Consider the following 143,693-nt stretch of genomic DNA (forward strand, 5'->3'; position numbering starts at 1 on the left):
GAACCCCCTGCACAAGTGCACAAGGGTCACTATTCACGAGTGAAGTATTCATCAAAGCTTAGAGGAAAACGCCTTCAAGTGTAATCCAGCGTTCCCTAAAATTTATAATTTTATTATAATTAAATGATTGATGCCCAAGTCAGCTAATGATTATACTTTTTTCATTTACATGATACCAAACCACACGTTCTATTGAATGCTACTGCAACCTCCTCAAAGCTATTCAAATTCTACACTGACGAACCAGTGAGACAGACTCGCCTGCCCTATCCGGATGAGAGCTGACTGTCAGACCAGTCAGACCATATCCTTGCAGATTAATTTTACCCAAGTCTAATATTCCCAGCGCATCTTAGAAAGTTCTAGGCGTTTGAGAAGAGACCTGTGGAGATCAGGGAAGCGGGGATCCCGGGCTCCGAGGCGAGGCGGGGCGGTCTCGAGTTACAGCTCCACCACCCGCTGGGCCACCCGCGCCTCCTCCGAGAGCTCACCCTGGGACAGTGAAGAGGAGTTCACTGCAGTGGCGGCTCCGCCCAGCGCAGCCCCGGGCAGCGCTGGTGGCCGGTGAGTACGCGGGCGGCCAGGGTCCCGGGTGTTCTGGAGGGGACCTCAGGCCCACCAGACCCTGGGCTCTGTCACCGCCTCTCCTATGGGTCTATCCCTCTGCCTCACCCTTGCTCTCTTCTCCCACTAATGTCCTGACTGTATCCAGCATCCCGTTCCCAAACTCTGCAGGGTAAGATTATCGAGAAGCGCTTTCATCCAACACATTTTCCCAGACCTCTTTCCTCTCTCAGCTCCTTGGGGATGCTTTGATTGGAGGAACCATTTGAGGTCTCTTTGATGTTTGTCTCGATTTCATCATTTCCAGTGCACCCTGAGCTGGCCTTGTCCAGGAACCCTCTTGGTATCCTCTTGGAGACGAGCTACCTCCTATTTAGTCGGGTAGACTCTGCTAGGACCCCCTGCCTGGTTCCTAGGTTTCGGGAATGGACCCCCTGCTAAGCACAGTCAATAAAGCTTAAACCTCTGTTTTCCACTTCCCAATTAGTGAAGTGGATTGCTGTCAACTTTCCCGCCCTGAAATAAGGGTGTTGGTTCTCTGCCCCAAAGTCCTACGCTCAACAAATCCCTTAGATGGCAGGTGCTCTAGTGTAGTGCCCCAGTGGTGTTTGTAGTTGGAAGAAGCCCTTAGTATTCAGTCAACTTTACTGGTGTTAACTCTGCCTCCTTTAGCTTGCCCCCATAGGCCAATCTCTGCCTAAGACACCAGCTTGACTAGGTGAACTTAGTTCTTGGTGAACTTAGCATGCTAAGATGGGGGAGATACATTCCTACCTGTGAGGAGGTTCGTGATACCGCTGAAACTAGAACTAGTAGTAGTAGTAGTAGTAGTAGTAGTAGTAGTAGTAGTAGTAGTAGTAATGTAAAGTCAACAGCAACCAAAAATGGCAATTTGGGGGAAGACCTAGCTGTTTCCTATCTGAAAGGGGGAATTGTATGCATTGGATATCAATGTATTATCTACCAGGAGTATCGAACATTTGACCTTAGGATTTGACATTAACATCTACAAATGCGTTGGGTTTTGTTCCTTGCTATCCTGGGATGCATGAGTCCCATGGCCCTAGGTATTACAGCTGAATGCACAGCACAGAAAGGCATGAAAATGGAGGCAAATCTGAAATATGCAATAGAAAATCTAAACATTTTAAAAAATAAAATTTGAATGTCTGGGGGATGGGGAGGGCTGGGGAACCAAAGCTCAGGATCTAGCACAAGCAAGCCCCCATACTGAACTCCACCCTGGCTAAAATACACTTCCACCAGCCCATTCTTCTAAGAATGAAAGCGCCCCATTGGCTCGTATCAGAATACCTTAGCAAGGAGAGGAAATGAAAGTCAAACCAACTTGCTATAGAAAGAAACGTAAGGGTAAAGAATTCCTAGGTAACGCTGATACCTTAAGTGCACTGCTGGACAGCTTTCTGGTCTGTTAGGTAACACCAGGAGCCCCATTCTGTCGCACAGAACTGCCCTTTTCTCTCCCTAACTACAGTGAAACTAGACAGAATTACAGGGTCCTCATTAATTTATGAGTGATACCGAAAGAATCGGCTCAATCCAAGTACTTCAGTGTCTTCTGTGCATAGGCACTTTGCTAAGAGCCCAAGGATAAAAGACTGGGACCTCCCCTCTTAGCTGAATGAGAAAGTGTAGATGCACACCTACCCAGCTGATTTGATTGACAATCCAAGGCAATTTTCTGCTCATTTGCAATGCCTTCTGGATATTCTAATACATCTTATAATAACTTTTTTTGCCCTGGTACATGTCAATGGTTCAAAAGAAAACGGTTTTCTAGGACATACCATGGTGTTCACATTGCTATGAAGACAGTTAAAATCCATAGGAGACGTGAGGAAATTATGCTTTTCCTTTGCCTGGCTTTGCTTGGCTTTCTTTCTAACTAGTGAACTCTTGAAAACAAAGTCAAAATGGATACAGTTTTGTCGAAGTCCCAATTTCATGAAATGTTTTCTTTCCTTTTATTTGAGACAGAGTTTCATGTCGCCCAGACTGGTTTTCAGCTACATAGCCAAGTAATGCCTGCTCATGTCTCCCAAATTCTAGGATGACAGGGATAGGTCACCATATCTATGCAGCTTTGAGGATCAAACCCAGAGATTCCTATATGCTGAGTAAGCACTCTGCTGAGCTATGTTCTCAGCCTTCTGGATGTAAAACCTTCCACAGTAGACACCAGGGTCCCCTTGAAAGCCAGTGGTGGCAAACCTTTCTCAAAGTCTATGAATGCACGGGATTTTATCTCGAAGAAACTGTGCATGCATTCGGAGTGTGGCATACCTTCCAGAAAACTCCTGGTGTCCAACTTATGAAGCATCAGACAGAGAGCGAATAAACAGCGGGAAACAGACATGAAACCTGGATTTGGACAAGCAAACCGAATGAATATGAGTTGATGTCCTATCAAAGAGAACAATCTGGCCTTCTTGAGAATGTCCTTTATGAGTGAGGTGCACCACCTGTGTCATTTGAGAGACTTAAAAGACTCATCCATCTTGTAATTAAGCAAGGTCACTTTTGAGGTTAAGAGCATCCCACCTTCACCAAATCTGGTGTGTGCGAGGCTAGCCTTGAATTCACAAGGTAACTGAGGTGGCGGGCCTGAATTCATTGTCCTCCCACCTCCGGTCCCCATGCACTGCGAGCGTGCACCCCAACCAACTCTCTGGGGTCCTCGTGCACTGCAAGTGTGCACCACCACAGCTGACACTCTCTTTTGTCTATTTCTTTTGCTCTCCTCGAGGATAAGAAAAAATGTTCACCCCCCAAAAAAATGCTCCCTAAAAGACTTGTGCCTAGTCCTGATGCTCCGTTTGAGGGAACCATTTCTCATACACAGGTCTGTCCTGAGGAGCATCAGAATGGCTGGGTAACCTGCTAGTTCACGCCTATAGTTCAAGCCACGAGGCCGAGACACAACTGTCACACATTTGAGGTCAACCTGGACAACTTAGGAGACCCTGACTTAACTAAAGGGAACTAGAGACTCACTTCTCTAACCAGTACAAAGCTCTGGGTTTGATACACAGTAACACACACACACACACACACACACACACACTGAACCTTGTCTTTCACACACCCTCACATTTTCTCTTTATATTCATTTTGGGTTTTTTTTAATATAGCATGTAAATATCATGCCATACAAACCACTGTGATAACAGTAACTATGTCTTGGAAGGGGGTGGGTTAACTATGAGTTTCAAGGGCTGAGGAGATGGTGCAGTGGGTAAAGGTGTGCTTGCCCTGAGGTCTGCTAGCCAAATTTGATCCCTGGGATTCATGGTAGGAAGAGAGAATCAACTTCCTGGAGTTGTCCTCTGCATGCTGGGCGTATATGATAACGTACATGCTACCACATACAAACAAATGTTTTAAGAAAATCATGGGGGGAAAGGAGTATCAAATATTCTGGGTATAATTTCCTTCATAGAACAAACCAGAAAAATACTGGTTTAATTTTCCTTTCTTCTTTGTGTAGGGAAGGGCATACTGTCCCTTTTCCAGCCCTCAGCAGTGTACGGCCCTGCGCTCGGAGCTCCTGGCTAGGTAGTCATCCCTGCCCCTTGTGCTATACGTTGGATCTAGGTGAGTAAAAGCCCTCATGGGAATACCTATGGGCAGGTCAGATAAGTAGAAATGGATTGTGTCTAAACCAAAGAAATCCTTACATTTTATGTCAACCAGGACTGTACCTTAATCTGGATCAAGCTAATTAGTTTAGAGGCCCATCAGCTTTGACTTAAGCCTATCTTAGTGGCAGGTAAGTGGCTCTTGGTCAATGCTGGCATCTCATGAGTAGAAGTCACTGGATGAGTAAATTCACAGCTGCCATGGCTTTAATCCACTAAGTAGACATGTGCTCCGGATGAGTCACAGTTCTGTGCGTAACAAGAAGACAGACAGGACAGGGCCAGTGGCTTTCAACCACGCATGGAGAATTCCATGCTTGTATTACCTGGGAGTTTACTTTAAAATAAAAACATCACTTTTAAAGCAAATATTCCTATCTCATTGGCTTGGCAACCCAGGTATCTCTAGTTTTGAAAAGTTCCTTGAAGAAAGACTAATGTTCAGTCAAAACAGAAGTTCACCAAGAACTGGCCCGAGAACCTGTCCTTGTGGACAGAAGCAAAGTCATCAAAACCTCCATCCTACACAGCCCGCGGCAGCACCAAATGCTGACGTGCGTGTACGTGCATATCTCAGCCCCGGCTTCAGTGTCTCCCGACTCAGGGCTGTGCCTTGCCTCCTCTCTACTCCCACAATGCTTTGCTGCGTTCTCAGCTTCCCATCTCTTCTGATGGGTGAAACTCCTGCCTATCGGTGTTAATCAGCTGTTCTGAAAGGCCCCAGGAGACGATAGCATCTCTTCTTTGGGTATCCATGCCAGTGTTTAATAGCCTCTTGAAACTGCCGAGAAGTGATCAGCAATTGTGTCACGGTGGGGAAGGAAGGTGTCAGCAAGGAATAAAGATGATCGCCTCGGCGGTGGCTGAAATGTGAGTTTCTGTGTCCGGGCTGAGATAAAAAGTGATCCTCACACCTTTCTCAAGTAGCCAGAGACTATTGAATTTCCGGACCAGGGCAGGAAAACAAGAGCCTGTTGCTAACCTTACTTAGTGCATGGGACCTGATCTTCTTGCCATTACATTGTAATTTCTGCCATTTTCATTCTTGAAAAAGTATCGGTTGATTAGAGATAACTTGTGGCAATGCGACTGTTATCCTCATTCTCTTTCCTCCTCTCTTCATATCCTACATTACCTAGAATACAAAAGAACGTGGAGACAGTAGACTCAGGTTAGTGCGAGAACAAAAGACGAGCTGAGGAGCTATCGGAGAAAAGAGGCAGTGATCGAGAGGCAAAGAGCCATGTTTCATTTCTGTCCCCCACCCCAGTCCCCTTTGGCTCATTCTACAGTTTCCCATTCCAACTGTGCTGGTAAAAGTGAGCCTGTGACTCAGGATCCTTTGTGTTCCTTGTGGGCTTCCCTGCTCAGTATGTGGAGCAGTAGCTCCATGGGTGACCTAGTGACCTAGATACACCTGATCTGACCCAGATGGGCAACCCCAGGGTCCTAGTTAGGTCTTGAGAATGTCTTGGGCTGGAGGATTTTTTTTTCCTGGAGTGGGAATTGACTTGCAGTCAGATTTCTTACCTGAGAACAGAAGCCTAAGACCTACAGAACCTGCTTTCCTCCACCCTGCCAGCCACCATTAAAGACATCTCCAGGGCCGGATTCATTTGATAAGCTTATTGCTAATCGTGAGATGTCGTGCTTTTGAGCGTAAGTTGTGTCGCTATTTCATAATTGATTCTTTACCAACTGCTTACAATGAATCAAGGGACGAACAAAAATACTTAGAAACGATGGATTGTCACCATAAAGTTATTGGAAACCCTATGGTTATTACTTCAAGGGCATATTCATATGGTTCTGTGCAGGCATTTGTCTTCCCATATGCAGAATGTGTTTAAGGTTGTACAAGTTTTGTCTCGGTCCTTAAGATTATCTTTAGGTTTTATTTTTTTTATTCAAGATAATGAAATGCTGTGAAACAATTAGAAATGGTAACTTTTCCCCCACTAGTCCCCATTTAATTGTCCCTGGTGACAAGATCTCCTCCCTTCTGAAGAGTAATATTCCACTGTGTGTATTTCCTTTGTCCATTCATCTGTACCTGGACGTCAGGTTGTTTCCATGTCTTGCCCTTTATGAATAGTACTACAGTGACATGATCCATGTGGCTTTGGGAAACGGTGTCAGTAGAATTATTAGGGCATATACTAGTTCTTATCTATAGTTTTTGGGAGGCTCTATCCTGCTCCCTAAAATGGCCCAACTTACGTTCCCACCAACAATACACAAGATTTCCCTAGTATTCACACCTTCGTCAATACCTGTCATCTAACAGGTGGAAGGTGACTTGACTCTGTCGGTGGCTCACCACTTTGGCATTCTCCATGGTCACTGAGTTACTCCTGAATTTAATGTCGAGTGTCAGAAGACTCCCGTGTTTGCAGCATTCTGTGAAAGGAAATCAGAAGGCATCTGTTGCTCCTGTCCTGACCCTTAGCTTGACCTGTTATTCTGTAACCAGACAACAGTTTCAACCACGGAAAAGCTAGACGCTGCAGATCAACAAAAAGAGGATAGTGCCTCGCCCCTGCCATCTACAATAAACACCAATCTTCCCTATACGTATAGATATTCCATGATAAAAAGTACATTTGATAAATTTTAAAAATGCCTACTAAGATTGCAAAATAGACGGTAATAAATCAAAGGTTACTGGTGAGAGTAAGCACAGGCATTTGCCCCCAGAACTCCATTTAAATGGCTGTAAAATTATGCACAAAGGGAAATCTTTAAAGAGAATGACATAGGGAAGTGTTTGGAAGCAGGTTAGTGGCAGAACAGAACCAAAAATTAGTGTCAGAGGTCTGGGAGGGCTGGGGCAAGGCAGTGTCCTCCAGACATGACTGGACCAATTCACCCATGAAGTCACAGCTGCTGTTCTTGGCTGGACAAGATGAGACAGTCAACGTTCGTTCCTGCATGAGTCAGGAGAGCGGCCATGAGACCCTACCACCAGCTAAAGGAAGGGGGGTTGTTTTTCTTTGAAAGCATGGGCTTCTAGAAGGTCAAGCATGTGCCACTGGGTGGTCCCGCACATAGTGGGTGGTCCTGCACATAGTGTGAATAATGAGCATAAATTGGGCACAGTGGGTTATAAAAGAGATAGATAAATGAAAGACAGACAGACAGGTCCTCAAGAGCACACAAGGGACAAAGAACACCTCAGAAGGAAGGTTGGGTGTAAGGTGGATCCAACAGAAATAGGAGGAAGAGCAGGGGGGTGAATAAGGTCAAGATATAATGTACTCAAAGACTAAAGATACCATATTTTTAAAAAGAATTAAAGGACAACCACAAAAAAATCCAGTGATTCTTAAGGACAACACACACACACACACACACACAGAGAGAGAGAGAGAGAGAGAGAGAGAGAGAGAGAGAGAGAGAGAGAATGTAAGCACAGACCCTTCAAAGGTGGAAAACATGCATGAATGGGGGTGTCTGAAAGCAAAATTCTTGTGGTTAGTTGTAGTGAACTCCAGTTTCTCATAAGGGTGTGAACCCTACAGGATACAGTTGGCTCAGTAGTCATGGAGACTGTATCTAGTGCCTTAGCTGCCAAAATCCACAGTTACCCAAGTTGCTTATGTAAATGTTTGTATATAATCCACATACATCCTCCTGCATACCTTAAGTATTCTATAAATTATAATACTCGATACAATGTTAATGGTATTTAGAAAGTTGTTTGGGGAGGATGATAAGGAAGACGTCAGCCTATTCAGGACACAGTTGCTGTCCACATCTGTTTTATCTGTGGTTGCTTGGATCGGTTGGGCATAGGACACACAAATACGGGGAGACGGTCACAAGTCACTTTTGTCTGACATTCAAAAGGAGGCTGAGCCCTGCCCTGGAGGCTGGCTCCTGCCTTCTTACTCTAATGTGAAACTAGCTGCCCACTAGGTTGACTCTGTGTACAAAGCCTTCTCTTCTCCATTTTGGGGAGTGAAAAGCCTAATTCCTGAGTATGTAGAGACCAGACAGTGGAGAAAGGAATCTCGAGTTAGGTTAAAAATAAATAAAAAGTTTATGCTGTCCTTAACCTGTAAAAAAAAAAAAAAATGTAGAAGCAAGAAGAATCTGATGCATAATGAAGCAAGAAAAAGAAACAGCAAAAGAAATCATGCTATTGAAAGAGGAAAGAAAATTCAAGGCAAATAAAATAATTTTTTTTTTTTAAAAAATCTGAGGGCTGGAGAGGTGGCTCAGTGGTTAAGAGCACTGGCTGCTCTTGCAGAGGTCCTGAGTTCAAATCCCAGCAACCACATGGTGGCTCACAACCATCTGTAATGAGGTCTGGTGCCCTCTTCTGGTATGTCTGAAGACAGCAACAGTCTACTTCCATACGTAAAATAAATTAATAAATCTTTTTTAAAATGTTAAAAATTAAAAAAAACTGGATACCATTAGAATAATTATAAATCTATTCCTTACAAACAACCAAACCAGAATACTATTAAGAAGAAACTAAAAAATAAGGCAAAAATATTAAACAAATTTGTGCATATTAATAAAGTAACATTGTATTACCCCCGCTCAACATAGCAAGACCCCCCATCTAGTAATACAGGAGTAGTAGTAATATCAATGATAATAATAATAAATACTTCTTAGCCTAAAAGTCATTTTTAAAAGTAATTACAATGCTATTAATTTTATATGTGTGTATGTGTGCACAGACATATGGGTCATGGTTCCTGAGCAGGTTTAATCTTCAGGAACTGACTCCCTCTTTTTACCATGTGGGCTCCAGCCCTGGTCCTTGTGCTTAGCACATACCTTTACAATCAGCACCATCTCTCCAGCCCAATAAAACAATCTAAGTCTCTCATGTTGCCTAACCAAGAGATAAAGAATATGCCAAGAATAGGCAAGAATGGGGTGAAAAGAAAACAATTCAGTGAATCTACTAGAATGTCGGGAGAAAACAAATCGAAGGGAAGCAGTTGACCAAGAAATTACAGGAGAAAAAAAATCCTATAATAAAATGGAGTCAGCAGGTTGTATATAGATAGACAGACAGATGTGTAGATACATACATAGACAGACACACAGACAGACTGATTGCCTTGCTTCCTTTATTGTAGTTATCAGTTTCAGAGGTAGTAGGAAGCAGCCATGGGAGCAGATGGAGGAGACGGAAGAGGAAGTAATATAATTCTATTTTTTAAGCATTTTAATGTAAACAGAGGTATCGAATGACTAGACATCCAGAGATAAAAAGTTTCAAAGTCAGTGCATTCTGTTTTAAAGATTCATTTATTTCATGTATGAGTATATTGTAGCTATTTTCAGACACACCAGAAGAGGGCATCAGATCCCATTAGAGATGGTTGTGAGCCACCATGTAGTTGCTGGGAATTGAACTTAGGACCTTGGGAAGGGTAGTCAGTGCTCTTAACCACTGAGCCATCTCTCTAGCCCAAGTTTCAAAGTCAGGGGGGCATAGACTGCCAGAGCTTTCTCACGGGAAAGCCATCGAACTGGCAGAAAGCTTCTCAGGAATGGATCGGATTCTGTGGGATTAATTCTTTCAGTTTGGTTGGGGAGCATGATTTTGTACATAGAAATCTACTGTCAGTAAAACCATCACTTCCGTGTAAGTGAAGTGAAGCTATCTTGAGGCATTCAAAGGCACCTCACCTACTTCCAGTGGCACTTGCTAAAAGAGTGGCCCGAGCACGTGCCCCACCAAAATGAGGGCAAAGGCACAGAGGAAGATACGGAGATAAAAATGGCAGAACTAACCCCCAAATACAATGTCTTTAGCAGCCCCGCCCTCTTCCTTTCGGCTGCGGCAGCCACCTTCCAGTTAACTCATAACCATATGATCTCTAGGCCTTTTAGGAAACATAGAGTTGTTCCTTTGTCCACATACATGTGAATCTACAAGAAGGGTGATGTTGTAGACATCCAGGGAATGGGCACTGTTCAGAGAGGAATGCCCAAGAAGTGTTACCACGGCAAAACCTGCAGTGTCTACAATGTCACCCAGCATGCCATGGGCATCATTACCAACAAGCAAGTTATGGGCAGGATTCTGGCCAAGAGGATCAATGTGCAGACTGAGCACATCAAGATCTCGAAGAGCAGAGACGGCTTCCTGAAGCGGGTGAAGGAGAACGATCAGAAGAAAAAGGAAGCCAAGGAGAAGGCACCTGGGTTCAGCTGAAGCGCCATCCTGAGCCATCCAGAGATGCGCACTTTGTGAGGACTAAGGGAAAAGAGCCTGAGCTGCAGGAGCCCATTCCCTGTGAATTCATGGCCTAATGTACAAAAAGAAATAAAGGTCCTGGATTGAAAAAAGAAATAAAGAAAGAAAGAAAGAAAGAAAGAAAGAAAGAAAGAAAGAAGGAAGGAAGGAAGGAAGGAAGGAAGGAAGGAAAGAAAGAAAGAAAGAAAGAAAGAAAGAAAGAAAGAAAGAAAGAAAGAAAAAGAAAAGAAAGCGTCCCATGATGACATTGTTTCCCCAGCTTGGGTGTTGGGCACCATGGTGCATACCAGGAATCCCACTACTCAAGAGCCTGGATTAAGAGGATTTAGTTCAAATTCAGTTTGGGCAGAATAACCAGACCCTACCTCAAAATCAAAACAATAAACACCTGGCTTAGAAAGTTTACAGCAGGCGGGTGATACGGCAAGGTGAATGACTAGGAATGAAACAAGTCCCATTTACTAATGAACTAGGAATGGACAGTAGTTACAGTAAGACAGGAACGTCAGGGGCTTAGCTCACTCCTTCTGCTCCCCCGTCCCATACAAACACACACACAGATGATAACATGTAGCGAAGCATTTACGTGAATAATCTTGGAATACATAGTGCTACATACTGGGATTCAAGCACTGGACCAGCCTGGAGCCCAGTGACCTCTCACATCTGTCACCACAAAACAAGGGAAGCTGAGTAACTACATAGAGAAGCAAGTTTTCCAGGCCGTGAATGGGAATTTCAACACAAAGTCAGTCTTGGACAAGCAAAGCCCAGGTCTGTGCTACACATAAATCTCAAAATGACACTCTTGCCATGGCTCAGAAACCTCAAGCAATTGTTAAACAGCAACAGAAGTGCAGACGCTCAGTACGAACTCTTAGTCTGTATCCATCCTGGCTAATACTCAAGAGGGGCCACTTTAAGGAAGATAGATTACTACTGGCTCGCTGTTTCTGAGATATCGGTTCATGGACACTTGGTTCTGTTGTTCCTAAGCATGGCTGTGGTGAGGCAGAACCTATACAAAGCTCCAACTCACCCATGGTAAACAGAAAGCAGGGAGAAAACAGAGTTCCAGGATAAGACATAGCCCCCAAAATCATGTCCCCAGTAATCTACTTCCTTCTACCACCCCTAAAGGGTCCTAACGTGTCCACCAACACAATTAAGTTATGAATCCGGCAATGCAGTTATTAATTCATTGATTAATCTAATACTGTAAATCCCAGTGTTTGGATCCACCATCTGAGAACCAACCCTTCAACACATGAGACTTTGCTAGATGAAATGCTTGATATCTAAATCACAACAACCAATAAGTCCTCCAGAACCCTGGTGGGGAAAACACGGAGTCCAGGGATGATACCAAAATGTAAGCACACAGGAACACCCAGAGAATCACCTCTCATTTCAGATGTGTTCACAATGTGAAAAACAGGTCAACTCCAAGGGAATGAATATCAGCTAAGAACGCAGTTATAAGAAAAATTAAAATGCAGTGGTACATGCCTTTAATCTCTCAGGAGGATCTCTGTGAGTTTAAAACCAGCCTGGTCTACATGCTGAGTTCTAGGATAGCCAGAACTATGTAAGGAGAGAGAGAGAACCTGTCTCAAAAGAAAGGGGACAGGGAGGGAGAGAAGGAAAGAAGAAAGAAGGAAAAAAGGAAAAACGGAAAGAAGGAAAATGGGAGAAAGAAAGAGAAGTTAAAACATTGCAAAGGCAACAAGCAAAGCAGGAGCCATCTTGGTCTCTGTTCTCTGCCATTGGATGGCCCTCTTGATACCTGGACTGCCTAGTTGGGCCTAGATGAGGATCTGCCTGCTAAGACTAAATGTGGTATGTAAGGAGGGGTCCCTTCTCTGAGGAGAATGAGAGGGAGCAGTGGAGAGAGGAACTTGTAAGGACAAGAGTTGAAATAAAGGGGGGCTGTGATCTGGATGTAAGATGAATTTTAAAAAGTTGTTGGGGAAAAAATTGGAAAGGCTGGTGGCATGCTAGTATATGGGTTTAGTCTCAGCCCTCTGGAGACTATGGGAGGAGGATTAAGAGTTCAAGGCCAGCTTCAGATACATAACAATACAAAGGGTTAGGGATCTAGTTCTTTTGGCATAGTGCTTGTCCAAGATGTATGAAGCCCTGGGTTTTAAACCCAGAATGACACAACTAATAAAGTGGAATACACCTGAGTTCTCAGCACTTGCCACGTTAAGCAAGACCATAGGTTTAGGCCCTCCTCAGATGCACAGTGACTTCAAGGCTGGGCTGGGCTACAGAGACCTTGTCTCAAAAGGAAAAAAAATACAAAAACAAGATGATAAATGTGTTAAAAATATTGAATAAATAAAAAAGCAGGAGAGGGTCAGACATGAAGCCATGCCTTTAATCCCAGCACTTTGGGAGCAAAAGTGGGACGATCTCTGTAAATTCAAGGCCAGCCTGGTCTAGAATGTGTTCTAGGATAACCAGGGCTACATAGAGAGACCTTGTCTTAAAAAATAAATAAATAAAATAACAAGGGAAACCAGATAATATGAAAATTAAATAAGCCCATTTCAAAAAGGTATAATAATGAAAATATGGACACTAGTTTAAAATATTTAAACTTTATTATTACATGGGGTGCTAGGAGCATGCGTGCCACGGCACATGTAGAGGTCAGAGAACGACTTAGTGAAATCAATTCATCCCTTCCGCTATGAATCTAGGATCAAACTCAGGCAAATACCCTTACCCACTAAGCTTGCTGGCCCTAAAGTGTCTGAATTAATCTACCGTTTTAATAACCTAGCCAAAAGTATATTAATGAAGCAAATGCTGAATCTGAGAAAATGAGCTAGAATCAAATCAGTGACATAAAAAGCTGGAGATCTAAATGGGAAGAGGACACATGACAACAGAACTGGGAAAGAACGCTCTCTTGGCGGGAATGAAGACCTGAGTTTGAGTCCCCAGGAGCCCCATCAGAAAGTTGAACATGCCTGCAACCTCAGCATGAGGTGTCAGAGACAGGTGGAAACAGCGAGCTCAGTGAAAATACAAGAACCTGTGGTTCAGTGAGAGGCTCTGCCTCAAGGCAATGGGAGGGTGAGCAATAGAAGAAACCCAGTGTCCTGTGTGGGCCTCTACATGTATGCACATGTGCTTGTTTACATACACACATATACAGAGAAATACAGCACACACACACACACACACACACACACACACAAGCACAGAGAGATACCACATATACACACAAAAGAACTAGACACACAAGATGCCTCAACAAATGTCTAATAAAAATTCCAGAACAGAGACCAGGAGGGAAAAAAATTGACCTAATTGGTTATATGGGTAAATAAATTAACATAAAGATGTAACTTAACAAAAACATGGGTGCATAAACTCATTTGAAAATTCATTTTTCATGGTGAACATTCTTAGATAAAGTCTAAATTTGATAAACTGTTTAAATAGATACACTTTTGCTGTTTAGAGCAATGGTTCTTGATTCCAGAGTTCACTTGTTTTCTGAAATGAAGTCTGCGTTGTCTGGGATAGCCTCCAGTTCCTAGGCTCAAGGGATCTCCTGATCACCCTCCCAACTAATTGGAACTACAGTTACACAGCACCATATCAGCTATAGAGATCTGGAAATCAGTCATGGTGGTTGGGTGAGTGCGAAGATGTAATATAAAAAACAGAGAGCTTGTGAAGTATTGTATCTCAGCTGGATGTTTGCTTGTCTATCAGACAAGACCTGAGTTTGGTTCCCCAGCGCCACATAAACCAGGCATCATCTCCTGGGGGTAGGGTGAGGCGGAAGTATAAGGATACAAAATCGAAGTCATTCTTGCTATAGAGTGAGGTTGAAGCTAACCTGGGCTACAATCTTTCATCCAGAAGAAGAAAACCTAAACACACAGCCCAACCTCACCCAATCCCACCCGGTATTACCAAGTACAAACCTGCCAGAGACTGGTCTGGAATGAGGGCTAGTGAAGCCAGTTCCTTGGGAAACTGAGGTAGGGAGATCACCAGTTCAAGGCCAACCCAGGCAATATAGCTAGATTTGGCCTCAAAATAAAAGGGAAAATAAAAAGCACGTACAAAGCCCAAGATTCAAGCCTCCATACCCACAAATAACAATAAAGATAAACTGATTAAATAATAATAATAATAATAACAACAACTACTTTAGGGACTAGAACAACAGCTGAGGAAGGGTGTAGTAGCTTGCCATTTTTCATCCTCTGCTCCTTTACAGGACATTAAGTTTTATTCAGTCCATGCGATTTTGATTAAATGTTATTATTTTCGGGGGGAACCGCCTAGACCAGCCAGCAGAATCTCCCTCCTTCTATTTTCATAGAAGGATGTTTGCCTCTTGAAGTATCTGACATTTAAATTCAGCCTCAGACTGAATCACTGGGCCCTTCCTGCAGAGATTCTAGAGGCTGTCTTGTTAAGATTAATGATAATGATATTCAAGCGTTCTTGGTTGGAGGATAAGTCTTGCAATGTATCAGCTTTATGTGGTCATAACTGATCTGTGCTTAAAGGGATTCAATTTCTTCAACAAAGCTGAGCCTTTCTCCATGGCAGAGGAGTTTTGATCAGGAGTCCCCACTGGGATTGAGGAGGACAAAGAAACATGGGGTGTGGGTAAGCAGCAAGAGCCGATGGCTTCAGAGAAGAACCTGCATTGTGCCTCTCAGGCCCTCTAAGATCTGAGCCTTCTCACCCAGTCTCTTTTTCTGTAACCACCGAAGCAGGATTTCTACCGATGTCTTCGGTGTTTCCTGACCATCCCCCAGTCTCACCATCAAGGTGACCTCCCACAGCTACCACTCTGGGTTGTGTGTTATTCAGAGGTCCTTCAAAATCTGAGCCTTTCTGGGATTTTCCCTAAGCCCAGCTTCTCTTCTGGCTTTAACCACTTTTCTTTATAAGCAATAAATCATGACAAGTGGGAACATATACCCATCATTAATTTGATGCAAACCAAGCTAGACAAACACTGCCATAATCAGTCTAAGGCACACGCGAGGAGGCAGTTAGGATAAGAGATAGTCTGTGAGCTGGGACAAACTAAACCCAATCCCAGTGTCATCAGAGCCTGCGACACTTTGAATGTGCACACAAGTCTGCTGCCAGGGACACTGTGACTCTTTGCCTAGTTTCATAACAGCTAACAGTTGTAACTGGTTTTGACTATTGTGTTTCATAAGACCCCCCCCCATTAACACAAACTGTTCATATTTTTAATTCTGTCTGTTTTAATGTGCTTATATAAAGTATGACTTATAATTAGTATCAACTAGCTGGAGAGATGGTTCAGCGATTAAGCACTGACTGCTTTTCCAGAGGTCCTGAGTTCAATTCCCAGCAACCACATGGTGGCTCACAACCACCTGTAATGGGATATAATGCCCTCTTCTGGTGTGTCTGAAGACAGCTACACTGTACTTATATAAATAAATAAATCCTTAAAAAATAATTAGTATTAACATCATTTAAATATTACATATACATATATTTATATATTTATATGTGTACATAAGTATATATATATATGTATATATATATCCATTTGTAATATGGAAGAAGCCCAAATAAGTATCAATAAAGAGTAATTAAATAAATCATTATAAATATATTAGAAGATATCATATACCCATTAGAATCTATGCTTATAAAAACTTTAATGACATAGCAAAATGACTTTAATACAATGACAAGATAGAAATCAAAGCTGCCAAAATGGTTTCTCAACCATATAAATAGACCACATATAAGTGTATTGTACAAATGTGTACATTTATAATATACACTTAATATAGGTAATTTATGGATGAAGTGTAAGTTTCCAACTTTTTACAGTGGGCATAATAAAAAAAAGGAGCATATTTTATGTATCCAAAAAAAAAAAATCAGTCTCATTTCCTGGACCTTCATTTTTCCTCTTGGTCCCATCCCAAAACTTCCATCTTCCCCATGTGCTTCACCACGTCTCATGGGCCTGCACATCCATAGGAAGTGTTCAGAGGCAGCTGGCAATGTGCCCTAAGGCAGTGAATGATAATTTACTGGTCTCTAAGTGTAGCCAAGCTCTACGTTACAATCTAACATGTAAAGAGAAACTCAGTATACATCATCTAAATGAATTCTTAAATCAGTATCTCAGCCCATGTGAAATACAGCAGGTTAAAAAAATAAAGGAACTAAATGTTAATATAAAGATATGGGCAGTACAAGCCTGTAGTAGCAGCCAGGTGGCAGACCAAGGCAGGAGGATTTCTTGAGTCCAAGAGTTCGAGACCGCCCAAGGCAAAATAGTAAGCCTCCACCTACAATACAGATTCTTACCTACTGAGATTACAATTGCTGAATTCTGAAGACTATATTCTAAGCCCTTTCTCTGAATTTCATATTTAGCCTCGATGAGGCATTGTAAGGATAAATTAAACACACCATGGAAGATATTGCACACTGAATGCTCTGCGGCCATTTACAGCAGGGTTCTCGAAGAAAGAGCACCAGGAGCTGTAGGTTAACAAGGCTCCACAGACTGGCCCAGCAGCCATTATGGTGGAAACAGCTCTTCGGTGGAGGCTCCCTTTCCCCAGGTGACTTCTTTGTGTCAAAAAAAAAAAAAAAAAAAAAAATCTAACCAGCACAGATACCCTGCGACCAAAGAAAATACTCAGCTTCAAAACTTCAAGGTGGTGTTCCCTGCTTGTGAGTGCTCCTAGCTCCACGCCCAGAATCTACTCACACCTGTCTAAGTGCAAAACAGATTGACATTTTGAGCAAAAGTCAAATTCTCTTCTTAGAATGTTCTCTCCGGAAACTCTGATTTAGGCTGAGGGAGCAAAATTAGAGGTCGTTGCCAGGGACCAGAATGAGGGAGTTAGTGAGGAGGCTTCAGTGCTGTCTATGCAGGAGAACTAAATCCGGAAGAGCTAGAGCACCCAGTACCCACAGCTAGGAATGAGCTATTACACATTCCCAATGTTAAGAAGGAGGTAGATCTAATTAAATGTTCTTGTCACAAAGTCGCAAAGACGGTGAGAGAAAGCCCCCAGAAGTCACAGATGTGTGCATGGTATTGACTGTGGGGAGAGCTTCATGGGTATATACTTACCTTAAATGCAAGCATTTTAAGTATGCATTTCCACAAGGTGATTTAAAAGTGAACATAAAGATGGAGAAGGAGACCCATCAAAGCGAGTAATCTCCATGGGGATGTGACAAGCATGTTTGAGCCTGCATACCAGTCGCCAAACATAAACCACCAGAGTGGATTCTGTTTTCTTCATTGTCTAGTGCTGTGGTAAACGTCAGACCCAAAAGCAACTCAAGGGGAGAAGGCAACCTTCAGCTTAAAGTTTATAGTCCATCATCGAAAGAGTCAGGCCAGAGCTGGAAGCAGGAACCAGATGGGACCGAAGCAGGAACTGAAGCAGACACCGTGGAGGTCGGCTGCTTATTGGCCAAACTCAGCAACCATGTTTATACCGCCCAGGCCCACCTACATCAAGTTGTAATCAAGAACATGTTCGACAGACCTGTCCCTGGGTCACTCTGTTGGAGGCAATTCTTTGGTTGAGGCTGCCTCTCCCCAGTTTTCAAGTAGACAAGCAAGATCATCGTGACATCATAGGTTGTCTTGCGATGAAGCCAACAGGTTGTGCATGGCTCTCACTCCATGAACTTGAAAAAAATCACAAATTCCAAGGCATGGGGAGGCATCTCTGTTGTCTGCCGTCATAAGCATGAGGGTCTGAGTTTAGTCCCCAGCACCTACCCAGAATGTCAGGCAAGGTAGCTTGCTTCTACAAGCCCAGTGCTGGAAAGTCAGCAACAGTGACTGCCCAGAGCTCACTGGCCAGCCACACTGGCCTAGCTGGTGAAGTTCAGGGCCCAGTAAGACACCAAGATGGACAACTCCTTAGAGACAACCCCTAGTTTTGACTTCTGCCCTCCTCCCTGCACTCTTGCATGTAACTGTGTGCACGCGCACACACGGCACACATATACTTCGAATGCATTCACACACATGAAGAGAAAATAAAACATTGCAAGATTGGAAAACTAAAGCCAGGCAGGTGACCTTGACATGACCCCAGCCTGGAAAGCTCAGGTCCAGAGAGTACACTGTGTTTAGAGCAGAAGCAGGACTGGGCCTCAATTCTAAGGCCCAATATGGAGCATAAGCCACAGAACCATGACAAATCTCCATTTTCCAAAGGCTACTTTCAGCTCTTAACTGAAGGCTAATAAATTGGAAACAACCTTTGTTTACAAAGGGACATGACTTTAAGGTTTGATTACTTTGACTAGGAAACGGAGTTTGTGATTGTAGATGTTTATGGACAAGTAAGTCACTTACCCAGAGTGTAAATGATTTCATTCTCACCTTGGAAAGCTATGGTGAACCATCTCCAAGGCTGTTTCAGATCTAAAAATCTGAAATAAAAGATATTATAAAGTATTCCAATTGTTTTTGCTTCATAGATGTTGGAAACATAACTTGAACCTAAGTTGAATATTTCTTCCATAATTCGTATTAAATTTTGGAAGACAAAAAAGAGACAAATACTTTGCACAACTTGCTTACATCTTATTTCCTTTTTATTTTTAGTAAGATGTATAGACAGGGGCTGGGTAGATAGGTAGATGGGTACATAGGCAAGAGGGTAGGTGGGTGGGTAACAGGCAGGCAGGCAGGTATGGGTATTTGTTTCGCCATCACCTGGTCAATAATTTTGTATTGGTTTTGTTGTTACTGCTTGTTTTCGGAGATAAGGTCTCACTGTGTAGCCCAGCTTGACCTTGACACTCTCAGCAGTCCTCCTGCCTCAGCCTCCCAAGTACTGAGATAATAGGTAGGAGTCATCACACCAGCTTAATCAATAGTTTTCTATCTCAGCTGACTACACAGTAGAACACCTGAGAGCTTTTAAAACACTTCGTCCCTGCCGGATTCCCAGAACACTTAGATCAAAATCCATGGCGAAGGAAACAGACATCAGGTGTAGTTAAAGCTGCGCAGGCGACTCCAGTAACAGACAGAGCTGAGCACCAGTGAGCCACACAAAAAATGGCAAACGGCAAGCTTGGAAGTGTGTTTGGTACTAACACGTCTTTACCGAATTAAAATTCCCCTGCAACACTGGTTTCAATTACATTTGGCAATTATGTTATTTTAACACAATATTATATTGGTTATATTTCTGATATAAAACTTCTATTTAAAAATAATCTCATTGGATTTTAAATTTTATTAATTTCCTAAAAGCTAAAGTTTGTTCTTTTGTCATTTCCTTGAGTCTTTTCCATATCTGGTTCTCTGCCTTAAATTGTAAACTGGTATTATGCAACTTGAACTGTTTGAATCATCTTAGGACACTTTCAAATAAATTGTTTTTATGTTACTGAAGAGATTCCAGGCTTAAGCAGAGTCCAAAGCCAGTGTTTTAAACACCGCGTGAAACCTGCGCCTCTGAATGCCTTGAGGAACTTTTACAATATGCATGTAATACCTGGTCATAAAATAAAAGGAACTTTAAGGTTCCAGGAAAATGGGGGGGGGGGGTAAGTGGCCTTCAGAAACTCATGTGAATGTAGAATTCCTGAGCTTTTAAGGACTTTGGCATAACCAGAAGAACACGGGTGGGTGTCGTAAAACATGGCTGTATCCCAGCGAAACTGAGGCAGGCTGGTCCAAGTTCAAGGTCACTGTGGGCTACACTGTGACACAATGTCAAAAGCAAGAGGTGGAGGGGGGGCAGTCTTGTGTTGTCCCCTCTGCTGCATCTCATTGTCACCATAGTGATTTCTTAAGTGGCCACAAAAACAGGCAGACAGATAACACAAGGATGAGAGGCCACTAGGGAGCCTTGCTAACTCCAAATAAGAGATGTGATCCTTTCTGAGCCTGTTGGAGGCGCTCCTGTCCTGGCTTATGTGTACTTCTATAGCACACCCCCACAAACCATGTCCTTAGCTGGCAGAGAACAGACAAACTCCTTCCATCAAAGGTCACCAAAGCTCAGGGATGAGGACAGAGTCCTGCACCTCAACCACTCACAACAGCCATGCATCCTTGTGCTCCTGAATGGACAATTAGATTCCAACACAAACTTTGGAAGCAACAAAAAACATGCCACCTGTGGTACTTCCCTGTCACCCTTGCTGTATTCAAAGTCGTTACTAACATTCCGTTCTGTTCCAGGCTGCTGAATTTTCAGTCTCCTTGAACGTATGTAATTGTCTTTGTCTAATGCTTTAAGCACATCCCCTCCTTGGTTGTGATTTTGGTTTCATAAAAGCTAAAAGCCTGACTTCTCACTGTAAGGGGGGCTGTGTTGACCAAAATGATCAAACCATAATTCCAGGGCTCCACATAAAACCATATATTTACTTAACCCCAACTTAACTTACCTTTGGGAACCCAGCATGGCTTTGAAGATTCCAAAGGACTCAGTTTCTCTCTCCCTCCACCTCTTCTCCTCCCCTCTATCCCCCTCCTCTCTTTCTTCCTCCCCTTCTCTCCCCTTTCTCCTCCCCTCTTTCTTTCTCCTCTTCTCTCCCTCTTCTCCTCCCCTTTCTCTCCCCTCCTTCTCTCCCTCTTTCCCTCCCTCTCTCTCCCCTTCTCTTCCTCTCTCCCTCTCTTCCCCTTTCCCTCCCCCTCCTCCCTCTGACACCCACCTTATTCTTTTTCTCCCTTCTTCTTGGCTACCATGAGGAGACCCGTTCTGTAGTACCATACCCCTCTGCTACCGTGGAATGAAAGTTAGTTCCTCCCTTAAGCTGTTTCGCTCAAGGGCTTGATGACAGTGACATAAAGCCTGGCTGACACAACCTTCCTACCACAGCTCACCAGTCAGACCCAGTCTGCCACAACCTAAAATGCTGCAGATGCCGTTTGTTTCGAAACCGCATGACAAGCGCTTTCCAGTCTTACTCTTCTTTTCTCCACTCTGGTCTCTGTGTTTATTATTTTATTATTGTTAGAAGTGATTTTTATGTTTTTTTTAAAGGCAGGATCGTTCTGTGCAGCTCAAGATAGCCTCATACTATGTAGCCCAGGCTAGAGACTTAAATACTTGATTTTTCCACATCAGCTACCCAGGTCCTGAAATCTTTTCATTTTTATTATGTATAAATGCCCCTTATGTCTCATTTTTATTTAAAAAGTGAGTCCTTGAGATTTATTAATAATTATGTGTATATAGCTACTTTATTTCTTTCAGCTAGTATGCATTTATGTATACAATGTGTATTTTAGGTATTTGTATTTTTCCAATTAGTATTTTAATTCTCCTATAAGCATTCTTATATATCCATGCATACAACCATGTGGGTTTTTGTTCTGCACATGTTTTACTTATACAAGTAATTTTTGGTGTGTATCAAAGGAAAAAGTAACAATTCACTACACTGTTCCAAATATAGCCAACTTTAAAACAGTATCTTGGTGTCTTGATGGTTTTAACTTGGGACTACTGTAAAAGTCACCAAGGACTTCCTCCATGGGGTGACAAGCCTCAGCTTTGTGCAGAATAGTAAATGAAACCTTCAGAAAGGGTAAAATACCTCCCAAGACGTGAGGTCAACTTAAGGACCAATCTTCCGTCTTTCCTTTTGTTTGACATATAACTGGTCAGAGTGTTCCTGACTTCTCCCTATGCAGAGCTAGAGGCAGTGGAATGCAGGACAAACTTAACATGAACTCTTGTTGAACATTTAAAGTTACCTATTTACTTCTCTGAAGGGGAATGAATAAGGCTTATGGGTGTTCTTTAAATTTATTTATTTATGCTCACTATATTTGTAAGTGCCTATCCTGCACAACAATATGTGTTCTGCGGTTCCCGAGAATCCTCAGAGCCTAGAAGATCCTGAGGAAGAGACCTTTTACCGTCTAAGGTGTTTTTTTATTTTCTCCCTCAGTGGCCATCCGGAAATGCTTGTCTCCTGCTGTTGGTGAATAACTACAGACCATGGATCATGCTGAAGAAAATGAAATCCCTGCAGAGACCCAGAAGTACTACGTGGAAAGGCCTATCTTCAGTCATCCTGTCCTCCAGGAGAGACTGCACGTAAAGGACAAAGTCTCGGAGTCCATCGGGGATAAACTAAAGCAGGCGTTCACGTGCGTTTAACCACTTCCTCCTCTGAGGCAGAGAGTTGCAAGGTCACACGTGTAAGGGAGGGTTTTTCTGGCGAGCTGCAGGAAGAACGAATGGCGAGCTCCCAGTTTGCAGAGCCACCCACAGCGGTTCGGCTGGTGTTGGGGTTTTGGCTGGTCACATGAGCACCACGTATTTCACCGTGGGTCCTAGTTTCCGTTCTGTTGCAGTAATGAACAGCCTGGCAAAAGAACTACGTAAGGGAGGAAAGGGTTTCTTTAGCTTAGAGTACCATTATCGCAGGCGGCCAAAGTAGCAACGGCAAGCATCAGACCCACAGCCAAGAGCAGAGGCCGGATATAAATACACGGGTGGACCCCTGATAGCTCTGTCCTCCTCTCCGGTTTGCCGAATGGTGCCACAATAGACTGGGTGTACTGCAGTTAGCGTCAAGGCACTTCCCCACAGACGTGCCCGTGGATCAATCTGACCCAGACAATTCCTCAGTAAGACTCTTCCCAGATGACTGTAAGCTATGTTTGTTTAATTAAACTAACCAGCTTACCATGTTTATTGGCTTTCCACTGTGCCTTACATAGGGTTTACATATCTGTTCTCAAATTCTCCACATAACTCTAAAACATCTACCCTCTGAATTGTCCCCCAGGGATAGCTCAGCCTCTCTGTCCGTGGCACCCACCCTGTTCAGTAGCATCCCCATCACCAATTATGGGTTGTTCCTTATCACTCGGGGGGCTGAAAACCCCTCCATGTGAGGTCCACAGAGACGTTCCTCACTGACACTTGGATCTGTGTCTTTGTCTCCCTAGGTGTACTCCTAAAAAAATAAGAAACATCATTTACATGTTCTTGCCCATCACTAAGTGGTTGCCAGCATATAAATTCAAGGAGTATGTGCTGGGTGACTTGGTCTCAGGCATAAGCACTGGGGTGCTCCAACTCCCCCAAGGTTAGTATAATTCACTGCCCTCTCTTGTTCTGGTGTGTGAGTGTGTGTGTGAGTGTGTGTGTGTGTGAGTGAGTGTGTGTGTGTGTGTGTATGTGTATGTGTCTGTATGTCTGTCTGTATCTATCTCTCATTCTCTGTCTCTTTCTGTCTGTGTCTGTCTCTCTCTCTCTGTGTCTGTCTATCTGTCTCTCTGTATCTATTTATCTCTCATTCTCTGTCTATCTCTATGTATCTGTCTGTCTCTTTCTTGCTCTCTGTCTCTCTGTATGTTTGTGTGTGTGTGTGTGTGTCACTCAAACTCTTGCTCTCTGTCTCTCTGTGTGTGTATGTGTGTGTATGTGAGTGAGTGTATGTGAGTGTGTGTGTGTATGTGTGTGTGAGTGTGTGTGTGTGAGAGTGTGTGTATGTGTGTGTGAGTGTGTGTATGTGTGTGTGACTGAGTGTGTGTGTGTGAGTGAGTGTGTGTGTGTGTGAGTGTGTGTGTGTGAGTGTGTTTGAGTGTGTATGTGTGTGTGCTTCATTTTTAACTTGTCTTGCTCCCACCCCCTCAGATAACCATTTAGCCGATGTTAATTGTAGTTTCAGATGCATGGTTTGTTCTGTTTGGTTTTGGTTTTTGTCATTTGGGGTCATCCCTGGTAGAAAGTGATGATACTGATTGGAGATCAGTCAGTTGCTCAGACAACAGTTTGCTATAGTTGCAATAGAGCACTTATGTCTAGGCCCATAACATAACTGAAAGGAATTATGGTATGCTGAATTTTCTTCCCAACTCTGTGGTTTTATCTGTAATATAAGAATGTTAGAAAAGATCAATTTGTGAGTCAAGCATGGTGGCACATGCCCTTAATCCTAACACAGATGGATCATTGTGATTTCAAACCCAACTTGGTCTAAATATCAAGTTCTGGGTCAGCCAATGCTACACAGTGAAACCCTGTCTCAAAAAGAAAAAGCACATGCACATTTTTAATCTATAAACATCATAAAGGAAAAGACAGGACACTGGAACACTACAGGGGAGCTAGTTTAAGTAAAGTGTTGAAAACTGTTTGGAAAGTGGGTTCGACGTACCTTAATACAAGCAACTGTAATTAAATGACTTAGTTGGTCACGCAAAGAAAAAGAAGGCATCAAAATGGGAAGGATTGAAGTAAAGAAGAATTGAAAAGGGGGGGGGATGAGAGTACAAGAGAGGGGGAAATGATCAAAATTTAGTATAAAGAAATTGTAAAAAAGAAAAACCAAAAATTTTCAAAGTCAACATGAGCTGAGCGCAGGTGGGTGAGAACAAGGGGACAAGAAGGGACATTGCGAGTCAGGGTGTGATCAGGAAAAGAGCGGGGTGTAGTCAAAGGACCAGGAGGAAGGCAGTTTACTAGGATCGCAGGAGCATATAGTGACAATCAGAAGTGCTCTAACAAGAATGCTGACTGGACACTGAGTTGCTCCAGAAGAAAACCCATCAACAAATGAAAGGATATTTTTCATGAAGCTTTAAGAAAGACAGAGGGGCCTGAAGAGATGGCTCAAAGAGTTAGAGTACTGGATGTTCTTCCAGAGGTCCTGAGTTCAATTTCCAGCAGTCACACGGTGGCTCACAGCCATCTGTAATGAGATCTGGTGCCCTCTTCTGACCTGCAGTCATTCATGCAGGCAGAGTGCTGTATACATAATGAATAAATCTTTTTGAAAGGAAGGAAGACAGTCAGACAGACAGTGGTTAGCCTGTCCTGGTGGTGTAAGTCTGTAACCCCTGCTGTTCAGAGGCTGAGGCAGGAAGATTATAAGTTAATGGCCTCCCTAGTCTACAGAGAAGAATTCTGCAGGGAATCAGACTTAAATGGAAAACAATTTAAAGTCAGGCACACGTGGTAAGGTATCTGAGCACCAGGAATGGAAGGAAGAAAACAAACCTTAGTGGCAAAGACAAAAGGCATGCTGTTGTGTAATGAGAAGCTGAAATACTAGAAAGTCAATGGTTTCTATTCAAAACTGTTAAATTAGGAAATGAATACCGGAACGGACACCTGGAATTTGTGAGCCCACCTTGCAGAGCACTGGGCACTAACACATCATCTATCGAGTCTCTCAGTCCTGTGCCGTTCCCATCATTTGCTGTGGGGACCGCTGCATGCTGTGGGATGCTAGCAGTTTGCTGGCCTCTGACCCCATGCCATCATGATAACAATGTCTCTAGGGTGTGCCAGAAAAGCCCTGGTCTAGGAAAATGGACAGAAAAGCAGAAAGACAGTAGCAGTTCTGGGGTGATTGGTCCTGGAGATGACACCAGAAGGGGACAGTAGGGAGCAGGGGCGGTCCCTCCCCAGCCAGAGCCTTGGCATGCCACAGGGATCTTTAAACTCTCTAAATGGTGCACATGCTTTTCTTTGCTAGAAATGATGTTTTAAAGGGCCAGGACTAGCGTGACGGCATCATATGAAGCAAGGATGCTCTCTCACCCTTTCATTTGCTGTTCATTTTCCCTCAGAGCATTCAAACACAATGGGTGCATTTTCCAGGTGTTCTAGAAATCTCTCTGAGATCTCAAGGCTGAGGACAAGGAGTGGAGGGTTGTCAAAAGCAACAGAGGGCTGTGAGTGATGGTCCCAGCACCCCTGCCACGCACCCCTCCAGCAGCATTAGGAGGGAGAGAATACAGACACAGATGCACAGTTTGGAACACAAAAAGGAAAGAAGTGGCAGCTTGTGCATTTCCTTTCAACTTCAAACAATTAAGCAGGTCCAAGAGAATAGTTCAGAGCACAGTCCATCTCCCCTGGGTTTTGTAGAAATTACCCCCTCCTTCTTGAATGAAAAATAGCCTAAGAGCTTTAAAAAAAAATAGACTCAAAAAAAGAAGAAAGGAAGAAAGAAAAGAGAAAAACTTCAACTAAGTTCACATATCCACACAGCCTTTTACATAATGGTCAAACTTTGGAAGCAAGATGTCTCTGAATAAGTTAATAGTTAAAAAACAAAACAAAAAAAAAAACCAAAACAAACAAACAAACAAAAAAAAACTGCAGAACATCCAGAATATGGAATATTACTCACCAGTAAAGATAAACGAACTCACCATGCCTGGAAAGACATAGGAGAAACATAAACACATATTTCTAAGTGAAAGTTGCGGATCCAAAAAAGGCATGGAGTATGTAATTCCAATCATGCCGTGCTGTGAAGACGGCATTGGAGACAGTAAAGGGATCCGCGTGACTAGGGATGTGTGAGGAGGACGGAACACGGAGGTAGGATATAGAGGGTTGGGGGCCAAGAGGAACTATTTGGTGTCATCTTCATCATGAGCAGATGGCAAGAGAGGAGTCTGGGAGACCAGATGAGAGACAAGAGCAGGAGTGTGAGGTGGAGGAGATTGCATAGGCCAGGAAACGCTACTGTGGAGGATGCGGATTTCCTCAAACATGCCCTTAGAGACAGTACCATCCGGGTGGGTCAGTACCATACTGTGCCTGTCAAGAGGCATCTTTGTCCTCTTACCTGTGACAGAAGGCAGAACTCCACCCACGCCAACAGGAGGTGACAAGGCAAACCGCCTAATGACAAAATACAGGACAAAAGTACCTCAGGGAGATTTCCTTTTGGCTCAGTTCAGGGCATAGTCCCTCATGGGGGGGGGGGAGCTTGAGGTAGCCGGTCACACTGCATCTACAGACAGGAAGCTGAGAAAGATGAACATTACTGCTCAGCTGGCTCTTAAACCCGGGGAATGGTGCAACCCACATTAAAATGGTTTTCCCACCTCAGCTGACCTCATCCATATAATTAATCCCTCCCCGGCTAGCCCAGAGCTTTCTCTTCAGTGAGTCTAAATCCTGTCAAGTTTCAGTCTGTGCTAGTCAGCATGCTGCTGCAGCGCGGACTATGACAACGCCGCACGGTTTGTGGGGTTGAGGCAGAAGGGAAGGTAGGCAGGACCCACACACCTACGTGAAGGCAGGTACCACCTGATCGTCAGAAACCAAGGGGTGGAAAGGAATGGGCTGCTGTTTGCTCACCATGGCGCCATCTTTGCTCTCTGGTCCCGCAGGCTTAGCCTTCGCAATGCTGGCTGCTGTGCCTCCGGTGTTTGGCCTGTACTCTTCGTTTTATCCCGTTATCATGTACTGTTTCTTTGGAACCTCCAGACACATATCTATAGGTAAAAAAAAAAAAAAAATCTTATATTGGATAACCTAAAACTCTTCTTCCAAACTTTGCGATATGATTGTTATTATAAGCCTTTTCTGACTGTGTAATTATTTCAAAAATGCTACTGCACTCTTCTGAGTCTGCATGCTTTAGGCCCCAAGTTTTACATGTTCTCTCTGCAGTGCATTTAGGGACAGATTCGTGTGAATTTAATTGTATAAGAGCTCCGCGAGGCTATCAGCACCAAACAAACGCGTATAGTGCTTCAGATATCTATTGCTGGGTAACAAATGCTACCCGACTTTAGAAGCTTATATTGTATGTCACTTTTAAATATATAAATTATATTTTTTAAATAAATAGGATTCATAAAAAAACAGTCATTTTACTATCTCTTCTAGACCCAAGAGGTCAGCATTTTCAGAAGGACTTACCCAAGACACTCCACCCTCTTTTCCACCCTTGCCCCTGTTCCCAAATAATGACTCAGAGATTTGTTTATGTTCAATGTTTAGGCCATAACTAGCCTGTAACTTATATAACCTGTTTAAACTATTCTATGTCTGCCACATGGCTGGTTACTTCTCAGTTTCATGCATCCAACTTCCTCCGAAGTGGTGGTGGGGGGGGAAATCTCTCTCCTCTTACTATCTCCCAGAGTTCCAATCTCTCTACCAAAACTCTCATCTTCTACTTCCTGTCATTTTCGAATAGACCATCAGCTTCTTACTGACAGGTGATGATGCTTCTACACAGAGCACAAGAGATCATCCCTACATGTGTCTCAGTGATGACCTCAGTTCAGTCCCTGGGAGGAAAAGCCCGACTCCTATAAGTAGTCCTGTGATTGACACGTATGAGCTGTGAGGCAAAATGCCCACTTCTTTCTCTCTTATAGGTTGTAGTGTGGTGTGTGCATGTGTGCATGCGTGCACACACACATGAATATACATACATGTGGCCAGAGGTAAACATCAGGTGTCTACTACTGCTTCACCCCACCTCAGATCTTGAGGCAAAGTCTCTCACTGAACCCGGTGTATACTGACTGGCTGGGCTAGCTAAGTGAGCTGTAAGGATCCACCTCTTTTCCATTCCCTCCCCCAGCACTACGGTTCCAGACCAGGGTTCTCTGGTGTGACTATAGATCCTAACTCAGGTCCTCAAACGGGCGGTGCAGACACGTTCCCGAGGAGCCATTTCAAGATTCTGTAGCGTCACTCAGGAGCTCCCTGTAGATGCTGCAGCCGGCCGGCAGAGAAATGGCCCACGTGAGGCATGAAGGAAATCATGACTTAGTTCCAAAGCCGGTTCCAATTTCTGGAGTCTAACACTGGGAAGTTTATTTTAGACATACTTAAGTGCAGTAATTTGGGTAACAATTACTAATTAATTAACAACCCCATGTGTACAATAAAGATTAAGGTGTGGCCACATAAAAACTCTTTTGCAAAGTCCATGTGACTACCACCACTTAAAAGTGCCTAGGATCTGGTGTGTTCTCAGTCATAGAGAAAGCACAGAATTCACCAGGCTACATCGTACATATGATATCTCTCCTAACTATTGACTGAGAAGCATAAAAGTATAGGAGGGAAGACTTTTAGGAAAGTATAATATTTCAGGGGGATTCGGGTGTGGCCCAGACCTATCTATAGATAGCACCCATGGCCAGGCTGTTAACAACATTTACACCCAGCCTTCTGGGAGGGAAACAGGTATGCATCCTTCCATTGAAGATTAAGCCTGCGTACCTCGCATTCCTGTTTTCTTTGGTGCTTATCTGTGAGCACGCAGCTCTCAGGAATCACTTAGGGTCCCTGCTGCTTCATTCTTTTGGTTAAAATTAAGTTATTACTTCCCTCCCCCTGCAGAGGTCATTCCTGATAACCCCCACGGGAGCCAGTGGCTTGGTTCCTTAAGCTTCTGAACAGAGTTCACGCCTTACCTCCGTTTCAGGTCCTTTTGCTGTTATTAGCTTGATGATCGGAGGGGTAGCTGTCCGGTTAGTACCAGATGACATTGTCATCCCAGGAGGAGTAAACGCAACCAACGGGACGGAAGCCAGAGACGCCTTAAGAGTGAAAGTCGCCATGTCCGTTACCTTACTTTCAGGAATCATTCAGGTGAGACGCCAGTGTTGGGAGATGAACTCTGTCCATCCGTGAAATGCCTATTGAATTCTCTTGGCTGGTCTCACTGTGTGGGGGCAGAGTCAGACAGCAAAACTCCAGAGCCAGGGCTCAAGATGCTTGAAATGCCTTACCTACCACTAAGAACACTTTGTGAGCGTCCCTTGGGTGTTCTGAAAGCAAACCGAGTTTAAGGAGTGGGTGGTTTGGCGACCAGGTCTCCCTTAGGGGCTTGAAACTGGTGTGTATGGAGCACAGAATGCATGAATGAGCCGCTCCCAGCAGGGTGCAAGCATGACACCCTGAGGTCACGGTTCTGAGGGACTCAGGCCATTACAGGTTTACGGGCATGTTCTTCATAACCAGCGATCTGTTAGCTGCCCATCGGCACAAGTCTACAGGATTGGGAAACGGCCGAGAGAGAAATGCACAGGTTTCCTGTTGGTTGTCGTTTCCTGACTCTTGTTCGTTTCTCTGTCTTTTTTTATTTTTAACTAGTTTTGCCTAGGTGTCTGCAGGTTTGGATTTGTGGCCATATACCTCACGGAGCCATTGGTACGAGGCTTTACCACTGCGGCCGCTGTCCACGTGTTTACCTCCATGTTAAAATACCTGTTTGGGGTCAAAACAAAGCGCTACAGTGGGATCTTTTCAGTGGTGTATGTAAGTGAGCGACTCCTGACTTGCTGGTACCGACTCCCCACTCCCAACTCCTGTTCCCTTCTGTGTATCTTTCACCTTCGAGGCTTCAAAGGAGAAGGCTTAGTTATTCTAAGGCTTTGCGGGAAGATGGCTGCAGCCATGGTTAAACCCTGACATCCATGTTGTGCAGATGTGATTCTGACTGATTCTGAAGGATTTTGTCTTAGGTCCCTACCAATGGCTACACCAGCCACTGTAATTAGGTGCAGAGAAAGAGAGCTTTTAAGAGCAAATTATGTTCGTTTGCAGGGGATGGGGTGGGTACTAATAAATAATTTATAGATATAAGAAGCTGGTGTGGTGCTCTGTGCCTTTAATCTCAGCTCTCGGGAAGCAGAAGCAGGCGGGTTGAGGCTAGCCCACTCTACATGTGACTTCCTAGCCAGTCGGGGCTACATAGTGAGAGTATGTATACTTCTTATTCAAGCTGGCAGAAATAAGGCTGGAAATGGCTTAATTCACATAAGCAATTGGTTCAATAAAACTTGTATAGACTGTACACAAGAAAGAAAACAAAAATAGTGCTCAAGTGCACAGTAAAAAACTGATCAAAGTAGAGCAGATTATATGAAGTTGGTAGCAAATTCTTAAAATTCAATGTTTTTTGTTACACGGTGCAATGTAGCTAAAAATTATTAACAATATGGCTCCCTAAATCCTGAATAGAGATTGGAGAGATGCCTCCGCTTTTAAGAGCATTTGTTACTGGTGTAGAATACCAGGGTTCAACACCTAGTACCTACACCAGGCCTCATAGCTGCCAGTATCTCCAGTTCCAGGAGATGCAGTACCCTCTTGTGGCTTCACTGGACACACACAAATATGAACACACACAGATACACATTAGGAGGAGTGGGGGGGGGGAGAAAGAGTACTTAAAAACAAAACCGCTACCACTACAAAACCTGTATGTTTAGAATCCAAGAAAAGAAAAATGCATTCCCGAATGGCCCCTGAAGTAATTCTAGCCAGTTGAATACTACAAAGAGCATTTCCAGATCCTCAACTGCAGCCTCTGCGGGCCTTTATATGTCAGGTCCTTCTTTAGGCATGGCCGTTAGCTGAGCAGACACAGTCTTGACCTTGGAGCTGACAGTCCAATGGGAAGATGGTGGTGGTAACCTGTGAGCCCAGTTCATTATGAGTATATCAAATGCATAAGAAGGGGAACAGAGAAGTCTGGAAGTACAGGCACCTGTAGATTAGGGTTCTGGGACAGTCATGTTGAGGTGCTGACGCTTAAATTTGAACCCTCAGTTGATAATACTAGAATCAAACTATAAAGATATCCCATAAGTTATTAATTTTTGTGGCAAGTGGAAGTACACCTCATACTCTGAGGCGTCTCAAAGTGACTTGTCCCAGAGGACCCGCCCTGCACCTGCACGATCAGCCCAAGGCTGCGCAATCCAGGTGTGGTGGCCTCTCTTCTTTGTTGGGTATCAGATGAAATTTGGGGTATCCAGACCATAACCCTAAGATATAACTAAGTGACTTTCTTCTCCGCCTCTCCTGGGTTTCTTTCTAAACATCATTCCCCTGGATCCAAAGCCTGCCTGTATAAAACTGTATGGTTAGGTAAAAGAAAATGCCTCCTAATCTTTAGAAGATATGAGGAGAAATGCTTCATCCTAAAACCTTCAGTTAGTGTGCTAAGAGTTGAACCCATGGCCTGGAGCATGCCTAATATATATTCTACCACTGAATTTTACTTGTTATATACTTTTAAAATATTTACTAACTACCTTAACTCACATCACCTTAAATTGAGGCTCATCAGAATTTTGGGATATATATATATATTTAAATTATATATATACATATATATACATATATTTTTTTTTTAAAACCTGTGGTAAACTATACATAACTAGAAGCTAGGCTGAAGAGATACCCCAGCAGTTAAGAGTGTTTTCTACCCTGGCAGATCTGGCTTTGATTTCTAGCTCCCAAACGGTGTCTCTCAATTGCCTACCACTCAGGTGCCAGGAGATCCGATGACTACTTCTGACCTTCACGGGCTCCCATATGCCCATTGTTTAAATGCATACACTCAGGCATACATACACATCAAGAACAAACATTTTGAAAGTACATAACAAAGCCTATCTCCTTGTTCACGTGATTTTTCAATACACAGTGCCGTGAGGTTAGGTGCATTCTTTTCCACATAGCTGTGATCACCTTCCATTCTGGAACCTTCTTGAGCAACGGGGCTGGAAGCATCCCACTCCTAAAGTTCCCAGTCTTCTCCCTCGGCCCAGCCCTGCTAGCCTCTCTCTGTCACCCCTGTCTCTGTGGCCTGCCTGTCTGGGGACCTCACGTGTGTTGATTCATACAGTCCAGGAGCTGTTGCTTGATGTAACCCTTCAGTGTTCACTGTGTTCCAGAGTACAGTCGCTGTGTTGCAGAATGTTAAAAACCTCAACGTGTGTTCCCTAGGCGTTGGCCTGATGGTTTTTGGTTTGCTGTTGGGTGGCAAGGAGTTTAATGAGAGATTTAAAGAGAAACTGCCAGCGCCCATCCCTCTAGAGTTTTTTGCTGTAAGTATGTGCAAGGCCTGTTCAGCCCTGGGATCGAATGCACCCTACCTGATCCTATGGGGGATTCTGAAGCGGGTGACCGAGGGACAAGGGGCTGGAGGGTCCTCATCTGCAAAACAACAAAACAATGTTGTAAAAAGAAAATTGCTGTAAAATATCTTCACGATGACTTTTAAAACCTAAGTGTAGATACAAATGAATGCACATTTTAACATTGATTACCTATAAAAGGTGGGATGTAGAAGAATCTGGGGTTTTTTTCATTATCTGTTTATTTTTTTAAATATCACACATTATTTCAGTGAACCATGATGATTTCAATAATTTTTCTTACTGTAATAAGGTGACTTCCACTTTGAAAAGTCAAAGTCTCCCCAGTTTTCTTTGTTTTCTGGTACTTCTAAGCTGAAAGAAAATACCTCATGGCCTCACAAAAGTCAAGTCCAAATGTCTCACAGCACATTCGAGACTGAAAAATTAGCACCATCTTTTGTAAGTCCACATACATTGAAATAAACAATACTGGGTCCTTAAAGGACCACAGTGATTTATTCACGGATGTGTTCATGGTGTGGGCCTTGCATAACGGCAGCCCAGGAGTCAGAGTGAACATCACTCCTGCATTCCTCTTCACAGAGAGCATCGCAGAGCACCCAGGTTTTGTGACAATGTGATATTATCAGAAGGAACATGGTCTGAACTGATGTTCAGACTGTCAGCTCCCTCCAACTAGTAGTCTACACAGCGGTTTCCCTGTGGCCTTCAAAATCCACAGTGGCTTGCTCCATGGATTTCTGAGTTGAAAGTTTGGAACCCACAAAGATTTTTTTTTTTCCAAAAACTAACAGGTGTCAGCCTGTACATGCCCGTAATCCCAGGATTTGGGAAGCTGACTTGGGAGGATTGTGATTTCAAGGCTAGCCTGGGGTACATAGAGAGAACTTGTTTTTTTTTTTTTTTTTTTTTTTTTAAAGAAAGAAAAGAGCAACAAAAGTAAGTATGTGTGTATGTATATATATATATATATATATATATATATATATATATATATATATATATATATATATATATATATATATTATTCAAATTTAGAAACAGAAGAGCTCCACCCGGAAAAACAACTGTCTAGCATAGCTCACAAACAACTCCTTGCCTTGGTCTTAGCAACGCCCCGCCCGTATCTCTTTTTCCTCTTACTCTGTGCTTGGAATCTCATTGGGGCTCTCTGTACTAGGAATTCGCCTGCCCTGAGCCACATTCTGGTTCTTTCTTAGACAGTGAAAAGGCAAAAGAGACCTGACAATTTCAGAGCCTCTTCTGTGGCTGGGATCTGGCTCTGGTGCGGGATTCCAGCTTCTACTTAGAACAGCAAGAGGTGTGGGGCAGCTTTGCCAGGCAAAGGACAGTCAAGCCCTGAGGACGGAAACGATGCTCATGGTCTTCCCTGTGGTCCAGTTCTGCCCATTGCTCAGTTTCCTCGTAAAGATTCCTTCTTGTTTCTCCAGGGAGTGGTTCTCCATAACTATCACTGAATCACAGTCTTTCAATAATACCTTCATGGAGTGTTTTAAACCTCTTTCCCAGGCAGATGAGATGGCCTGACAATCTGAGTTCTATCCCCAGGACCCACACGGTCGTAGGAGAAAAGTGACTCCTGCGCATGCACACACACACACACACACACACACACACACACACATCTGAAGCAAATAAACTTCTTACCTACACATTCCACAGAAAAAAACCAGAAAAGAAAACATGCTGGAAAGTTTGAAGACAGGGTCTTCTTGGTTGTTTTTAAGCATTTAGTTTATTATTATTATTATTGTTTTGTTTTGAGCTTCGTGATACATCTCTTCATGTCAACAGGAAAACGATGGTTTAGTAATCAGTTACTACTGCCATAAAAATGAGCCTGGGACCACATTTGTTCTGTGAGTTTAAAGGATTGTAGACATTCCTCTGGTTTAAGATGTACAACAGATTCCATTCAAGTTGACAGGTATAACTGCTCCCCCCACCCCATTACAGACTCATTTCCCTAGAGGGAGCCAAAAATACTGGTTCCTGTTAGTCGGCTGTGTCTGACAGACAGCAAGCTGACCCTACCAGAAGTTATGCAGAGACCACCCCTAGAGAAGCTTCTGTCCCTGGAGCCCTCCCCTCCTCCCCTCCTGGATAGCCCATCCCGGAAGTTATGGAAGCTAGTTACTGAGGATGAAGCGAGTAGCTGTCACACCTTCTGCCATGTTCTTCTGCTTGAAGGTCGTGCTTTGTAACTCACGTAATTCTAGGTTTTGACCATGCAGCCCGGCCTCAGGAACACCACTCCAAGTGACATCTATGTGTACTCTGAACCTGTGCGGCTATGAGAGGCTCCCGGCCATCCCCATCCTGCTGTCCTGGAAGCAGGGACAGCAGCAGAAGGATTCTATAGCAAACATGGCTTTCACGGTGACAGGTGACATTACCAACCTCACCTCATATACAGTATGGCTGACATTCCTCCTCCTCCAGCTGCCGTCAGCTAACCAAACGCCTCCACTAGGAACAGAGTGAAAATAAAAAGAGACCGATTCTGGCCTTGAGCTGTAGGGCCCTTTGTGGGGTAAAGTCACTGAGAGGGGTTAGCGGGCAGCTGAAGATCTCCTCTTAACCCTGAGAAGTGAGACCCGAGTTCCCATTCGACAGATTCATTGAGCCTTGCTTTTGCGGAGTGCCAGCATTTGTCTCTGAGGTGTGCTTGGTTTTTGTGTTGTAGGTGGTGATGGGGACGGGCATTTCTGCAGGGTTTAACTTGCACGAGTCCTACAGCGTGGACGTCGTTGGAACACTCCCTCTGGGGTAAGAAAACAGCTGAAAAACAGTGAGTGAACATCTCTAATGTTGCATGAAAAATCGCCTTTTCTGTACATATCAGACAGCTGCAGGTGCTATAGGCTTGAGTGTACATGTGTGTGCCTTGCATGTGTGTGTGTGTGTGTATGTGTGGATACATGAGCGTGTTAGTTAAAACTTGTAGCAGCTGGAAGAGATAGCACAGACCTTTAATCCCAGCACTCAGGAGGTTGTGAGATGGATCTCTGTGAGTTCAGGGCCATCCTGGTCTACATAGTAAGTTCCAGGACAGCCACGGCTATACAGTAAGACCCTGTCTAGTGGGAGTGGAATAGCAGAAAAAAATTAAAAATTTTATTTCTAAACATTTTTTAAAAGATTGTGTATATGTGTGTGTATGCATACACAGACACCCACCTGTACACATGTGTGTGTGTTCACATATGCATGTTCAAGTATCTATGGAGTCCAGAAGAGAGCTTTGGATTCCCTGGAGCTGGTGTTGCAGGAGATTGTGAGACACTTGACATGGGTGCTGGGAACCAAACACGTAACCAGAGCCTTAAGCACTCTCTCTAACCACTGAGCCATCTGTCCAGCCCCACTAGTCTCCTGTAAATGCACAGTTCAATACTGTTGACCACACTTAGACTGTAAAACAGATGTCTGTGCACGTTGACCTTGCAGATATGAGCTCCATACTTACTAGGCACCTGCACCTTTGTTCTCTGTCTCTCAGCCCCTGGGAACTGCAAGTCGGTTTCTTTTGTTCCATGAATTTGACTGTTCTCAATATATATTTTTTAATCAATGATCATGCAATATTCATCTTTTGGGGGATTGACTTATTTCACTTGGCCTAGTGACATCGATGTTTATCCATAATGGTATGCAAGACAACTTGTTCTTCTTTATTTTTTTTCTCTTTTCATTAATGTATTTATTCACTTTACATCCTGATCGCATACCCCCATCTCCTCCCAGTCCCATCCTTATAAGTCCCTCCCCCACTTTCCCTTCCCCTTCTCCTCTGAGAAGAGAAGGCCTACCATGGGTACCAACCTTCCCTGACACATCAAGTTGCAGCAGGACTAGGCGCATCCTCTCCCACTGAGGTCCAGCCAGGCAGTCCAGGCAGGGAAAAGGGATCCAGTGGTAGGCAACAGAGTCAGAGACAGCCCCTACTGCAATTGTTAGGGGACCCACATGAAGAGCAACTTGTACATCTGATATAAATGCATAGGGGCCTAGCTCCAGGCCTTGGTGCTCTTTGCCCTTCACGTTCTTTGGTTGGTGGTTCAGTCTCTGTGAGACCTCATAGGCCCAAGTTAGTTGACTCTGAAGATCTTCTTGTGGTGTCCTTGACGCCTCCAGCTCCCTCAATCCTTTCCCTGATTCTTCCACAAGACTCCCCGAGCTCTGCCTGATGTTTGGCTGTGGGTCTCTGCATCTGTTTCCATCCGCTGCTGGATGAAGCCTCTCATGAGACTTCATGCTAGGCTCCTGTCTGCAAGCATAACAGAGTATCCTTAAAGTGTCAGAGGTTGGATCTTTCCCATTGGGCAGGTCTCAAGTTGGGCCAGTCATTGGTTGACCATTCCCTCAATCTCTGTCTATCTTAATCCTGCACATTTTATAGGCAGGACAAATTTGGGGTTGAAGGTTTTGTTGGTGGGTTGGTGTCCCCCTCCCACTATTGGAAGTCCTGCCTGGTGACAGTAGGTGGCCAATTCTGTTCCTCCCTTTTCAAAGGCTGAATGATATTCCACTATGTATATACCTTATACTGTGTTTTACCCATCGATGGATAATCATTTGTATCCACTGCTTAGCTATTGCGAGTAGCTCTACCCTGGGTGCTGATATGCAGATCAATCTTTCAGTACTTCTCTTGGGATTATCTAAAGTGATGATTAATCTCAATTATCAACAGGATGGAATCTAGAATCACCTGGAAGATGGACTTTTGACACGGGGGTTTTCTTGATTAGATTGACTTAGGAAAACCTGCCTACTGTGGGAGGCACCATTCCCTTTGCTGAGATCCTGGACTGTATACAAAGGAGAAAGTGGGCTACACACATCACTCATCCTATTTGCCTCCTGACTGCATCAGCAATGGGACTAGCTACCTCAATTTCCCGCTGTCTTGAATTCCCCATTGTAATGGACCATACCTGAGCTACAAGCAAAATAAACTCTTCCTTAAGTTGTTTTTTTTATTAGAATATCTTATCACAACATTAGAAAAAATAACTGAGACACTGGATGGCATTTTGAGTTGTTTTTAAGAACCTCCAAATCTAGAGTAGTTTTTAATCCTACCAACAGCAGGTTTTTCTTGTCTTAAACCATTTTTTTTTAAGTCTCTCCTTGAGTGGCACGGGGATTTAGAGCAACAAGACCTGAATTCTAGCTTGAGCTTTTTAGCTGTGTGTCCTTGGGCAAGTGGTTTCTCCTCTAGAAACCCTATGGTCCCCATGTGCCATGAGTGTGGGAGTCCACACTTGTCCCTGTGGTGGCTGTGAGGCTGCAGAGGATAAAACAGGGAGGGCTGGGGGTGACGTGCACAGCAGGCATCTAAGTTCCAGGGCTCACCCCAGTGGCTTTTCCAGTTGTAGTTTGTGTGATTGTTTCTTCTTTGCTTCCTCTTCTTTATCCAATTCCACATCTTTGACATGAATTGTTTCTTTTACATTTAAAAGAAAAGAGGGAATCTCTACCTTCACTGTCTCTCCCTGACCCTGGCCAATCCTCTCTGGCCATCTCTCTCTGCACCTCTAGCTGTGTCTTTCTATATGTTCAGTAATCTTCTCCCCCATCTCTCTCTCTCTCTCTCTCTCTCTCTCTCTCTCTCTCTCTCTCTCTCTCTCTCTCTCTCTCTCTGTGTGTGTGTGTGTGTGTGTGTGTGTGTGTGTGCCTGTCTGTCTGTCTCTCTCCCCCTCCCTCCAACTTCTCTTATCCAAAACTGAGGGGAGCTGTCATGTTCCATCAGGGCTGTGCCCAGCCAGGAGTCTCCAGACTCCTGGAGACTCAGAGGCAAAGCATCTCACACAGACAGACCTCCACTTGAGCCCGGACTTCAGGCAAAGCTTCCATTTGTAAACATCAAGACAGAGTCAGTTTCATGAACATGATTTTTTTAATAATGACTCAGAGTAAAAGCATAATAAGATAGTAGCCTGGTTTTCAATTTAGACTGAGGATGTGTTAAAAATGCTTTTATATCCACCATCTCATTTGAGGCTCATAGTAAGCCTTATTGGCAATATATGTCACTTCCCCTGTTTTTGTTGTGAAAGTTCATTTCTCCTCGTTTTTTTAGCAACTGTTCACTTAATGCCTACCATATGCCAATTACAAACACACAAACATAAGGTTGTCCTTGCCTGCCGAGGGCTCAGCGGACACAACAGTCAACCAGCAAAAGCAAAGCAGTGAGAGAGAAAGCTGAGGAAACAGGGTGCCAGGTGAGGGAGGAGGTGGACTCTTTCAGGAGGGAAGCTGATACTTGAGAGTCCTCCTGAGAGGCCTCAGTGGCTCACTGCTGAGTCGCAGCCTGGCCCCAAGCTGGCTCCTCCGATGCCCAGTTCTGAGTTCTTTCCATTACCTCATAGGGACTCTTTAACAGTGAGTTCTGTGATAAACATTTGTCTTTGATTGGATCCAGCAGATAATCCTATTCAGTTACTAGTTACAAATAATTTAATTAAACGAGAAAGCCTTACAGTTAAATTTCTCCTTTAAACTAACACTGATAGGTTAACGTCCATGTATGCGACACCTCCTGATGCCTGTCCTCCCCTATGGCCCCGTACCAGGATGCACTGAAACCCCTTCCATCGGTGGGAGCTAAGCTTTAAAAAGAAGAGCTAGTTTACTTTCTGAAGCTTGGGTGCCCAGAAAGCATATCCTCTTAAAAGGTATGACGAACAGAGCAGGTGTCTAAATGTGGCGGCGTGCACCTGTACTTGGGAAGCCGTGGTGAAAGGGAAGCAAGTGTGGGGCTAGCCTAGGCTACACATCCAGTCGGGAGTCAGCTGGAACAGCTAGTTGGCTGGCATCTTTCCTCATGGCATTTCCAGCTGAACAGCCAAATCTCACTTACGTTATTTCCTCCGAGAGGAAAGCTGAGGGCTTCCCAGGCTTTATAAGGCCCCCAAGTGATGTCACTTCCTCTATTCTGTTCGTCAAGTGTGCCATAGCAACATTTTTGGATCACTATGACCAAAACACCTAATGGGGGAGGGGGGAGAAAAGGAAACAGAAAAAAAGCAGCAAAGGATCACGTTGACTGAGTTTCAGAGTGATTTGGTCCCTGAAGCAGGTGAGGTGGAGGGTGAAGGCGCAGCCAGAGCCTCACAGAGAGCACAGGAGAGTGCCAGGGGTGCGGATGACCTTCAAGGTCCTTCCCCAGCAGACCGCTTCCTCTTTCCATGTCCTACGTCCTAAAGGGCACGTGACCTTCAAAGCAATGCCATAAGCTAGGGGCTGAGGGTTCAAACCGTGAGCTATGGGGGGGCGTTGCAAAGCCAAACCTTCACAGCTTCTTGTAAGTTCAGCTTAGAGGCTGCCCTCAGAGAAATTGGCCTGCCCACACATTACTTGATTTCCAAGTTCTCCCCCCACCTCCCACCCCCTTCCCCCAACCCCCCCACCCCCCACCCCCACCCCCCCACCCCGTCTAGAACTTTGGTTTGGAAACCAGCACCATGTACCTAACGCCAAGTTGTGCTGCCTTAAGAAATAGCTGGGGCCCCCTGGAGCACAGCCACAGGAGCCTGTGAGGGCCTGCACAGCTGGACTTGGGAAAGCATTTTCCTAGGCAGCCCCTTGGCAGAGGGACACCTCTTCTTTCTCTCTTTTGAAATGGAAGTTTCAAATAGATTTGCATTCTAAAGCCCTGGGGCCTTCAGGGAGTGTGTGTGTGTGTGTGTGTGTGTGTGTGTGTGTGTGTGTGTGTGTGTGTGTGTGGCTTACCTTTTGTCCCATCACGTGGCCCCTGGCTTCTCTTTAAATGGCAAAATTCTCTTTACCATCCTTAACCACATCATGTGCACCTGTTCAATCTGTAGCAGCTCTAAATGCACCCTCTGTCCTTCCCTGGCCAATCTGTGCTCATCTAAATTCTCATTAACTGGCTAAAGCAGTGAGTGATAACTGCCTCAGCTGAAATGTTCCGATGCCTTGAAGCTTCATGACCCTTAGCCCACACTACCTTCACATTCAGCTTCATCTGTCATTTGAGGACATGGACCCAAATATCCAGATTCTTGGCCAAAGGTAACACAAAGCACCTGTGGCCCAACCCTCATTAAAGACCTTCTTCCCATCTGAGAGCTCATGAGCTCAGCTTTCATGCTCGAATTTCTATCCACATTTTGGACTTGCAAACTTCCAGCAGAACCAACCAGGAAGCTCTCCTTAGCCTTCTCGGGTGTATCACACACTAGCTTTAAACTCTCCCATATTCATCCCCAAAGTCAGTTCTAAGTAGCACAGGGTCAGTCTGTCATGGTGACGACTGTTCCTTCCACACTTTGTTGTTTGTTTTGTTGGTTGATTGGTTGGTTGGTTTGGCTTTTAGTTTTTGGTTTTCCAAGACAGCATTTCTCTGTGTAACAAACCCTTGTTGTCCTGGGTTCACTTTGTGGACTAGGCTGACCTTGATCTCAAAGAGATCTGCCTGCCTCTGCTTAGCCAGTGCTGGGATCAAAGGCATGAGACACCATGCCCAGCTCTGACATACTTTGTAACTGTGATCATATAGTAAGACCCAGATTTGAGTCTCTATTTGAGACTCCCATGAATAAGACGAGAGATCAGAGATCGATGCAAAAGCAAGAGGTTTATTATTAGCCCAGTGCACTGGGGTGGCCTACCTCCAGAGGAGAGGCAACCCTGAGCCCTTTGTCAGTACAGTTTTTATACACTTAATAACGGGTGGACTACAATGATGGTGACTAGGCATGCAAGCATCGGTGGGTTTAGTTGACTTTTAAATCGATTGGCTGCTGCCAATGTGGGTTGTATCTCAGGACCTATGCCCTACATTCCAAGGCTACCCAGGTAAGGCACTTCTCCCTGAGAAGGAGTACTACTGCCTGACACCTACCTGGGTAATATATTAAGGTTCTTCCCCTACATTCCAGAGGCTTTGCAGATAAGGTTGAAGCACTCCTTCCTGGAGGGTGTGGGACCACAAAAGCCCTCAGTGGGATAGGGGAGCTGTAAGACCCTCAGTGGGAAGAGGAAACTGTAAGGAAGGTGTGGGACTGTAAGAGCCCTTAGGGTCCGAATATTACCTGGCAGATACAACATAAGGAAGGGGAGAATTGTTTTGTCCCTCTCAGTTTCTCTCACTCCATCATATTAGGACAGGCATTAGTAGAGTAGCTCCATCTACAGCAGCAAGAGCATGAGACAGTGACTTCTTACAATGGACCAAGAAGCAGAGAAGCCGAGGCCAGAACCAGGGGTAGAGATAGCTTTCAAAGGCCTAGCCCTTCTTACCTGCTTCTGCTGGCCAGGTGTGGTGGTTTGGATAGGTATAGTCCCCATACACTCATATGTATGAATGCTTGGCCCATAAGGAATGGCACCATTAGGAGGTGTGGCCTTGGAGTAGGTGTGGTATTGGTGGAGGAAGTGTGTCACTGTGGGGGTGAGCTTTGAGGTCTCATATGATCAAGCTACATCCAGTGTGGATCACAGTCTTCTGCTGTTGCCTATGGATCAAGATATAGAACTCTCAAGTACTTCTCCAACACCATGTCTGCCTGCATGACGCCATGCCCCACCATGGAGATTGTAGACTAAATCTCTGAACCTGTAAGCCAGCCCCAATGAAATGGTGTCCTTTCTAAGAGTTGCCTTGGTCATGGTGCCGATTCATAGCAGTAAAACCTTAAGACACCAGGCCTCACTCCTACAGGCATCACAGCTTTCAAAGTAGTGCCACAGTTGGCACATGAGTGTTCAGAACATGGCCTGTGAGAGACACTGCATATACAAGCCATAACAGCAAATCTGAAGGCTGGCCGGGATTCAGTAGAAAGCCACATCTAGATGGAGAAGTAGTTACACCCAAAGCTTGAGAGGAATGGCCAGCAGCTGGGTCTGAAGCTAAGCTGTGCTTAGCAATGCACACTCATAAATAAACAGACCCTGCAGGCCCCAGAATGTGGCAGTTGACTGGTGATGATCCCTGAGTCACCTTTTTGAACTCATTTGAAAACATCTCTTGTTCTGGTATCCTATATTTCAGGCCTAAACCAGCTGCCAGGCTTTGTCTTTCTGTTCTGTCTGAGAATCCCCACCGTTACGTATAACACTGAAGGGACTCCCTACCTTAGTGCTTAAGGACAGGCGTTCCAAACTACAATACTGAAAATGCTGGGCTCCCCTTTGTATGGTTTCAGAAGCCACACTTGGGGGTCATCCTCCAGTTTCCATGTAAGACCAGGGAAGTATCTTTTCTGTGTTAGAGCTCAGCCGAAGGGACAATGACACAGAGAGAGATGAGGAAGACTTGTTACCAGGGCAGGAATTCTCCCCTGAGACAGCTCTTAGCCAAAACACCCCCCACCACAATCCTGGTTCAGGTGTCCCTGCATCTGAGAACCCCACCGACCCTCTCTTCTTAGTTTGAGGTCTCACGGCACCTGTCATCAGGTATGGGGTTACCCTGCTATAAATCTGCGGCCTGGACCAGGAAGAGCTTGGGCGGCAGAAGGGCCCTTCTTGCTGCCACGTTAAGAACCAGCAGGGTCATCTCATGTGCAGATAAGGTGCTCACTGTCCTGCTCCGTTCTGTGTGCCTGCTTCCCCACCAGTGGTCACAGAGTTCGAGTTAAAGTCACCTTGGCTTTTCAGGCTACTCCCTCCCGCCAACCCGGACACCAGTCTGTTCCACCTCGTGTATGTGGATGCCATCGCCATTGCCATCGTTGGGTTTTCAGTGACGATCTCCATGGCCAAAACCTTGGCAAACAAACATGGCTACCAGGTTGATGGCAACCAGGTAAAACTCATCAGTTTCCTATGGGCGGTTCACCAGGGTGCAAGCACCAGGCTCTGTTTCAGACAGCAAAGGAGCTAGCTCAGTAGAAAGGTCCTTATTCGGATGATGGACATGTGTGAAGCATTTACTGGACATGCAGTGTGTCCCTCTCTTCCGTTCTCTCTCCCTCCCTCCCTCCCTCCCTGTCCCTTTCTTCCTCTTTCCCTCCCTCTCCCTCTCTCCCTCTCTTCCTCACCCTATCTATCCTCTCTCCCTCCTTCCTTTCCTCCCTCCCTCCCTCCCTCCTCTCTTCCTTTCTCCCTCTCTTTTTTCTCCTCTCCCCCTTGCTTCACATAAGGTCTCACATTAGAACTAATGACCTGGAATTCATTATGAGGCCAGGTTGGCCTCAAACTCACACCAATCCTCCTGTTTCAGCGTTCTGATCTGACTGCTGGAAATTTGTATTCTCTTTGCTGCATAGCTGTAGGTGGGTATTCAATCCTGACACCACGATCTTGTTGTACTGTCTGTTTTAGCTCATACTTTTTTGTTTTAATTTTTGTGGCAGATTCTTTTCATATGTTACTAAATAACAAAAGATTAGCATGGAATAAAAATTCTTTCTAAGAAAGGTCAAGCAAACTCTTCTATATATGTATTTGTTTGCTTGAGACAGGGTTTCACTATGTAGCTCTGGCTGTCCTGAGACTGGGCTGGCCTCAAACTCACAGAGATCTGCCTGTTTCTGCCTCCTATGTGCTGGTATTAAAGGCCTGAGCCACCACACTTGGCTAGCAGATACTTTTTGACGTCATGGAATACTGACTTTTTTTTTTAAGAGTCAGGGGATGGACCACATTTATATAAAATCAACCTAGAAATCCCAAAGGAACCCTAAAACAGTATTCACAGGTCCTAACAAGGCACTGGCATGCACTTCTTCATGTGCAACAGGCCAGACATCTAAAAGATGCCAGTCACCATGCATCCAGAACTTTCTCTCTTGAAAAGTATTTTTCAATTATATACATTTTCCCCCAGTGGTGTTTGTATAGAAAGTGGGTTTGAAAAACTGGGAGCAGGTAGGAATCACAGCATTTGTCTCCAACACAATGAAAAGCCAAACAGTTTTTTTTCTCCCATTATACAATATGTCCAAATTCCAGTTGTTAACTCATAGGAAAGAAATGTAACATTGTACAGTGGGGGAAGGGGTGGCCTGTGTTGCTGAAGATGTGTATCCAGACCACTTCTGCATTCTTCCCTAAGAGGGACTGACCCATTGTCTGTTGTCTTTGCTTTGTTCCGACATGGAAAAGGAGCTCATTGCCCTGGGGATATGCAACTCCATTGGATCCCTCTTCCAGACCTTCTCAATTTCTTGCTCCTTGTCTCGAAGCCTCGTTCAGGAAGGAACTGGAGGGAAGACACAGGTGCGTACACAACAACCCTCCAAGAACCAGTGATCCGGGTAAGGATTGACAGTCTCTCGATTCTATTCTGAATCCAAACAAAGCGACTCTGTCAGCTGATCCATACTCCTGGGAGCTGTGTAGCCAATCAGAGAAAGGCATGATTTGTTGAAGCAAATCCAAATACACTGAATCTATAGAAAAGAGGAACATTCTCCAGTTAAGTTAGAAGTTATATGAGACCATACTTGCTACAGTTAACCTTAAATGTTCAGAAATGGGCTTTTTCTTTTTCTTTTTTTTTTTTAAGTTTTTAAAAGGTTTAATGGAGCCAATAATTTGGCATATAAATTTTGTTCTGGCAGACATTAGACCTGCTTTCTCTTACCAAAGAAAATGGCATATTGTATCAAAGTTTTGAATAAAGGGCCCCTCTCAGAGAACCAACTTAAACCAAACAACCAAGAACATCGTTGTTCAACTTGGACAGAGGAAACAGAACAAGGCAGGAAGGGAGATGAAACTTGTTCCTCAGTCTCAAGTCCCTCAGGAATGGGAGTTCTGGCTTCTTGTCAGCAGCAATCACACTGTCAAACCCCAATTCCAGAATTTATAATCACAACCACACAAAAGCAAGAGTGAACTCCATGTCTCGGTACATCCTAAGGGAAGCCTGGAAGTACTTGTGATGCATGGGCTTGTCCCTTTAAGGTAAAATGACAGATTTCTCTAATTCTCCCGGCTTTTCAAACAATCAAAATAAAGCTCCTCTTTGGCAAAAACTGAGAAATACCTCACTCTCATTCCTAATTTGAATATGGATTTCACTGTTTAAAATAAGGGCTCTATCCGTAATGAATTCAGAACTTCAATTCACACAACATTCCTAACATTCCATTCACAGCCCACTCAATAATGGTTAACTTAGTAAGGTTTCTTCACAGAAGGGTATTATTAATGGCTGACAAAATTGCAACAGAAATGGGCTTTTTCCGCAAGCCTGAAACTGACTGTGGCCATGAAGCTAGTTCCATCCAATGGAAAGTTCACACAATGATAGAAGTGGCTATCTGTTGTACGGTCCAACATGGCAGTCATCAGCAACATGCAGCTCTTACGTGCCTGAAATGCGGCTGTGCATAATAAATGCATTATTTTAATATTAATTTTTAAAAACTGAAATCAGACCTGTAATGGGTGGTCACCTTATTGATCAGCAAATGCTGGTCTGAGCCTTGTGTTCTTGGGCTCAGATTGGCCCCCAGTGCACCCAGTGTCTTCTTCCACCTCTGACAAGAACTTTTAAGCAGGACGCTTAAACAGTTCAGATTCTGTTCCCTCTCATCCAGCTTGCAGGTTGCTTGGCCTCCTTGATGATTCTCCTGGTCATATTAGCCACCGGATTCCTCTTTGAGTCCTTACCCCAGGTGTGTACTCTGGGCTTGGTGGGAGGGGGATCACACTACTCTGTTTATGTTTCTGTGGCTGTCTTGAAGGGCATTTTTTCCTATTCACTGTATCATCAGGAGGGTACTATGAAAAACAGCCGTGGCCGTTGACAGCCGCACGCCCTTGAGCTCCTGCACTTAGTTTCCTCATCAGCAAAGGGATGCTTGGGCTGGCTGACCCCAAGATACTTCTGTCTTTGACCTCTATGACCTCCCATGTGTGTTAAAAGACATTTTATGTCTACAAGACATTTATTTGCCGGTTGTATTTGATCTAAGAGAAATCAGAAAAAGAGAAGAGCCACAGACGGAAAAATAATGCCTGCAGTCACAAATCTGATTCTGGACCTCTAGCTGCCATACAGATTTCCTGTTAGAACACACACTTGGTGGTCCTAGGCCAATCGTAAATAATGCTGGGAGTCCCAGTGTCCGTGCCTTCCAAGCTCCCCTGGGTGCCCCATGACGAGTAGGTCGGGCAAAAGGGTGGGGAAGGCAGGAGGAAGCAAAGCAAAGGGGCCCTGTGTGCATGACTTAAAGGCACCGATGGGTGCGCTGTGTTGCAGGCTGTACTTTCTGCCATTGTGATCGTCAATCTGAAAGGAATGTTCATGCAGTTCTCAGACCTGCCCTTCTTCTGGAGAACCAGCAAAATCGAGCTGGTAAGAAAGGTGGCTGTCACGGGTCACTGCGCCAGCTGCCAGTGGTGTGGAATGAGATTGTGAAAAAGATATTAATGTGGTCATTTGCTGTGTTACTCAAAGCAAGGTGTGCGTGTGCGTGCCTTTCTTGTGGAATTATTAACGCGCACTCTAGAAGCTTTCTGACTTTTCTTTAGACCATCTGGCTCACCACCTTTGTGTCCTCCCTGTTCCTGGGCTTGGACTATGGACTGATCACTGCGGTGATCATTGCTCTGCTCACGGTGATTTACAGAACACAGAGGTGAGTGGCCCTGCTGAAGCTACCACGTGACCTTAGCCAAATAATGCTCTATCGGGGCTGGGAGAAAAGCCCCATGATAGGACTCGTGTCCGCCATGTTCAACACCTTGAATTCAAGTCCCAGCGCCTGAAGATGGGGGAAACATAATTCCATGCAGTGCTGTCGGATGCTCTGCTGTGTCCCAGTTGAGGAAGACCCAGATGATCTTGTTCCCAGAGCATGCATCCCATCCTCAGTCCGCTGGCCCTGGCTTGTTTGCCCTCCTCTGAGTCACTCACGTTTTAGCCATTCTCTTTGGTTCCACATGTCGACCTGGCTCTGGTGACCCGGTACAAACTCCAACACCTAGCTTTACAGGTTTCTAACAGTCCTCTGCTTTGAACCACCAAGCCCTGTTGTTCCCTTTTTCCGATAGGAAGGCGAGCCCATTGGGGAAAGTATAAAATAATCTCTCCAAATATGAAGTTTGCATGGGAATAGGGGATACAGAGATGTAGACATTCTCTGGTGGTACCGCCCACTCAGCTAAGGGGAGTCTCCTTCTCACACGTGACAAGAAGGTCGGTCTGCTTGTATGACACGGGTCACACAGACATAGTCACAGAATGACCCTTTAAGTTTGAAAGGCCCCTTTGGTGGAAGTATTGAGGATGTTAACCTGTTTTTTTTGCAGAACAGCCAGTGTTCCTTCTCTCTAGGTAGGAAGAGAACGTTTTCATCATTGAAATAACACAAAAGATAAAATATGTTAAAAACATGTGGTCTAAACTGAGAATTGACTTAACCACTTTTATAACAAGTTTTAACACTGTTGTCCAGTTTTTCATCTTTTATATTTTATTATTTTATGTGTACAAGTATTTTTGCCTACATGTATGTTCATGCACCATGCGTGTGCCCAGTGCCTGTGGAGACCAGAGAAGGGTGTTGGATCCCCCTGAAACTGAAATTGCAGATACTTGTGAGCTGCCTTGTGCTTGGATTTGAACCCGGAACCTCTGGAAGAGAAGCAAGTGCTCTTAACCTCTGAGCCACCTCTCAGCTCACTGTTGTCCATTTTTCCACTAAGGAAGATTTCTCCACTGTAGCCTGTAATGCAGGCTCTTACTAGAATCTAGAGTTGTCTGTCTCGGAGTGCTGGTAAACAATGTGCTTTAAAGATACCTAGGGAACTGAGGTGTAGCTCAGTGGTAGAGCATAAGCTTGCTCACTGGACAACAGGTCCCAGCTCAACCCTGAGCTCCAAAACAAACCAGCAAAAAGAAATCTATGTCCTTTGACAAACTACAGGATAGAATTTCAGATGTCAGATGATGGCTTTCTTTTTTGTTGTTGTTGTTTTGCTTTTTTTGTTAGGTTTTTTTTGTGTGTTCTTTTTTTTTTTTTTTTTTTTTTTTACTTAGTAAGGTTTTATGATTTCTTAGCACTGGGTGGGCAAAGGTTGTTCTTTGGGTTTGATTTTGTTTTTAATGATATACTTCTTTGTTCCTCTTTAATAATTAGACTTGAGTTTTAGGCCTTGTCCTTTGTGATTTCCCTGGGATTTTGCAGGTTGGCATTTGGGAAGCCATCGCTCAGAATGCCTGTTTATTCTCAGTTGCTTCTTATTCTATAATTAGAGCACACTGTCAGGAGTCAGCTACTAGCACATTCGCTTCTGCATTAGTTAGGGTTTCTATTGCTGCCATTAAATGACATGATCAAAAAGCAAGTTGGGAAGGAAAGGGATTGTTTTACTTACTTCTGCATTGTAGTCCATCACTGAAGGAAGCCTGGATAGGAACTCAAACATGGCAGGAACCTGGAGGCAGGTCCTGACACAGTGGCCATGGAGGGGTGCTGCTTACTGGCTTGCTCACCATGGCTTGCTCAGCCTGTTTTCTTAGAGAACCCAGTACCATCAGCTCAGGGATGGCACCACCCACAATGGGCTGGGCCTTTCCCCATCAATCAGTAATTAAGAAAATGCCTTACAGCTGAATCTTATGGAGGCATCTTCTTAATTGGTGATCCCTCCTTTCAGATGACTCTACTTTGTGTCAAGTGGACATAAAGGTGTCCAACACAGTTGCATTCCAAGCACCCAGGTTCCCTCAGAACACACAGCTCTAAAGAGAAATCACTGCAATCACAACCATTCCTAAGCCTCTTCTCCATGAACCGTGGCTGCTGCTGATGCAATGGAGTCTTTTCTTCACCCACAAGCTCATAGTTTATAAAACACCATAAAGTAATTATCAATCTTCCTTGAGTTGATATTTGTAGAGATTCTGCTATGCTTCCACAAAAAGACTAGAGTCTCAAGCTACTGTAGTCAGAAGACATTATCCTTCCCTTAGATGAGTTGGTCTTTCCTGAGGATGACAGAGCAATAATAATGATACCACTGATGTGGACAAGGTAATGAAGTAAGAGGGGAGTAAGTGACCATGACCACGACGTGCCTAGCTCTTTGTAAAGACCAACGCTTTATGACCAGGACCACGTATGTGCTTAGCTCTCTATAGACCAACGCTTTATGTCATTCCATTCTCATAACCCGGTGGTTAGCATCTCCATTTCCACATAGAAATGCAGAACTAGGGTGATTGGGGGAATTTACCACAGTCATAGCATGTGGTGAGAACATGGTTTAAATGTAGCTTGTCATAAACCTAGAGTTTTTCATAGATCGGTGATCATCACCAGATTGATATTTTGTTGTAGTTTGGTTTGGCTTGTTGGGTTTTTTGTTTTTTTGTTTGTTTGTTTGTTTTTTACCTTTTGGTTTGGGTTTTGGTTTTCTTTGAAACAAGATTTCTCCGTATATCCCTGGCTGTCCTGGGACTCACTCTATAGACCAGGCTGGCCTTGAACTCAGAGATCTGCCTGCCTCTGCCTCCTGAGTGCCAGGATTAAAGGCATGTACTGCTACTCCCTGGCTTCAGAGACTGGTTTTTAAACCAAATTTTGTCATCATCATAAAATTAGAATCTATAGCTACACATGCCACATTAGGGGTAGGCGTGACAGACAGTGATAATAAGCAATAAAACCCCATGGATATTTTTGGAAAGAGACCTCTTTGCTCTAGGCATCCACTGGACAGTAAACAGGGCTGACTTCTCTGGGCTCAGTAGGACCTAGACCTGCACAGAAATGGTGCTCGGGCATTCCAGGGGGTCAGGATAGCCCTCTCCTTGTTTGCCAATTGAACTGATCCTTCCTTCTCTCTACAGTCCGAGCTACACAGTCCTGGGACAGCTCCCCGACACTGATGTGTACATTGACATAGATGCATATGAGGAGGTAGGACCTGTGTCTAATGTCGTAAACGATTGTAAGCATGTGAGTAATGTCTCCACCCATGGCAAAGTTAGAAAGGAGAGAACTAGAACTAGGGGTTGATATGACAAGGTACAATCTCAGTCAGTGTGTAGACTCAGTTCTGCGCTCTACGCCGCATATTAACTACCTTACTTCCTAATGCTCATTCTTAATGAGAATGGGTATATAAAGTGCACATTTAAAAAGCACTTAAGCTGAGAGCACGGTTTATACGGATATGGTTTTCTTTTGATGAGTTTAAGCCAATAGAGAAATATTAGTTTCAACCGTGTTAAAATCGAGGCGGTGGGGTCACGGCATTGTCTACCTTCCTAACAAAAGTGGTTAAAATTATACCTTCAAAGTTCCTGGATTCTGAATGCTCTTGTCTTATAAAATCTCTGAAAACTAACTCATCTGTTTTCTGCTTGGTGAAAAGAAAATCTTGGATTCACAATAAAGTATGGGAAATGAGCCTAATGCTAGAATAGGTGATTTTTTTTTTTCTAATAAATTACTAAACTCTAAATAGCATCTTCAGGTTCTACAAAGATTCTCGAGGAAATGTTCACTTTGCTTTATTGGAGCTGAACTGTGGATCAAACCAAGTAAATCTGCATCTGCTTTCACTTCATTGGTCTGCGGCCCCCCCACCCCACCCCTGCTGGTGTTCACCTCATTGGTCTGCGGTCCGCGCTGGTGTTCATCTCATTGGTCTGCGGTCCGCGCTGGTGTTCATCTCATTGGTCTGTGGTCCCGGCTAGTGTTCATCTCATTGGTCTGTGGTCCCGGCCCGCAGCAGCCTCACTTCTCATCCACATTCTTTTCTCCTTTGGGTGTTTTATCCCAGCTTTCCCTTGCGTTTACTGTTATAAAAAAAGAAGAAGAAGAAGAGAAACCTATCTTGTAAACTAAACAGGAAGGTGTATGTTTTCTAAGCTTCCAAGTGAGGCATGGTTGTCTGTTCCGAGGTCTCGGCTCCTGGAGAGGTAGAGGTGCTTAGCCCAGGAGTTGAGGATTAGCCTGGGCAAAGTCTCATGGGAACAAAACCTTTTCTTTGCCTTATCCTTCCTCCTGGAGTTTGAACAGAGTGATGTAATTTTGTCTAAACATGGGAAGACGGCTCTTCACACTGTCCATCTTCGCCTTCATGTTAGAGGAGGAAGCGGATTGAAATTTTGATTAGAAATATACCCAGGTGTTGAAATCATCATGTTTTACTTCTCAGGTGAAAGAAATTCCTGGAATAAAAATATTCCAAATAAACGCCCCAATTTACTATGCAAATAGCGACTTGTATAGCAACGCACTAAAAAGAAAGGTGAGCCACCTTTTGTTTATTTGTTAAGAGTAATAAATAAAATTAAGGACAAAATTTAAAATGTTGTATTAGAAATTAAAAGTTGATTCTTTCACAGGAGAGCATGGTAGGTTAGGAGGGAGAGAAGGACCACTTTCCACCTCACTGTACCCACTAGAGTAAAATAAATGTAAACATTCTTAAATGTGCCGCAGTGTCTACATTAAGTGCATTCCCATGTTTGAGCCATCATCACCACTGCTCATCTTTTTGCCATATGTACATATGTTCTCTTAAAAAGAAGAGAAACGAGGGCTGGAGAGATGGCTCAGCGGTTAAGAGCACTGACTGCTCTTCCAGGGGTTCTGAGTTCAAATCCCAGCAACCACATGGTGGCTCATTACAATCTGTAATGGGATCCAATGCCCTCTTCTGGTGTGTCTGAAAACAGCTACAGTGTACTCATAAATAAGATAAATTAAAATCTTGAGAGAGAGAGGAGAGAGAGAGAGAGAGAGGAGAAAGAGAGAGAGAGAGAGAGAGAGAGAGAGAGAGAGAGAGAGAGAGAAACAGCTCTAGGGTCTGTAGATCATGATGGTTTAAGAAGCTAAGCCTTCTAAGTTTAGTAATTGTCATTGTTGCTTTCAGTTCGTTATTGCCTGCTCTAGAGAGAAAGGGAGCAAGGGTGGGTCGTGGGGAACTGTGCAGTGACTTCCTCACACTGTCTTTGTAAAGACTGGCGTGAACCCAGCACTCATTATGGGAGCGAGAAGAAAGGCCATGAGGAAGTATGCGAAGGAAGTTGGAAATGCCAACATGGCCAACGCGACTGTTGTCAAAGTGGTAAGCGATCTGCATGCCTCCATCTTTAACCAGACTAAGATCTAAACGCAGCCTGAAGTTGCGAACACAGGGAAGGATCTAGGTTTCCTCTGTGTGGTATAGATAAGTGACAGTGACAAAGCTGGATGCGGTAGGGACCTGTCAGGAGGCAGAGGCTGGATATCAAGGCCAGCCTTGGCTATATAGAGAGTTTGAGGCTAGTCTGGGATACGTGAGATCTTGTCTCAAAAAAAGAAAAAAAGAAAAACATCCCAAACAAACAAGATGATGATAAAGTCAGTTATGAGGATGTTTATGAATTATGTAGTGAAAGAATTGCTTCAAAAACTTAAAATCACATAGCACTGTAAGAGTTTGGCCACTATACTTTGTAATTCAGTTGATAATTAAAGACTCATAGGTTAATTTTTGCTGTTTAGACTTCTGGTAACTTGTGGCCTGTCATGCTGAAGTTAATAGGGCTCTTCTAACTTTGATAGAAAGTGGGACAAGAGTAGGAACTAAAAAGGATCCTGGGCTATGTGGAGTCTGTGTACCTGAAGAAACTTAGTGAAATCTAAATAAATGTAAATGTGGTTTTTGAGAACACATGGGCTTATTTTCCATTATAAATCTGTCTCACGGGGAAAAAAACAAAAAAAAAAAACCGAGATGTTTAGAAAACCCATGCCTTATGGAGCTGGAAAGGGGGCTCAGCAGTTAAGAGCATTTGCTCTTCCAGAGGACCCAGAACCCACTTGGTGCTCACAGCTGTCTGGAACTCCAGTCCTGGGGATCTGATGCTCTCTTCCGGCCTCTTCTGGCCGCCATGGGTACTGCATGCACATGACATACACATGCAGACTAACCAAAGTTAGTTTTAAAACCAGAAAGAAAATTCATGGTCTCGTTTTGGTCATAGGATGCAGAAGTAGATGGAGAAAATGCTACGAAGCCCGAAGAAGAGGAGGATGAAGTCAAGTTTCCCCCAATAGTCATCAAAACAACATTTCCTGAAGAGCTGCAGAGATTTTTGCCCCAGGGGGAAAATGTCCACACTGTCATTCTCGACTTTACACAGGTCAATTTTGTGGATTCTGTTGGAGTGAAGACTCTGGCTGGGGTAAGTGCCCCCTGTGTCACCATCAGACACCTCAGGGACAGCAACCACAGGCCGTTGTCGATTCTTACTTTATGGTTGTTTCTGAAACTTTGGGTTATGAGCTTTTTAAAATAGAGGGTAGTATAATGGTCTCCATGTAACAACCTCCCTCAGCTTCAACAGTCAACAGTTAATGGCCAGCCTGACTTCCTGGATTCCCAACTCTACTTCTTATTGTGAAGTACGTTCTAGATGTCACATTGTCTGAGCATGACCTAGTATCTGCTTCTATAATACTTATTTTAAAACCATTATCATAATATCTTCATTACACCAAAATCAAATTTAATAATGTGTTGATACTCTGAGTTCTCACTGTCAGTACAGAAACCAGATAAGAACAAATTACTCTTAGCTTATTAGCTTGACAGGGCATAATTGTTAAAACTCAGAAGCAGGACTAAATGAATTTGAGTGTCTCATATGTATTAAACTTTGTTTCCATATTATTACAGATTGTGAAAGAATATGGAGATGTTGGAATTTATGTATATTTAGCAGGATGCAGCCGTGAGTATACCTCAGGATGGGAGAGGCTATTTTCATTTTTATTTTAGATTTATTTTATGTGTAGTAGGGTTTTGCCTCTGAGTATGTACATATGTTATATGTATGCCTGGTGCCTGCAGAGGTCAGAGAAGGGTATCAGAACCTCTGGAATAGAATTATGAATCATTGTGAACCACTGTGTTGTGCTGGGGTCCAAACCTGGGTCCTCTGCAAAAACAAGGAGTGCTCCTAACTTATGAGCCACCTCTCCAGCCCTGGATGGGGACAGTTTTAATAATCTAGCTTTTTTTCCCATATAGAATTGACTGCACTTGTAATTTTTTCTATAATTTAAACCTTTTGAAGAATAAAAAAAAAAAAAAAAATCACTGAACAGCCCGTTTTGAAATTGGCCAGTTTTCTGAGACGTCTTCTGAGCTGGAGTTGGAGGGCTGGGGCTGATCAGTGTTTGTTTTAGTAGCTGCAACTCACAGGTCATACCACCGTTCGGCTTGTTAGGATTTCTGTCCAGTGGGAATAGCAGAGATAACTTTCCTGCTATTTTTTTAAATTATATTTTGGTTAAGATGGTGCTTAAAAACAGAATCTACATAAAGACATGATTAGTCATCTGTTAAGTGGGTGAAGACAAAAATGCCCATAGCGCATTTCAAAGGCACGTGGTGGAGTGGGTTCTCACGGAGTACTGACCGGAAAATGGAGCAGCCCCTGTGGAGGGCAAACCAACAGTAGTTTTTAAGTTACAGCCTCTTCATTCATCAAACCCGCCACGAACTGCAGGCCAAGTCGTCTTGTGCATCACGCCATTATCTATAAAAACTAAAAGGCTAGAGAAGTCTTAAGATTCAAAAGAAAAGGAATCCTACAGGGGGCGGCAGGATGGCCCGTGCCTTTGACCTCCGCAGAGGCAGAGGCAGGTGGATCTTAGTGAGTTAGAGGCTGGTATAGTCTACAGAGCAAGTTCTCAACCAACCAGGGGTACAAAGAGTCTGTCTAAAAAAAAAGGGAAGGGGTGAGCCCCATGGATGAATGAGAGTCTAGCTGTATAATAGACTATCATGTGATGATAATTAATTGATTGATTGATAGATAGATAGATAGATAGATAAGTGGTCTGGGAATATAGCTCAGTTGGTAGTGTTTGCTAGGCATGCATAAGGACCAGGATTCAAAAACATCCAAAATGAAAATTAAAGTAAACACAGTTCAGAATTATAAAGAAACTGTGTGTGTTATATTCTGGGCAACAAAAGAAGGAAAATAAGAAATTGTTTTCTTTTTTAAGCAGGCTTTGCTCCTCAAACTTGCAATCCTCTTTGCCTCAGCCTTTCAAAGACAAGATTATAAGCAAGCCACAGTGCTTGGCCAGATATTTGTTTTTGTTTCTTTGTTTATTATATATTATATATTTATTATATATTATTTATTTATTTATTTTAAAGAAATTCTTTCTCTGTGTAGTCTTGGCTGTCCTGGAACTCACTCTGTAGACCAGGCTTGCCTTGAACTCACAGAGATCCACCTGCCTCTGCCTCTGTGCTGGGGTTAAAAGTGCCCCCTTTTGTCATCACAATAGCCTATGTTTAAAGTTCCATTGAAATATCATGGGGGAACATACTAGAAAGAAATAAAAGTCATTTTCTGAAACTAGAACTATGACAGGATGGAGACTGAGACTCGAGTACAACTTATATGACATTTAATACTAAAACTTTGTTATGTGCGGGGTGCAGTGGCCCACACCTTTGATCCCAGAACTCTGGAGGCAGAGGCAGGCAGATCTCTGTATGCATTCCAGGCTAGCAGAGATTCATAAAAACACCTTGTATATGTGTGTGTGTGTGTGTGTACAAGTGTATGTGCATGTGTATGCATGTGTATATGTGTGTGTGCATGTGTGTGCATGTGTGTGTATGTGTGTGTGTGTGCATGTGTGTGTATGTGTGTCTGTGTGTAAAATGTGATGCCAGGCATAAAACCCAGCACAAGGGGAAAGGCGGAGGCATGTACAACAGTTCAAGGTCAGCCTGGGTTACCTAAGAACCTGTCTCTAAATTAACAAATAAATTTTCAAGCCGTGAATGAATTGTGCTTTTTTTCACTATTTAAGACCAAAACTTGGAATGTAAAATAATTTTCTTTTCTTTGTGCAGCGCAAGTTGTGAATGACCTCACCAGCAACCGTTTTTTTGAAAATCCTGCCTTAAAAGATCTTCTGTTCCACAGTATCCACGATGCAGTCTTGGGCAGCCAAGTTCGAGAGGCAATGGCTGAGCAGGAAGCCACAGTCCCACCTCCCCAGGAGGATATGGAACCCAATGCCACACCCACCACACCTGAAGCATGAGGGACCTGCAAGGGTTGTGCACGTCTCCTGCATTGTGAACTTACACACTTTAAATACCAGGTCATAGGCTTTCCTTCCACCCCTAAGGGAAATGCTAGTACTTACGGCTCCATTGGAGGGGAAGTGGAATGAGGCACAGCAAGATGGATCTCAGACTTGCGTTGTTTAAACTGGATACTGCAAAGATTAACCGGCCTCTTGCGCTTGTGCGGTAACATTTCCATCACACCTTAATGTTATCTCTGTTTTGTGTTATTTTTTTTTTCTCACTCCTGACTTCTTTATTATCTGAAACCTTTGGAAACATCACAAAAAACTACAAAAATTAGCAAATGCCTTGAAATCTGTATATAAAACATAAATTGCCTCGAATTTCAAATTCTTACTCAAGGCTAAAAAAGAGAGAGAGAAAGAAAGAAAAAAAAGAACCTTTGCTAAAGTTAATCTCAACACCATTTTTTACAAAAAAACAAAATAAAACAAAAAACCCCAAAACTGTTTCTTCTAACTGCACCCACCCACATCCTGATCTCAAAATAGTTCTAATTGTCTTGCTTTAGTCCACACCCAAGATGAGATTTTCTGTGTCGCCCCCACTGATTCTGGTTCCTGAGAAGCCACGCTTTCCTTTATTAATGGGTTTTGGTCTGGCGGATCGATGTTGGCTTCCCTCCCGACAGTCTCCATTTTCATCTTTGCTTCTGGAGACTCTCTGGTTCTCTGTCTTCGTCTCCATTGCAAGCTGCTGCTGCTGAACGTTTTGGTGGAGATGGCAGATGCGCTCCTTGTCTGACCACCTATGGCCGATGCAGGCTTGGAGATCTTTGTTGGGAGGGCTGCAGCTTCTTCCAAGGGTCGTTTTGCAGCGCGCTGTGACTGGAACTTCCCCTCCATTACTGAAAGAAACAGTCTTAGTTTCCCCAGATTTTCTGCAGCTCCTTCAGGTTGTCCAGAGACTCCAGCTCCCTGCCATCTCTCAGACTGCTCCCTGCACCTTCCTGTCAGCCACCTTCTCTGCCTCAATCAGCTAAGGGTTTTCTTTGTAGGATGGGTGCTTAACCTCTTAGAACTTTAAGTAATTAACTTATAGCATGCTGGTGCCAGGTGGCTGTGGCTCTGAATCTTGCACTTGAGAACAGACTGTCATCAATTTCCTAACAGAAGAGGAAATCTATAATGCGCTAGACATGTTGACTTTTAAATAATTTATGTTTATTATTACGGAATTGATGTAGATACATTATGGATGTTGAGAAATAAATAGACGAAGGAGAATAAGAAAGCAAGACATCCTCTCCAGTCAGAAACGACCACCAGGGACATCTTTACGAGGACCCTCCCGGTCTTTTCCTGTGTATATATATATATTTTCTAACAAAAGTAAGCACAGGTCTGTATAGTGTTTTATAGTCAATCGTTTTAGTTGACAACCTCCACTTTCTTATTCTAGAGTATTTCCCCATACAGTATTCAGGTTTCCCGTTGTCCTCAACTTTGCAGTTAGGTTTGTCTAAACTCGTATTAATCCTATGACTTTACGTTGCAATTGGTCATGTGCCTTGTCTAGTTCAATCTATACAGTTTTTGTCTCTGAAACACGTAAATGACTAAGAGAATTGTATTGAAGAATCCCATCTTGTGAATGTCTCTAGTTCCTTCTCCAGTGCTACTGGGCTTGCTTGGCTATTTCTCATGTAACCTGCCATTCAGAGGTCATTACTCAAGACACATGGATATGAGCTAAGTATTTTATGCTAGTCTGAACCCTAGATAAAACATACACTTCACATTGTGCTACTCAGAAAAACACAGACCACCTAGCTTGCCTACCTTTTAAAGTATTCAGATGAACTACTGGATCAGCATGGTAACCGTTTGGCTGCTTTTTATATTACATATTCTTATCCGTATGATGTTCTTTTGGCATTAGATGAATGTCACTTCTCATTAGCCATTGAGCCAGAAATTATAACACTGGGTGACGGTTCTTGCCCAAGTGAACTATTTTATTAAAGTTTGTCCATTTCTTTCCAGCTCTCTCATTTCTCTTGTATTTATTAGCAGATCAGTTTATGAAACTATATAGCCTTCCCTCCTCAACTTGAACTATTTGGTCATTCTTAAACATAGATCTTACTAGCAAGGCAGGCTGAATGTCCCATGTCTGTTAAATTATCATCTTCAAAGTAGACTTGGGGATTTTTTTTATAGTTTTAATGTGCTTTATAATATTCTGTTCTTTTTGATGCTCAAAGTGTCACAACTCTGGCCAGTGAGCTTCACTAGCTGTTTTTCTTTTGTTGTTGATAGTGAAATAGCCTTAAAAATCAGTCTTAGGAAGCTAGCCTCCTAGATATAGTTGGCTGTCTTCCTCAGAAGCCTGTGGTTCATCAAATAGCCTGTTAGTCGAAAACTGCTTTCACACTTTTTATAGTTAATGTGTGTAAAGGTTATGGGGGGGCTTTAAGCTACCTTCATTTGGGCCTTTTGGTGAGACAGGGTTTTTCTGTGTGGCCCTGGCTGGTCTGGAACTCACTCTGTAAACCAGTCTGGCCTGGAACTAACAGAGATCTGTCTGCTGGTGTTTCTCAAGTGCTGGGACTAAAGGCATGCACCACCACTGCTCAGACCTTAAACTTGTTTCTAATATCAATTTATTTATGATAAATCAAAGCATAGGCCAACCTGTCTGAAGCTCTTTCTGCTTAGGCGTTGCTGAGGTTTTGTTTGTTGTGTATGTGTGTATGTGTGTGTGTGTGTTTTGTTTTTGAAGGTTCTCTAGAACTCACTGTGTAGCTAGCTGAGGATGATCTTAAACTCCTGGCCCTTCTGCTTAACTTAGTGCTTGAGTTAGAGGCCTGGGCCGAGATTAAGAATTTGTCATGTGACTTTGTTGCTGTTTGCCATGTGTTCTGTCACTTTACGTCAGTTTTCATGAAGATACTGCCAGATCCCAGTAGAATTATATTAGTGTGCTATGGTCAGCTTCTTATTAACTTCACTGACAGTTCAAAGTAGACCATTTCCTTCTTACCCTGGCCTGCATGAAACAGATTTACACACCCAGACATTTCTTCTCAAGTGTCATGTACAAGACCAGATTCTGACAGACTGCTTTCTGAAAGTGCACATGGCTCTAGACTTAAATTTATAGTAGAAGCCCTTGGAAAAAGACCTACTTCATTTTGGGCATTTAAGTAGAATTTACAGCTTTAAACAATATTATAAAACACTGAACTGTGTATTCCTTAGCATCAGTTTTGAGTCCTATTGGCCAATAAACATGTTCACCAAAGGACATTTATTCTACATTTTACCTGCTTATATTTTGTTCAGATTCTTCCATTTTAAACATTTTTTTAAAGTAGAATCCTATCATGTACATAAAAAACACATTTCACAGGGGTGAAAAATATAGCTTTGTTTTATTATGCATCTGAAAATGTTAAATGTTTAATACTCTACATGTAAATATATCCAAATACTCAAAATTATTTCACATGGACATTTTCTTGACTTTTTAAAATTTTTAACTTTTCCTTCTCTTGCAAAAAGTCGGTGTATAAGCTTGCCTATTCTCTGTGAACATCAAACCCACTATTGCATACCTTACTATGCTTTCCCATCCTCACTCAAATCACTCATATTATAAGGCTGGCGAATGGCTCAGTGGGTAGGTCTAAGCCAAACCTGATGACTTTAGTCCAATCCCCAGGACCAACATGGTGAAAGTACCAACTTCCCATGGGTCCGCATGTCTCCACATGTGCTTAGCATGCGTGCGCACACACAGTTTAAAACTGAGAAGTCAATGGGCATTATGGACAGCAGATCTAGGACTTAAGACTAAAGCCAGCCTTGTTTCATGGCAATACAGGAAAGTTGTTTTCAGGAAGGTCTCATAAAAAAAAACCCTTGCTCTCAAATCCTATATATCATACTTCACAAACCTATGTCATCCAATTAGCAGTTGACAGTGGGATCCTAACGGTCAGTGTCCTCTGGAGTGAAATCCAGGAAACAGTTAGCAGTATGACCCCTGTCCAAGGCCTGGGAGCTGCTCATATTGTAGCCTTCAGTGTCTAAACTGTCTATTCCACATAACCTCATCCTGCGTAGGAAGCACTTGCTAGCAAGTAAGAATTCTGAGGAAATGAGCCTGGCTTCTTGTGTGCAGAAAGGGTACCAACCAGAGAATCTTTCCTGGAAAGACAGAAGTTGTGTTTTTCATTCGATGGTGGTGGTGGTAGGGGTGCCCTTATATGGGGACCTAAGAAAGAAGGGTCTGTGATAGGTGGGAAAGCCCGTAACGACTGCCTACCCCATTAAAGAGTATATCCAAGTTCTAAAACCAAACAACTCTCTTGAGGCTATATTCTCCCAAGTGCAGAGCGCTGCCTTTGAAGTGTTTCAGGAATGCCTTTATAGAATTCTGTAGATTGAGACAACTCTGTATATTCTTGACAATGTTTTGAGATAAAAGTTTGAGATCTGATAATATACTATCTAATTCTCCAAACATATAGCCAACTAAAAGAAACCCCTCCAACCCACCCGCAGAACTGTCAGAAGTTAGCCCTGTACCACAGCTGAATACTGACTTGGACAGAATCAAGTTTGAACACCTTCTATAGCCGCTGACCTGAATTTACTCCCAGTGAGTGTAACTTCAAAATGGTTTGTTCTGTTTCATACCTCAAGCAAGACTAGAGCAGGGTTAGAAAAAATATTTTTTTTTTCTAATAAAAAAAAAAAATCACACTGTATTTTACAAATAAAAGGCTTTCTACTTGAAAACTCCAAGCTTAAATTTTCGGTGTAACACGGCAACTCTTCTCTGGCGTCCTTTTTCTTGACTTAAAAATGTACAGTCCCTTGGTATTTAGCAATTTACTTGTGAATATTATACTTCAATAAAAATACTGTTTATTGTGCTTTTGCATCAATATTGAGGGTAAGATTTGAGGGCTGCAGAGACAGCTCATCCCATAAGATATTTGCTGTGTAAACACTATGACCCCAGTCTGGTCCATAAGAATCCATGTTTTTAAAAGCCAGGCATGGAGGTATTTGGGAAATCCATGGGCCTCACTGTGAGAACTACATCTTATTAAAGTCGAAAGAGAGTACACAGCTGAAGGTTCACCTACCCACCCGCACAAATGGTTTGGTAGTAGTTATATGAGAAATAATTTTAAAGAGACTTGTGGACTCAAACACACCTTTGTTTTAAAAATAACTCAAGTATGTAGGGGGAGGTACTGATAATAAAGTCTGGTTCCCTAATTGCTTCTTGATTTGGTCGATAAAGAAGACGAACTAATTGTTGGGTGAAGGGTAAAGGTGGGACTTCAGGGTCCCAGAAGAGAGGTGATGGAGAAGAAAGAGAGGAGACACAGGGAAAAGGCCCTATCAGTTTGGCTTTGAAACAAGGAACACCCAGCAACCATGAAAGGTCTTTGGATAGCTAGAACCAGCGGCCACTGCCACCAGCAGATAGCTAATATAGGCTAACGGATGAGTTAGGGCAGCAGATTCTGCGCCCACAATTGGTGAAGCTAGCCGGGAGGAACAGAAGAAAAGACGAGGAGCTGGTTGCTATGGCAGGAGTGGCAGGGAGCATGATTGCAGCCATCCCGGAAAGGCGGTAGCTGGGCGTTGGTGGAGGTGGCCAGGAGGAACAAAAAGGGAATCCAGAAGCAGCCAGAGCACAGGCTCTAGGGCCGCAGCTCCCGCTACCTGACAGCTGAAAGAGGGGTTTGCAGTAGCCGTTCTCAGAGCTAAGCCAGCAGGAACCAGAGCACTGGACAAAGGTGGAAACATATTTTGCACGGTCCTGGGAAAAGGTGGAAGTGAGTTTTTTAAAATTACACGCAACACAAGTGTCTGGCTTGTAGACACACACCTTTAATCTCAGCACTTGGGAGGCAGAAACAAAGGCAGCCAGATCTGAGTTCAAGACCAGCCTTTTCTACATAGTGAGTTCCAAGTCAGCCAGGGTCCCTAGCGACTCTGTCTCAAAATAAATAATTTTTTACCTTCTTTACCTGCTGCTGTTTCATTGTTCATTAAAATCACCAATTCCTGACTGATTTGGAACTGGTCAAACGGGGACAATGTATTAAATGCTTCTTCAACATTAAAAATATTCAGCCCATGCTAGGGGTATATTGTTCAGGGGTAGGGTGTTTGCCTAGCATTCAAAAACTCAGGAAGCAGTACTACAAACAAAACAAAACCCAGTTTGGCCAAAGCCTTACTTCAAAACCCCCAACTATGGGTAAGCCCCATCATGATGCATGTGCCATGCACCCCTATGAAGGACTGTGATGGTAACAGGGGGTCAGGAGAACAAGTAACGGAGCCTAACACATGTGGACTTTTGCACCTCCTGAGCATCTACAATGAAATGAGTGAGCGAAGAGTGCGTATGCATCAGTCCTTCACTGGCAGCACCCAGGAACGCTGTGTGGACTGATACTCACGGCAGGGAACAGTGATCTGGAAGCACCGACACAGTTTTTAAATCTTTTATTTTTGTGAGGTGGCAACAAGTCCCGAAAGCGCAGGGAGTTCTTTCCCCCAAAGGCTCTGGGGCTCAGTTGTATGTCATGTAGCGGGGAGTAGCGCTGAACTTGGCGTAAGACTTGATGACCTTATTCACAGCTTCTAAGAAGTCCTTCTCTGTAGCAATCTTCCTCCGTGCTCGGATTGCAAACATACCAGCTTCTGTGCAGACACTTCTAATCTCCGCTCCTGCCCAACAAAGAGAAAGCAAGACTGTTAAGTACAGCAGCCCTGAAGACCCACAGGAAACCAACAGGACTGCCGGCTACTCACCAGTACTGTTTGGACAAAGGCGGGCTAACAGCTCAAATCGAATGTCTCTTTCCACACTCATTGAGCGAGCATGAATCTTAAAGATGTGTGTTCGACCCTAAAAATTAAGAAATTCACATATATTAAGATGAAAATTTATAATAAGACAAAATGTCAAGAATTTTTTTTTCTAAAAATAAAGTTTTTTTTAACCTCTAAGTCAGGTAAGCTGAACTCAATCTTTCTGTCCAGTCTCCCTGGCCTCATCAGCGCTGGGTCCAGAGTATCAGGTCGGTTAGTGGCCATGAGCACTTTGATGTTGCCCCGAGGATCAAAGCCATCCAGCTGATTAATGAGCTCCAACATAGTTCTCTGCACTTCATTGTCACCCCCAGCGCCATCGTCAAACCGAGCCCCTGAGAGGACAACAGAGAAGCTTCTCAGGCCCACTGAAAACGACATACCTTGGCTCACAGCCTTCCCTTATGGCAAAGTGCACGCGCTACTTTGAAGTTATAAAACTAATTATAAAGAAAATATTTCAAAGCAAAACAAATGGAAAAGAAAAGCATACAAAGTTTGAGGCCTGCCCTGGAGCGTGGTTTAACAGAGGCAGTGACACCCACTGCAGAACACTGACTTTTCTCCTTTCCCAGAAGGCATCAATGAAACAGCTTCTTGAGAAGGGACGACACTCTGTCCACTTTCCCTCTCAGGCTGGGATTTTGCCTGGTTTGGACCTTGACAAATTTTTGCTTTAGAAAGAATTCACCATAAGCTGGGCAGTGGTGGCACACGCCTTTAATCCCAGCCCTTGGGAGACAGAGGCAGGTAGATCTCTGAGTTTGAGGCCAGCCTGGTGTCCAGAGTGAGTTCCAGGACAGCCAAGGCTACACAGAGAAACCCTGTCTTGAAAAACCAAAAAAGAAAAAAAGAAAGAATTTACCATAAGTTTACATAAGTATCAGTAAAGTTACCCCTTAAGGAAATTTACCTTAAGTTTACATAAGTATCAGTAAAGTTACCCCTTAGTGAAATTTGTTTTGCAGATTAATCAAGAACACTTCTGCCGCTGCCGGGAGAGTTTTAAATGGCAGCTGTTAACCTCTCCGGGTAATCATCTGGGGAAAGCTAGAAAACAGCTATCCAAAGACTATTAGGAGAATGGAGATGATGGTTCAGCCGTTAAGACAGTTCGCTGTTCTTGCAGAGACCCCAATTCCATTCCCAAACCTTACAGGAGGCTCATACTGTCTGCTCTAGTTCCGAGGCATCTGACAAACGCTCCAGGGTTGGAGACATGGCTCTAGGGTTAAGAGCACATACTGCTCCTAGAGAAGACACCCTGCCTGCCCTCCAATTTCTTACTATGTGCCAGTCACAAGTGCCTGTAACTCCAACTCCAGGGGGATAGGATGCTGTCTTCTGGCCTCTGGAGACACTGCACTCACACATGCACATACCTGCCTACACACATAATTTAAAATAAAAATAAAGACTATCAGACATTCTAAACAGCTAGAAAAAAAGGCCATACTCAGAGCAGCAACAGCATTAGCAAGAGGCAAGAAGAAAAGCTCTTCCTTGGCACTGGGTGTTCAACTTACAAAGCAAGACACTATTTGGAAAAGACATACATTATGTTGGTGGCGTGGTAGCCAAGGGGCCCGATTTTGGGAAACTCAGCAAGTGTCACAAGAGACTGTATGCTGAAATCTAGTCCAAAGAATGCTGCTAAGCTTGCAGAAACTCAACTTTGAATCAGATCTGTAGCACTCAACAAGCTGAAATCCTGCTCTACAGGGGAGTGAGGAGCTGACACAGACTCTAAGCAGGGCTTGGGGTACTGGGGACAAGAAGGGGACATTTGCACTGAGGAACCTGAGGAATGCAGCTAGTTGGGGCATCTGAGATTACATCTGTTGAAGCACTGCACATAGACTGAAACTGCACCTGTAACCTAACATCTGAAAGAGAAGAACAGCCACCACCCAGGAGCTCCCAAGACTAAGGCAGGCACTTCGAGACTCTGAATCCAGTTCTCTCTGCCTATACCCCGTCTACATCGGATTCAGATCTTTAACGTTCCTCCTCACCCTATGAGTATTGGAAGAGACAGTAGATCTAAACTGTAAGCTTCACCCTGTTCTTATTTTCCACCTCCCGTATCTCCTCAACACGCATTCCTCCTTAGGAAATCCCAATGTCAAGCCTGCCAGCTTGGCTTTTCTTGCTCTCATCATCCCTTGCCCCAGTCACTTTTCCACATTTCATTTTCTATTCCCAAAGACCATAACTGGGCCTGCTTTGCAGCGTCTCTGTGGCCCTAGAGCGGGACATGCCCGACATTGCTGTGAATGCAGCTCACCTCTCTGACAGCACTGAGAGTCTACTATTGATGATGAACAACTAAAAGGAAAGAACATTTCCAGGATGAGAACGTTAGAGAATTCATGACTGACTCGGTTCCCCAGAGCATGCTGAAAGAAAGTTTTGGGACTAAAAAGAACAAGTACATCTATGAGGCTACAGAAAAACAAACGATGCCCGTGCTGAGAAACATCAAGCACTACCAAAGCAGCAGAGATGGCAGAATCAGCACACATCTTTCAGTGCGACCTCTGTGGTCAAGGCCAGTCCTCCCATTCAGGGAAGAGGAGATGGCTCAGGGCAAAGGTGCCTGCCACCAAGCCTGATAACCTGAATTTGACCCCTGGTACCCAACGGTAGGAGACAACTGACCCCCATAGGTTGTCCTTTATCCACACACACTAAAAAGTAACTAAATTAATAAAATATCATTCATACCTCCAATGGCATCAATTTCATCAAAGAAAATAAGGCAGGCTTTTTTTGTCCTGGCCATTTCAAAAAGCTCACGAACCATCCGAGCCCCCTAATAAGAAAATTTGATTATTACAGAGTTGGTTTCAAAACATTTTAAAATATAATAAACAAATTATACTGCACACTTGCAAACACTTTTTCTAACAGCATTATCAACCATTATCACCCAAACTTTTTTCAAAATACTGAACTCAGCAGCAGGCAGTAGTGGCACACCTTTAATTCCAGCACTCTAGAGCCAGAGGCAGGTGGATCTCTGAGTTCATGGCTGGCTTGTTACAGAGTTCTAGGACAGGCAGGGACACACAAAGAAACCCTGTCTCAAAACAAACCAAACCCCTGGTTTGCTACCTGTATTACCAAATTAATAATGCTAGCTTCAACACAGTACTATATAACTTTAATGATTCTGGACTCTGTATCTACTAAACAGCACTAAGGTTCAACAAGGTGTCAAGTTAACATCTCCATAAGTGAGAGCAACAAAACTTGAAACAGAAGAACTATTTGATCTGTCACTTGGAATTACTAGAACACTGAATTTGATTAAGTTTCTATCAAAATATTAAATTAAAATACATACTAAAATGTCATGTAGCCCTTCTGATACTCCATAAGGATATTAAACAGTATGTTTTAGACATAATATGTCCAGCTCTAGACTTTAACCTAAATACACATATACACAGTTAGCCAGTGTGTCTGGATAGACACCCATGCCCACACATTCAGACAGGCCATGTCTTCGTCCTTATTAAACCACACAATGCTGTCCCTGAGATAAAGTTTCAGTTATCCAGCACTTCTGGAGTTTTTACCTAATCATCAAAGCTATACTAAATTCCATCCTTTTGGGGAGAAAACACGATGCTCAAAAACTTCAAAGGCAGCCTACTTAGAATTATTATTTTCAATTTAATTTTTTTTACTTATTCACTTTACATCCCGCTCACTGCCCCTCCCTGGAATTGTTTAATTTTATGCAAATATCATCTCTCACAGAACAATAAATGCTTTGATTTTGACAAATTCACTTTACCTCACCGACATATTTCTGTACGAGCTCAGAGCCAATAACTCGAATGAAGCAAGCATCAGTTCGATTTGCTACCGCCCTAGCACAGAGTGTCTTGCCTGTGCCTGGTGGTCCGAACAGTAGCACACCCTTCGGAGGCTCAATTCCAAGGTTAACAAACCTCTCTGGCTGTGAAAAAGACAAATTTCACTCTTAACCACTTTTGTACAATAAAGATAAAAGTAAGATATACAGAAACAATTTAGATCTATAATTTGTATTTTTGATCTAAGACATAATATCTACACTAAAATCATATCAATGTACCTAAATGCCTTTTAAAGATGTTTTAATTATCCAGCCTTAACAACATATTTCACTTTCAAGAATTACAGTGCCTAAAAGATCAATGTTCTGGCATGGTATGTTCCTACCCTCTAAAGCGTAACTCTTCTCTCTCCATGTCACTGGGACAACTGCTTCTTCTATAACAGTAGCATGTTTACATACTACTACCCACCACTCCTAATTTCCTTTATCAATATAAGTAGCAGATCTGTCTGATAATGATAACAAACCTGGCCACCCAATTCTTTTTGTTTGCTCTCTTCTAAAATTTAACCATCTTTTCCCATCTCCACTGTACCATTAAAGAAAAAGAACATTCAAAGCTATGGAGAACCACTACACAGAAGGTTGTTAGGTCTTTACACGAAGGAGCTGATATGAGACACTCAGCTACTTACATGGAGTAGAGGGGTTTCAACTACTTCTCGCAATTTCTCAATCTGTTCCTTACAGCCACCAACATCACTGTATGTGACGTCAGGTTTTTCCTCCACCTAAGAGATAAAGATTATATAACACACACATAGGCTTTTGAGTAGTAGACCAGATCCTCCACAGGAGACTTAATACTATAAAAACCAGTCTGTAACAAGAATATTCATAAAAAGGGAGTTAGAACTGTTTATTATAGGTTAAGAGATTAATTCCAGCATCCTAGAACTATCTCTTATGCTACGTATTAGACATTTCTAAGTGACAAATACTGATTAAAAACTCCCCAAATATCTTTAATTTTTTTTTGGCAACTTTTGAATAGAATAGGTTTTTTCCCCTTTGTTTGGGGGTTTTGTCTTTTTTTTTTTTTTTTTAATTAAACAGGCTTTCACTTTGTAGCCCGGGCTGCCTTTAATTTGTGGCAATTCTTCTGCCTAAGCCTCCCAAATGCTGGTATTACGGATTTGAGCCATTACGCCTGGCCTGCAATTATATTAAAGTCATGCCAGTCCCTTCCCCAAATTTCTTACCTGCATCATGGTAACTGTTGGGTCGATTTTAGGAGGTAGTGGAATGTGAATTTGGTATTTATTTCTGTCCACACTAAGGAAGTAAAAATAAAACAAATAGATGCTCTTTAAGTTTTCAGAGAACTTTTTCTAGCCAGTATTTATCTTTAAAACCAAATTATAAGTAAGCAAAAGAGATACAGTCCCAGAAGTTACAAAGAGAAAGTTATGCAGAGTGACTTATTAGGTGTTCTGCAGACATTAAGTCCTCATTAACTGTTCTTAAGCAGTACCGCCTCCACCTTAGCCGAGCATCTTTCATTGGGACATATCAAGCCATGTACAGGACGAAATGGTGGGAGTGGGAAGGCTACGCTGGTGTGAGGCCAGGGAGCTCACAGACAAGGAAAGAACCGGTTGCACACACAGGCCCTCCGTACCCCATGGCATTCTGTTTTCTCATTCAAAATGAAGACACAGAGCCAACTTACCCAACTCTCATCCCTTCCTCAATGTCAGTCGGTGCCACCTGATCACTGAGATCCACCACGAACTTAGCAAACTGCTTCACGTTGATGATGTATTTTGGGTCCTCCGAATCAGCATTGATTATCTTTGTACACCTACCATAGCAAAAGGCTTCATGAGAATAAGGAACCCAAACCACTAATAGTGAGTCCATGTTAGTGGACTCTTCCCAGGGCAGGCAGTGCAATACACAGCAAGTGCAGACTCTGCTCAAGATCCTTCTGCCCAGCCCCCAGGGGCCATTCAGTCTTAGTTAGGCCATAAAAATTTCAGACAAAACCCTTCCCCAGAAAAACCAAATCCACAACTGTCATTAGTGGTTCAAGTTTGAGTTTCCTCTTTTGTCCTTTATCAGACACCTTTTTTTTTTCTTTTTAAAGATTTATTTATTTATTTTATCTATACGAGTACACTGTAGATGTCTTCAGAAACACCAGAAGAGGACATCAGATCCCATGACAGATGGTTGTGAGCCACCATGTGGTTGCTAGGAATTGAACCCAGGACCTCTGGAAGTCAGTTAGTATTCTTAACCACTGAGCCATCTCTCCAGCCCTCATTATCAGACACCTTTTTGTCTTGGGTGGCTTTCCTTTTCTTTTTCCCTGTAAGAATATAGCCATGTGTCTTATATCAAATTCAGTAATTACGTGTTTTCATTTTCCCCCCTGAGTGCACATTTTAAATCCATTTTTGTTGTTATTTTTAGTCTGAAAACATTCACTCTCTGAGAGATCTGTAAAGGATAATATATAACACCATGGGTGTCCAAATATCTACTAAAGAAAATAGAAAATTGAATATATAATTCATATTGGGCAGCTATTACATAAACCATAGCAACAAATAACTTATGTAATATGTAAAACAACAACAACAAAAAACCGAAATACATAACAATCTCCAGAGTGGGCATGTTGACAGAACAGATGGAGAAGTATTTTGTTTATAGCATGTGTGATAAGGAAGAACTAAGTGTATTATTACTTTAACTGATTGGCCTGCTGCTCTACAGACACAGGTTTTTGGTATTTTTAATCATGGGAAAGGCAATGGGGGTCAGGGTGTTCATGTCTTATGGTTTAAGACATGGAACTTAACTGTAGCTGAGGCTGGCAGCAAACACACGGCAAGCCTCCTGAGCGCTACAAATACAGTGTGGATGGACCACCGTGTACTAGCACATCTGGACCACCAACCATGTACTAGCACATCTGGACCAATGTGTACTAGCACATCTGGACCACCAACCATGTACTAGCACATCTGGACCAATGTGTACTAGCACATCTGGACCACCGTGTACTAACACATCTGGACCACCAACCATGTACTAGCATCTGGACCACCAACCATGTACTAGCACATCTGGACCACCAACCATGTACTAGCACATCTGGACCAATGTGTACTAGCACATCTGGACCACCATGTACTAACACATCTGGACCACCAACCATGTACTAGCATCTGGACCACCAACCATGTACTAGCACATCTGGACCAATGTGTACTAGCACATCTGGACCATCGTGTAATAGCACATCTGGACCACCATGTACTAGCACATCTGGCTTCTGGCTAACTACAGTTTAAAAGGTAGACAGGGTGTTTTCTCACACCTATAATCCTAACACCTGGGAGGCAGAGGCAGGGGAATCACTATAAGTTTGAGAACTGCCTGGGCTATAGAGTGAGATCTCATCTTTAAAAAGAAACAAGTATTATACAGAAACGCTGACACAAAATGGCCAAATAAGGACCTCCACTATTCTTACTTAAAGCAGTAGGAATGCTGGCAGAACTAGTCAGGAAAACAAAACAAAACAAAAAACAAACAGTATTTTGGAACCCTAAAAAAATCACTAAAGGATTATAACAATATAAAAAAAATTTTCCCTCCCCTTTTTTCTTCTGGTAAAAAGCCAGTGGCTCGTGAGGTTCAGTGGGAAAAGGCTCTTGTTGCCAAGCCTAATGATCTGACTTTGATTTTTAAGATCCATCTGGTGAAAAGAAATTATCAATTCCCACCAATTTTTCTCTGACCTCTATACACATGCTGTGGCATCCCATTAGAGTTAATATTCAACTTTTAAGAACATTAAAAATAAAATGGCAAATTACCAACTGTCTGAATCCCAGTAAGAACAAATAAATCTTAGTACTAACTCAACTCAGGCCCTTCCTCCTCTCTGCACTGTGTAGGAAACCTGAGACCTACCAGCTTCACAACAGTGGAACCAGGAAAACCAGAAGCCTGACAGCTAGAGGGGCAGGATATGTTCAGCATTCCTCAAAGTCCAAACTCAAGGAAGTACCAAGTTTCTGCCTGGCCTGCTGCTACCCAGAGCCTGTCTTTAATCTGAGCTGACTCCATGCTCAGATGGAAAACATCAACAAGGAATCTAAGAAAAGCAGTCAGCCACAATTACTTATCAGTTAAGCAAACAAGAGACTGACAAAAACCAACCAAACAAAAAACCTTAAAAAATAACAGCAAGCACCAACAATTACCAACACTGAAAAAGGGGTTCTCACTTCCAGAGCTGATAGATTAAAATGCCAGTTACTGTTTTTTCATCCAGAGCCAAGAGCCATTACTAAACCACACCCCAGTCAGATGAAAACTATAACACATCAAAAAAAAGAACAAATCATAGCCCTGGGATAGAAAAAAAATCATCCATAGAAACTGTCCCTCGGGTAGCTAAGGTGCTAGTCTCATAAAACAGCAACTTTAAGCGTCATGAATCATCATCAAAGATCTAAGGAAGCCATCCATATCTGAAGATCAGTGACAAGTGTGCAAATAGCCTCACACTCAAGCGTCAATAAGAAAAAGCTCACCAGAACAGAACATATCCACCAAAAGAGATGGAGCTGGGCCTGGGCAGAGACATGGCATAGCAGATTTTTAATCCCAGCATTTAGGACACAAGCTAAAGGACCATCCAAGTCAGCCTAGTCTACACTCATAGTTCTAGGCCACCAGAGCTATATTTACAAGGTAGACTCAAAAACAAAACACATTAGCCACTACAGTAGTACATGCCTTTAATCCCAACACTCAGGAGGCAGGGGTAGGCAGATCTGAGTTCAAGGCCAGCCTGGTCTACAGAACGAGTTCCAGGACAGCCAGGGCTACAAAGAAACCCAGTCTTAAAAAACCAAAAATCAAACAAAGAACAAAAAAAAAAAAAAAAAAAAAAAAAAAAACTAAAGGAGCTGGTAAGATGACTTAGCAGGCTACAGGGGCTTGCCACCAAACCTGGTACTCTGAGCTTACTCCCTAGAATCTACATGGTACAGGAGAGGGCTCCCACAAGTTAGTTGTCTTCTGACCAAGACCCACACTATGCATACACATGGATGGGAGTGCTCACACACAATAAATGTAGTAAAAAAACGGAAGGACTCAGGATTCCTCCTCCTTTGCATGCAGTCGCACTGATGGAGATGCACAGAGAGGACTGTAAGGATCACTGTGCTGAGAGAACTGAGGTTTCCAGTTGTACTCTGTACTTTCTGAGCATCTCTACTTTGATATGATCATACTTCAAGTTTTAGTAACTACTTAAGATACAGAATCCTAATTCAAGATGCTTCTAGAAAGCTTTATTTAGGAAATGTGAAACAACAAAATGTTTTAAGTACTGTATTAATCCCAAACTCTAAAATGCTTAGAAATAAAAATAAATCCCCAAAGAGCATCATGCATACCTGGCAACCTGTAATGGCTGTTCACTCTGAAGTGTCTGTTTGTCTGCAGCCAAATCCCAGAGGGCTGGAGGTGCCAGCCCAGTGTCGGACTCTTTAATACCTACAAAGAGAACGGTGACACAATTCAGGAAAACGTAGACACTACCCTAGGTCTAACTTTCTGAGCCCCAGCACTGCTGGCATCTGCATTGAATAGCTCCTGTCCCAGGGACTGTCCTGCACATTTTGTAGGATGCTTGGCAGCATCCCTGGCTTCTAGCCACTACACATATGAGTTGGCACTGCCTTTCTGCACATCACCAGGGTCAAGCTGCCTCCTGGAACTACCTAAAGCCTTCAAACACAATCATCACCCTCTAGCCCCACCCAAAACCCCTGCCCAAAAGCAATCAGGCCAAAAGAGGTACTTGACTTTTGCTTTGGTTTCTTTTCCTGTGCTATAAGATGTCACTATTTAAAATCCCAAGAAAGTGTCAAGAACCAGACAATATTCATACTGGATTTTAAAAAATTAAAAATCAAATATAAATTTCTGAGGTATCAGAGTTTACTGAGCTAGGCTTTGACCAGCAGAAATATTACTTGTGTAAAAAATGACATTATTTAATTGCATAAAAATTAAAGTTATAAAAGAGTATGTAGTAAGAGTATAAATGGTCAAATGACTTAGAACTTTTAAAAAATGTGTAAGTCATAATTTTACTTCAAATTTTACTTCAAAGTTATATTTAAACATTTTTTAGCCCAACCAACAATTCATGTAAAGAAAAGTTGGGATAAATACATACCAGTGAGCTCGTTAATTTTCTTGAGAAGTTGTTGAATGTCATCTTCAACCTGTTTGATCTGCCTTGAATAAGTGCTCTGGCCCTAAGTAATAAAGATTAGCTTAATTAGAACATCTGAATACCAGCAGCTTGCTAATGTCACATACAACTTTTAACAGTAACAATCTGAAGAGCCTTACTATACCACAACCTGGGGAGTGAGAGCAGAGGAGGGAAAACATTTCAGACACATTTCTAAAGCACTGATTCTGCATGTTCTGAAGGGCTCACCCTGTAGTTGGTGGATCTGCACCTTACTAAGTAGTTCTGGCTGGCCTCACCCTCAAGGCCGTCCCGAGTGCTGGGTGAGAAGCAAGAGCTACCATGCCTATCTCTGTGCACTTACATTTCCCATTTCAGTCTAATTTTGTCCCAATCACTTTAAGACAGTGAATGTTTGCACCAGTCATTTAAATATCTTTCAGTATTTTAGCCCTCATTATCAGAGGTTGTATAAAGATCAGGAGCAAGGTTAGGCTTGCTGCATACCCACGCTGTTGTCATCTGGACAGAAACTCTGGGCAGATAACTCCTCTTAATTAGTGTGAGCACTTTGATAGTCCCTTCTAATCAGTTTAGAAAGTCAAAACAAAAACAAGTTTTGTTCAAACATACAAAACATCTCCATGTTGTAGTCATTTGAAAGACTTACATAAGTTTTCAACAAGGCAATATCCCCTTCATCCAGAGCTAAAACAAAACAGAAACAAAAATTAACATGAAGTTCAACAAGAGAGGGAAACTGGGTCACCTTTCCTGTTCAAATCAAAATGTTGTCGGAGTTCCAGGACCCAAGTAAGACTGGGGAAGAGAGAATGAATTACACACAAACTATACAAACAAACATGCCCACTATGAATCTCTGTTTTTAAAACAACCACACTGTATTTATGCAGTGAAACACAAAGCAGTAGCCGGTGGTGATGACAAAGGTCTTTAATCCCAGCGCTTGGGAAGCAGAGGCAGGAGAATCTGAGTTTAAGGGCCAGTCTGGTCTACAGAAGAGTTCCAAGACAGCAAATGTTACACAGGGAAACACAAATAAAAACACAAGACAGAAATATAAAGCAGCCATTAAAATGACAGCAGTTTGTAGGGAGTGGTTCTGATGCTTTGATTGGGAATTTGCATGTGAATGCTTAAGGTCCACTTCCCCAACTGATTCTTGACTGATCAATAACGATGCTAGGGCCAACGGCTGGACAGAAGAACCGAGACTTTTAGTTTCTGCCAGCAGGCTAAGAGATGCAGTAGAAAGAAGGAGGATTCACAATGCTTTGGGGGAGCCAAGAGCCACCAGCCATGTCAGATCTAGATCTTCCCCAGCTGGGCTTGGGGTAGCAGGCAGGAGAAAGCTACTCAAGTACTAATGTTAAAAATGTTGACCATGCATATAATTTGTCTTTACAAGAAACTTTTAAAAATATGAAGAAGTCCTAGATGGTAATTACCTAAATGTTATCAGTAATTATCTGGTATTATAGATTATTTGTCTATCTCTAAATGATACTGAGCGTTGTGAATTTGTCTCGTCACTAAAATGTAGCTGTGATTCCCCAAGTCAATAGTCACATGCTTCTGTGGGCATTCAGAGCATAAACAGAAACAGTGGTCCTGTCCCACAGCTCACACACAGAATGATGTCAGGTAGGAGATAGTGTAGTCTAAGAAGCTGGGCCAAGTCTGATAGAAACTAATCCCAATTCTGGATTCTGAGAGGGATTGCCTCAGGCAAGTAACCGCTTCTGTAAAGAATTAACACCCACCAGGATCAGTAGTTTCTAGAATGTAGCATTAGAATCTATACACTGTGTGTCTATTAAGAAAGAATTATTCTATAAGCAGTGGTTCAGTATTTGTTAATTCATCATTTGCAAGACTTTATAGAATTTATTTACTATGAACATCAAAATTCACCTGTAGGGGAATGACAAGATGTCTTAAGAGTTAAAAGCACTGGCTGCTCTTCTAGAATAGAACAACACAAGTCTTTCATAACCATTTGCAACTCTAGTTCTAGGGCACGCAACGCTGTCGGGCCTCTGCAGGTGCCAGGCACACATACATGCAAGCAAAACACCGATAAACAAATATTTTTAATTGTACATATTTTAAAGAAGAAAGATGATTTCTATAGAGAGGATGGGCTCTTTCTGAAATGTGAGTAGAGAAAAGGCACACTTAGTTAACAGCAGCCAGAGCAGTCTGGGTGAAGCAACGTTCTTGTTAGGGAGTAAAGGGACATAATAGTGGGGATTTGGGTACAGGTAACACAGTGCCAGGACCACAGCACATCTTAACATTCAAACCTGTTTCAGCTGGTTGTGGTGGCACACACCTTTAATTCCAACACCTATATCTTTGTGAGTCTGCGTTCAGCCTGGTCTACAGAGCCAGTTCCAGAACAACCAAGGCTACCCGGAAAGACTCTCAAAAAAACCACAAAACCATACCTTAGGAAGAACAGGCTAAGCAACAAAATGGAGTACATGAGACCAGTCCAAGGTCACACAAGGCCCTCACAATGGTGTAAATCATAAGACAAAGCTGGGCTTAGCATGCAGCAAGCCGAAAGTGCCAGGCAGTAGTGGTTCACACACCACTATTCTCAGCACAGGCAGGTGGATCTCTGTGGGTTTGAGGCTAGCCTGGTCTATAGACCAGGACTGTTAAGACTACACAGAAAAACTCTGTCTGAAAAAAAAAAAAAAAGAAAAGCAGCTGGATAATCCCTAACACTGCAAAAAAAAACAACAACAACAACAAAAAAAAAAAAAAAAAAAAAAAGGAAGACTAAGAATCTGCAGAGCACACACGTCAGCAGACTAAACTGGGAGCCAAGGAAGAGCAGACTCAAACAACTCTCAGGCTTTGTGCCTGGGAACCTCAGTGTACAGAAACAGTAACTAGAGAAACCGGTTGACAGAGAGAGACACCTTGATCCATTTCAATTTTCCTAAGCTTTGGTATCTCTACCTACAAAGAAAAGTCAGCTGGCCTGCTACCCTTTGGAAGCCTGCTTGCTGTCTGAAAACTTGGATTTGGGGAGTTTTAATCATTCTAAACGAAGAGCCATTTTCTTCTCAGAGTCTGGAATTTCAGTACGGGCTGGGCAAAACCTGCTTTACTATCCAACCCCCAGTTTAAATAACAACTGGGCTCTGACACTGAGTCTCCAACACTCTTCCCAAACTGATAATTAATTTATTAAACCATCCTATCTTGATGTTGAGACAATCAGGAGCATCTGTGCAATTCTTATCTCTGTTTTCCTCTGGAAGTCACCGCCGTCCTATTTGTCTTTGCATGTATCCACAATAAAGTCATAGTCACAACTATTAACTAAGTCCCATGACTTACTTATCCTATAAATTTCAAGAATCCCTAGCACATCCCAATATGACAATACAGGCAGAGAAATCAGATAGAGTTTCAGTGCCAACGGGAAGTCAAAAAGATCAACTGGGTTCCAAGTAACCCAATCCTTCTGGTCTTGGCTGCCACGGGCCTCAACAAAGATCACAGGGTGTCTCGATACCTCACTAATCACACCAAACTCCATGCTCCAGGAGATGTGTGGCTTTATGAAATGTTTCCCAAGGTCTCTAAGAACAAGTAGAGCTGAAATTCATCAAGGTGGGGGATGCATCAAAAGGAAGCTGAGAGGAGCTGAGCAGCCGACTAGTGACCTCAAGGAAAGCAGCTGCCAAGGGCTGATCCTACCCTGCCTGCCACCTTCCACAGCAAACCTTTATAAACCAGAGAGGGGAAAAAGGTTAACCGAGAGTCATAAGAGAAGAGGCCATTCCAGATGTGACTGGAGGGAATCACCAGAAAGGAAACTAGAGAAATTATTATAGGTCACAATGAAGGAAAGAGAAACAGAGATAAGCAATAAAGCTTGGTTAGAGAAGCTTAGAAAGGTTACCTACTAAAGGAGCAGTCAGGACAACAGAAGTCGCCCTCTGTTCAAAAGTCACTGTGTGAGTTACAGTGATTAGAGACAAATGGATATATACTTCACATATACGATTGCTTCCAAACTACACTGGAGAAAAACTTTAGGTGACTTCTTTGTTATTACATGGCCAACTGGTAAGAACCATCACCAAGATTTATGTTTAGGTCCTCCTAATACTGAATTCATCCTTTCAGCTGTTTAGACAAGGAGAAAGAAGTAAAGGAAGGGAAAGAGAAAGAAAGGAAGAAAGGAAGGGAAAGGAAGAGGGAGAGAGAAGGAAAAAGAGAGGTTGGGAGGCAGGAGGAGAGAAAAAGAAGAAAGAAAGCAGGGAAGAAGTGGTAATGACGAAAATGTAGATTGAGAAAAGAGAATAGATTTTCCCAAATGTATGCTTTTAAGACAAAGTAGATATTAGTATATTTAGAGAAACAAAAGGAGATAATTCTATAGAAACACAAACTGGAGCAGTGACTAAGTCCCAGGGGAGAAAGGAGAGGTTAGACCAGGAACAGAGATGATGTTAGATTTGACAGAAACTGGCACTGAGTCCTGAGACAGAACTGAATGAAAGGTAACACAGAAGAGAACTCTTGGGGGAAAAGGAGAAAGTCGTCAGCTAGGAGCTAAGCTGAGGGCTTGAAGAAGAGATAAAAGGCTTGACTGAGACTCCTCTGGCCAAGTGGGGTCAACAGTCACAATCAGCAGCAGCAGGGGCCAGTGAACTGGAAGCTTAGGTTGAAGTAAATTGATCAACAAGTTTGAACTGGTTTTAGATAGCCTGTAAGCACAAAGAGACATGAAACAATCAGTCCCCAGTTTAAAAAGGGAGATCATAAAGCAAGATGGGAAGTTTGCCACTTTAGAAGTGAAAATGGAGTCTAAGTCATCAGAATGGGATGACAGTCACCAGAAATCAGGTGATCCCAGGGTATCAAAGTCCCGAAGCCACAGAACCAAATCAGGGGCCAAAAGAACATGGGGCTTAAAACAGCAACCTCAGGGACCAGCTTAAATAAAATCAGGTCATATACATGCCAGGTTACCTTAGGAAAAACATTTAATTTCCCAAGCATCAATTTCATCATCTAACACAGAGAGAAGTTTATCTTCACAGTGTTTCTGTAAAGATCATGTAAGATACATATAAAATCCAACACACTTTAGTCATACTTGAACTCCAAAATAATACTTTTACAAAATATCACATCCAGAGAAAGCCATGGGTTAGATGAGTATAAACAGATGACATACACTTTCTGACTAAACTTTCCAATAGGCCCTGTGTACCTGAAACTCTCAATGGTGTAAAAACACCTTTAAGGCACGGGGCAGAGTCAGAGAAGATAAAAAATGCTTTCTTTGGGGGAAGAGGTGTAAAGAGTGAAGGGCGGGTGTTAGAAGAGGTTGAAAGGTAAAAAAAGTTTAAAACAAAGGTACGAAGATGAGACAAAACAAGGTGTGAGCACAGAGATTACATCCAAATGTTGACCACATCTCATACACCGAGTGAAAAAAAATGTCAACAAGTCTAGTCTCTATGGGGAGTAACTTGGCAAAATGACACCCTTAACTTCTAGAATTTAGCCTGTAACTTCCATGTGGTAGGTTATATAACACGGTCATTTGTGAACTGGAACATTCGAAATCTCCATCAATAATTAAATGTTGTTGCACAGCCAAACATAGGACAAGCACACAGAAAGACCAGTACTTGCTACCATGAAATCTCTAAATTCAAGATGCTGATATACTGCAAGGTACATTATGATAGACACGCGCGAGTCTTGTGTCTAATACATACTTCCATATATATTAAAATTTTCTAGAAAAATGTAAAATGGCAATCCATTTATTGGCCGGAATCAGCACTGGCTAGAATCTAGGAACAAGTTTATTTCTTCTGACTCATGTCTTGAACCATCCTATTTTAGGACTGTCGCTACACCGTGATAGCACCAAGCTGCTTACAACTGGGAAGGAGGGTACAGGGCCGAGAGGTAGAATTCAAAACCCGCCAGGCTGGCCACTTTTTGAGACCTGCAAGGCCTCAGACTGGACACAGAACTTCAACGCCTGGCCAAATATCCGACTTCAAAAAAAAAAAAAAAAGTCAGCCAGCAAGAGAAGAATCCAGAGCTTGAAGTGAGTAAGGAACAGATAAGAGGCAGACAGGGCTGAGGCCCAGACCGGTCACCGCTCGGGTCCAAGGCCGACAGGGCACTGAGGCGGCGGGAATCCCGCGCCTCTGCGGTGCCGGCGCCCGTCCCTCCCGGGTGGGAGGGCGAGCCCGTGTCCTCTCACCTCGGATAGGCTTGTCGTCCTTCTCATCCTCTTTGGTTTTCCGCTGGTCCGCACCTAGGTAATCCGGCATTTTGGAAGCCGCAAGCGCCTCAGCGTCTCAGTGATTACACAGCACGTTCCCCGCTTCCGCTGGTGTCTTCCTTTTCTCTTCCCCACCGGAAGTAGCTGAGCTCCAGGGCGCCGGTTCGCACTGCACGCGCTGCTGGCCAGAGGAAGCGTTGTCTTGTCGGGAGACACCTGTTCATTTGTTCACCCGGCTCCCTCCCAAGTCTAGTCTTTTTAGGTACCCGAGCAGGAACTTCCAAGATTAGCCCTGGTTCAGTTGATGAGTTTACATCTTGATTCAGTTTATATAATAAATAATACAGACGGGTAATTTATTACGTCTCTAAATATTAATATCCTCTATCTGACAAGATTGGAAAGGCTCTAAATAACAGCGTTTGTAAAATGCCTGGCCGTTTAGACACAGTTAATTGGTGGCTAGAGCTACACACTGACTAAAGATAATGCATTTCTGTTAGGGAATATGTATCCAGGTTATACAAAGAACCTTAACAAGAACATCTTAACAAGAAAATCTGGTTTTTATGATGGGAAGGGAGGGAGGGATGGATGTTTAAAAGACAGAGAAAAGGGAAGGTAGGGCAAGAATTTGGACTGATATTTCTCTAAAGGAGATGGCACAATGCCAATAAATGGATGCATGAGAGGGCGTTCAAATCAAAAGCATCTTATTCTCTTTAGGATGGCTCTGGGAGGGACTGCTTCTTAAGACAGAGGCTCTATGTGGTCCTGGCTGTCCAGCAAGTTGAGATGTAGATCAGCGTGTGCCTTCCAACTTGAAGGTATCTGCCTCCTGGAGTGCTGTGACCAAAGGTGTGAGCCACCATGCCCGACTCATGGATCGCTATTATTTTTAAAAAGGAAATTTGAGGGGATGTTGGAAAAAATAGATCCTTTTTACTCTTGGTGGGGTAAAATACTGCAATGGTAGTGGAAAACTAAGAACAACCGAAATAAAATCTATACAAGCTAGTCATCCCCTTTCTGAATATCTAATGCCCAATATTTGGTAGTGGGATCTCAAAGAGATAATTGTACAGCCATAGTCATAGCTTCATTAGCAATAGGCCCAAGTATCCATATACGTACGAACGGATCAACAAAAATATAGTATCATTCGGACTTAAAAATTAATTCTGTGACCATTATACAAGTGAATACACCACTCACATAGAGACGATGGTATAATATAATATATAATATATATTATACATAATATATAATATAATATATAATATATATTATACATAATATATAATATAATATAATTAGTTATTAGTAATATGACAATACAATAACATATAGTTATATGATTTCATTTATATGAAGTACCTAGAGATCGGTGGTATTTTTTGACTGAAACCTCAGCATTTGGGAGATTGAGACAGGATTTTTTTCGAGTTAGAGGCCGGCCTGGGTGACACGGTGAGTGAAAGTCTTTTTCAAAATTATTTTCTCCGTCTTGCCTTCATGTGAAGAAAAAAACAAAAACAAAAACACAATCCTTTTCCACGCAGGAACTGATGTGTCTAGGAACCGTTTCTTCGGGCTCCTTGGTCTCCAGCCGGTTTGGAGTCACAGAGGAAGTAGGCGGCGGCGCGCGTTGGCGCGAGTCCGCGGGGGTGGGATTGGCGGCCGCGCCGCGAAAGCCCCATCCCGGAAGTGCTCACTGGTCGCCTCCATGCGCCGGTTCCTGGGCGTAAAGCCTAGGCGCGAGGCTCAGACTAGCAGGTAGTGAGGACGCAGAGGGCCCTGCCTGCTGGACGTGAGCCGCGGCGTCCGCGGGAACAGCCCCAGCCAGCATGCTGCTCCTGCCGAGCGCCGCGGAGGGCCAGGGCACCGCCATCACCCACGCTCTGACCTCCGGTACGTGCCCACCAACCCAGTTTCCGTCCTGCCTCACGCCCCTGCCTCAGCCCTCTCCCTAGCAACCCCTGTGTCGGTAGCCTTGACCCCGGCGGTCTGCTCCGGGACTCGCGGGACCATGACGAGCCCCTGTTGCTCCGTGCTATAATTTGAAGTGTCCCCGGATTCTCAGAAAGGAGGGTGGGGGCGTCTTCCTTGTGCACCTGTGGTTCCTTTCTCTTGGGGCTGCTGACTCATGGAGCGGGCTGAGCAGTTGAGGATCGAGCCTTCCTGTCCCCCGAGAGACCCCCTAAATCACCCTCTTGCCCACAGCGGAGCGACCCCGCTGCACGCACCCACGTGCCTGTAGTCGTACAAAGCCGTGTTAGCGCAGTTAAGCCCTTCACCTCTACCTTTGCTCCGTGCTGTGTATTTTAAGTGTGACTCAGAACTTCCTCATTCCATTGGAAGCCCCCTGTGGGAACTCGTAGAAAGCTCGGCACACACTAAAGAAGGTTAAAAGTGCAACGTAGCTCCTGCTATAGGTGTTTTGGTTTATAGCCCAGCCTGGCTGAAAGTATTGGCAAGCATCGGATCTCCCATTTTAGTGATCCACATTAAATCCCGTAGCCGCTTACCGTGGGCACTTGTTGAATGCGATTTTTAAATGTTAAATGCACGTGTTGCGTTTGTGTGTCCCAGTAATCCTGTACTGGAGGGAAAGGCTTCAAAGGCACTGTTTTGAAAGCCACGCCCCCGCTACACAGCTGGTTCATTTTACTGTCTGACTCCTCCTGCGTTAGGTGGAGGAAATCTTAATATCATGAGCCAGTTAAAACGTGAAAAAGAAGGGTTCTTAGAAAATGTTGCCCACAAATGCTCCACAGTATTGCCCTTTGATTTCTTATGAAATTAAAACAATAATCTCACTTTTTCCCTGACCCAGATTACTATTTTTAAATTCCTGTTATACAGATGTGCAGTGATTTATTCCGTATTACCTTCTCTACAACAATTTATAGTTTTAAAACTGCATTCAAATATTCTAGGAACTGGATGAGATAGGATTTGTTTCCATCCTGAAATGGTTCTGTTTCAATAAATTTACAGTCCTAAATTAAAGCCCCGGAATTCTGGGCTTACATCCAGCCTGTGTCACTAGGACATAGAAACAGTAATAAGTCCCCAGCATTGGTTTGGAAAATTGTCTATTTCTACAGATTAGTGCTGTAGAATTTTTAGAATTATTACCCATTTTAATAGCTATACTATTAATCATTAAGATCTTGTGAGTGTGCAGTCTTTGTTTTCCTGGTGGCTTTTTATCATTTATTGTTTTATTACTATTACTGGTTCCTCACCCTCTTTTTCCACATCCTCAGGAAAATATTGATTAGCTGCTGAAATTCTTTTCTTTTGCTTAAAAAAAAATAAGTGACCAGGTGTTTTTGAGTGCTACACAGCGTGTGTGCAGAGGTCAAAGGGAAAGTTTATGGAGTCAGGTCTCGCCTTCCTTATGTGGGTTCTGAGCATTGAAATCTCATCAGCCTTAGTGGCCATTAACTGGAAGAAACTGTTAGAATAAAATGATGTTACCAATGATAATTTGCTACCCATGATGCAACTGAGATTTTTATAGTTGGTGGTTTTAAAATGATATTCTGACATCATTGTTCTGCTCTTCCAAAGAAATCCTGTTGCCTTGAAATAGATGTGTTCCATGCAGTAGCTTAAAGTCTTACTGTTCTCCATCACAGCCTCTGCAGTCTGTCAAGTTGAACCTGTGGGAAGATGGTTTGAAGCTTTTGTTAAGAGGAGAAACAGAAATGCTTCTACATCTTTTCAGGAACTGGAAGATAAGAAAGAGTTGTCAGAGGAATCAGAAGATGAAGAGTTACAGTTAGAAGAGTTCCCCATGCTGAAAACACTTGATCCCAAAGATTGGAAGGTATTTACTCTGCAGAGCTTTCGCTCGGTCAGAGCATCTAAACATAGGCCACGTTCTCAGTGTTCCCATTGGTACACTGTATTTTCAGGCAGTTCAACAAGATAGGCATAGGCATTGCTCACGCAGAGTTGGCATAGCACTGGCCATTGTATACTGTCTCAGCCATAGCTGTCAGTCAAGGCTTCAAAAAGTAATGTCTCTGTGGGAGTGGTGATGTGCACCTATAACCTGAGAACTTAGTAAATGAAGATGAGAAAGTTGGAAGTTCAAAGTCCTTGACAACACATCAGTTAGAGACCAGCCTGGGCACTATCATTAAAAAAGCAGAAAACAAACTCCAGCCGATCTTTAAAACAGGAGTGGCGGGTAATGAAGTAGAGGAGGGAGAAAAGGCATTCTGGATAGAAGGACAGGATACCAGAGACATAGGAGTAAAGAATGTCACCACACATGGGGGGAGAAAAAACCTAGTCTAGATGGAACTTAGTTCATGCTATATTTAGGAATGAATGAATATCTTTGAAGACATTAAGTCATCAAAGTTTCCCAGGCTAGCCCTGGGGAAATAAGTCACTGGAGTACTTGTAAGCCAGTGTAAATTCAGTCCCCAGAACCCACTTTAACAAGTCTGGGGATTTGGTAGGAGAGCAAAGGGGACAGGAAGGATTGGGGGGCATGAGGGTTCTGACCAAAGCACATTATGTAATCCCAGCACTGCGGTGGAAGAGACGGGTATATGGTGGCAGCCAGTCTAGATACAAAGTGGACCTCAGGCCAGTGAGAAGCCCTGACTGGGGGAAGGGAAAAAGGATGACTGTACATGAGGAATAACATTTGAGTGTGACCTCTGGCCTCCACATGCGTGCACGCACACAAATACACGTCTCTAACAGAAGTTTGAAAAGAACGGTTGTGTTGGCAGTATGGAGAATGAAGTGTGGGGAGCAAACCCATTGGGAAATGAATGATGTTCTGCTGCAGGGTTAGGGCACAGATAGGGCCTGTTGATGGAGATGTGTGGCCAGGTTCTGAGGAAGAGGGAGCACCGACAGTAGGAGGGAGTGTGGTAGAGTAGGATTAGGATGCAGACGAAGAAACGGTACAGGCAGTTTTGTTTTGAAATAAAGTAAAGCTGTCTTATAGTTGGCTGGACATTGGTTTGTGGCTCAGTAAGTCTTTTGGAGTCGTTGGCACTTTGAGGCTAAGAGAAGTGAATGGTATCAGCAGAGGCAGCCATGCATAGAAGTATAGGCAAATAAGTATTGTATGTGTATACCGTGAGACTTAATTAATGCCTGAGCTGAAATCTGGCTCTACAATCTGGTGCCCAGGGACCTTGGGAGAGTTGTTGGGCATCTCAGTATTTCAATTCCCTTGTTGGTACAGTGTTAATGAACAACTTAGAGGATTATAATGAAGAGTAATAAAGTTATGTATGAAGTAGTTAACAGCTTGGTGCTTGGTAAATGCTATATAGTGAACAGTAATGGGCTGAGCATGGAGGTGCGCACCTGTAATCCTTGCATTCTTCAAAAGAAGAGGACTGAACATTGAGGAAGATGGGTTTTTAAGATGTAGGAAGAGTAAAGGATGCTAAAAGAAAGGAGAGGGGGATAGTCTGGAGATGTGGCTGAGTTGGTAGATTACTTACCTAGCACACAAAGCCCTGGGTTGTTCCTAGCACCCATAAGCCAGACATGGTGATATATCTGTAATCTCAGCTCTCAGGAGACTGGCTAGGAAGACGAAGCCAGCCTGGGATATAAGAGATCCTGTTTTAAACAGTGAAGGAAAAAACTTATTAATTCAGCAAAGGCTTACTGAATGCTAAACCCTAGAAACTAAAGGTGGGAGAATTCTCAAGGGGGAAAGACAGTTACCGATCTCACTGAGTCAAAGGTGTATCAGCCTGTAACCTGAAAAATGACAAGCAGATTTAAGTGGCCTCATTGCTAATAAAAGGGTTGAAAATGTAAGACTTGGCAGGTTTGTACAGTAATTAGGAAGTGATGAAATGAGACGTAAGTGTGAAATACTGTTTCTAACTTTTACAAATGAGAGAAGGACAAGACAGGCTTAGCAGGCAATTGAGTTGAATGTTAAGATTTTTAGGACAGAAGGAAGTGCGGGGGATCTTTGAGAATAGAGGAGAGTCCCTGGGTCTACTTATATGTCCCCTTGGCTTCACTTAACAAGTGCAAATCAAGCACCTACCACATGCCAAGAATGTCCCCCTGAGTAAGACAGCATCACTGGACCATAGCTACATTTCAGAGATCTGACAGTCAGTAAACCAGAGCTCATGGCTGGTACATGCTGGACAAGCAAATGGAAGAGTATCTAAGGGGCTACTTATGGAGTAGATGGGGAAGGCCTATGAACTAAGATTAAGGTAGAGCCTTTTAAGTAAGGTGATGACTTGTAAGGAGAGACCTAAATGCTCAAAAGATGGCTGCCAGTGAAGGGGAGATTATTCCTATCAGGTGGAAAGCAAGTGAGAATCTTTTGGAAAAGAGGGCAGTGACATCAGTGAACAACAGGCCGAGGTTTGGAAATGATGTCAAGGCACAGAGTGAGATGGGAGGTTAGACAAAGATGCTGTGCTTCTTTGAGACTCAGGAAGTTTTCACTAGAGTTAGTTGGGGGATTGTTAGCATAAACATAGGACTGGCCTGTATCCCCTGACTGGGTGAGATTCCTGAGTTTTACTAAGCATACAGTGAGATAAAGAGAAACCCTAAGACTGATGTTTGAAGACCATTAGGAAGCAGGTAAGGTAACTGAATATGGTTGTAGGAAGGAGAAAGACCACTCAAGGATAGAATCTGCTAGGGTGCCACTAGAGGATAGAATCAAAAAGGTACTTAAGGAAGTGGTCTCAGCACCTGGAGTGGGAATGAACCGTTTTGGAGTAGGTTGGAAAATGGTTGAATGGTATGAGAGCGTGGTATGGTGAGTTTTTCATGAAATTGACTAGCCCCAGTATTATGGACTAGAAACATGGTCTGAGGACCACTCTTCAAAGATGAAAGATAATAGTTGTCTCAGTTAGGGTTTCTATTGCTGTCATAAAGACCATGATCTAAAGCAATATGTAGAAAAGGGTTATTCCTCTGACACTTCCATGTAACAGCCCATCACAGAAGTTAGGACAGGAACTCAAGTATAGGGACCTGGGGGCAGGAAATGACGCTGAAACCATGGAAGAATGCTGCTTCTTGGCTTGCTCAGCCTGATTTCTTACACTATCTAGGATCATAGGGTCACGGGGAGCACCTCCCACTATGAGCTATTTGATTGATCTTCCATGCTCCATGCCTTCGCCTCTTCGTGTAATATAATAGCTGGCTCTTTCTGCAAGACACAGTGGACAGCTTGGGTTAATGCGGCTTTACTACCACTGCTGCTTCCTCAGTGAATAAATTCACTAGGATGTTGACCACAGCAGAAATGAAAGCAAGAACTATGTCTCCAAAGAAGCCACATCCTCCATGTCTGAGAATTTCCACCCATCTTACTCCTCATGTTTCCTGGGTCTGTGTGCTCAGTGTCCACTGGTCCAGCCTGCTGGGTCTGTTATTCTCACCAGGGTTCAGAAATATGCAGGAGGAATCTGATTTAAGGAGGGAAGGGTATAAAATATAGGCTCTAATAAAGAAAGGGATTCTTTAGTTCAGTACGTTCAGAAGATGTTAGGTGTTACAGGGTTTTTCTGCTTGCTTGGTTTTGTTTTATTTTAATCTCAGAAAATATCAGAGCCTTCTCTAGGCTTATGTGCATAAAACATCAGGAAGGCTGTATTATTATCCATAGCTACCTAACTCACATGACTGCAGAGCCCATTCTTTTTTGTTGGTTTTGTTTTTTTTTTTTTTTTGTTTTGTTTTGTTTTTTTTTTTTTTTTTTTTTGTTTTGTTTTGTTTTGTTTTGAGAAGGAGGTTTCTCTGTGTAGCCCCGGCTGTCCTGAAACTTGAATTTGTGTAGACCAGGGTAGCCTTGAACTCACAGACATACTTGGCAGGGACTTAGAGCACGCTCTATCACCACTTGCCGACTTGGTGATACAGAGCCATTCTGTGCAGACCTCACTGGATTCTGCTAAGGATGCTTCACTTTTCGTTTGCGTGCTTGTCCTGCTAGAGATTGAGCGCCAGGACTCATTTCACGCTAAGCAGGTGCTCTGTGGCTCCAGCCTGAACCGAAGCCCCCCTCTGGAAAATAGTTTGTAATGATAGCAAAAAACAGGGTTGATGTGCTCTGTTCAGACTTAACTCCCTTTTGTGTGTTTATCAGAATCAAGATCATTATGCAGTTCTTGGACTTGGCCACGTCAGATACAAAGCTACACAGAGACAGATCAAAGCAGCTCGTAAGTACTTATTTTGAAGTAGTTGACTATTAATACAGGAAATGTAACCCCATACTCGGAGTGAAGTACCTTCAGTATGTGAGACCTTGCCTTAGAAAGGGAATGTTTTTTTGGGGGGGGTTGAGTATTCACAGAGTTCAAGTAGGGAGAAAAAAAGATGAAGTTCCTGCAGGAAGAGATTAGAGCCCTGTAAGAGTAACTACCAATCAAGGAAACTGGTTCTGTTCATTTGTTGTGGGTTTGGGTGGTGCTGGGGCTCAAACCTGAGGCCTTGAGTCTTGGCCAGCTCTCTGCCACTGGGCTTCATGCCTCGTCCTCTTTTGTTTTGAGGATTTCTTTCATGTGAGAGAGAAACAGGGTCTTGGTGTCTCAGACCTCAGACCCACGTCTGCCTTCCAAGTGTTGGAATTGCAGAGGGTTAGGCTTACATAATCATGTTCTGGTCTGATTAAAATATTATGTCTCTTTTAGATTTGCTTCCTAAAAAGATTTTAATTTTGAAAAATTGGACATGTGTATCTGTGTGTGGGTTTGTGCACATGAATGTATGCACCCTCAGAAGGCAGAAGTTGTTTTATCAGATCCCCTACAGATGGAGTCATAGAAAGTTCTAAACTGTCCAGTGTGGGTGCTATACTCAAGTCCTTTGCTAGAGTAGCTGTACTTTCGGCTGCTGAAACATCTCAGCAACCCTGTTTTTGCTTACTAATACGATATTTCACTGTGTGGGCCATGACAGCCTCAAAATTTGTGTTCTGCTTTAGTTAGCATTCCAGGTCCTGTGCTTACAGGGAATGCCTGCACACACCTCGTAGTCTTTATGTCTCAAGACCGGTCAGTGTAGCATGTGACTTAGATTTTATTGATGAGCACATGTTTCAGAGAACAACATGCATTAAAATTAAACTATGCTACACAGAATCTCCCTGCTGGCCAGGAGAGAGAATGGGAGAAAGCCAAAGCTTTCTGACTGAGTGCAGTGGTCCTCTCTGGTGCTCTGCAGTGTGAGGCTAAGTGATCCATTGTTCAAAACAGTATGCAGTTAGGTACTGCTGAATTGTCCCTGTAATTTGATTCTTCACATTCCAAGATAGTTCAGTTCATAGGTTTTTAGAGCATTTCTGTGACCTTCCTAATAATATTTAGTACTTATCTACTTGAACTAGTGAAATGCCTCTTTATAGGTGAAGAAATGGTTACTGTATTCAAGCTGAATGTATCTCACAGTGACGAGCCCTTGTAAAATATATAGATTTGATGTGCCTATAAAAAGATTTCTAAGGAAATATTCATATTAGTGTTATCAAATTGTCAACATATGGGAGATCACTCAAATGTTCACTAACAGGAAAATAACTACACAAGCTTGTGTGATTTGGTACAGCTGAATATTGCTCAGTAATACAGAACAGGAATAGATTACCAAGAACCTTCCTGAGGGTGTATGTGAATCTCAAGCCACAGTATTGAGTAAAAGAAGCTAGGCATGGAGACCTGCTAACCTGTGTGTTCGTGTGTGTGTGTGTGGTTTCAGAACACATAAAAGCATAATTAGGTTGCCCAGCTTAGTAAGGGACAGGAGTTGCCCATTACTCTAAAGCTTAAAAGGTTGGAAACTAGAGTTGTATCCTAAGCACGTTCATTGCCTTATGTAGTGTATAGTTTTAAAAAGTAATGGGTGCTCAATTGTATTGTTTTAGAAGCATCACCTAGTAAAGTGCAGGAAGGAAATGGGACCGTGAGATTAGGAGGAGGAAACCAGAAAAGGATGACCTATAGGCTGCTCTTTTAGTTGAGATTATGTATGATGTGCAATGGATTTGAAAATGTCAGGAAAGTGACTTAATTGGATAAGAAAATTTCAAGTTACTAAAAAGTTACCTCTCAAACCAGTGATATCTGATTGATCCTGCAGATAAAGCAATGGTTTTGAAACATCACCCGGACAAACGGAAAGCAGCAGGGGAAGCCATCAAAGAAGGGGACAATGACTACTTCACTTGTATAACTAAAGGTAAGAAAATACTTGACATCGTAGTTTCTAAGAGCAGTACCCATCATTTGGAGAGCTTGAGTGCCTGTGTATGCTCTACTTCATTTAAAACATTTCAGTCACATCATGCTCTTTCTAGTAGTTTCTGCAGTGTCTTAACATCCACACTGAACAGTCTGTTAAGAATGCTGAATCCCAGGCCTCTCTCAGATTTACTGGTTACGGTCTACATTTTATTAGCTTCCCCTGGAGACAGGTTTGGTTTTGTTTTAAGACCAACTCCAAGATGATTCTTAACCAAAATTACCTATAGCTAATCATATAAATACATATATATATATATATATATATATATATATATATATATATATATACACATATATATATATTTGTATATATACATATACACACACACACACACCTATGTGTGTGTAAACAAATATTGGTATGTTTGTAGTGCTAGGTATCAAACCACCCTACCACTGAACTACAGCCCAGCTCTCCCTCCCACACGCCCTGTCCTTTTTGAAGAAGGCAGGATCCCACCAAGTTGCCCAGCTGTCCTTAAAGTTACTGCAGTCCAGGCAGGCCTGTGTTTCTAATCTTACCTCTCCCTTCCTGGCAGCTGGGATGAGTGTTCTGTCTGGTGGTACAAACTCTAAGCTCCTTTGACATTTTAAATCATTGTGGATCCACTTACTCAGAGGTTTTACTAATTTTAAATGGATTGGGATGGAGGTAATGCTCAGTGGCAGGACACTTGCCTGGCACGTGTAAGTGTACAGCCCCCAACATTGCAAAAAATAATTGTTGGTTATATAATACTAAATCACACAGTTATTTATAGCTGTTTACATAGCCATGACCCCATTTGCAAATCAGTGCAGGTAACTATTTCTAACTATGTTTCCTTACATGTAATCTTATATTTTCATGTTAATTCTTTTCTCAGCTTATGAAATGTTGTCTGATCCAGTGAAAAGGCGGGCATTTAACAGTGTAGATCCTACTTTTGACAACTCAGTTCCTTCTAAAAGTGAAGCAAAGGACAATTTTTTTCAAGTGTTTTCTCCAGTGTTTGAAAGGAATTCCAGGTGAGCTAAGGCAGCGCCACACCGTCCCTTTGACCATGATGTCGATGGCTTGCCTTCTGTCTTCCTCTGGGTTTCTACTGTCTTCCTCCACAGCCTCTCTTCCTTCCTTCTCTGCCATACAGAGCCCTAATAAACACTCTGTCTGCCTTGATAATTAGCATGTGGTACCGATATCTAGGTAACAGCATGTCCCTCTCTTCTGTTTTGCCTTTCCCTGTAACTGCACCAGTGTCAGTCTTAGCGGTTGAGGAAAGCTTGTTGTTGTTGTGGGTTACACCCTGGGCAGTGTTGCATGCTGCACATGTGCTCCACACTAAGCTGCATCACAGCCCCGGACCCTTTATTGGGCATCTTATTTATAAGGCTTTTTATATCATGAGGATGAATGCATATTTTATTACACTAAAGTGAGTTTTCAGGTACTGTGTAGTATTAGTTGCTTTCTGCGTTCCCCCATGCACTGGCATATATGTATATAATTAAAATATTGTCTTAGTTTGCCTATCTTAACTGCACGCGGAGTCAGTCACCTGGGGAACATGAACAGTGCCTGAGGTGCCGGACCCTGGAGTTGTCTGTATTACTGTAACATCCTGACACTCCCAGTGACTGCTCTGATTAGTGATTCGGTGTGGTCTGGAGCCACTGTCACGGAGGGCGGTGTAGACGATGGAGGGGTCTGTGCTGTTTAGAATAGGACAGCAAAGCCACTTCATCTCCTAATCCTTCTCAGAAGTAGACTCATGGGTGCAAATCCCTGTGTTGCTGGACCGTAGCGGCCTGCAGGTTACTTCTGTGCTGTGTTTTGAAGGGGTAGCAGTGAATGAGTTTGGGGAAACTAGTTGGCTTTTTTCCTAGTGAGCATGCCTGGCAGGCAGCTGCTCTACCCCTGCACTACATGGAGTGGCGATAGCTGGGTTGTGTTTCACTGCTCCAAGCCTGCCCTCCCCTGCATTGCTTAACACACCTCTGACAGTTGCAAAGGACAGAGGGTTGGAAGTAATTAATTAGTAAAAGCTGTTGTTTTTAAAGAACTAGTTGTAGATTGAGCTCCTGTTCAAAATCTTTCATTTGAAACAAATTTTTGATTTAATATTTCAGATGGTCAAATAAAAAAAATGTTCCCACACTTGGTGATATGAACTCGTCATTTGAAGATGTAGATGCATTTTATTCCTTCTGGTGAGTGAGTGTGCTACTTACATGCTGATGTCACTTCTAAGGATTGCTCATCAGTTCACATCTGAGTAACAGAATGTTTACTAAGCATATGAAATGAATAAAGACTCAGGCAATGCTCGTATTTTTATGATTTTTTTTTTCAGTCTGCTTTCTGTTGGTGTATTAATGAGATCTGGATAACACGTACTTGATTGCAGTGAAAAATAAAAGCTGGGAATTAACACATTCATTCATTGAGCCATTTTTTTTTCTTTTTTATTAAGACAGTGTTAGAGTGTTTCTCTGTATATTCACTCTGGCTGTCCTGGACTCACTTTGTAGAGAAGGATGGCCTTGGCGTCAAAGGTGTGCACACCACACCCAGCTTTTTTTTTTTTTTTTTTTTTTTTGGTCAGGGCAACATAAACTTGGCTGGCCTCAATGCCTAAATATCAGATACACCTGCCTATGTACTTTGATTAAAGGCATTTGCTGACACTTCTGCCATATTGAGTTCTTGGACCAGGCCTGATTCATGGCTTTAGCCTTTGAGAAACAGAGGCAGGCTGATCTCCATGAATTTGAGTCCAGAGAGGACTGCATAGTGAAACCCAGTCTCCCTGGAGGAAAAGCTGAGTTCTTGAAGTAGATAGTACTGCTTACCTCTGATTTGCTAATTTTCAGTAAACATTAAAATTACTGTTTTACCTACATGTATGTCTGCACACGGTGCCTGTGGAGGACAGAAGAGGGTGTTGGTTGTGAGCTTCCATGTGGGTGCTAGGAATTGAACTGGTGTCGTTGGGAGAACAGCCAGTGCTCTTGGCCACTGTGCCATCTCTCCAGCCTCATTGTATGCCTTTTCATACAGTGAAATAATAACTTAACTGCTAATAAATACAGTCATTCTAGATAAAATTAATTCGTTTTGTCCATTGGAGTAGCTTTTAAATTCATGTGACAAAACAGAAATAAAATAAGTATTAACTAAGACTTGACAGTAGTTAACATGTAGGCAGGAAAAGCCTCAGAACACATTGTAGGGAAGTGAGAACCTGAGACAGAAGAGGCAGCAAGAGCTGCAGATTTGACCTCGGAGTGATGCTTTACGATTCATGGCAGACAAGTGCAGTGCTGGCCTTACAATTGTGCGGACATTGAACACTTGAGCATAAGGTTAGTCTAGTAGCAAAAGTGGGCAAGGGCTGCTCTGGACATTTGATCTGCTTGTCACTGCCTTTAAAAGTAATGTGTATCTAATGTAATTTTACAAGGATTTATTTTTCCAATTGTCTTCATTTCTTTTTTTGTCTATATTAGGTATAACTTTGATTCTTGGAGAGAATTTTCTTATTTAGATGAAGAAGAAAAAGAAAAGGCAGAATGGTATGTATGTCAGTTGCTAATAGAGGAACACACACACACACACACAGTGGAGCAGAGGACCACATTCAAAGCCTCATTTACATTCCGCAAATGCTACCACTGAGCCAGACACCCAGATTTTCTTTAAAAAAAAAAAAAGTTGTGTGCATGTATGCTAGAGTTAGTTTTAAGTAAGCTGTGTTCCAGCCACTTTATATCTTGTGTGTGAGGGACACAGATCTGTCCTAGCCTGGATGTGGAGACCAGAGGACAACTTTCTGAGTTGTCTCTTTCTACGCCTACTCCCAGGGGTCAGTTTCGTACCAGATTCATACCTTCAGGCATGAAGGCAAGCACTGGCTCCATTTTGCCACTCTCCAACCTTTTAAAAAGTGTCTGTTCTCTGACAGTTTCATGTATGTGGAATGTGTTTTGATCACATCTCTCCTCTCTGCCACACAGAAAACGTCCTTTTGTTTTTAACAGGCATGTGCTTGTGTACAGTTATTTGCTGGACCATGAGCACCTTCCTCATGGCTACACCACTGAGGAAAAATTACTCCCCTTCCCAGCATGGCCAGGAGCTCCTTGGTTAGGGGTGGCCTCACTTTCCTCCTTGGTCCATGAGGGCTGTTGGCAGGTTTAATCTGTACAGGAGTGACAGCTTCTGTGCATTCATGACTGCAGGGTCCCAGCATGTATAGAAGACATTCCACAGCACCCTCCGCACCCTGCAGCTGCCACAGTCTTGTCGTCTTCCCATTCTGTGACATTCCCTTGGTGTCAGGGAGCGAGGACCATGCTATACATGCTGCAGTCATCTCCTCAGTGCACTGACCACTTCCTACCACGAACAGAAGCTTTCTAAGAGAGAAAGCTGCAGTATGGTATAAACATAAACACGTAGAAGGCAACGTGACAGTCTTTCCATTTAGCAAAGCAGTAATGGTTGATTCCCCACTATGGCCTATAACCCTTTCATTCCATGAGGTTTTGACTAAATTTACATTATCAATCATGGATCTTATCCTTCAGAGTCAACCTCAAATTCAAATCCTAAAGTATGTGGTTACCCCGTGACTGAATCAGGGCCACTACTTAAGCACGTTTTAGTAATAAGCTGGGTTTGTTGAAAAAAAAAAATATATATATATATAGATAGATAGATAGATAGATAGATATGTGGGTACCTTTATGCATGTATGTACACTACATGCATGCCTGGTGTCTCAAGAGGCCAGAAAAGAACATCACATTCCATTGGAACTAGAGTTGTAGGCAGTTCTAAGCTGCCAGTGTAGTGCTGGGCACCTAAGTTGGGTCCTCTGGAAGAACAGCAATGCTTCAATCTCTGAGCCTTCTGAGTCCTGATATATAAGCCTAGGTGGGGCCAAATAGGTTAGAATACACCTAAGTAATTGTCAAGGAAAAATAGTTCAGTTCCATAAATTCTTTTCTTGATTGCTGAAGCTGGTTTCAGGTTTTTTTTTTTTTTATTAATGTATAGGGAAATTCTTTTGACATAAATATCAGGAAAAATAATTAAAATTAATACTAAATAAAGTGATCCTTTAAATAATAGGAATGAGGTATAGTGGCTTAATCTCTTAATTAACTTATAAAATATGCTTTCCAGTCATCTGTAGATGCATTTGATATTAATGTTTTGTGTCTTACAGTCGTGATGAGAGGAAATGGATTGAAAAGCAGAACAGAGCAACAAGGGCACAAAGGAAGAAGGAAGAGATGAACAGAATAAGAACATTAGTTGGTAAGTACAGTTAGTGTTTTTTGTTTTTTAAGTTATTTGAATGTTACATATTGACAGGATTAACTTGTTTGTTTATTTATTTATTTATTTATTTATTTTTGGTAGATAATGCTTACAGTTGTGACCCAAGGATAAAAAAATTTAAGGAAGAAGAAAAGGCCAAGAAAGAAGCAGAAAAGAAAGCAAAAGCAGAAGCTAGGCGGAAGGAACAGGAAGCCAAAGAAAAGGTAAGGCGGCGAGCGTCTGGTCTTGGAGGTGGAATGATTAGGAACAACACTGAGTATACCACTCTTGAGTGATGGCCTTTAGCCACACCCAACCTATTTCTTACATTCTGAGGCAGGGTCTCACTTTGAATCTCAGGCATGAGCCACCAATGCCCAGCTTGTGAGTAAATCTTAGTAAGTTGGCTAGGTCTCTCACAACAGATCCTTACTAAACAAACAAGATAGATCATTAAAAAAAAATTTTTTTTTTTTAATTTCTTGTTTTAAGTTGTTGTATCTAAGGCAGGGTCTCAACTAAACAACCTTGGCTGCTCTGGAACTTACATGTAGACCAAGCTTCCTTGAACTTTGAGATTTGCCTACCTCAGCCTCTGCCTCCAGAGTGCTTGGATTAAAGTTGTGACCTGCTACACCCAGACTTAATTATTTTTAGCCAGATTTATTTTTTTACTTGTGTGTATGTGTGAATGTCTGTACTAGCACATGCTACATGTGTACTCATGTCTGATGAAGGAGAATAGGCCATTAGATGCCCTGAAGGTGGAATTAAGGCATTGGGTACTGGGAACCAAACTTGGGTCCTTGAGTGTGCTCTTAACTGCTGAGCCATCTCTCTAGCCCTTGCTTTGTTTTTTAACTGTTTAATATTTTCTAATAAGTAAAATTTTAAAACTTGTAAATTTTGTCAGCTCTCCCTAACGTTAATTCATCACTAAGTTGATATCATCTTGTTTCTAAACTCATCAAAAGACTGAACATTTAAATAAGGTAGATCATAATGCATTTAGAAGCACTAGTTTCCTTATTAGATAATGATTTTGCTCATCTTTTTAAAGCAAAGACAAGCTGAATTAGAAGCTGTTCGGTTGGCTAAGGAGAAAGAAGAGGAAGAAGTTAGACAGCAAGCATTGTTGGCCAAGAAGGAAAAAGATATCCAGAAAAAAGCCATTAAAAAGGAAAGGCAGAAACTTCGGAACTCATGCAAGGTAGGCCACACTGCTGGGGCAGCTGCTCGCATGAACACTCGTGATGAAACTAACGTGAAGGTGCTTCCTCACCACACAAAACCACATGCACATTTTATCTTGAAATTCGTATTTGGGGGGTTGCTCTGTTTTTATTTGTGGTTTGTTTTGTTTTTTTAGGCAGAGTCACTTTTATTACATTATTTTCTGTGTGCATGTTGGCACACACAATCGATGGTCCATGTGTGGGGGTCAGCTGACAACTTGTGGGAGTCAGTTTGTTCCTTACAGTGTGACAAGTGTTTAACTACTGAGCTTTTCCAGCAGCCTGACTGAGCATCTCATGTAGCATAGCCTGGCCTTGAACTGTGGAGCTATGGGGCCTAGGGAAGTAACCTTACTACCTTGGTGCTCACTTACCTCCTCTGTACCTGTGGCTGAGGTAACAACCTAATCTTGAAGCTAACACAGCCATGAGACAATTTGCAAGCAGGACTTGGCACACTCAGCAAGTTTTTACTCAGATTCCTTGGGGAGAGGTGAGCCTTTCTGCCCCTTCTTCCTAAGGCCCCAACAACAAACTGAGGTATGATTCCATCAAGGTTCACTCTGGGATTTATTGGCCTTCCTCACAGATCATAGGTAGGAGTCTGGGCACTTCTCTCCTAACAGGCTGCACCTGGAAAGCCTTTACCCAACAGGGATGAGGCCTTTGCCACAACCACATAGATGGACCCTTCCCTCAGAGTCTTCCCTGACTCATATACTCTAGCTCCTCCCTGAGGCTCCATGCAGTTACATATAGAAAGTGTTAGGCAGTGGGTGGATACTCAGGTGAGATTCCTGTGACCCTCCCAACCCTCCATGAAGAACAGTCGACAAGCCCAGCCGGGATAATCCATTTATAACGGGGCATAGCTGAACTCCCTAAGATGGCAGCCCATGGCTTGGACTATAGTTAGTGCACATCAGCATTTTATGAGAATTTGATTTGACAAAAAAAAAAGCTATCAGGAACTAAGAAGGTTGGATAGTACTTACAGGATCATGAATTAAGAGTTCTGGTCTTGGTACCTGTTTTAAACATTGTTGTTTCCCAGCATGAGTTGATTTGTTCATTCATTAGATGACCAGACAAGTATGTATTGTAGCCCAGGCAGTTTTATTAGCAGTCCTTGCCCTCAAGGGACACTCTGATCAATAATGACAACTGAGCAGACACCCACACTTGAAGATGAGGATCAAGATTATGAAGAGACTGAAAAGGTAGTAGGCAAAGAAGGCTTTCTGTCTCTGGTAGGATTTGCTCCTGTGACTAGGGAAGGGGGAGGCGGGGAACGGAATGTTCAGAGAATGTAGACAAGTGAGGCTTGGAGAGCAGGGTCCTGAAGAGAAGGAGCCAGGCTTGAGGGCATCTTGTGTCTCACCAAAGGGTTGAAATCTGCCAAAAGCTGAAGTCTGATCCTAACTCAATTTTGCTTAGAGGCTCAGAATACAAAAGCCAGAAAGAGTAATTAATTGTAATTACTGACCCATTGTCACAATCCAGGTTAGAGAGTATTGTGGCCTGGACTAGGGTATAGGCATGATGGCGTAGGAATGGAAAATGGCTGAAATGGAGAAGTATTTCTAAAGCAGGATAGGCTACTGCCTGTTGGCTCCTTGACAAGGATAACAGGGCTGAGGGAAAGGGATGGGTCTAGTGTATGTCATGTTGAACCTATTGGAACACTGCAGTGGACTCCTACATGTGACGTGTGCACGTGTAGAATTTTTACAAGCAGGATTACTACAGACTCATCAACATCTTGATAGCACTGGAAACCATGCAAGTAGATGAGATTAGGCTGGAATGTGGAGATTGGGGGCTGGGAGCAGACATCCTAGAAAAGCACAGTGAGGTAGTAGAGGTAGTAGATACTCAAAGAGAAACCTGAGGCGTGAGACAGATAGGAGAAACATTATAGTGGTACTGCGGAAGCCTGGGTGTCTACCATCAAAGCGGCTTTGGGACTTCAGCGAGACCCATCTCCACAGGTTAAAAGAGCAAGACGGAAGAAGTGGAAGGCATGACTATCGGAAGCATCTTATTGCATGGGAAGTCTTCCAGCTAATTCTGTGTACATTCACTTATATTAATCTGTTATACTATGAGTATAATCTATAGTTAATAAGATTATTCTTACATAGCTTCTGTCATTTAACATATAATAACCCCTTTTAAATTTTCATATTGAAGTTTTCCAGTAGATTCCCCATTCAGCACATTTAGATAGCAGGCAGCAGATAACCAAGGTGGAGAGGGCTGTCAGTGTCCTGATCCTGAAGTGTCTGAGTAATTACCGTGAGTTTACAGCACCCGTGGGCATTTGACACTGTCTCTTCTGGTTTGCTCCCACTGACACTTGGAATATCGCCTTTTATTGCTTGCTGATCTGAGAATACTTACAGCTGGTGTGCGCAGCACAAAAATAGTGTGTTCCATTGCCATCCACAAGGTCTGGGGAAGGACACGCTTTGTGGGTGATTGATGGTGTGCTTGGGTCTCTGTAGTGATGGAGTCACTTGAACTTGTACTTCTAGAGCTGGAATCACTTCTCGGACAATGAGGCAGATCGAGTGAAAATGATGGAAGAGGTGGAAAAACTCTGTGATCGGCTTGAACTAGCAAGGTATTCTGAGGGACTGCTCCTGACAAACATTTCATCCACGCCTTACCCCATCCCACGTTTTTTTCTTTTTGGTGTGTGTGTGTGTGTGTGTGTGTGTGTGTGTGTGTGTGAGAGAGAGAGAGAGAGAGAGAGAGAGAGAGAGAGAGAGAGTGAGTTGTGCATGCTAGGTAAAGGCTGTGCCGTGGGCTACACTCCCAGCTCTCTCTCTTCTGTAGCTTACAGTGCTTGAATGAAGTCCTGGCATCATCTACAAGAGAAGCAGGAAAAGCTGCACTTGAAAAACAGGTAACAGGATAAACCGCTTCTGCTTTTATTTGCCATTTCATTATTTTACCTATTTCTTTACCTGATACATACATAGCTTATAAGCAAAGAGTACCGGATTTTGTGTGTGTGTGTTTCCCCACTATATTTTGTTTATATTATTTATATTAAGTGCTTCGCTGATTTAAATTTAATATGCTGGGGTTGTTTGTTTGGTTGATTGGTTTTTCAAGACAGGGATTCTCTGTGTACTTCTGGCAGTCCTGGAACTCAGAGATTCTCCTGCTTCTGCCTCTCAAGTGCTGGGATTAAAGGCCTGTGCCACTACTGCCGGGCTATGCTTTGTGTTTGTGTGGCTACAGCGTGATTGCTCAGCTAAGATCCATAGTGGGTATGCTTTATTTGCACAGTGTTTGAACTATATATAATAGTAATCTTGTGTGTGATTTATTCAAACTTGGAGCTCCGCCTGCCTCTGCTTCCTGAGTTCTGGGATTAAAGGTGTGTGTCACAACTGCCTGGCTAATAGCCATCTTTCAATCATGTAGTGTTTAATTTGGAGCCTTTAGCATGTTAATCATAGTTTTTTGGTTTTTTTTTTAAGCATTGGGTAAAATTTGTTTTGATTATCCCGAGTATTTCATAGGATAACATTTATAAGCAAGAGAAGATCTTTGTTCTGTCTAAACTATACCTTTTATTTTAAGCAATTAGGCAGGCCCAGAAACTGAATTCAGTTCAACAAGTATGGGTACTTACTATAGTAAATTAAATCTGATAGTCCTATTATATAGCGCTGTGCATATATAGTAGTCTGTCTAGGTGTTTTTTTGGGACTATCTAATGCTATCATTGTCACAAATGAATTCATAGAAGACTTATGTCACAAGAAGTCCTGAGGCTCAAAGGATGCAGGGCATAAAATAAGCACTAAAAGCTGGAAGTAAGTCCACATCTGAATGGTAAGGGAAGGCTCAGTGGAGGGTTTAACACTGTTAAAATGAAGGTTGAGAGAGGACATGAACTGTGAGGTAGAAGACAGGAAAGTAAGTTGATTAAAACGAACAGAGCAAAGTTGAGTTTTAAATACTTAAGTGATCAGTTTCCATTCCCACAGATGTTTCCATTAGCAGGAAGTTCAGTGCTGCACTAATTAACTGGTATTGGTGAACAATGCATAAGACATATAAAAAGTAACTATATTTTTTTGTAAGAAAGAATCAGGAAAATGCTTCCGTGTTAGAATTATAGGGACTTGATTGTTCTGAGGGACTGAAAGGGGAATAAGTCACAAGTGACTCTGAGGCAGCAGCCTAGAAGAACTGCAAGTCACATAAAGGTTTTGTTTGTACAGATTTGAAGGTAAGTAGAACATTGTAAAATGTAGAACTCCAAGATAAGACAGACCACTGCCCCGCATGCTCACATTTTCAGAGAAAGAGCTTGAGAGATTTGAGGTAGCTCCTGTGTGAGTAATGCGAGCCCTGTCACCTTGCCAGTGAGTCCAAGGGCACTTCAGGCTGCCGTGGCTTTTCATCCCTTAACCTATGCAGTGAGAAGCTAGATGAAAGCTGATGCCTGGCCTGAGTTTTGCCTTTGGAGTATAGGGTTGGAATGAGGTTGGCATTAAATTGAAGACCACAGTCAGAAAGGCGGTGAGGTCACAAAATGCTTTCTAAGACTGACCTACCTGTGTTTGTGTAGATAGAAGAAGTAAATGAGCAGATGAGGAAAGAGAAGGAGGAAGCTGATGCTCGGATGCGGCAAGCATCTAAGAACGCAGAGAAGTCAACTGGTGGAAGTGGGAGTGGCAGTAAAAATTGGTCAGAAGATGATCTGCAATTATTAATTAAAGCTGTCAATCTCTTCCCTGCTGGGACAAACTCAAGGTACTTGCTTTTGTGAAAATTTCCAGTGTGCAGTGGGGCCTGGAGATAACAGGATCCAAGTAGCAGCTTAACAGAAACAGAGATGAGCTGGAGTGTAGAAAGTCTGCCTTTCACGAAGCTCCGTCAGTGGGAAGTATGAGAACTGGTGCATCCTGAGCCTCTGCACCTGCCACGTAGCACCTCCATACAGAGCAGCGAGGAGCGCCACAGCTTCTCAGGAAAGTGCACGTTATGCAGCTTGGGCATGAGCTGCTGTCGGCCTCTGCCGTTGCGCCTTGCAGTATGAGCTAGAGTATCTGGTGTAGTTTCCCTCTTTCTTGCTTCTTACCTCAAACCAGAGCTTATCAAGAGCTAGGTTTCATATTCCAGCCACAGAGATCCAGACTCCCTCATTCTGTATGAGCAAACTGAGGCTCTTCTTTCTAGATTGATCTTTCCTTCTCAAGGGTGTGCCAAACCAGCAGTGCAAATATATTTTTTAATCTTATGTGATTATACTGTTGCTGTCTTCAGTATGTTACAGATGGTTGTGATTCATCTGTGGTTGCTGGGATTTGAACTCAGGGCTTCTAGAAGAGCAGTCAGTGCTCTTAACCACTGAGCCACCTCTTTAGCCCCCAAATATGTTCTTTCTACTAGGCTGAATTTGAGTAAGATCACAGATGGTTGACTTGAACATGCTAAGACAATGTAAACAGTGGTAACAAACAGCGTCACTGATGTGGGGCTCCTTTAGTCTTAGAGCTATAGATCTTAGCACTAACTTCTACAGTAAATGTGTAATTGTTGTCTTTTATTTTGTTTTTCCTTATTAAACTTAAACACTGGTTTCTCTAGATGGGAAGTCATTGCTAATTATATGAATATACATTCTTCTTCTGGTGTCAAAAGAACTGCCAAAGATGTTATTAGCAAGGCTAAAAGCCTCCAAAAACTTGGTAAGTTATTTTTGAGAAATCAGTTTGTTACCCTGAATACATTTTTTAAGGTAATTTCTTAAAATTTAAAGTAATAAACACTAAGTTGATCTTCTTTGGTTTGTTGTTTGTTTTTCATTTCTCAGACCCTCATCAAAAAGATGACATTAACAAAAAGGCTTTTGATAAGTTTAAAAAAGAACATGGAGTAGCCTCTCAGGCTGACAGTGCGGCACCATCAGAACGATTTGAAGGTAAGTGTGTTAATGTACATAGAGTAGTGCTGATGATGATCGCAGGTGACCTAAGAGGTAAAGCCTGGGATGTGTCTAGAATAACTGCAAAGTGACATTTAGCAGTCCAAAGAAAGGGACAAAGCAAACACATCCAACCCGATAACAGGTTTACTTAACTCCCCACGAGTTGGGAATAGTGGCTCTTCAGAGATTCCCTTAGAAGAATAACTGACTTTTTCAATGGATACTGCTAACAGGGAAATATTGGGACATTTGAGCAAATAACATTTCAATATAGCAAGGCTCACTTTCCAGTTTTAGAAGATGTGGGGTAGGGCTAGCGAGATGGCTCAGTGGGTAAAGGCATCTGATGGCACAGGCCTGACAACCTGTGTTCATTCCTAAGGACCACATGCTGGAAGGAGGGAGCTGTCCACAGCTAGTTCTCTGACCTCTAGATGTACGTTTTTAAAGAAAAACATACTGAATTATTTGAATATAGAGGTCATTGCGTGTCTATAATGTAATCTCAGTTCAGAACAATAAATGTCTGTGTGTATAGAAAAGGAATAAGCAAATGCTATAAAATATTCATATTTGAAAATCATCTTTAAAAAAAAGTTTAAAGCTGTTACATAGCTATCATCTATGTTCTAGTTATTACTCTGAACTGTTTTTCCTGGTCCTAAATAAGGACAATCAGAAGTCTAAAGTGGAAAGATGGGTACCAAAAGATGCTTGAAGAAGATGCTTCAAGATCACTTTCTACCATTCAAACAACTTTGTCTTAAACAGGTCCCAGCATAGATTCCACCCCTTGGACAACAGAAGAACAGAAACTTTTAGAACAGGCTTTGAAAACGTACCCAGTAAATACTCCGGAAAGATGGGAAAAGATAGCGGAAGCTGTTCCTGGCAGGACGAAGAAGGACTGCATGAGGCGATACAAGGTTGTGGTGTTAACAGACTCATGAAATTTGCGATTTAGTTGGAAGTCTTATGTGTCACCTGATTGGGTGGTAACTGCTGACCTCAATACCAACATAGTTGTAGGCCAACATTACTACAGGAACGTAAGTCTAGCCTCACCCTGGCAGCCGACCTCAGCAGCTACAGTGCTGTCTTGTTGGTCTGTGGGACAAGATCATATTTTATAGCCCAGGATGGCCTCAGCCTCGCTCTCCTGAGCACCGATTAGAGGCATGTGCCCCACATCAGTCAGCCACGGCTGTACTATCTGACAAAATACTGATCTCAACAACCTTGTTTCCTCCTAGGAACTTGTGGAGATGGTGAAAGCAAAGAAAGCTGCTCAGGAGCAAGTGCTGAATGCAAGCAGAGCCCGGAAATAATTCAGGCAATGTTGGTTGTGTGTGCACTTTTATAATAAAACTGAAAATAACTGTACAAATTTTCACTTGGAATTACAGTCATCATTCAAAAGTGTGCTCTCACAAAGTTCAGCCATTACACCAAACAGTCAGGGTTATGCAGACTTAACCTCTAAAACTGCACATAACAGACTAATGCAAAAGTTCCACATGGGTTTTTATTTTCTCATTTGAAGACGGTCAGTCTTTCAAAACTTCCAGATCTCTTAGTTTTATAAATATGTGCAGAATATTTGATTGCAAAAATTAGTCACGAGTCCAGCGCATGTTACTACAAATCTGGTTAAAATCTGGTAAGCATTCAATAGGACCTATGGATTCAAAAGAAGACAGTGAAAATGGTTAGGACAGAATTCCAAGTTCTTAGCCAACTATGTGCATAAGGAGAAGAGCCAGACTTACCAAGAGCAGCAATAGCAGGGCTTTTGTCATAAATGTACTTGGTACACACTTCTCGAACCATCTTTGCATCCACAGCCTTTAATAGGGATGATAGTATCATCAGGACTTTTTGTAGTAAGGACAGATTCCATGTATGTGACTTTTCTAAACTAAGTCAAGACGTGGAGAACCTCAGCCTTTATGTGACCTTTTTACCCAAACTTATTACTTACATCAATTCTTGCTTCAAGCTCAGGGATGGGGATTCTCCTATTATAGCATAGCATCTGCCTACCAATGTCTTCACAAATTGGAGTTGAACCTGTTGAGAGAAGGACGTGTATCCAGACAGACAGTGCAGCTTCCCAGCAGTGCCCTCCGAGCACCCACAGCCCTTCCCCAGCTCTCACCATCAAGCTGCAGCAGCATGTTTGTCTTCAGAAGGTTTTTTGCACGTGCAACCTCACTCTCATTAACATCTGTACACAGACGCATCCTAAGACAGATTAGGAAATGCTGGTAAGTCTAACTTGCTGCTAAAGAGCAAGATGGCATATGTTCTATTATACCAAAACATACAACTATATTTCAGTTGAGCAAAAGGCTGAAATTACTATCTTAAAAATATTTTTTCCAGATACCATTAGCATCGCAAAAATTCTAATTGTTAATTAGCAGACACAGTAATTCAATGTAAATACAGAATGACCGAATTGTGAGAGTAGTCTTTTTGAGGCTTCAATATGCTAAGAGAAGTAGGTCAATGGGTCACCCTTTGGTTTCTCAAGACAAGTCAACTGAGTGTAATAGCCCCAGTATTTAGCTTAACGATCAGATACATCCCATTTAAATTAGAGACTTCAGTCCCTTAATAACAAAAGAAACAGAAATTTCTGGGAATCACTACACATTTTTCTACCTTGGCCTACTAACTAATCCATTTGCTCAATGATCACATATCAGATTTACAATTCATAACAGCAAAATTACAGATGTCAAGTAGCAACAAAATTTTATGCTTAGAGGTCACTACAACATGAGGAACTGTATCAAAGAGTCTCAGTATGAAGATTGAAAGCCACTGCTTTTGGTGACTAAATTTACATTCATCTTTCTGTCCTGCCTTTCTAGGCCAAATTATTTTTTCTTTGGGAAGTACTGGGGATTCAAACCGGGGTTCTGGGCATGCTGAGCGAGTGGTCTACCACTGAGCTCTCCACCCCTCATGTTTTTAGCGGTAGTTTCCAAACTTCTAGTTGGCTTATGGTGTAGTGTATAATCAACTTCACATGAGGTTTAGAAGAAATATTTGTTGTGAAGAAAGTGCATACACTTTAAAGTTACCACCATTAGGAAACTGGCCTAAAATAATAAATTCTAGGTAAGACATTTTAACTTTTTAAAGCTTTTTCTCACCATTCTTTTTGTACAACATTCAGCATGTCAGCAACTGTGGCTTGTTCACAAACCATATAGAGTCCCCACAATCCTGTGTCTGTGTACGAAGTGTTGAAGGACTGGAAGCTGTGACAGAGATTGCCATGGCAAGAGAGCTGGGCCAGCTTGCTAGATAAATTCTGTAAAGGAAAACAGTCCAACTGGGTTTGTGAACCGGGCACATGAATCCAAATCCCCACAAGAAAGTGAGCTCTGTAGCTATCAGTGAGTGCTAACTCTGGTGGGTTAAAAGTGTTTGGGTTTGTTTTTAGAGACAGGGTCTCATTACATAGCCCTGGCTGGCTTAGAACACACTACGTTAATCAGGCTAGTCTCAAATTCAGAGATCTGCCTGCCTCTGTCTCCTGAGTGCTGGGATTAAAGGCACGCATCACCATGTTCTGCTCAAATTCCTAGTTTTATCCAGCAACACCTCAACAAGAACTTTAGAACTCAAAGAAAGCATTACACTCATCTGGTTGGATAGATACCATTGAGCTGACGAGTTCTTGCAGTTGGGACAAGACGGTGCTGATGTGGGGCCATGGAAGGCTCTGACTGCATTCTGAAGTGACCCTGCACAGGAAACCCCAGATCTTTCACACAAATCTACACACTACTTTGAAATTTAAACTTTAGAAAAGTTATAAAAATAGTACAAAGAGGTCTGTGTCTTCTACCTCTTTAGAACTTTTTCACTATGTGCTTCCTCTCTCGAGGAAGGCGGCTCCTTGTTTTGTTGGTGGTTGAACCTCAGGCTCAGGTATGTGAAGCAAGTATACTACCACTGAACTACAACCCAAACCCATGCTCTTACCAGTTTGAGAACCTGTATGTAAAGAAGTATACTTTACTTAGGACTTATTAGTACATTCAATGTGTACTAATGAAAAAGCGGTTTTCTGCGCATGCTAAGATGCTCAGAGACTTAGGACACTAACACTGACACATGAATAGCCATGGTTACCACAGTTCCTACTATGACTACTGTAGCATTAAAAATGACTCCTTCTGCCCTTTTGTGAACTGCTACCAGTCTGACAAAGACCTTTTTGGTCCTGTCTTAGGTGCAATCTAACTTAATATTAAGTCAAATAAATGAGTTAATATTAAGTCAAAAGTCATGATAATCTATTTTTGCCACTTTAGAAGAGTCTTACAAGGAATTTACATTTAGAAAATTTCCATTGTTTACCATGAAAAGTTACTTCAAAAACCACTTACCATTCCTCCTCCGAAAGAGCGATCCCAGTTGCCTATCAGGGTGTTTGCAACCATGAGACAGATTGTGTCTGGATGTGCCCAACCAACTGCTTCAACAGCTATTGCAAGGTGTGCCAATGGCATCTTGTCATCCCTCACCCGAATCTAGGTAAGAATAAGCAAAAGAGCTAGTTAAGTAAGAATGGTCACAGAATACGCAGAGTACGGAGAAAGAACAGTGTGAGTCTCACTCAACGCTCACTGACTCTTAACATCAGGCAGTGCACTGTGTGCTTCAGACCATTTTTATGGGTTACCGAGTAAGTTTCTTTCATCAGACCATCTTGTTTAAAATTCCACCTGATCAAAAGGAGTTCCCTTTTACCAATCTCTTATATGGTTTTATTAATCCAAATTTAAATCTGTACTGGTGGTGTAACTGCCAACATCAGACCTCTTCCCACAAATCACGGTAAGCATCAAAATGTGGCAACCTAGGCCCAATGCATAGCACTGTAGCTAAGTAGATTCTCTGCAAGCTTTGGCTCTAATAGCAGCCCCTACAGCTGTACCTGTGGGGCAGCAATGAAGCCGAGAACACACCCAATTCAAAGCAAAAACTCAGCCTTTTTAGTTATAAGGCAGCCTTTATACCCACATTATAAATATGCACTGTGCAAAAGATGTCAGCTTCCTTGGAATGGGAGTTATGGCTGTGAGTTGCCCAATAAAGGTAGAAGGAACCTGACTGGTCCTCTGAGCACAGCAATCTCTCAAACTGTTGAGCTACGTCTTCAACCCCTTTATACTCAAAGGCTGATTTCTAGCTAAGAGCTTATCCTACCTCACTTCCAGTGAATTTGCAGGGAGGCAGAGCTGGCACGTCTCCTTTGTGTGCACACAGAGAGTCTCCAAAATGGAACTTTGCTAGCTCCAGCAGTTCATCATGGCAAACACCTAAGGCGAGAGAGAACACTCTTCCATATCTAACAGCAATACACTCAAGTCAGCCAACTGCAGCAAGTCTGACAAGGACTAACGTGATGCTCTTCCCACATGAACTCCCTTCTCGTAGCATTTAGAGCAAGGGCTGCAGTGTCCCTCTCTGGGCAGCCGATGCTCACCCACAAATAAAGGTATTTGGAAATAAAGACAGAGCTTAAGACCTCCACTTTCTTTTTTTGTAATCTGCTGGGGATATTTTTAGTGTCTTGGTGACTTTTCTAGGCTTGTTTCTGGAAGGACAAATGTCAGGGCAAAGAGCTCCAAGCATAAAAAATCGTGTGTTTGATCACATTTAAAAAAAAAAAAAAAAAAAAAAAAAAAACAGCTAAGTTTTAATATTTTCATTTAAAATTTTAAATTTCACTCAGAAAACCCCATTTCTATAGAAAATCATATGAAATTATAAAAGTTCAGTGTGCGCCCTAGAAAAAAGTCATTGTATAAGTTACTTATTAAGTAGGAAAGAAGGAAAACATGGCTGTTTTTAAGTCATACACAGATGCGCTTCATTCTTTGAGTTCTGCCATCAGAACTCTAGAACAAAAACCAATTCTCTACACTGTGGAAACATTCCTATTTTCCCATGTGCTCATGACTTGACATCCAAACCTCAGAAAAAAATCATTAAGTTCCTGCAATTTCTTATTATCCAAAACATGGGACCTAAAGATAGCCACCAGGGAAAGTTCTAGAATACAAGATCAACTTAAAATTCCAGCCATTTGGATGTATGTATTTGAGATAGGTCTAGCTACATAGCCCAGGCTAGCCTTGCTCTAATCCTCTTGCCTTAGCTTCCAGAGTTCTGGAATTGTAAGTATACAACACATACCTAGGTTTATGCAAATGCTTTAAAAATATTACCATTAACTGAGAACAGGTCCCCAAAGGAGAAGCGAGGGGAAGCACTGAAGGAGCTGAAGGGGTTTACAACCCCATGGGAAGAACAACAATATCAACCAACCAGAACCCCCACTCCAGAGCTCCCAGGGACTAAATCACCAACCAAAGAGCACACATGGAGGGACCCATGGCTCCAGCTGCATATGTAGCAGAGGATGCAGTGTCTGGCATTGCTAGGAGGAGCCCTTGGTCCTGTGAAGGATCGATGCCCCAGTGTAGGGGAATGCTAGGGTGGTGAGGTGGGAATGGGTAGGGGAGCACCATCACAGAAGCAGGGGGCGGGGGAGATGGGATAGGGGTTTCTGGAGGGTTAACAGGGAAAGGTGATAACATCTGAAATATAGATAAATAAAATAACTGAAAAGAAAGAAAATTATTACCGTTAAGATTCATTTACATGGGGGCTGGAGCACTGGCTCAGAGGCTAAGGGCACTGGCTGCTCTTCCTGAGGACCCGGGTTCAGTTCCCAGCACCCACATGGCAACTGACAAGCATCGGTAACTCCTGACTCTGCAGGCACTAGGTACTATATGTGCTGCACATGCACACATGCAAGCAAAACACATAAAATAAATCTTAACAATATTTCTCTGAATGAAACTATTAAAAGCATAGCTTAAATCCAGCTTCCAAATAAATCTATGACGTAGCCAGACATTGATGGTGCATGCCTTTAATTCCAGCACTCTTATGGCAGAAGCAGGTAGATCTCCAAGTTCAAGGCCAGCCTGGTCCACAGAATGAGTTCTAGGACAGCTAGGGCTACACAGAGAAGTTTTGAAAAACAAACAAATCTGTGATGTAAACAGGACAACCTTAGACAATACTGTCTTTGAACAGCCACGCAGGAGCGTCACTGGCTATCGATCCAGAGGTAAGAACACGGAACGATGGCAGGAAAGTGATGCCAAAGGAACGGTGGGAGACTGGGACATAGTTCAGCCTCAGAACTAGTAACTCAGCGCTCCTACTCTAACAGCCTGATCTCAGTGCAGGAGTGGAGATGGAAACGTGCTTGGTGCACTGCAGCTGCACTTCCTGATGGTTAAAGGACTAACGGTTATAAATCATCAGGCATGGCGGCTTCAGCTGTACCAGCACTCAGAAGACTGGGGTAAGTTCAAAGCCAGCCGGGCTATATGACAAAACTGTTTCAAAACAACAACAACAAAAACATGTATAAGCCAATAAGACAATACCGTAGGACACACCATGAACTTTAAGGTATTCCAACTTTAGCAATGTCAAAATAAACCTATGGACCAAATAAAATTTGTATCCACATGCTGTTAGTAATGGCAGCGAGGCCCCAACTAACCAGGGCAATTCCCAGGCTCTAAGCCCTGTCCCCAGTTCACAGACATGTCCCTAGGTAAATCTTATACCACTACATGTCTTGATTCGCATCCCACATTCTCACAGCTCCCCGAGTGCTTCCCTGTGTGGTACTCGCTGTTCCTGAGTACATGGCTGAGCACATGAACGGATAGACCCATCCCAGGCTTGACTACATTTGCAGCTACTCCCCAACTAAAAGGCTCAAGACTACAACACCGTCCTCCAAGTTAACTGTCTTGGTCTTCTAAGTAAATCCCACTGTGTGGACATTACATCCTGAATGGGTCATTCAGTTTTCCTGTAAATGAAAAATTCTTGGGAATCTGGTCCAGTGTTCCTTGTTTTCCTAAGAAGCAACTTAAGCACCTTCAAGATGTGTCCCAAGACATAACTGACCTCCAGCAGCAGCCAGCACGATTCTTGGTCCCTTATAGTGTGTGGTTATGTAGTCCACTAAGTCCTTACGGTTTATAGATCTGCAACAGAGTAAGGAACAACATACTTATTTCACTTTGTTCTACACACAGGGCCTCATCCTGTAGCCCCGGCTGACCTAGAACTCACAGCCATCTTCCTGTCTCAGGCCACCACACCTACAAGGAAAGCAACTGTAAAGGAAATAAGAAGCCAGCTCTTCACACACTGTCTATGAAATATATAGAGCTTACCTTAAAGGTATTCTAAGTGCTGAAAGCGGTCATAAAAGAGGCTACAAGTAGCAAACGTTCTGCCCAAAGAAAGACATGTGCACCAACATTCCTTGTTTGGTTCCCAAGTTTCTGAGCACAGCTAACCACAATTTTAAACTATCAGGGTGAGAGTTATCAGTGAAAACATGTATTCTGAAACACATTTTTGGTTGTGCAAAATCTTCACATGGGAAATACACCTACTTGATATTTTCAGTTGGTCCAAGGATTGTCCGTCCAAGTGCAGTGTTTTGATAGGCTGTGGCGTGAAGATAATCAAAAACAACTTCTTGCAAGTTGGTTTCAACTTCCTGCATCTCTCTAAGGATTACTCCGCGCTCACGTTCAATCTCAGCTTCTCCCAATGTGCTGTTCTGAATTATGTCAGCAAGAATTTCTACAGCTAATTGGGGGAAAAGAAAGCCAGAAGAAACACAAGCATTAAACTCTTAAACCCATCAGAAACCATGACACTAACCAGCATTCAATACTGAACATGTTAATTAAGCTTAATTAGCACACTAATATAAATGTAAAATAGAAACCATGTGGTGCAAAAGAACTTGGAGAAAATCCTAAGCACTATCACTTTATAATCTGGCTGTTAATACAGACGGTTGTAAATAAAAAGTATGAAACAGGGCTGGAGAGATGGCTCAGTGGGTAAGAGCACTGACTGCTCTTCCAGAGGTCCTGAGATCAAATCCCAGCAACCACATGGTGGCTCACAACCATCTGTAATGAGATCTGATGCCCTCTTCTGTTGTTTCTGAAGACAGCAACAGTGTATTTATATATAATAAATAAATAAATAAATTTTTAAAAAGTATGAAACAGCCAGTGGTGATGGTGCATGCCTTTAACCCCAGGACAGGAGGCAGAGCAGGAAATCTATAAATTTAAGGCCAGCCTAGTCTACAGAGAGTTCCAGGACAGCCAAATACATGGGAAGTGTTTCTACCCATTTCCACATAGCAACGAGGCTACAATGTAACAAAGAAAAAAACACCTATGCCAAAAATATGCCTTCAGGAACTGCTTACACAATTGTGTCTGCTCAAGCCCTAATATGGCAAAAAGCCCAAGGTGAGGTAAATTTTGTGGGAAAAGTCTCCAAAAAAGATAAAGCTAATTTACCTCATTTCAATAGCAACATAAATTGTACTAAAGGTTTAAAAAGAGCATACGACCCTTGGTTCCCTTGCTCTGCTCTAATGTAAGTTTCTCTCCCAGTTTCAGTTCACGTCACAGGGCCTTGTCTGAGCCAACTTCAGATACCAACAACAGGATAAAACAGGCTGTTGGAGAAAGCTCACAGAGACGATTGTGAAAAGGGGAAATTACCTGTTTCATTTTTTTATCATCGTCAATAAAATCCAGACAGGAAAATCATAACCCAAGAGAGGAAGTGGGGAGAGCTGCAGACGGCTGGGGGCCAGATTTATGTGGGACTGGAAGTCTAGACTGGAAGTTCCTAACGTGGTATGTGTTTGAACATATATTTCCTCTGAATGTAGATTTCATTCTCTATGTTGGCAGCGCAGAACATGCTCGTCACTGAGGCTAAGTTTCTTAAGTCAAGAACGCGTGAGCATAAAAATCTGAAGGAGCCATGTTCTGTGATGATACGGCTCAAGAGATAAGGTAGAGAGTACCTGATGTCAGCAGTCCTTGTGTGGGTCACCACTCACATGACAAAACTGACAAACCCTACAGTAACTAAGATCTCAGAGTGATACAATTGATTACAACTCTGCAGCTTTAAGAGTTAATAATTTCACTAATTAACTTTGCAATGCTATTTTGTTTTTAATTCTTCCACTGGAAAAAGATGTTTTCTGTAATTAATGTACTCAAGATACTATACAAATTGCTGTGCTATCCTGTCAAAACAATTAATTTAATTTTATAAAACAAAATTTTCTATTTTGCTAATATAATCATTAATAAGTATATAGTATAACAAATAGCATTTGTTAATTTTGTTTAAAAAATAGTTTTTCATCAAGGAATAAAGTAATTAAGACTGTGGAAGAAGAATGTTTAAACCAGGTTTAAGAATCCTTTTAATACAAGTCTTTGATCTGTATCTGGAGGAAAAACAAAAAACAGACGTCTCTCTGGGTTTTCTGTTGTTGCTTTGCTTTTTGCGTTTCTATCAGTTTTACAATACAAAACCTTAGTGCAAAATTATGTCTGGACCCTTATGAAAATCACATTTTCATAAGATACAGATAACAGTACCTCTTGGCAAGTCTTTTGAGAACGCTTTGGCATAGTAGACAGTCTGTTCTCTGGAGGTATAGGCATTGAGATGAGCACCCATATTCTCAATCTCAAGTTCAAGGTCTAGCTGGGACCTCTTTTTAGTGCCCTGAAATAAAGAAGAAAGCACAGCTAGGAGACTTTCCTTTTACCCTTCACCTGCTCTAAACACACCAGATAATAAATATACTGAACAGCAGCCAGTTCGGTCATTCAAGGACAAGTTTGTAACGTCTATTAGGTTTCAAAAAAATACTCATTAAAAATGGCTTTGTATTCCTATATCCCAAGAGAGAACATTCCTTCAATGTCAGAAGGTAATTATCATTAATTATCTCAAATACAATACTGGAAAATGAAACCAGCGTGCAGCATGTTACTGAAGTAGCTTTTGTTGGTAAAATACAGTATTTATGCCGACATCCTTTCATAGAGAAGGCATCTGAGCAAAGTTTCACAGCTTGCCTTGAAAGCCATGTGCTCCAGGAAGTGGGCGGTGCCGTTGTTCTTCTCATTCTCATACCGACTCCCAGCATCGATCCACAGCCCAACCTGAAGGAAAGCAAAGCAAATTAGGCAAAGCCCCTGCATCTGGAGAGACGGCTCAGCAGTTAAGATCATTCACTGTTCTTACAAAGGACCTGAGCTGGTTCCCAGCACCACGTTAGGCAGCTCACAACCATCTGTAACTCCAGCTCCGAAGTGTCTCAGACAGTCTTCCACCCTTCCTGGGTACCTGTACTCACATGCACAGTCCCATAATAAAATAAAATTTAGTTTCTGCGCATAGAAGGTAATCTCATTCCTTGTTCTAGAAAATGTTTTCCAATCTGACTACCTTTCTTTGACCACAATGAAATGACAGTTCATTCCTATAACCGGAGACTTGACATTTCCAGAAGGCTGTTACAAATATCAGACTCAGCCAGGTGGTGGTGTTACATGTCTTTAATCTGAGGACTTGGGAGGTAGAGACATGCAGATCTCAAAGTTCAAGGCCAGTATGGTCTAGGGCTACACAAAGTGACCCTGTCTTGAAAAACACAACAAAATACAAGTATCAGACTCAAATTCTTAGCATAGCTTATTCAGTACATCCCATTAATAACTGTGGAATAAACATCAGGACTGTCAGAAAGTCATGCTCAATACATGCATGACCATTTGACTTTCCCTGAACTTGTCAAAAACGTAGTGAGATGAGTTTTGAGCCATCTGTGGGAAAGCTGAATAGGCCCACAAACATCAAAAACAGACGTCAACAGTAAGAGACGTTCATAGAAACCCAGTACAAAAGTATAACTGGAAAGGAAGGTTCCAGCTCAGAGAAACTCGACAGGCAAAGTAATCAACGAGCCACCAGCCAACTAAAGAGCTGCAGCTGTGTCACCTCCCTCCCAAAGGAGCCACCAGCCAGCTAAAGGTTGTAGTAATCACTTACTGTGCATGTTGAGAGCCCAGAGTTTTCAGAAGCTACTCTAAGTCCATTTTCCAAACATGTTACTTGTGTCTCGGGAACGTTCAGAACAACCTGTGGAGCAGCCTGTGTACTTCTTAGCCGGTGCCCTCCATAATACAATGGCTGAAGGGAAAGAGAGCAAACAATATTACTACTCTGGTATTCAATGTCAGTCAAAAAACAAAAACAAACAAACAAAAAAAGCTTCAAATAGACTCATTCAAAAGAAAATTTCAGGGCCGGAGAGATGGCTCAGTGGTTAAGAGCACTAACTGTTCTCCCAGAGCTCCTGAGTTCAAGTCACAGCCATCTGTAATGGGATCCGATGCCCTCTTCTAGTGTGTCTGACAGCTACAGTGTACTTATATATACTAGATGAATAAAACAAAAAACAAAAAAAACTTTCTGAGTGGGGGGGTGGAGTTGGGGGATAATGGTGGGTTGTGTAATATATGTAATCTGTGCATACGTGTGTGTGTGTGTGTGTGTGTGTGTGTGTGACTGGCAGAAAGCACAGAGAATGAGGCCCCAGTCCTATACAAAATTAAGCTCTTTCCTCAACTTTGGTTCCATTGGGCTCTGCCCAGGGAGTGGCACTATTAGGAGGTGTGGCCTTGTTGGAGTAGGTGTGTCACTGTGGGTGTGGTCTTTAAGACCCTCATCCTAGCTGCCTGGAAGTCAAATCTTTGACTAGCAGCCTCCAGACGAAGATGCAGAACTCTCAGCTCCTCCTGCACCATGCCTGCCTAGATGCTAGGTTCAGGCCTTGATGACGATGGACTGAGCCTCTGAACCAGCCCCAATTAAAGGTTGTCCTTATAAGACTTGCCTTAGTCACAGTGTCAGTTCACTGCAGTAAAACCCTAACTGAGACACTTAGGGAATGTTCTTTAACCAACCGCTCTCAAACAAGCAGTAGCTACTGAGAGTATGCCTCTCTCCCCAGGGACAGGAGCAGTAACTACTGTTACCCACAACAAACACCTGATTCAAGTACCTCTCTTAACAAATGTTTCATAGTCACTAAGGAAAAGAAGTCAAGAACCTGAAATAAAAATATAAAAGTGACTATGCAGAAGTGAGAGGCTGCACTGTTCACCAAGGACATGTGAGGGCAGAGACAGACAGAAACAGGACAGATGCTCCAAGTACACTCTGGCCAACTGGTTTGACTACAGACGCTTCACCTTTCAGCAGCGTTTTTTTTTTTTTTTTTTTTTTTCTTTTTTTCATGTTGAAATGAGAAAAACGTATTTGCTAAATCTTGACCCAAAAACCTGAGACTGACCCTAACCACCAGGCATGTACGGTACGGTGCTGGTGTGGACAGGAACAGCCGCCACAGGCTCATAGATGTAAACCCTTGGTCATCAGGGAGAGGCACTACTAGAAGGCTGGAGGAAGTGAGTCACTGGGGTGGGTTAAGGGATTCGAAATGCTCAAGCCAGGCAGGCCCTCTGTCTGTCTGCCTCTGTCCATCTCTTGCCAACCCAGATGTAGAACTCTTGGCCCCTTCATCACCAAGTCTGCCTATGTGCTGCCATGCTGTCTTCTTGCCACCTCTGAACTGTAAGCCAGCCGCAATTAATGTGTTTCCTTTATAAGAGTTGCCTTGGTCATGGTGTCTGTTCACAGCCACGGAAACAGGTACTTAAGAAACCTTTACTACGCTGCACTGTCCTGCTTCTGTAACTCAAAGGCTTTCTGCTCACTCATCAATGTGCCATGACGTGACTGCCCTACTGTGTAGGGGCAGGCGGATCTGAGTTTGAAGCCAGGCTGATCCACGGGGCAAGTTCCAGGGCAGCCAGAAATGTTACACAGGGAAGATATCAAAATATCAAGAACAAAAGCAAACCCTATTTCAAATTCATAAAGAGCCTGTCCTGGTTTCCTTTTCTTGGGCGAGAACAGCCCAACATACAATAACACTGGTAATAACTAACACACACACTGGGGGTGGGGGGAGGAAGGGAGGAAGAGAGGGGGAGAGAGAGAGGTGTCCCATATTCCTTTGGAGCAAGGCAACTCTCAAATATGAAAAACGCAGAGATCAAAAATTTTCTCGACTAAGGATAAAGCTTGTCTTAAGTGGAAAAACAGGTAAGATTTCTCATTTCTTACTGAACTCCAATTTACAAGCAATACGTCCAACTCCAGCAGGTCACGTGGGAGGGGGAGCAGCCGCCCCGCCCCCTCCGCGGTCCGGCCGCCTGCGCCCAGGGGCAGGGGATCCGGAGGCCGGGCCCAGAGCGCACCGGGAGCCGCTGGGGCGCGGCGGAGAGAGGCTCACCCGAGCAGCGGCGCCGCGGAACGCAAGCCTCCCCGTAGATCCCCACAGGTGCCGTCGGGCCACGGGCAACAGCGTCCGGGATACAGCCGCCGCCGCCATCTCTGCTGTGGCTAAGGTGGAGAGGTACTTCCGGGTCGTGACTCCAGGCCCCAGAACAGGAGGCTGGCCCCACCTTGTGGCCGCAACGGGAATTGCAGTCTGTAAAATTCTTTTGATTCTGCATCTGGGCTTAGTACCCCCCAATCCCAGCACACAGGGACAAAGTGGAAGGAACCTGTATCTCCAGACGGCTGGAATTAATCAGAAAGAACCAGTACGGGACGGACAAAACACAGTGAGGAAAAGATGTATCTTTGTTGTTATTCTAATGTTTGTAGCTTTGCTTATTCCATTCCATGGGAATACCTTTGGCGAGATCGCTACTGAAAGACAGGCGCTCTACAAACCTAACCTTACATCCTGTTACCACAATTTAATGTTGTTTGCCTTCAAGTCTTAATGTTCTGACTAAACAAACTGCTTTTTCACATTCCTGGCTGCTTCCTTATCCACGTACACTTTAATGAAACTAAAATTTGCTAGACACCTCTGTCATTGGTCCCAGGGTTTGAGGCTTAACAAAAACAGCATTTAATTAAATAAAAAAATTTTAATTATGGGGAGGGTGTGGGTACGTGCCTCTGCAAGCTTTGGAGGTCAGAAGACGATTTTATGCTATCAGCTGCCCCTTCTACCTTTACATGAATTATGGGGGTAGAACTCAGGTGGACAGGCTTGCCCTGCAAGTGACTTTACCTGCTGAACCTTCTTGCAGACCCCTAGCAAGCTCTTTTCTGTGAGGCAGAGACTATTACCATGCTAAGGACTGAGGTGTTGGCTGCCTAACAGGCTATTTAACACAAAAGAGTGTGCACTGTAATTCTAGAAGTTGGAGTTCTGTCTGACTTGACCCCTGGTTGCCTAATGGCTACTCGACATTATTGTTCAAGTGTTCTTTTCCACCCTGACCTGTCTTCCCCACCCTCTATCCACCACTGAACATGCATGAACCCTAGGGCACCTCAGTGTCAGTTTGTACAGAATAGAACCCCCGCCTTGCCCCTACATCTCTCCCCATGGTTGTAATGGTCAGCACCCAGTCACACGTCCCTTCATCCTAACATCCAAACCCGAAACTCCTCGTCCCTGCCTCGGACCTCTTGCTATCTCTCTGATAGCCATTTTGACGCTATTGAAGTTTAAACAGCGCCCCCAGCTGGCGGCGCTGTTTGAACAGCCTTCCATTAGGAGGAGTCCCAGCCTGGTCCCAGTCCAGCCAGGTCTCTGCTTCTGAGCTGTGGTACAGTGTGATCCCGCCCGTTCCTGCCACCCTGCCTTTTCCGTCACAGATGGACGGATGCCCTCTGGAACTGCAGGCTGTTGTATCAGCGACAGTAAAGGAAGGTAGAGCGGACAGAGCCTCAGCATAGTTTACAGTTGCAGTTCTCTGAAAGCCATACATAGCATCCCCCCCCCCAAATATTTGTTGGTCATTTGTACTTTTATTTTAAAATCTTTTTTTTTTCATTTTTGTGTGCATGTGTTGGTGCGTGGTTTTGGTGGGAGGTGCCACCCGTGCACGCGTGTGGTGTGTGTGCTCCAGTGCAGATGTTACTCGTGAAGGTCACCATGTGTGAAGCTGACGTTGGGAATCATCCTTGACCACTCTCTCCTTGTTCATGGAGTCAGTCACTCACTCAACCCTGAGCTCACTATGACCAGTTCCTCCAGCCGGCTTGCTCTGATTCCCTGCCTGCCTTCCGAGGCTGGATGACAGGCAGGCCACCAAGCTCACCACCATTCACTTGGGTTCTAGGAATTTGAACTCTGGGCCTCCCGTTTGTAACTGCAGACACGCTCACCCCTGAGCCAGCGCCCTGCCCCACCCCCACCCCAGTTCTGATTTTAAGGGAAATGCTTTCAGTTTTTCTCTATTGAGTATAATGTCAGCTCTAGGCTTACTGTATATAGTCTTTATTATGTTGGGGTATGCTCCCTCTGTTCCTGGTGTCTCCAAATCATGAAGGAATTTCTGCATCTATTGACGTGGTTATGTGACTTCTGTCCTATTGCCTTTATATGGTAACATAAATTTAAATCATCCTTGTATCCATGGGATAAGACCCATTGGTCACGGGGCAGGATTTAATGTGTTACTGAATTTGCCAGTATCTCCGTGATAACTTTGTATCTATGTTTATTGGGGATTTTTTTTCCCCTCTAATCTTTGTTGTCGTTTTGCCCTTATCCAGTTTTAGCCTTAGGGTAATGCTCCTGTTGGGAGTCTGACGGTGTTCCTTCTCGTTCTGTATCGTATTGGCTGGTTTAAGGCACATTGGCGTTGCCTCTCCTTTCAGAAGCTGGTGGAATCCAGCAGAAAATCTATGCGGGGATGAGCTTTTCTTGGCTAGAGGGCTGTTACTCCTCTGACCCTGTTGCTTGTTGTGAATCTGCTTTGTTTAGGCTCCTCCCACCCACCCCCTTTAATTTTGGCAGGTCACAAACATCAAGGAATTTGTCCATTTTTAGTTTCCCAAACCGTGGATTTCCTTGGGATGTGCTGTAACCCCCATCACCTTCCTATTGCTTTATGTTTCGTCTCCAAGCTCTGGCTGCTGTGCTTTGGCTCGCTGTGCCTGACGCTGCCACCCCCTGCAGTCCAGTGAGCTTCGGTGAGTTCTTTTGATTGGACTGGATTTGTTTGGATATCCTTTGGGACCTAGAATGTGCTCTATTTTTAAATTATATGTGTTTACTGATGGGGAGCATGAATGTTCTACATTTGCCCCAACCTGCATGAGGAGGTCAGAGGTCACGTCACAGGCGTTGCTTCTCTCCTTCCTCTAAATGGTTGTCTGAGGTAACTGTCATTCTCTAGGCTTTCTGCCTCTGTCGGCTAACCTAAGCCTCGCCCAGGAAGCTTCTAGCTTCCAATCTAATCTAGGCCTAGAAGGTTTTTGGCCTCTGAGACTCACTGCTGAATAATCTCACCCCTTTCTGGTTCATTCTGAGCTCTGACTGGCTCAACTCAGCTGTTCTGGCTCTGAGCTGATCCAATCTGGTTTCTCTCAGCTTCTCAAGGACTTTCTCTGCTTGGCCTCAGACTAAAGCTGGCAACCTGTTCTACCCTCCGGCTCCTTCTCGTTCCATCTTCACCTGTGTCTAGCTTGTTCTCGCTTCAGCCTGTCTGCGTACAACTGTCCTGGTGAAGCTGCCTCCTGTCTCTGCTGCTCTCCTAAGTAGCTTCCCTTCCCTTTCCTCACGAGAGTTAGGCAGAGTCTAGTCTGTCAGATCTTTCTCTGATCTTTTACTTTGTCTGCCACTTAATCGGACATCACTTTCAAACTAGGGCACTTCCTTCTGCAAACTAACTTTACTTTAATTGATTGGGATTAAAGGTGTGTGCTAAGGGTGTGTCTGTATTCCAGCCAGAGTAACTGCGTTGCTAGATTAAAATCTTTCAACACAGTTGGCCATTGGAAAAATAAAAACCAGAGAAATGTGCTGCCCCTACACGTGTAGGAGAACAGCCAGGTGAGAACAGCAGTAGTGCTCCAGGCTGGCGAGGATGCACAGAAAAGAGCTCACTCAGACGGTGCTGGAAAAATGTAAAATTCCACACGCTGTAGATACTTACACTACAACCCTGCCAAAGTAGTCTTAGGCATTGTGTCAGGGAGGTGAAAGGTCACGATTACAGATGTGTATCTACTGAAGTATTCATTGCAGTTTGATCCACCAAAGCCCAAACTGGAAACAAGTCAAATGTGTCTTATATGTAGATAGTTAAAGAACACGGGCCACGTGCATATTAATGGACTAATCAATACATATTCAGCACCAGCAATGAAGGTAACGCTGATAAATGCCATGAGTGTATTTCGGGGAATTAGACCAATCTTAGCAGGGTCTACATGATGCGATTCTGCTTACGGAACATTTAGAGATATCAAACTTATGAACAGGTTGCTGGTTTCCAGTGGCCGGAATGGGAAGAAAGGTGTACTTTCAAGGAGACATCTGGAGGCAGTGAAGGTGTTTTCCATCTTAACTGTAGATCTACGGGGCTGTGAGACAGCTGCGGGGGGATCTCTGTTTATCATGCCCGTGGAAAAGCTCTATGTAGAGGCACAAATTTGTAACCGCAGCACTGGGGGGACAGAGACAGGTGGATCCCAGGGGCTCTAGCCAGAGTGCTGAGCTCCAGGCCTTGTAAGAGACCGTGTCTCAAAACACAAGGTTAAGAGCAATAGAAGAAGATACTAGGCCTCTGACCACCACAGGCACACAAACACACATGTACACACACAAACAGGAACACACACACACACACCAACCTAAAGAGAGAAAAAAAACCCTGTGTATCACTAAGAACATTCAACAAGTCCATAGAAAACTAGGAAAAAAGGAGAGAAAATTCCTTTCTTTCTATTGGTCATGATGCCCTACAGTCAGTTTCCTGTGTGTGTGTGTATGTGCATGTGTGTATGTGTTTGTGTAGTGTGTGTATGTGTAGTGTGTGTATGTGTGTGTATGTGTATGTAGTGCGTGTGTATGTGCATCTGTGTGTAGTGTGTGTGTATGTGTGTGTGTATGTATGTATGTATGTATGTGTATGTGTGTGTAGTATGTGTGTATGTGCATGTGTGTGTGTGTATGTGCATGTGTGTGTAGTGTTTGTGTAGTGTGTGTATGTGTAGTGTGTGTATGTGCATGTGTGTGTAGTGTGTGTGTATGTGTGTATGTATGTATATGTGTGTGTAGTATGTGCGTATGTGCATGTGTGTATGTATGTGTGTATGTGTGTATGTGTGTGTATGTGCATGTGTGTATGTGTGTGTATGTGCATGTGTGTGTGGTATGTGTGTGTATGTGCATGTGTATGTGTGTGTATGTATGTGTGTATGTGCATGTGTGTATGTGTGTGTATGTGCATGTGTGTATGTGTGTGTGTGTGTGTGTGTGTGTGTGTGTGTGTGTGTGTGTGTGTAAGAGAGAGGGATGCGGTGGAGGAGAGACATTTGTCACAGAGCTTCTTGGGCAAATTGAGAAATTGCAAGCTGCTCACCTGGCCATAGCTGATGAGGGACTGAAGGGAAAGGCAAATGAATTGGAGCAAAAAATCCCTGCACGTCTCATAAAGCCTCCCTGATCCAGCCACTGGTCTGTGGCCCCTGGTGACAGGGGAGCAGTTAGTGTGCTACGAGATGTGTAATGTGACAGTTAGAGCAGCTCCCTGCATCTGGCTGCGGCGCTGGCAGCCTTTGTGCAGTCTGGACTCATTGACGCGTTCTGGCTTTATTCCCTTTTGTCTCTTGCCTCTTAATGGAGGTTGTACTGAGTAGGCAGCAGGCCATTAGTTGAATGAATGTATAATCGCCATGGGAACTAGGGCTATAATTAATCCCTGGGAATGTGTCCCAAGGCCCCCACATGCCTATTGTCTGGATACCTCTTGAATCCTGTCCTGTGTTCTGAGTGGTTACATTTGAGTGCATGTTGATCTGTTCTCTAGTCTGTGTGTGCTGATTTGTCCTTGCAGGGTGCGGGGGGACACATGTAACAATTTACACAGACAGCAGCACATTCTCTGTCCTCCATACTCCTTCCTGTGATGTCCCTGTTATTCAGGAATTAACTGTAATCAAGTGCATTGGAAGAAAAAAAAACCAAGAACGGTGTCTGAAAAACGCCAGCCAACCAAGCCACCAAATGTCCTCCCCAGGAACCTTAGCTCAGTGTCCACAATGCTAGTAGAATCGAATTCTCCGTCTCCATCCTCGTTTCCCTCTGGCTTGAATGACCCCAAAGCACAAAGCTCTCCCCGTGCCCAGCGGCCCTTCTGCAGTGCAGGAATTAATTATCTCCCACTTTGTTGTTCTACTTTGGTATTTCATGGTTTTCACTGGATTTCCCCCAGACTGGTACTACATTGTTTTGTTGTGGACATTTAGGAACTTTGTTATGGTAATTTTACAGGAGGGAGGGTCATGGGAGGAAAGGGTTTATTCAGTTTACACTTCCACATGCAACTGTTTATCACCAAAGGAAGTCAGAACTGGAACTCAAGCAGGTCAGGAAGCAGGAGCTGATGCAGAGGCCATGGAGGGATGTCACTTACTGGCTTGCTCCCATGGCTTGCTCAGTCTGCTTTCTTATAGAACCCAGGTCTACCAGCCCAGGGATGGCCCCACCCACAATGGGCTGGGCCCTCCCCCCTTGATCACTAGTTGAGAAAATGCCTTACAGCTGGATCTCATGGAGGCATTTCCTCAATGGAGGCTCCTCTCTCTGTGATAACTCCAGCTTGGGTCAGGTTGACACAAAACCAGCCAGCACACTTGTGTAAAACACAATTTAATAAATGAATAAAAAACGAAAGATTCTTACAGAGGAACACATTGAGGTCTGACTAGCCTGGTATACGTAAGACCTTTCCTCAAAAAAAGAAAAAAAAAAAAAAAGACGGGTTGAGAAGACAGTTAAGTGGTAAGTCCGTTGCCATGCAAACATGAGTTCAGATCCCTTGTTCCTATGTAAAGACTGGATATGGTGGCAGGTACAACTGCCTTTGGCTTGCTCTGCTAGTCTTCCTTTTACAGCCAAGCACCGCCCACGTGGCTTCTGCTACCTGCTAAGAATATGTGGGCCCTTCTCCGAAGCACTGACACTGGCTGATGGGAATGGCCCGGCTGAAGGATCCCTGAAACCTCCTCTCAGAGGCTGACCTGAACCAGTTGATGGGGAAATGGCTTTAGTCCCCTTTCCTCAGAGCTTCAGAGGTTGTGGTGGGGTCAGGAAGCCCAGGGCACTTCTGAAACCACACGTTTGCCAGGATCTCTGCTCCATCTTGCTGCTGTTCTTGACTCTCCTGTGGACGGTCCCTGGCTAAGTCACTTGCACCGGGATGCCGCCCAGATTCAGACCCCCACACTAAGACATCCCAGTACAAACAATAGCTCACAGCACCGACTCTCATATACCGTCTTTTCTTCATTCTACTTTTCAAAAACACAAGTTTCAGATCTGTTTATGGATTCATGCATTTCCCGTCTGTTCCCGGATGTGCCCTGAGCTCTGTGAAGGCAGAGGCACACCCGCGTCATCCATCCATGTTCCCGGAACCGGCGTTAGCCCGGGTCCTGAAGGAGCTCACAGACTGTTGTGTGGATGAGCAAATGAATATGTCTGGTGGTGACCTTTCCTGCCTGGTTTATTTCAGTTGGCATAATACCCTCAAGTTTTACTAGTGTTGTTAGAAAAGGCCTTCTTTTCTATTTTATTTTTTAATGTCTCATTGATTCTTTGTGATTTGATTTTGGTTTTTTTTTGAGACTCTTTTAAAAAAAAGATGTATTTATTTTTATGTATGAGTACACTGTAGCTGTCTTCAGATACACCAGAGGAGGGCATCAGATCTCATTACAGATGGTTGTGAGCCACCATGTGGTTGCTGGGATTTGAACTCAGGACTTCTGGAAGAGCAGTCAGTGCTCTTAACCACTGAGCCACCTCTCCAGTCCCTTTTTTTATGTTTTGATTGTCAGACAGGGTTACTATGTGGACCAGGCTGGCTCAAACTTGACAGTCTTGTGTCGTCTTCCTTCTGTCCTCTAGGACCTCAGGTGTACGGTGCCACACCCCAAGAGAATGTTTTCTAAAGAGACACTCTTTTCTAAAAGGAGTCAAAATGAATGAACCAACAGTAAGTGAATCCTAGTGGCTTACAGAATTAAAAGTATCAAGAAGCGTCGATATCAAACGACTGGATTTCCTTCTGGCTGCTACTCCAGGTTGAGCACAGGCTTCGGCCTGCTGCCAGCATCCTCATAGGTAGAGTCCTTTCCGAACCGTTCGAAATCTTGGTAGAGAGTTTCCCAAATGCATTTTAGAGCACAACAAAGCCTGCCCGCACAGGCGGTCAGCCCTGACTGACCCCCAAGCCTTTCACGCTGTAAAGACAAACGGCCTAGACATCACTCTTGTTCTTCTCGGACTGTTGTACCAGCGCCGGCCCCTGGGATTTGGCCTGGAATGTTGAATAAAAATGCGCTGGGGCTTAGGAGTGCTCGGCCGCTCTGCCTCGAGGTTCTTCTCAGTCCTCGAAGCTGCTGATAAGAACTGAAAAGACAGGGCACCCAAGCCAGCCAGAAAAGGCTCTGTGTGAATCGCACAACACTCTGCTTTCCCCGTTCTGTATGTGTGCATCAACATCGTCAGCAGCGTTCCCAGTGAGGGCTTCTCCGCAGAGCAGTTCAGTGGTGGGCTGTGAATCACAGTTGCCTTTGTTAGATCCATACGTTGTCTTCCAGCCAATTATATTAAAAATAGTTGTGTGGGGATTTCCTCGTGCTCCGAGATTAGTCTTCAGAGCACCGAGATTGATTTTTTCTTTGTTTCTTTGTTTCTTACTTTCTTTCTTTTTTAAATTTTGAAGTGTAACCTGGGTAAACTGAGACCTAGGGGCTGCATTGCTCTTTGGCAGAACCTGTGTTTTTGAATCTGGGGCTTGGGCTTTTCCTTGAGGGAGGAGCACCCAGCAAGGTCCACACAGTTTCTGCTTTTAGACATCAGCTACCAAGACAATTAGAAGAAACAAAAAGAGGGCCTGTCACTTTGTTTCAAATCATTCAGCTTCTAAGATAAGCAGATCTTTCTCTGGCATAAAAGGAGGTCTTGAATGATTCATGAAATCCTTCCCACACATTAAAAATGAAGGGATGGAGGAAATGTTGAACAAAATGACTCATTTATTTTTAGCATACAAATAGAACTTCCTTTAGGAAAATACACACACACACACACACACACACACACACACACACACACACACACACAGAGGGGAGCGGGGAGAGAACTTGAGGAAAAGGCTGGAGGATCACCCGCCTTTTGAATCAAGACCAGGCTCATCTACATAGCGAGTTCGAGGCCAGCTGAAGGCACATAGCAAGACCTTGACTCAAAACTTGCAAACCAACCAGCCAACGAACAAGAAATATTTATGTTGCATTTAATTTAATAACAGACCATTTGTTTTAGACAGTTTGTCTAAATCTTACATATCTACTTTTGGTTAAAAAATATTTCATCTGGGGGCTGGGGAGATGGCTCAGTGGCTAAGAGCACTGTTTTTTCTTCCAGGGAGCCAGGTTTGAGTTCTAGCATCCATACGTTGACTTACAAACATCTATAACTCCAGTTCCAGGAGATTCAACACCCTCTTCCGGCTACTGAGGGCATCAGGCACCCACATGGTGAACACATATTGTTCACAGACATGTATGCAGGCAAAATGTCAATACACACAGAATAAGAACTAACAAATTTCATTTGTGATTATGCTGACATAACACCCATCTCATTATTCCATATGTCACTGAGACTGTGTCTCAGTACCCCCTCCCGTGCAACAGTACCATAGGCTAGGGACTTTCAACAATGAGCATTTCATTTTCTTTAACTTTTTGTTGGCTAGGCACATGAAAAAGCCAGTCCTGCTGACCCAGCTGCAGGATCTCCACAGCACAGGGCAACGCCACAATCACCAGGAGACACAGTAAAGTTCCAATGTTGATGGTATCTCAGGGGTCCGAGACCTTCAACCAGACCAACGAATATTTACAAGCAATAAAGATGTGTGAACAAAGAGATATCCTTTGGGGCACACCGTGCTTTGTTCTGTTTGTTAGTTCGTGGTTTATGTTTTATTTTTTCCTTCTGGGGGTGGGGGTTGCAAGGGCACATAAGAGGGGAAGAGAAGAGAGAGATTGGGGTGCATGGCATGAAGCTCACAATTGGGCCAGGGGAAGCGGGGGAAGGTTTAGGGGTGCCCAGCCTTTGAGGGAGCCAAGGCATTTTAAAAATAAGCTACTTGAGTGTGTGTGTGTGTTTTTCATTCGAGGAGCCAAAAACAGTGCCTGGGCAGGTGGAGTGGTGCGATCCACCGAGAGCACAAAAGTGGTGCAGCCAAAACTCACTGCAACACTTCCCTGCACACCAGGGAGAGCTCTCCAACACTGCTCCTGCTAGGCCACCCAAAGCCACCATCAGGAGGAGGCAGGAGTGTCAGCGCCCCCCCTCTCTTAGGCCCTCAGGGCACACTCGCGGCTTCAAAGCCAGCTCTGCTGTGCAGCCAAGGGCTGGGCAGCTCTCAGTCTTACAATCCCCTGGCTTGGAGCCCACTCCATCAGGGCCAGCTCTGCTGTGCTGCCCAAGCATGGTGCAGGGCCCTCTGTCCTCTCATGACGCTGGCGCCAGGTGGCAAGGCACCTCCAAGGCCACCTCCATGGCCAGGCCACTCCACAGTAGACAAGGCAGGGTCGGCTTTCTTACGTTCACGTTCACGCGTTCACGCCGGTCCCTTTGGGCAGGCAAACCCAACCCTCCCCCCCCAGGGCTAGCTTCACTGTGCTGCCTGGGTGAGCTGCAGGGGCTACTCGCATGCCCCCTCCTGACCCGTGCGTCTCTGAGGAGTGGAGGAGCCGGCTCTCCAGAGTGCTGCGGCTAGTTCTGTACTACCCTGCACCTCCACGTGGGCCCCGGAGGCTGCCCAGACCAAGGATATCCCCATGATCCCTAGTGGTAATATGAGCTACGGAATCAACACAGACCCCTGCTACTACATAGCCACGGAGCCAGCCATGGCCCTCTGGGATTTTACCGTGGCCTCGGGTGACAGTGCTGGCTACTCACCATAGGCTTCCTCCTCTAACCCTCGTGACTCCAGGTTACTTCTGTCTCTTCTTGGTGTTCCAACTTTCCACCTCTTTCTCTCCCATCTGCCCACCACACATACTTGCAGATTGCAGCAGGCCTCAGGGCCACTGAGGCTCTGGGTGACCATTCTCTGGGCTGGGAGGTGGCAGCTAGTGGGCCTCTGGTGTTTACAGCCTGCCTGTGTCACCCTGGAGCAGGCAGGTCTGTGGATTCCAACTCCCTCCCAAATGGCCTATGCGTGGGAGGGGCTCTGTGTATCTGTGGCCTGCAGGTAGTGGAGGGCAAGTTTGTGGGCAACTTCTCTGCCCATACCATATGGCCTGGTGCTCAACAGGTCTCTCTCTTCCCCACTCTTGTATGTTGCTGAATTCAACCCCCCCCCGCCACTAAGTTCTCTCTACTACATCTACCTATCTACCTGGCTGGCCTGGAACTCATTCTATAGACCAGGCTGGCCCCAGACTCACAGAGATCCCCCTGCCTCTGCCTCCCAAGAGCATGGCTTTAAGGCATGTGTTGTCACGCCTGGCTCCATTTTCTTTTTAAAATTTGTTCTTAATTGAAATGGAATTACCTCACTTTGTCTCCCTTTCCCCCCTCCAGTGCCCCCACTTACCCTCCCTTGACCCCCTCATGACCCCTCAATCTCAAGTTCATAACCTCCTTATTATTATATACATACTTGTTAAACACACACCCGTGTGTGTACGTATGTATATGTACAAATGGACATATAAACACAACCTGCTGAGTCTGTTTTTCTTGTTTGTGTGCATATGGCTTCAAGGCTGGTCACTCTTCATAGAACATAGGTCACAGGACCAATGAAGTGGCTCTTCCCTGGGTGAGGCTAATTTTTCTTTTCCCACTAGGGAAAGGACCCAAACCCTTAAAAGTGGAAAATTTTCGATTTCCCAGGAAGCAGGCACTGACAATGGATCTTTAGTCAGTGATGACCTTGAAGCAGGGAGGATGAGCCCAGAGCTGGGTCAGTTTCTGAGATATCTAGCTACAGAAGGTAAGTCCAGGGCTCAAGCAGTTCCTGAAACTCTTCAGGGCCTCACCAAAATAACAGAACTAACACAGCAACCAATCATAATTGTACCAATGTCACTGCTTTGCCAATCAGAGGTTACCTAACCCTTCAAGAAAATCCACTTAGCTTGTTTAAAAGGGGGCCTTTGAGCTCCTCTAATGGTCTCCATTTCCATGAATGGTTGACCCCTGCATACTGGTAATTTCTGCAGCATAAATGCTCTTTGCTATTGCATGGTATTTGAGTCTGGGGTCTTCCTTCAATGATTCTAGATTCTGTAGCTCTTTGTCTAGGAAATTTGACCCCACAAATTTCCCCTCTTTCCCTGTTAACATGTCTATTGACACTGTAAGAGCCAGAATCTCAGGAAGTCTGCCGAGAAGTAGCTGCACACACATTTCTTACAGGGCTGTAGGTTCAGAGTCCAAGATCAGGAAGTCAGCCTATTAAGTCCGAACGTACCACACGAAGGCCACCTCTCACATCTGCAATTGACAAGAGTGCTTTTAGTTCGCAAAACCCAGAAGCCTGTTTGCAAAGCTGGACCACTTACAAAGACGACAATAATGGCCCCACAAAGGTGCACAGGCCTTTTTATAGGGAACTAGGGGAATTTTAGCTAGGGTTAGGTTAGCTAACCCTTTATTGGTGTGTGCTGGGAATTTTACATGGGTCAGTTTCTGATTGGCTTGTGTCCATGTGGTCGGCTGACTGCATTCCTGTGTTATGAGCCTTTAACCACAGGATGAGATGCCCAGACCCTATAAGGCTGCCCGGAACAGATCCCATCCTGAGATAAGGCATTTCCCCATTCTTGTGATTATCTCCAGGCTGTTTTTGGATGGAAGATTTTATGGCCTTGTTACATATTACATTCATGGAATATGTAATCCGTTCCTGGAGCTGGTGACCTATGGCCTAGTTCCCAGGACTGGGGGCTCAGGGAAGGAGGGTAGGGTAAGCTTCTGGAGTGGATGGCTTTCCTTTTGAAGTCATGCCTGGACCTAAGATGGAGTTTATGTTGTCCTCTCAAGCTGATCTGGCAAAGGCTCACATTCTACATCCACACAAAATCAGAGGGAACTAGCCCTCTTCTATCTCTTCTCTTTGTGTGTGTGTGGGGGGGGGGGTCACATTTATTTATTTATTATGTGTGTTTACACATGACTCAACTCATTGGGAGAGTCGCTTCTCTTTTTCCACCATCTGGGTCCTGGGCATTGAACCCAGGTTGTTGAGGCTTGTCCCTGTCCTTTAAGGGACACCAGTCCTTGTATAAAGATCTCACTCTCATGACCTCATCTAAATCTAACTACCCCCAAAGATCCCAGCTCTGATTACCACTGAAGGGGAACCAAGTACTTTGGGGTTCTCCCCTCTGGATCCTGGATCGTGCACAGACTACGCCCAAACACCGGTTTCCAAGCCCAGCCCAAAAGCAAAGAGGCCCTTTATTAAGCAAAGAGACCAGGTGACTGAATCTGGCAGGAACAGCATTAAATCACTTTGCAAGTATTGATTTTAAGAGAAAAAAAAAAGGTGGGGGGTCTGTGTTAGAACGAGCTAGGATGTATTAGGAAATTCTGATTGGGTGTTTGAATTAGGGTAGCCAAACTAATGAATTTTGATTGCTGGACTCTGATGTTTTGATAATTGGACCTTGGTGAGCAGTCTCAGGAATGAGTCAGTGACCTTGGTGTTGAGCTTTAGGAGCGTAATCTAATGGTTTATCAAGGGAGAAAAGGTAAAAGGCAAAACCGGTTGCTGCCCTGTTTGCCTTACTCAGACTTGTTTGTCATGGTGTGGTCTGCCAGAGCCCTTCAATCAGTGGGAACAAGAACTTCAACTCATGAGTTTTAGTGGGGACACATTTAGTGGAGACACAGACACCCAGTCCATAGAGTGATCTCACAGATGATACACTTACACTTACAGTTTTCCACTCTATTTTTTTCTTTCTTACAATAGAGTCATCTAATAATGAGGCTAACAAACGCTGAACATTGTTAATCCTGAAGCACTAAATCTCAAATGCCCTAAAATCGGGAAGTTTTTTTAAGTATCAGCATGACACTACAAATGAAAAGTCCACATCTGACATCAGGTGACAAGTCATAGTCAAAACACAGACAGACTGACTAAAAAGTCATTGGGATGGTTATTTAATCTTACCAACTCGACTAGATGGAGAATAACTTTGCGGATCAGGAAGCACACGTCCATCGGGGTGTTTCTCCAACACATCACCACGAAGAAGGATTGAGCCAATGAGTTGCTGGGTTTGCGTGGGGTTTTTACTTCTAGGTTGATGTTGACAAAACAGCACCAGCTGTGTCTGCTTCTGCCCACCAGCCCACAGACCTGACAGCTGTGTTTCCTGAAAATCAGCAGCATTGCAACACTATTCTCCAACCTAAGCCGAAATTCTCCTTCAGTAAACTGTTTAACACAAGGACTAGCCCGAACTCCCCAGCTCTGTAATATGTGAACATTCCAGACTAACCCAAACGTTCCACAGAGGCAAAGAATGGCCTACAACCCAAAGCACTTTAGTTTTTACTTACAGCCTTTATTACCGCTTACAGGACTGAAAGCTCATAATGGGTCAATCAGATTTTATACACCTTAACATGACCTTCAATGAAAGCTTTTCTATGATAGTTTTACTCCCCTGATACTTGCAGTGATAGCATCTTTCAGGAATTAGATTCTGTAGCTGGGTTAGAAGCTGCCAGGAGGAGCCCCAGATGGGACACAGGTCAAGCCTAGTGCAGGAAGATCTAACCGGAACTAACTGGGATATCCCATTTTCAATGGAACAAGGCTTGGAAGTCCAGAGTGGGTACTACTTGGGCATCTAGGCAGTGGAATGGGGTGAGGGGTGGCGGCTATGAGCTAGTGATGGGCTTGCATGACCGAACTGGTGTCATGAAGAAGACTGCTCTTCTTGATCTTTGTTTCCTGTGGAAGCTGAGAGATTTGACAAGAGGATCACAAGGAGAAAGACCTGATGTGCAAGTCACAGAGACTCAGGCCCATGGGAGGAGGGCACAGGTCTGATTCTCAACGGGGACTCCAGTGGCCAGGAAGTCCATCTGTTCAGGGTTATTACTTGGAATTTGGGGTTCCCTTTCATAGATTTCTAATCTTGTTAGTAAAAAACTTTAAGGTGGACTCAAAAGTAATTTGAGGACTACTTTGTTAGAGTTTATAAAGGAAAAACCATAGAGGGGAAAAAAAAAAACAAAAAACAGTAAGTCTCAGCATCTGCCGGGAGTGTGAAGAGGAAGACAGAAAGCCATGCCTTTGGTTAGGGTCTAAGAGCTTGGGCAGGTTTAGCAATGGGGATCAGCAAGCTGATGCATGGTGGAAGGTGGGAGACTTCAGACAGAGAAAATTCCAGAGGGTTTTACAAAAGAAAGAGAAAACATACCTAAGATCAGGATTGGGCTAGTGAGCTGAAGAGGAAAATATCCCCAAAATGTTCAACAAATGGCCCTTCATCTGACATTTATGTTTACAGAGTACTTACTGTTATGTGATAATGCTCTTCCTGGGAGACATCAGCTCCCCACTGAGGTGGAAACTTCTGGGTTCTTTGGAAAGTCAGTTGTGTTGGATGGTGTTTTGCCGAGGCAAACATGGGAAGGAACATTTCTCTGAAGCAGATACAGGTGAAAGGATGTTTTGCTAAACAAACACATGAAAGGACATGTGATGAAGGATTCTTCACTAATGACACACATGTATTGGTCTATCTTACATTGCATAGTTAAGCTCCGTTTATCGGGACTCCATAGAGAAATGCACCAAAAACGTTCTGGTGGTATGTTGGTGGGGTTTTTTTTTTGCCCCTTCCTCAGACTTGGGTCATTTGGCAAAGTGATGTCAGCTGATACAGACTCACATTGAGTTTTGCTGAGAGACTTAAGTGCTGAGGCAGGACACATGGAGAGGCAAGAGCCATGGAAGACACATGATGTTTGTAGGGATATAAATAGGACCTGAACGTAGGTTGATGTCCAGGTGGTACATGATTGGACAGTAGAGAGTAGGTGGGGACAGAGTTCTGGTAAGGAGGGAGGAGGTGGGAAAAATCAGGAGATCCCAGAAGAGGCAACAAGGAGACAAATGTGGATGTTCCTCTCGGTGTATCTCTAGATGGATAACATTGTTATGGTTATTTCTAAGGGTTTCTAATGGCCAATTTCTCTTATCTAGGTGGGCAGTTTATATCTTTGTCAACTGGTTGTAAGCTTATTGTGTAGAGGGATTGTGGATTGACAATTTAACATATAAACCTGTTTGATAAGTTAATTATTGTGGAGTCATGTTTTCACCAGGCCCATGGAAAGAAATGTGTGGGTACCAGTTCAGGGAACTAACTGCTTAGGGGATTGTGCTCCAGCTCCGCACTGGGGCGGCTCCTGGAGCAGCTCCGGAGGATTTTCACTCCAACAACAGAACAGAACCTTTATTTTATTTTTACCACAACGCCTAAGGGACTGTGAGAGGGGCTTGCTGGTAGAGCTAGCTCTGCAACACTTCTTGGTTTCCAGTCTTTACTGATGATTGTTGAGAGAAGCAAGGCAGAGAACTAACTTCTCCTGGATGGAGTCCCCACTAGCCCCAGTCCCTCCTGCTGACTCTGTGTGTATTTGGCTGAGGCCCGGCTGTTCCTGCTAGGTCACGGCACCGCTGCCATTATCCCAACACTACTGAACTGATATATCTGTGAAATATTTGCAAGAGGATCAAGCTGTTGCTGCTGACGTGCGAATTGAACTGTTGATTTTCTGACAGTGCAGATGGAATTTGCTCCAGAGAACCATTTCTAAACGGGTCCCACCCACTTCCCCTGCTTCCTAATCACCTTTCTTTTTCTCTGCTTCTGGTGGGTGGTGGGCTAGAGGAGAGGTTAAAGGGTTTAAGAACCACCATTAAAAGTAGGCATTGAAAAAAACTAAAGCTACATACCCCCAGAAAATGACCAATGACAGGCAAAAATAGCATACTATCACAGCCCACCGTAGTCACCAGTGAGCTAACTAGAGTTACGTACGAGAGCATGGATGAAGGGTTACTTATGCATAGCTCGAAGGCAGCTGAATCATGGAAAACTCACCTCAACATGGTTAATGAGACAGGGCTGGAGCTTGGGGTTCTCTGAACAACTTGCAGGCAGATCAACAGGGGAGATAGTTTCCCTCTTCTGAAGTTTTTACTGCCTAAATAACCACGAGGAAAGAGGGGCCTTGTGAATCAAACTTGTGTGTTATTTACTTCCTGAGTCTTGTTTGTTTGTTTTTGTTTAAGACAGGGTCTTACTGTGTAGCCCTGGCTAGCCTGAAACTCCCTCTGTTAACCCCTTGAAGGGTGCTGGAATTAAAGACGTGCCACAATAATAGTTGCTTGTTCTCAGGAGCTGCAGCCATGGTTAGGAGTCCCTGAAGCACACCATCATTTACACGTTTCCTTGCATGGCAGATTGTAGCTAAGGGCAGCCAAGTCCTATGGCCTTATGCACATATACTCAGAAGACAATCTGACAAGCACTTCTATTTAACAAAGTAACTGTAGCCATTTTCTTATTGGACCCCCACTAACCACAGGCTTTTGTCCTGGCCTACAGAACCAGACATGAATTCCCTCTTGTGCAGCAGGATTTAAATCCAATCACAATGCTGTTGGCTGTGCCCCCAAACAGCCGGTGCCACTACTGTATGCTCGGCCATATGTCAACTGGCATTTTAATAGGATCGCATGCAGGGTCCACAGTTGAGTAAGAGTTTTGGCAACAGTTCTTCCCCAGCACCAGAGACAGTGTCTTCCAGAATTACAAAAGTCAGATAGCAGGGAGGGAGCTTCCAGTTCAGTCCCAGCCTGATTTCTACACCCAGCTTCCCCATTTGTATATTGGGGCCTTTCTCACATGTGCTCTGTTTACTAGTGGACCGCTGGGAGAGGAAGGGTTTCCGATCTTTCTCGATAATTGCCAGTCCCTACCGCCAGGCTATGTACCAGGTGCTATCTGTAGGGATCTGCAGCGCTCTGGTCTAGCCAGAGCTGCCAAAGAGTTGTGCTTTCTGAAGGGGAGGGGAGTCAGATCTGAGCGAGCTGTGAGGTCTCCTCCTCAGCCACTGCTGCTGCCCTGAGTCAGTAAGAACCAGCGGGATGGATACCCCGTGGAGCCAGGCAGTGCCACTGAGCCAGAAGTGACCACGAAGGTCAGGTTCGCCGAAGCTTCTGGAGAGAACTCTCTTCCCCAAAAGTATTATTGGCTCTTATATGACACTCTCTCAGGTGGTGTTTGATGAAATAACTTGTGCACTTTCATCCTGTGGATAGAGTCTGATGTACATTTTGGGGTAGATTGGGGGAGGGTCTAAAAGCAAATGCTTTTTATTGGCTTGATGTAAGATGGTAGGGATGCCTCATCTGCATGTGGAGTGGCTTCAGGAACTGTCCCTACATGACCGATTGTCAGGGTCCTCTCCATGGCCTGCCATGGTCACGAGGAGGTGAAACACATACCATCCCCAGGTATGAGAGAGGGTACTGGGGCTTCTGAACCCACTCGGTCTTACGTTTCCTGACACAGTCCACTGCCCCACACTCTACTCTCCAGTTGATAGCAAGACTAGAGCTGCCTTAAACGCATGCCCAAAGCTGAGCCATTTGGTAAGTACTGGAACTACTGAGAGGTAGCGTCAGACTTGTGTATGAGAAAGGAATTAAGAGGCTGTAGACCAGATACAGCATGGTAGTAATAAGATAGTCTGTGCTGATACTGCAGTAAGATTCTGCAAACAAGTTTATTTTTATGTATATTGATTTTTTTTTACCTGCATGTATGTATGCATGTATGTACACCATGTGTGTGCGATACCAAGAGTCCAGGAGAGAGGATCCAAGGCCTAGGAACTGGAGTTAAATAAAGACAATTTTAGTTGTTGTGGGTGTGCTGGGAATCACACTCAAGTTCTCTGCAAGTGTACCAAGTGGCCTTAACTTACAAGACGTCTCTTCAGCCCTGACTTTTCATACTCTTTAAATTATATCTGGGATGGTCTCCCAAAGCCTCGTGTTCAGAGGAGAGGCCTGTGAGAGGCGTGGGGTTCTAAAGACTCCAGCCTGCTCAGCAGGTTAACTTGTTGAAGGCTGTCTCTCGTGGACTACTGAGACGTGATAGAAACTTAGGAGGAGGATCCTAGTTGGAGGGTCCTTGGGAACGCGTCCTTCCTGTCTGTCTTGTCTTTCTGGCTGCTGAGAGGTGTTGTTGCTCTAGGTTCGTATCACCATGATGTTCTGTGCTGCAGATCCAGCAATGGGGACAAGTGACTATGACCTGGCCCTTGGGCTGTCAACTCATAATCTCCCCTTCTTTATTTCCTCACATACTTTGAAAAGCTGGCTAACCACGCCCCATAGGCATTATTATTCCATTCCATAAATGAGGAAATGGAGAGGCTCAGAGAGGATAATAGCCCACAGTCATAGAATTAAAGTGTGGTGGGCAAGGTTGTTTTGCTGTTCTATAACTACATTTGCTCCTTACTGTCAGGGTCACAGACCCCCATCTGCTTTTCCCTTAGGGGTAACACCGTGCAAACCACCTTTAACCAGTGTTTAACGAAACAGTGTTCTGGTTGGGTTTTTGTTGCCTCAATAAACACCAAGACCGAAAACAACTTGGGAGGAAAGGTTTATTTTTATCTTACATGTTCAGGTCACACTCTGTTGTTGAGGGAATTCAGGGCAAGAACTCAAGCAAGAACTAAAGCAGAAACCATAGAGAAATTCTGCTTCCTGGCTCACTTGCTGGCTCTTGCTCAGGTCTTATCGTCCAGCCAAGACCTAGGGATGGTGCCTCCCACAGTGAGCTGGGTCCTCTCACATCAATGACACGTTGATGTAGAAAACAAAGTTTTTAAGGACTCTGAGACTTTTCCAAAACACCCCATTCTTAGAATGTGAGACCCTAAAGACACAGAAATGGTTAAAGTCAGACTCAGATTTTCCAGTCATCCCAAGGCTATGAGATCCCGCCTGTGCCTGACAAATAAAACAATGGCCCAGAGTAATTCTCAGAAAAACCACAGAATATACTGACTGATAGCCACCTGGCCCTCTAGAAAGCCCTAGATAGGGTCCTGACACATGTCATAGTTAGCTCATGCTCTAATCATCCAATTCTGAGAAACAAAACAAGGATAAAACCCCTCAAAGTTTTGAAATATATAAATAAGGTTCTGAAAATGTAAAAACAAAGCCTTAGTGGACAGGTCAAGCTATACTGACCAAGCTGACTTAAGACAAAACAAAAATGACTGCTTTAGGAACAGCTTCCCTACCGCTCCCTGTACCGAATTCCAAAGAGAATGCAAATTGTCAACAACCTTACTGCCAAGTTTCTCCCCCCTTTCTTCCCCCTTCCTTTCTGAAAATTATACTGCTGACCAATGGTAAAATAGTAGTTCACTGCCTTCACAAAAAAAAAAAAAAAAAAAGCATAAAAGATGTATACTTTTTGAGTTCGAGGTTGTCTCTCCCTGTGAGGATGAGCAACCCTGTGTACATGGAATAAAAACCTCTCGTTATTACAGCGGCCTGTTGTCTAATTGTGTTCTGTGAGTCATGTTCCTGAGCTAAGACTCCTTGGGGTCTTACAACACCATCAGACAATCTCTCACAGATCTTAAGACAGATCAATTTGATTGAGGCAATTCTGTTTATTTGTTTGTTTGGTTGGTTTTTTTGAGAAAGGGTTTCTCTGTGTACTCCTGGTTGTTCTGGAACTTACTTTGAAGACCAGCTGGTCTTGAACTCATAGAGATCTACCTCTGCCTCTGGAGTGCTGGGAGTAAAGGCCTACAACACCATCCCTGAGTTTGATTGGGGCAATTCTTAATTGAGGTTCTTTCATCCCAAGTGACTTTAGGTCATCAACAATAAAAACTTAGCAGGGCATCAGGCATTGGTGCACAACCCTTAATCCCATCCTTCGGGAGGCAGAGGCAGGGGTATCTCTGTGAGTTCGAGGCCAGCCTCTAGGTCTACAAAAGCAAGTTCCAGGACAGCCAGGGGTGCACAGAGAAACCCTCTTTTGAAAAACAAAACAGAACAACAATAATAAAACCTAATCAGGACAAACATTAACAATTTTTTTTATTCACAGAAAAGGAAGCTTAATCTTCAGACTGTTAGTATAACATAGATTTGCAATTCCGAGTTGCAGTAAATCTGCTATTACCTTAAGAAGGAAGGTATAAAGATGGCTGAAGGGAAAGACATTTCCTATTTGTGCTGAACGTTTTGCTAACTCTGTAGCTGCCCTATAAATCACAATTATGGACACCAGCCAGTAGTAACTCGGGTTTATCATATGAAATTAGAATACTTAGAAAGAGGAAAAAGGAAAGACTAGGGCTGGTAGTGAGCTCTGTCACAAAATCCTTGCTTAGCATGAGTGACGCTTTGGGTTTGATCCTCAAGACTTCAAAAAACAAAAATCAGGCCTCTCCTTTTCTGGCTAGAACCACCGAGGCTGTTCCAGAAAAGAAAAAGAAGGTTGCTGTTGTGCCAGGAACCCTCAAGAAAAAGCGAAGGAATTTCGCAGAGTTGAAGGTGAAGCCCGAGGAAGAAGTTTGCCCCGAAGATACTGCAGAAGGCGAGGAGGAAGGCGAGGAGGAAGGCGAGGAGGAAGGCGAGGAGGAAGGCGAGGAGGAAGGAGAGGAGGAAGCTCATCTATGAGAAGGCAAAGCACTATCACAAGGAGAACAGGCAGATGTACTGGACTGAGATTCGGATGCTAGGATGACAAGGAAGGTTGGACACTTATGTGCCAGAAGAACGGAAATTGGCCTTTGTCATTAGAATCCGGGTATCAATGGAGTAAACCCAAGGTTCGCAAGTTGTTGCAGCTTCTTTGTCTTCGACAGATCTTCAACGGCACCTTTAACAAGGCCTCAGTTAACATGCTGAGGATTGTGGAACCAAACATTGTGTGGGGGTACCCCAACCTGAACTCAGTAAATGAGCTCATCTCCAAGCGAAGCTATGGCAAAATTAATAAAAAGCGGATCGCCTTGACAGATAATTCCTTGATTGCTCGATCTCTTGGTAAATTTGGCATCATTTGCATGGAGGATCTAATTCCTGAGATCCCTACAGTTGGGAAATGCTTCAAGGAAGCAACTAACTTCCTGTGGCCCTTCAAATTATCTTCCCCACGAGGTTTAATGAAGAAAAAGACCACTCACTTTGTAGAAGGTGGAGATGCTGGCAACAGGGATGACCAGAGAAACAGGCTTATTAGACGATGAACTAAGGTGTCTCCCATGGATTTTTATAATCTGGTCAGTTAATAAACGATCAATAGCTTGGCAAAAAACAAAAACAAAAACAAAAACAAAAAAACAACCCCCCCCAAAATAGACAAAAAAACCCAAGCAACCAACAAAACAAACAAAAAACAGTAAAAACCACAAGTTTGAGGTCAGTTATCAGGACAAACTGGCAAGCTGCTAGTGAAGTCTGAGACACCAGAAATGTAACCCCATTCTCTTTCCTCAGATGGTAACACCACTTACTTCTCTAATCCAATAGCATAAAAGAGGGAGACAAGAGGGGGCGTGTCTTCACTGTTTGCAGTTTCAACCTTAAGTAGACCAGATTCAAAATGGCCTAACCACCTAACTGTGACCATATTACAACAGTGTCCACACTTTAGGAGCAATTCCCTCTCCTTATCCTTTACAAAGATTGAGTTACTCTCTTTTTTTGTCTAATATTCTAAAACTAAAGAGAAGCCCCACCAAAATAGGATGTTAACTGCTAATCTCTCTCTCTCTCTCTCTCTCTCTCTCTCTCTCTCTCTCTCTCTCTCTCTCTCTCTCTCTGTCTTTTTTCAGATTATAAAACCCCAAACCTCTGGTGACTTTCAGATCAGCTCAGAACCTGCAACATTTTCCTTAATGTTTGGCCCTGCGTATGAGCTCACAGAGGGGTGTAAATCACATGTCAGCTGCTGTGAGGTTTAAGTTTCAGACAAGCAGCGAGCCTGTGTAAAATGAAACACAGGCTCTAGCTGCAGGAGCATGAAGTCCATCATGAGGGTCACAGTGGTAAAAGGAGACTGTTCTGCGTGAAGACCCCACTCGGCATACAGCCTTTCTACCCCCTTTACTCCTCCCTTTCTTCCCTCTAAAAAGCCATGTAAGCCTGTAGTAGGTTCCACAGGACGGAGGGTTGAGAACAAAGAAACGCTCATCTTCCTGAGATGCCAGAGCTAAATAAACCCAATTTCTTCCTACCCACTATTGCCTTTTGAGTATTGAACATCCTGGTCCTTGGTCTGGTCTAACGGCCATGCTTCAGGGACACAAGGGAAATGAACCGGGAAGAAAGTCTGAGCCTGCCGACTTAAGGCCAACAAGCATGTGTCTGTAGGCTAACACAATCAGCTCTATAGAAGCCACATATTGAGGGAGGGCACCCCCAACGCCAAGAGGGAAGCATCTCTGTTATGGTTTGGATGCCTTCAGAAGGACCCTGAGTGTGGTGCCTGAGAAATGGGGATCATATCTCTATAGTGGCTGCTCTTTCTGCGGGGAGCATAAAGGGAGTGGAGATAAACCAGAGGCTGGAGGCTGCCCAAATATACAAGAATAAGGAGTCTCTTGTAAAAGGCAGGAATCTTAAAATAGGTCAGGAGTATACTTGAAAGACCTCAGTAGTTGCTTAAAGAGACAGCACTGTCTAGTGTCTGCAAGGCTCCAGGAGAAAGTGTGGTGCCCCCTGTGAACTTTGCAGCTGCTGTGGCCTCTCTTCATCCTGTTCCTCCCGGTGTTGAACAATGGGGCTGCCTTTTAAGTTTAATTAATTTTTTTCTTGGCTTTGTATTAAGCTGATGTTTTACCTCAGCTCTGAAAACAGGAGTGAGGTCAGTTGTAAAGGAACGTTGAGGGGATCTCTGTCCTGCAGTTCACTGGCCTTTACACCACCGAAACCTCGCTTTCATTCCGGCAATTGTCGGTAGTTGTGATCTCTAGCCCCGCCCCCTGAGACAATGTTTGTATCATAAACCAAACGAGAACGTTGAAACCGTGTTTAAGGAAGTCGTAAATGACAAAGGAGCAGAGGGACGGGACTTTCTGGATGACTGGATAATATATATGAACCTCAGTGTGTCCCAGGTTCAGCTGCTCTGAATGAAGACACTCTACTCAGAGCCTTTGATCTTTGCGAAGACCAGGTGATGTCCCTTATACCCAATGCACCTTCCGTTGTGACGATTCAGCTTCATGTTCAACTTGCCTGGATTTCAGGCACCTAAAAACCACGCTTCTGATGTATCTATGAGGACCTTTCCAGACAGGTTTAACTGGGGAGGAAAGGCCAATGGTCTATCTAGGATGTGGTCAGCACCATGCCGAGGGCTGGGGTCCTGTACTGAAAAGAACAAGAGTTAACACTCAGCAGGGCCAGCTGCCTTACTCCTACCCTGAGAGCCAACATTATGTGTTAAATTTTATTTATCTTGTTTTATCAGGGCAGAGTTTCTCTGTGTATCCCTGGCTGTCTGGAACTCACTCTGTAGATCAGGTTGGCCTCAAACTCAGAGCTGACTTCTGCCTACTGAGTTCTGGGATTACAGACATGCACCATCACTGCCGGCCTTTACGGTTTAATTATTGTGCCTAAGAGATCCATAAAACAAAACTGCCTCTAACCCGAAAGCAAGTCCCTTGCATAAGGAGATACTTCCTGAACTGCTGGAGGCTATTTTATTTGGTAAGATAACAAGCCACAGGTTTTCACTCCCCTAAACAAGAGTTTGACCAACCCAGCTACACCAGATATGCTTGATAACTTGTAGGCAGGAGATAATATAAGCAGGAAATGTGGCAGGACATATGCTTGCCCCTGATTGGATCAGGTAGGAATTGTGTGACCCTATAGGTTTGCCTTTATAAATCTTGGCAAAATGTAACTCATTGCCAATTTATGGGAATCCAGGAATAGACCTGGCCAGAATCCACCATTTTGGCCAATATTTAATTAAAACTTGCATCAAATTTGGCTCAAATTTGTCACAGTGGTCTTATTCTTGCCCAGTGGGATTAACACTGCCACTACAGGCTTTTTAAGTCTGACATCTATAGACACCTGTGCCAAGTTATTCCCCCAATCAGGATTTAGGGATAGGGGACTTCCTTAGGAGCATGTCTTTGTTGTAAACTTATCCTGTTCTCATTGGGTACTCAGCTGTGGCAGGGGACTTGCCTTGTCTAACATTCAAGTCTAAACTTGACAACCAGGATGTCAGTTACCCATGTGCATGACTCTTTCTGACAAGTAGGATGTCACTTCCCAGGGAGGTCTTGGGAACTTAAACCTTACTTGATCACTACTCAAAATAGAAGTCTTATTCTAAATAGTTTCTCAAATTGATGTAGGTGTCTCTCCTATGTTGGGGTCTGTGATGGTTTGTATATGCTTAGCCTAGGGAGTGACCCTATTAGGAGGTGTGGTTTTGTTGGAGTAGATGTGTCACTGTGGACATGGGCTTTAAGACCCTACTTATAGCTGCCTGGAAGTCAGTTTTCCACTAGCAACCTTTAGATGAAGATGTAGAACTCTCAGCTTCTCCTACACCGTGCCTGCCTGGATGCTGCCATGTTCCCACCTTGATGATAGTGAACTGAACCTCTGAACCTGTAAACCAGCCCCAATTAAATGTTGTCTTTTATAGACTGGCATTAACCATGGTGTCTGTTCACAGCAATAAAACCCTAACTAAGACAGGGTCCATCCTAGGGACAGTATATAAAGGCAAATGCTACATACACAGGTATAGGAAGTGCTGCTGGATGGTTAGTTCAGGTTCAAGCTTATTGTGGGTAACTACACAAAGCAGTTCTAACTGACTTCTGTTGTGACTGGTTTTTAAGAACGCCAAAGCATCAAACATCCTAGTAACAGCAGTAACAGCATATGAGAATGTTTCCTTTTAACATTAGTAATAGCACAAAAGAAGTCAGGCTAGATGAGTAATGGTTACCTAGGCCTTAACAGGGATCTAGCCACTGCCAGGATGGTCTGCATCCTGCATCCTCAAACTGTGAGCCAAATGAGCTCCGCTTTCCCTAAACTGGTTGGTTTTTGTTCGTTTGTTTTCTTGTTTTGATTTTTGTCCCAGCAACGAGAAAAATAACCAATCCACATACTTAAAACTGTACACTGTTTTGTTCAGTGCTCTTAGAAACTAGACGC

The 143,693-nt window shown here is 43.5% G+C and overlaps 4 protein-coding genes and 1 pseudogene across 7 annotated transcripts; 3 read left to right on the top strand and 2 right to left on the bottom strand.

Moving 5' to 3' along the window:
• Window positions 1-22,445: 22,445 nt before the first annotated feature.
• On the top strand, window positions 22,446-57,168 carry SLC26A5 (solute carrier family 26 member 5; the record flags this gene model as incomplete). 3 transcript variants are annotated; one of them, XM_080936152.1, is made up of 18 exons in its annotated part: window positions 22,446-22,597; window positions 23,405-23,544; window positions 27,596-27,706; window positions 29,656-29,822; window positions 30,327-30,491; window positions 32,921-33,073; window positions 35,835-35,917; window positions 43,787-43,934; window positions 45,236-45,349; window positions 46,678-46,755; window positions 47,343-47,438; window positions 47,615-47,721; window positions 50,940-51,009; window positions 52,256-52,348; window positions 53,063-53,170; window positions 54,072-54,272; window positions 54,767-54,821; window positions 56,975-57,168. In XM_080936152.1, 18 exons carry the CDS (start codon window positions 22,446-22,448, stop codon window positions 57,166-57,168), a joined length of 2,235 nt encoding a protein of 744 aa, XP_080792278.1. The 3 variants fall into 3 exon arrangements, with proteins under 3 accessions (XP_080792278.1, XP_080792279.1, XP_080792280.1); XM_080936153.1 differs by lacking the exon at window positions 47,343-47,438; XM_080936154.1 differs by lacking the exon at window positions 27,596-27,706.
• Window positions 57,169-63,687: 6,519 nt separating this feature from the next.
• PSMC2 (proteasome 26S subunit, ATPase 2) lies at window positions 63,688-80,617 on the bottom strand. Its single transcript, XM_080936064.1, has 12 exons — window positions 80,479-80,617; window positions 74,869-74,906; window positions 74,178-74,259; window positions 73,390-73,489; window positions 69,633-69,764; window positions 69,163-69,235; window positions 68,596-68,691; window positions 67,874-68,038; window positions 66,796-66,883; window positions 64,201-64,403; window positions 64,009-64,105; window positions 63,688-63,924 (listed from the first exon to the last, which is right to left on the bottom strand). The coding sequence occupies exons 1-12, from the start codon at window positions 80,546-80,548 to the stop codon at window positions 63,767-63,769; spliced, it is 1,302 nt and encodes a 433-aa protein (XP_080792190.1). The 5' UTR covers window positions 80,549-80,617; the 3' UTR covers window positions 63,688-63,766.
• A 1,558-nt stretch (window positions 80,618-82,175) lies between these two features.
• On the top strand, window positions 82,176-104,677 carry DNAJC2 (DnaJ heat shock protein family (Hsp40) member C2). The gene is made up of 17 exons (XM_080936497.1): window positions 82,176-82,410; window positions 84,147-84,337; window positions 88,631-88,706; window positions 90,622-90,720; window positions 91,652-91,793; window positions 92,895-92,975; window positions 94,275-94,340; window positions 95,999-96,090; window positions 96,196-96,317; window positions 97,154-97,303; window positions 99,866-99,954; window positions 100,170-100,239; window positions 101,923-102,107; window positions 102,945-103,045; window positions 103,171-103,278; window positions 104,056-104,210; window positions 104,538-104,677. The coding sequence occupies exons 1-17, from the start codon at window positions 82,347-82,349 to the stop codon at window positions 104,610-104,612; spliced, it is 1,866 nt and encodes a 621-aa protein (XP_080792623.1). The 5' UTR covers window positions 82,176-82,346; the 3' UTR covers window positions 104,613-104,677.
• Window positions 104,678-104,791: 114 nt separating this feature from the next.
• Window positions 104,792-117,735, bottom strand: PMPCB (peptidase, mitochondrial processing subunit beta). Its single transcript, XM_080936499.1, has 13 exons — window positions 117,626-117,735; window positions 115,315-115,455; window positions 114,339-114,425; window positions 113,853-113,982; window positions 111,813-112,011; window positions 111,316-111,395; window positions 108,517-108,629; window positions 107,694-107,837; window positions 106,449-106,609; window positions 105,443-105,528; window positions 105,266-105,354; window positions 105,054-105,129; window positions 104,792-104,962 (listed from the first exon to the last, which is right to left on the bottom strand). The coding sequence occupies exons 1-13, from the start codon at window positions 117,722-117,724 to the stop codon at window positions 104,898-104,900; spliced, it is 1,470 nt and encodes a 489-aa protein (XP_080792625.1). The 5' UTR covers window positions 117,725-117,735; the 3' UTR covers window positions 104,792-104,897.
• A 21,146-nt stretch (window positions 117,736-138,881) lies between these two features.
• Window positions 138,882-139,741, top strand: LOC308435637 (large ribosomal subunit protein uL30-like; annotated as a pseudogene). The gene has a single exon. The product of its transcript is annotated as a large ribosomal subunit protein uL30-like (transcript).
• Window positions 139,742-143,693: the final 3,952 nt, after the last annotated feature.

This window comes from Micromys minutus (genome assembly GCF_963924665.1).
Source record: "Micromys minutus genome assembly, chromosome: 23".
NCBI classification, from domain to species: domain Eukaryota; kingdom Metazoa; phylum Chordata; class Mammalia; order Rodentia; family Muridae; genus Micromys; species Micromys minutus.

Bases quoted from the DNA above. Each gene is read 5' to 3' on its own strand.
- PSMC2 (XM_080936064.1), bottom strand. From the start codon at position 80,548: ATGCCGGATTACCTAGGTGCGGACCAGCGGAAAACCAAAGAGGATGAG. The intron at 68,039-68,595 runs GTAAGTAGCTGA...TCTTTTTCACAG, and splicing joins TTGAAACCCCTCTACTCCAT to CCAGAGAGGTTTGTTAACCT. The intron at 64,404-66,795 runs GTATGAATGATA...TTGTCCTCTCAG, and splicing joins TGAAATTGATGCCATTGGAG to GGGCTCGGTTTGACGATGGC.
- PMPCB (XM_080936499.1), bottom strand. From the start codon at position 117,724: ATGGCGGCGGCGGCTGTATCCCGGACGCTGTTGCCCGTGGCCCGACGG. The intron at 115,456-117,625 runs GTGAGCCTCTCT...CTTTCCCTTCAG, and splicing joins TCCGCGGCGCCGCTGCTCGG to CCATTGTATTATGGAGGGCA. The intron at 107,838-108,516 runs GTAGGATAAGCT...ATTCTTACCTAG, and splicing joins GCAAATTCACTGGAAGTGAG to ATTCGGGTGAGGGATGACAA.
- DNAJC2 (XM_080936497.1), top strand. From the start codon at position 82,347: ATGCTGCTCCTGCCGAGCGCCGCGGAGGGCCAGGGCACCGCCATCACC. The intron at 84,338-88,630 runs GTATTTACTCTG...TGTGTTTATCAG, and splicing joins TTGATCCCAAAGATTGGAAG to AATCAAGATCATTATGCAGT. The intron at 90,721-91,651 runs GTAAGAAAATAC...TTCTTTTCTCAG, and splicing joins CTTCACTTGTATAACTAAAG to CTTATGAAATGTTGTCTGAT.